The sequence below is a fragment of the Thalassophryne amazonica genome, chromosome 10 (genome assembly GCF_902500255.1).
Source record: "Thalassophryne amazonica chromosome 10, fThaAma1.1, whole genome shotgun sequence".
Taxonomy (NCBI): Eukaryota; Metazoa; Chordata; class Actinopteri; order Batrachoidiformes; family Batrachoididae; genus Thalassophryne; species Thalassophryne amazonica.
In genome coordinates this window covers 7,522,155-7,649,044 of record NC_047112.1, presented here as the reverse complement: position 1 = coordinate 7,649,044, position 126,890 = coordinate 7,522,155, and the positions used below count along the sequence as shown (strand labels likewise).

General features: G+C 40.8%; 3 protein-coding genes across 5 annotated transcripts; 1 reads left to right on the top strand and 2 right to left on the bottom strand.

The window, feature by feature from the left end:
- Positions 1-10,784: 10,784 nt before the first annotated feature.
- Positions 10,785-13,111, top strand: LOC117518281 (phosphatase and actin regulator 1-like). The gene is given in 6 exon segments (XM_034179381.1): positions 10,785-10,923; positions 11,010-11,071; positions 11,765-11,905; positions 11,974-12,004; positions 12,007-12,049; positions 12,840-13,111. Coding segments are annotated over 6 exon segments (417 nt in total). The 5' UTR covers positions 10,785-10,799; the 3' UTR covers positions 12,856-13,111.
- Positions 13,112-21,766: 8,655 nt separating this feature from the next.
- tbc1d7 (TBC1 domain family, member 7) lies at positions 21,767-53,239 on the bottom strand. The gene is made up of 8 exons (XM_034179379.1): positions 52,963-53,239; positions 46,225-46,358; positions 43,349-43,429; positions 42,454-42,644; positions 40,326-40,463; positions 39,564-39,709; positions 39,259-39,388; positions 21,767-21,909 (listed from the first exon to the last, which is right to left on the bottom strand). The coding sequence occupies exons 2-8, from the start codon at positions 46,334-46,336 to the stop codon at positions 21,823-21,825; spliced, it is 885 nt and encodes a 294-aa protein (XP_034035270.1). The 5' UTR covers positions 46,337-46,358; positions 52,963-53,239; the 3' UTR covers positions 21,767-21,822.
- Positions 53,240-57,322: 4,083 nt separating this feature from the next.
- On the bottom strand, positions 57,323-117,722 carry LOC117518279 (plectin-like). 3 transcript variants are annotated; one of them, XM_034179376.1, is made up of 24 exons: positions 117,436-117,722; positions 109,794-109,887; positions 107,079-107,200; positions 106,804-106,951; positions 104,061-104,186; positions 103,541-103,600; positions 103,290-103,457; positions 102,934-103,038; positions 102,283-102,378; positions 101,901-102,026; positions 101,608-101,760; positions 101,320-101,474; positions 101,007-101,133; positions 95,233-95,419; positions 94,328-94,878; positions 94,055-94,233; positions 90,302-90,440; positions 90,026-90,219; positions 86,234-86,396; positions 85,534-85,617; positions 76,312-76,419; positions 75,040-75,138; positions 71,195-73,819; positions 57,323-68,482 (listed from the first exon to the last, which is right to left on the bottom strand). In XM_034179376.1, the coding sequence occupies exons 1-24, from the start codon at positions 117,639-117,641 to the stop codon at positions 57,872-57,874; spliced, it is 16,626 nt and encodes a 5,541-aa protein (XP_034035267.1). In that variant the 5' UTR covers positions 117,642-117,722; the 3' UTR covers positions 57,323-57,871. The 3 variants fall into 3 exon arrangements, with proteins under 3 accessions (XP_034035267.1, XP_034035269.1, XP_034035268.1); XM_034179378.1 differs by having other exon boundaries at positions 73,322-73,819; XM_034179377.1 differs by lacking the exon at positions 109,794-109,887 and having other exon boundaries at positions 117,436-117,565.
- Positions 117,723-126,890: the final 9,168 nt, after the last annotated feature.

Genomic DNA, 126,890 nt, shown 5'->3' with positions numbered 1-126,890 from the left:
TTGCCATTTGACTGCTGCCTCCATGAAGTTCATGTGTGTTTTACATTTGTTGGCTTTTACTAGAACAAAACATTCCCACCTCATTTTTCGTCACTCTTCTTTACAGCCCAAAATACATTTTTGGCTGGTTTTTCCTCACATAGCAGCAGCATATTTGAAGGGGAAAAAAAAATCCTCTGGCTAATGGTAGAAGTGGTTAGTGCCCAAGGTTCCCATTTCAATCTCCACCCCTGCCACATTTCTCCATGTAATGTGGAGTTGTGTTAGACAGGGCATCCTGCATAAAACTTGTGCCAAATCAACATGCAGATCCACCTTGGACCTGCTGTGGGCCACCCCTAGTAAAAACAAGGGAGCAGCCGAAGGGACTTTAAAAAAAAAAAATTTATAGTAGTGTTCAGAATAATAGTAGTGCTATGTGACTACAAAGATTAATCCAGGTTTTGAGTATATTTCTTATTGTTACATGGGAAACAAGGTACTAGTAGGTTCAGTAGATTCTCACAAATCCAACAAGACCAAGCATTCACGATATGCACACTCTTAAGGCTATGAAATTGGGCTATTAGTAAAAAAAAAAAGTAGAAAAGGGGGTGTTCACAATAATAGTAGTGTGGCATTCAGTCAGTGAGTTCGTCAATTTTGTGGAACAAACAGGTGTGAATCAGGTGTCCCTATTTAAGGATGAAGCCAGCACCTGTTGAACATGCTTTTCTCTTTGAAAGCTGAGGAAAATGGGACATTGTTCAGAAGAACAGCGTAGTTTGATTAAAAAGTTGATTGGAGAGGGGGAAAACGCAGGTGCAAAAAATATAGGCTGTTCATCTACAATGATCTCCAATGCTTTAAATGGACCAAAAAAAAAAAAAAGAAACAGAAACAACATATCAAAATGGACAGACGAATAACCAGAATGGCAAAGGCTCAGCCATTGATCAGCTCCAGGATGATCAAAGACAGTCTGGAGTTACCTGTAAGTGCTGTGACAGTTAGAAGACGCCTGTGTGAAGTAATTTATTTGCAAGAATCCCCGCAAAGTCCCCTCTGTTATATAAAAGATGTGCAGAAGAGGTTACAATTTGCCAAAGAACACATCAACTGGCCTAAGAGAAATGGGGGGCATATTTTTTGGACTGCTGAGAGTTAAAATTGTTCTTTTTGGGTCCAAGGGCCGCAGACAGTTTGTGAGACGACCCCCAAACTCTGAATTCAAGCCACAGGTCACAGTGAAGACAGTGAAGCATGGTGGTGCAAGCATCATGATATGGGCATGTTTCTCCTACTATGGTGTTGGGCCTATATATCGCATACCCAGGTATCATGGATCAGTTTGGATATGTCAAAATACTTGAAGAGGTCATGTTGCCTTATGCTGAAGAGGACATGCCCTTGAAATGGGTGTTTCAACAAGACAATGACCCAAGCACACTAGTACCCAGCAAAATCTTGGTTCCAACCAACAAATTAATGCCTAGCAGATCGTGAAGAAATCATGAAAAACTGTGGTTATACAAGTAAATATTACAACCCTGGCAATAATTATGGAATCACCAGCCTTGGAGGATGTCATTCAGTTGATTAATTTTGTAGAGAAAAAGCAGATCACAGACATGACACAAAACTAACGTCATTTTCAAATGGCAACTTTCTGGCTTTAAGAAATCAGGCAAAAAAAAAAAATTTGTGGCAGTCAGTAACGGTTACTTCTTTAGACCAAGCAGAGGGAAAAAAAAATATGGACTCACTCAATTCTGAGGAATATAAATTATGGAATCACCCTGTAAATTTTCATCCCCAAACTAACACCTGCATCAAATCAGATCTGCTCGTTAGTCTGCGTCTAAAAAGGAGTGATCACACCTTGGACAGCTGTTGCACCAAGTGGACTTACATGAATCATGGCTCCAACATGAAACAAAGGAGAGGATTATCAAACTCTTAAAAGAGGGTAAATCATCACGCAATGTTGCAAAGATGTTGGTCGTTCACAGTCAGCTGTGTCTAAACTCTGGACCAAATACAAACACATGGGAAGGTGTTAAAGGCAAACATACTGGTAGACCAAGGAAGACATCAAGTGTCAAGACAGAAAACTTAAAGCAATATGTCTCAAAAATCGAAAATGCACAACAAAACAAATGAGGAACGAATGGGAGGAAACTGGAAGTCAACGTCTGTGATCCGAACTGTAAGAAACCGCCTAAAGGAAATGGGATTTACATACAGAAAAGCTAAACGAAAGACATCATTAACACCTAAACAGAAAAAACAAGGTTACAATGGGCTAAGGAAAAGCAATCGTGGACTGTGGATAACTGGATGAAGTCATATTCAGTGATGAATCTCGACTCTGCATTGGGCAAGGTGATGATGCGGGAACTTTTGTTTGGTGCCGTTCCAATGAGATTTATAAAGATGACTGCCTGAAGAGAACATGTAAATTTCCACAGTCATTGATGATATGGGGCTGCATGTCAGGTAAAGGCACTGGGGAGATGGCTGTCATTACATCATCAATAATGCACAAGTTTACATTGATATTTTGGACGCTTTTCTTATCCCATCAATTGAAGGATGTTTGGGGATGATGAAATCATTTCTCAAGATGATAATGCATCTTGCCATAGAGCAAAAACTGTGAAAACATCCTTGCAAAAGACACTAGGGTCAATGTCATGGCACTGCCAATAGTTCAGGATCTTAATTCCAATTGAAAATCTTTGGTGGAAGTTGAAAAGGAAAATGGTCCATGACAAGGCTCCAACCTGCAAAGCTGATCTGGCAACAGCAATCAGAGAAAGTTGGAGCCAGATTGATGAAGAGTACTGTTTGTCACTCATTAAGTCCATGTCTCAGAGACTGCAGCTGTTATAAAAGCATAGAGGTGGTGCAACCAAATACTAGTGATGTGTTGGAGCGTTCTTTTGTTTTCATGATTCCATAATTTTTTCCTCAGGAATTGAGTGATTCCATATTTTTTTCCCTCTGCTTGGTCTAAAAAAGTAACGTTACCGACTGCCACAATTTTTTTTCCTGATTTCTTACAGTGTTTCTTAAAGCCAGAAGTTGCCATTTGAAATGACCTTTAGTTTTGTGTCATGTCTGTGATCTGCTTTTTTTCCTACAAAATTAAACAACCTGAATGTAAATCCTCCGAGGCCGGTGATTCCATAATTTTTGCCAGGGGTTGTAGTTTAGTGATTCACAGGATTGCTAAAAAAGCAGTTTGAACATAATAGATTTGAGTTTGTAGCATCAACAGCAGATGCTACTATTATTGTGAACACCCCCTTTTTCTACTTTTTTTTTTTACTAATAGCCCAATTCATAGCCTTAAGAGTGTGCATATCATGAATGCTGGTTCTGTTGGATTTGTGAGAATCTACTGGTACCTTGGTTCCCATGTAACAATAAGAAATATACTCAAACCTGGATTAATCTTTTTAGTCACATAGCACTACTATTATTCTGAACACTACTGTAAATAATAGTATTAACACCTGAAATGGGACGAATATGCAAAACAATTTCCTGAGGGAATCGTTCCCAAGGGATTAATAAAGCTCTATCTCATCTAACTTAACCTTTTTTTTACAGCGCTGTGTGTCGATTGTGTACAAGTCTGTAATTTAACTGCATCTTGTACGTTTGACAGAAAGATATCAGGATTAGAAGATGTGTATTATAGAAAAGAAACTGGTGAAAATTTGTAACGCAGAAAAAACTGCATGTTGCTATTAATTTATTGGTGAGTCTTTACAATGTACACAATTTCTAATGAAGGAAACTTGTTTAAAAAAATAAGTTTTTTGTCTTTTTTATGACCAGTCTGTTTTCTAGATTTGACAAGGAGGTAAGAAAACGCAACTGAAACCAGCAGATAATTAATGATCATTTGGACCAGATGTCAGGTTTCTGGTTCTGGGAGGTCGAGTGGATCCTTGATGATCTAATTCACATGGTTTTTCATTCTCTGTTCTTAGAGCTCTGGATCAACTATGGAAAACTTCCCAGGGCTGTGACAAACTCCGCAGATCTGCGGGATTCCGCGGATTTCATCATGGGGAGGGGGGCGGGGGGGGTGTTAGTGTTGTACTCTTTAATCATGATCGTTACTGAGTTTTTTAAAATGCTTATCGCAAAGCGTTCTTTTTTTTACGACATCATGCAAGTTTCATAAGTCCGTGGACACGATCTGTGTGTTACAGATACAAATCAGTTTCCTCGGATCTGCAGAGTTTCGAGGAGAATCAATGCCACTCAAAGCCTGGCTGTTACGGACAGTTGTCGTAAAGCGGGACTGGTTGGTTGCTGCGGGTGATGCTGTGTGGCTCCTGTGCGAAGATTAGCTAATGTGGAAATCGCAAACTTTTAGAACTTTTCAAGTTTTTAAAAGAAGAATTTTGCAGCATGTCTGTGTCACGGAGAGCTCAAACATCAGACAGAGCGAAGATGGTGAGAAAGACGGTTTGAAAAGTCTGATAAGGACAAGAATCCATGGAATTGTTGCTGGCTTCGTGAACACACCTGAAAGATGAACGGGGAAAAAGAGAACTGGTAAGAATTTTTTTCTCTCTCTGGAAAATAAACATTGTGCTGTTCAACCAGGATTTCAGAAAAGATTTATGTGCCTTTTTTTCTTTCATTAATCTAGACTTTCTTCATTGAAAAAAGACATTGTGGCTTTGAATTAAATTTAGGCTACATGAATTTACACAAGAATGTAAATTAATTTTTATTAATCGTAGACTTTCATGGGGAAAAAAAGACCACTGTGGCTTTGCGTGGACTTTACAGAATTTACACAAGAATGTGTGGCTTTTTACTATAAGGTATGTTATTGATATTTTACCAATTTTTTTTTTAAATATTCTACAAGCTTTAGCTGTGGTTTTTTGAAATACTTTAAACAGTCTTTTCAGTCTTTCATGAATTTTATGTAGTTTACATTGTTCTGAGTTAATGCATAATTTGGTTTACAATTAAAAGGAAAATCATTCCAGGTCCTACTTCCACCGTCATATTCTGTTATTTCAACATGATCATTGATGGTTTCAAATGAAAGGTTGAATCTAGGATCATTTAAATATGCACTAAGTTTGAGATTTGTTCTTCCAGGAGATGTTGAAAATGTATCAGTAGATGAAAATTTAGTTTTGGTTTCTGGTGCCCCCAACAAGAGTTTCAAGACTTTCAGTTCAACCATCTGGACTCAAATGGTGTTCAGCGGGTTCGCGGCTCACCTGCAGGTCCGGTTCTCTGGTTCCTGTAGATACCTGTGGCTACACAGCGTGTACCGGGTTACCACAGTATTTATGCCACAAGTCGATGCCTTTAGTCACGATGGCGTCTGTGTTTTCCTGCGGAATCTGAAAGGAGGAAAAAAAAAATTTGATGTTTAAAAGATGATGAACAAACAAAAATTTAAATTTTTGAAAAAGCACCTCACAGCCCAAAAACAGGCCACTTCCAGCTCGATTTGACTGGGCTGCTGCGCCACTCTGAAGGAGAAAGTTCTTAAAATTCAAACATGAAATAATGTTTAGTGCATTTTCAGACATAAAATTCATTTTACTGGAAACCTGAAACACTGTTTTTAATCAGTGAATCTCAGATTTATAGAGTGAAAACAGCCTTCCTGCAATAACGTACACAGTCGTTCTTTTAAAAACATTGATGCATGACACAATAGTTCTTTTTACGGAGTGGCTATACGCCCAACCGTTGGTTCAATAAAGTAAATACGCGAGCATATACGCCCAACCACAACCAACCAATGAGCGTGCTTGTAAACTCACTTCCGGTTTCACCGCGGGAGGGGAAAAAGGCGGATATTTTTTCGCCGGCTGCAGGAGGGTTCGCACCCCGCGGAGGGGCTGTGATCTAAAGTGGTTCTGTTTGGCTCATCACACCCAGGGAACTGTGTCAAACTAACACCATCTTAAAGCCAACAAGCAGCATTTTGTTCAAAAACTGTTTTGTCGTCGTTAACAGGCTTCCGTTCAAAATGCTTATGAAGTTTGTCTGTTTGATCCATTGCGGTGTTTTCGCAGTAATTAAAGATGGTGCCGTTAAATGTGTCAAACATACGCCGCAATAGAGCCTTAAAAAGTGGTGTAAAAAACGTAGTTTAGATGCACAAAACATGTCAAGTACACGATCATGGTTGGGCGAATAAGATAAGACATATTTATCTGCCCAGCGGTTGTGCATGTAATGTTCAATGTATGACTTATCTGCCCAATGGTTGGGCGTATAGCCTTTGCTTTCTTTTTATTACATCCGCCAAGGACGTAATAAAATCGTCGGTGTTATTTATTTGTCTGTCTGTTAGCAGGATTACGTCAACACTACTGCACAGATTTTGAAGAAAAATTTCACAGATAGATATTAGGGCATGGAAGACACTGTTAAATTTTGGCGTTAATCCGGATCCGGATTGGCAGATGTCAGAAATCACTGACTGCTCTTGTTAGGGCCTGGGTAGGACAAAGTCCTACGAGGACCGTATTGGAATTGTGCTGTTATTATTATTTATTTATTATTATTAGTCTTTACACTTTTCAAGCCCCAATTTCACCCCTTTCCCATGCTCCAAAACTCACTTTGCGAAGTTGTCCGGCCGGATCTGAAATTCGATATTTTGGGGGTCGCTCACATGCTTGCGATGAAATGGCGCCCCCTACAAATTTTCAAAAAACCCTCCACATGGTTTTTTTTTTTTTTTTTTTTTTTTTTGTCATAGCCTGACGAAATTTGGTACACATATTTACCATGCTGGGACACACAAAATGTCTCTTAACGTCATGGTAAAATGTTGACAGGAAGTTGGCCATTTTGATTTTAATTTTCGATTTTGAGGTAATTTTTGCCGTTTTTGGCCATTTCCACTACTTGCATTTGAACGAAATCATCCTAGGGATTTCATCCAATTGTCTTCAAATTTGGTACACATCATCATGACCCCATGCTGATCAAAAGTTATCAAACAGAATTCTGTAGGTCAAAAGGCGTGGCTGCTACAGTTTATCAAACTTTGGCGAGCGTTTCGGACCACGCCATTTCACTTCGAACTGCTGTCACGCCCACATACTTCGTAGATCTTTCAAACTTGCTGGACATGATGAGGTCTCCGTCCTGAACACCTGCATATATTAACATCCCACCTAACTCATAGCGCCCCCCGGTGGTAACAGGAAATGTCCTATTTTTACTTTAATGCCGCGTTCACACCGGGCGCGACGCGAGCAACTGCAGCCACAGGTTGCTATGTAATCCCTATGTAAGGACGCGTTTTGGCGCCAAACCGCGCAGCGCGACGCGATGGACGCGAGTGAAGCGATTTTGAGCATTTTGCGCATTTGTGGCGCGATATTGCGTCGCGTTGCCCTCCTCCCCAAGTTCAAAAATCTGAACTTTTTCGTCTCGTCGCGCCGCGATGACCAATCAGGGACTGAATATGTAGTGACGTGGAGATGTCTGGAGTCTGACTGAAGATGTAAACATGTCCTGTCTCTGGTAGCAGCCTGTGAGCAGAACTTATGTCTCTTTGTCCTTTATTTCACAATCATGACAGAGTTTTTGGAGCGAACAGCAGCACCACAGCAGCGGGGAGCGGAGTTTCTTTTTATTTTATTTTACGTGCGCGCGCGTTAATTGTCCTGGAGATTATTTGATAACTAACACAGCTGTATAATAAAGCAAATGGTGACTGGTTTCTAAACACAATTATGACAGAGTTTTTGGAGCGAGCAGCAGCCCTACTTGCAGCAGCGGGAGCGGAGCTTTTTCCTTTCTTTTTTTTTGACGTGTTCAGAGTGGCCATGTTTTGGGGGGTGTTTGTCAGGAAAATGATAATTTCTCTACATTGATTACAGACCCTGCAGCGGATCCATATCAACTTTTCTACAGCGCAGCTTTGCTTTGAACCTTGAACCAATCGAAGCAGTGGTTCGCAGATTGAAGCAATGCTTCGACCTATTGCTTCGATTATTCTTTCTTTCTTTCGCTTAATTTTTCCCCCGCTAAATCCCTAAAGAGCATACATCTGTGAGTATTATTTACCTTTTCTATTTTAAGCCGACCTGTTATGGTCTTCTGAAACAGTTGATAGATGTATTTTTAGAACTTAAAAACGGGAGCGATGCTAACGCATTAGCATGTCTATGGCATTTTCAGTGTTAAAAGTTAGCATTAAGCAAGTTGCAGCTGTCAAGCGTTTGTTGTTGTAAAAGAGTCAAATGTATTACAAATTGTAATATTTTTTGAATTTATTTTTGTTTATATATTAATAATAATAGCAAGAGTCAAATGTATTACAAATTGTAATATTTTTTAATTATTTTTGTTTATATATAATAATAATAGCAAGCACAACAATAATAGTAATAATAACTAATCTAATGATTATATACAATTTTAGAGAGACAAAAGAACCTGAATAAAAACACAACAGAAAATATAAAACCAACTAACAATGAACATACAACCCCTGGCAAAAATTATGTAATCACCGGCCTCAGAGGATGTTCATTCAGTTGTTTAATTTTGTAGAAAAAAAAGCAGATCACAGAACATGACACAAAACTAAAGTCATTTCAAATGGCAACTTTCTGGCTTTAAGAAACACTATAAGAAATCAAGAAAAAAAGATTGTGGCAGTCAGTAACGGTTACTTTTTTAGACCAAGCAGAGGAAAAAAAATATGGAATCACTCAATTCTGAGGAAAAAAATTATGGAATCACCCTGTAAATTTTCATCCCCAAAACTAACACCTGCATCATATCAGATCTGCTCGTTAGTCTGCATCTAAAAGGAGTGAACACACCTTGGAGAGCTGTTGCACCAAGTGGACTGACATGAATCATGGCTCCAACATGAGAGATGTCAATTGAAACAAAGGAAGAGGATTATCAAACTCTTAAAAGAGAGTAAATCATCACGCAATGTTGCAAAAGATGTTGGTTGTTCACAGTCAGCTGTGTCTAAACTCTGGACCAAATACAAACAACATGGGAAGGTTGTTAAAGGCAAACATACTGGTAGACCAAGGAAGTCAAAGCGTCAAGACAGGAAAACGTAAAGCAATATGTCTCAAAAATCGAAAAATGTACAACAAAACAACTGAGGAACGAATGGGAGGAAACTGGAGTCAACGTCTGTGACCGAACTGTAAGAAACCGCCTAAAGGAAATGGGATTTACATACAGAAAAGCTAAACGAAAGGCATCATTAACACCTAAACAGAAAAAACAAGGTTACAATGGGCTAAGGAAAAGCAATTGTGGACTGTGGATGACTGGATGAAAGTCATATTCAGTGATGAATCTCGAATCTGCATTGGGCAGGTGATGATGCTGGAACTTTTGTTTGGTGCCTTTCCAATGAGATTTATAAAGATGACTGCCTGAAGAGAACATGTAAATTTCCACAGTCATTGATGATATGGGGCTGCATGTCAGGTAAAGGCACTGGGGAGATGGCTGTCATTACATCATCAATAAATGCACAAGTTTATGTTGATATTTTGGACAATTGAAAGGATGTTTGGGGATGATGAAATCATTTTTCAAGATGATAATGCATCTTGCCATAGAGCAAAAACTGCAAAACATTCCTTGCAAAAAGACACATAGGGTCAATGTCATGGCATAGGGTCAATGTCAATGAGCAGATCTGATTTGATGCAGGTGTTAATTTGGGGGATGAAAATTTACAGGGTGATTCCATAATTTTTTCCTCAGAATTGAGTGATTCCATATTTTTTTCCTCTGCTTGGTCTAAAAAGTAACCGTTACTGACTGCCACAATCTTTTTTTCTTGATTTCTTATAGTGTTTCTTAAAGCCAGAAAGTTGCCATTTGAAATGACTTTAGTTTTGTGTCATGTCTGTGATCTGCTTTTTTTTCTACAAATTAAACAACTGAATGAACATCCTCTGAGGCCGGTGATTCCCTAATTTTTGCCAGGGGTTGTAAATAAATACATACATACAGAAATAAATGTTTCCTGTGAACATCTAGTGACTCTTACACCTCCATTTCATCCCTGTCTTATTTAATGACAATTTGTTTCGGTCAAACCATATTTTCAATGTGTTAATTTCTTCAGTGATTTCCTCCAGAACTATCTGCCAAACTAGAAAACTGCTGCATCCTAATAAGAGCAGAATACTACTGGAATGAATTTGAATAAGTTTTTTTTTTTCCCCTCACTAAATGGATGCTGCACTCACTGCAGTTTATTGTCTGGAATAATCCCAGATTGCATTTCAGAGCTTCTAGAATTCAAACATTTTCATGCAGGTGGTGTTGGGGATAATTTTGGGTTTCAGCTTTTTTTGTTTTTCACCACTTTCATCCCTGAATATGTGAAATCATGAGTCACTTTTGTGCGGATTAAAGTTACTAACTGGGACTCCTGTCTTGTTGCGAGAAACAAGAATCGGCCGTTCTGTTCACACAGCTCCAAACGCTGTGCGGCTCTCTGCCGAGTCAAGTTAGAATGATAGAATCCAGTCAGAATTAACTTCAAAGCAAAACACCGTTTTGTTTATTTTTATATGTCCAGAGATCAAGGATACAGTGATCCAATTTCATATTTATTTACTTTAAGACTCAATGAAATACATAGAAAACCTGTAAAGCCTACTTTTAGTACAAAATTCACAAGAGGTATTGATAAGGGAATCGATAAGGAATTGGATCGATAAGCAGAATCGATAATGGCATCGATATCGATAAAATCTTATCAATACCCATTCCTAGTTGTCAGTGTTGAGTTTTTGTAGACATCTGCAATGAGTGTAAACTACAAACACAGTCATTGGAGATGTCTTCCAGCTGGAATAACGTTTGTGATTTTCAGGCGCTTGAGTCAGCGGCCAACAGCTGAAGAACTGGAGCAGAGGAACATCCTCAAACGTAAGTCCGACTGCACAGAAGTCAAATACTGAATCCTCGCCCCAAATCATCTCGATTTTCTTTTCTCTCGCTCTCTTTTCCATCAGCTCGCAATGATCTGGAGGAGCAGGAGGAGAAACGAGAGATCAAGAGACATTTATCCAAAAAGGTGCCAAAAGTCTGCGGATTTACAGATAAATTTACTTTCACCACATTTGAACAAAACTGAAGGGAAAAAAAAAACCCAAATTCTTAATGTTAAATGTGTAATTTATTCATTACAATTTCACATAAACTTTAGAAATATGTTTAAGGTGTAGTTTTTGTTTCTTTGTTTTTGTTGATTCAAAAAAATTAACAAAAAAAAAAAATCAGATTTTTCTTTTTCTTTTAACCTTTATTTAAGCAAGTTAGTCCCATTGAGATCGAGATCTCTTTTATAAGGGAGACCTGGACAATTATAAAGTTTCCAATCAACCAAACCTGCATATCTTTGAAAAAAAAATTCAGTTTGGTTGTAATGTTTAAGTTTTCATAAATTTTGAGTATGAATATTGTAATAAATGTTGAGTCATGATCAGGTCACATTTTTGATATGTCTACTGGTTTAATCACTCCCTTATTTGTAATATTTACACACACTTAGAGAACTGCACATTTTTTAACATTTGCACTTTTAAATTGTTTTAATTTTGATAACACAATCATTCATAAAACAGTGTTTACGCCTGCAAGCAATTGTTTTGTAGTATTTATTGATGCAAAAAAAACCTTTTATTTACACAGCAGCACGCTTCACTTTCGCCGGTGCGTTTAATGCCGTCTGACCAAAGACATCGTTGAAATTTTAATTCCTCCTCAGCTGAGCCAGAGGCCGACTGTGGAGGAGCTCAGGGAGGCCAGAATCCTCATCCGCTTCAGCGACTACGTGGAGGTCGCAGAGGCTCAGGACTACGACCGGAGGGCAGACAAGCCGTGGACTCGGCTCACGGCGGCTGATAAGGTCAAACATTGTCAATGCAAAACCATGTTATTTTGTGTTCATTAAGTAAATGTTTGCATCTCCTTCAGGCTGCCATCAGGAAAGAGCTGAACGAGTTCAAAGCACAGAAATGGAGGTTCACGAGTCCAGTCGTCATCTGACCAGGTAATATACATGTCCGCTACTGTGGGCCCCACTGTGCACCCAGAGAGACACCCAGTGCAAGAGCCTATGCTAATTTCCATTCAGCACCCACTAAAGAACAATAACACACTCATGTGGGCATGCTGATCTAAAAAACAAATAATAATAATAGTTTTGGTATGTTCAGATCCAAAACTGGTGTTTATTGTCCAACACCAGAACGTGCTGGTGCCTCAGCCCACCAAAAACCAGGTCTACAGTCCACTGTCTTACATAAGCAGCTTCACAACATGTGTACCACACACCTGCACAAAGAATGTTAGCTAAAAGTAAATGATGTGACTGCACTGAGTTGGTACAAAAACATTCTGCCTCTGTAATTTTCAGAAACCGTAAACATCATGTGATCAGTCTCTGTAGGCTGAGCTGTCCTTTAAGAGAAAAGATAGCACGCTAACAAATAACCTGAAAGCAGTCATTAACAAATACTTTAAGTGAATGCTCTACAAAATGCGTATTTGCCACCGTGAGTCTTCCGACCTGTTAGTGAGGCTCAATAAAGAGTCGGAGATTCTTTTCCAGTCTTCAGGCATCGACTCCAGCAGCGTTTCTCAGGCATTTGAGCAGGTCCTCTTCATAAGTGCTGAAGTTCTCTGGGACGTCTGTCTGTATGTTTTGTGTCTGTCGGTGTCATTCAGCCACACAGATCTATAGCAAAGCAACAAAGTTCTGAACAAACCAAGATCTCAAACTGAGCAACACTGAAATAAGTAACAGCTGTAAAAACTGTTATTTCTCTGTTTCTTCACAGGTTTCATCGACCATAAAAGCCATCAGACCTCAGCTGTATTTTTATACACCTGAAAGGCCGCTGCCATGTTCTGCTAACTGCGTTGAATTCAGACTGATCGGCTGTTACAATCCTGTCACAGAGAACTGGGCCCACAGGTACCGATGGATTCAACTCTCGACTGGTTGTCCCGTCAGTGGAGATTTTACAGACTTCTTGATATTCAGAAGCTTTTAAATAACTTATTATTATGAAGAGGTGAGGATGTGTTTACTTTGCAGCACTTTCAGTTTCGTCTGCACTTGGAACAAACTTTTCTGGAACTCAAACTGAAACATGAATCTGTGCCAATGAAAAGGTTTCGTAACCTTTTTTTTTTTTAATTGCCCTTTACGTCTTTACTGGACTTGTTTTTACTCGGTGGGGACATCTATGACATTGTTTTTGTCATATAAATTTGTTCGATGCAGCTGAATTTTGAAGGAGCGTAACAGCCATATTGATGTTTTAGCAACAAACAAGCAGATGTTTCCCCAAAACTATACAACTACAACAGCAAGCTAGATAAATATATCCATTGTAGATGACAACTATACTTCTCTCTTATGACCCCAAATCAGAAAAAGTTGGGATGGAAAAAGGAAAACAAATAATTTATATGGTCAACTTAATGTAATTTGTTAATATACATCATTCCTACATTTCAGACTCGTAACACCCCCCCCCCCGTGTGTGTGAGTGAGCCCTGTCTTGTTTTCGGTCGCCAAAAATGATCCAAACACGGGTCCCAGAGTGGATAAATCTTAAAACGCTGGATTTGCATCTCTGCGTGTTTCTGACACAATCATGTGCAACTCACTAGTGTCGCAGTATTATATCGCTGTGAGCAAGAAAAATTTGCAATGTCAATTTTTTCCAATAATGTGCAGCCCTAACAAATGAAATGAAGTTGACCAGAAAAAAATGAAATATGTTGAGTTCATTCTATCTCCAATGAAGCAGAAGTGAAAGTAAATACAACAATCACTGCTTTTATTTAATTTTTTTTTTTTTTTTTTTTTTTTTTTTGAGGTTGTGATATAGATGTGGGTGGTGCGTTCATGTGCCATGGTTTAGAAGTGACAAAACTTTCGTGATCATGTCAGGAGGTTCAACAAAGGAAAAAAAAAAAAAAAAAACACCTGTCCCACTATGGAATGGGTCCCCCCCAACATGACTTCAGTGTAGATGAAGGTGAAACTCTCAGCATGTGAAGTAACCACCAACAAATCCAGACAAAAGGTCACAGTGTTCACAGCGTTAACAATTTAATCTCAACAGTGGAAACGTCCACTGTGATTAATCAGCTCACCTGAGAAGACAAAGTGCAAAGAGACTCAGGAAGCTTTAATATCAATTTGTTTGGATTAAAAAAAAAAAAAAAAACTGTTGCCAGAATGTGATCCATGATGCTTCTTCTGCATGTTTGGGCCCAAAGCTCAAAGTGGCTGATATGATATTTAAAGGAAAAAACCTCAGACAATAAAATCAATCTGCAGCTTTTCTTCAAACTGCTCATATCTACTCAAACTTTTTGGTTAAAAAACAAAAACAAACCATTACTGGGAATGTTTTGAGTTTTCACATTTTAATTATATACGAGGTCTCTTAGATAATAAACCGACCCTTTTATTTTTATTTTTTTAACTATATGGATTTGAATGACATGCGATTACACCAATCATGCTTGAACCCTCGTGCGCATGCGTGAGTTTTTTCCACGCGTGTCGGTGACGTCATTTCCCTGTGGGCAGGCCTTGAGTGAGATGTGGTCCCACCCTCTCGGCTGAATTCCTTTGTTTCACACGCTGCTCGAGACGTCGCGCGTTGCTTTATCAAAATTTTTTCTGGACCTGTGAGGAATATCCGAGTGGACACTATTCAAGAAATTAAGATGGTTTTCGGTGAAAAGTTTAACGGCTGATGAGAGATTATGGGGTGTTTCTGTCGGTGTAAGGACTTCCCACGGAGCGGACGTCGTGCAGCGCTTCCAGGTGCCGTCGTCGGCCTGTTTCAACCTGAAAACATCCTAATTTAAGGCTTAATTCACCCAGGACGTCATGAGAGAACAGAGAAGATTCAGAAGAGGCCGGCATGAGGACTTTATGCGTTTAAGGACATTTTTTAATGAAAGACGTGCGCGCAAAAGGAGTCCTTTCCGTGATGACTCGGCGAATCTGTGTGCGCCGCGACAGGAAAAACACCTCCGTGTTGTAAACCATTTGTAAAATTCAGGCGGCTTTTGATGGCTTTCAACAAGTGAGTAACTGAGAAATTGTTTAACAGCTTGGGCATGTTCCAACTTGCCCGTTAAGGTTTCCAACGGAGGTGTTTTTCCTGTCGCGACCCCCCGCGGTCGGGTCCGGCCCAACATGCGACTCTGCCCGCACGTTCTTTCATTACAAAATGTCCGTTAACAATGGAATGTCCGAATAAACTCCTCAAGCCGACTTCTTCTGAAAGTTCTCTGTTCTCTGACAACTTACTGGGTCAACAGAGCCTGAAATGTGGAAGTTTTCAACTTGAAACGGCGAGACGCTGCCGCCTCGAAGCGCAGATCGCCGTCAGGCGCCGTGGGCCATCCCTACGGCGACACTACCAGACCAAAATCTCTCATCAGCCGTTAAAATTTTTACCGAAAACCAGCTGAATTTATCAAATGGTGTCCACTCAGTTGTGCCTTACAGTTTTGAAAAAATTTTGATCAAACAAAGCAGCAGTCTCTGAGCCATTCCTAAACAATGAAAAAAACAACAAGAGGGTGGGTGACTCCTCACTCAAAGACTGTCCACAGGCGAATGACGTAACCGACAGGCGTGAAAAAACTCTCGCATGCCCACGAGGGTTCAAGCATGTCTGATGTAATCACACGATTCAAATCCATATGGTTTTTGAAAAAAAATAATAAGGTCGGATACTTTTCTAATAGACCTCGTGTGTGTATATATATATAAAAAAAAAAGCATTTTAGCCAAGAAAATCATGAAATCTGTTGAGATGTTTGTCACATCCAAATGACTGACACTTAAAGGTGGGGAACAAAAAGTTGTTGTTTTTTTTGTTTTGTTTTTTTTAATATGGCACCTTTGGCAGCACATATGCCTGAGTAGACACAGAACACATGATTACCGTTTTCATTCAGAGCAATAATTTCAGACATCACCTGAAGGCCTCAGGAGGCAATTTCACTGATTAACAGCAGTTTGACAATTTGACTGGTTGGGGGTTTTTTTTTGGGGGGGGGGGGGGGGGGGGTCCACATTCAGAACCAAATCGGGCTGTGGACCGTTTGATGTCGCCGTGCCCGCACGACCATTTACAGCCAGACAAAAGTTGCCAAATCCACTTGATTTGTTACGTGTTGACGGCTCGGTAAAAACCACATCATCTTTTTGTTTTAACACTGTTTTAGGTGTATGCCATGTGGACATTATGGCAGATTGGACAACTCTGAGTGTCTTCTACTCTGAAAGGAGACACAATGCTGGAAAAAAATTTATTACAATAAATAGATTTTTTTTTTTGAGTTGCGTGTATCCGTCACTTCCTCAGATGTTGGTATAAAATTTCATGTATGACAAAAACAGCCGGAATATATCTGAAATCCTGTTTCTACCAGGAGTGTTTTTTTTTTTTGTTTTGTTTTTTTGGTAATTTTATTTATTTATTCTTACTTTAACATCACTGGATTTTGGTGGTTGCCATTTGACTGCTGCCTCCATGAAGTTCATGTGTGTTTTACATTTGTTGGCTTTTACTAGAACAAAACATTCCCACCTCATTTTTCGTCACTCTTCTTTACAGCCCAAAATACATTTTTGGCTGGTTTTCCTCACATAGCAGCAGCATATTTGAAGGGGAAAAAAAAATCCTCTGGCTAATGGTAGAAGTGGTTAGTGCCCAAGGTTCCCATTTCAATCTCCACCCCTGCCACATTTCTCCATGTAATGTGGAGTTGTGTTAGACAGGGCATCCTGCATAAAACTTGTGCCAAATCAACATGCAGATCCACCTTGGACCTGCTGTGGCCACCCCTAGTAAAAACAAGGGAGCAGCCGAAGGGACTTTAAAAAAAAAAAAAATTTATAGTAGTGTTCAGAATAATAGTAGTGCTATGTGACTACAAAGATTAATCCAGGTTTTGAGTATATTTCTTATTGTTACATGGGAAACAAGGTACTAGTAGGTTCAGTAGATTCTCACAAATCCAACAAGACCAAGCATTCACGATATGCACACTCTTAAGGCTATGAAATTGGGCTATTAGTAAAAAAAAAAAGTAGAAAAGGGGGTGTTCACAATAATAGTAGTGTGGCATTCAGTCAGTGAGTTCGTCAATTTTGTGGAACAAACAGGTGTGAATCAGGTGTCCCCTATTTAAGGATGAAGCCAGCACCTGTTGAACATGCTTTTCTCTTTGAAAGCCTGAGGAAAATGGGACATTGTTCAGAAGAACAGCGTAGTTTGATTAAAAAGTTGATTGGAGAGGGGAAAACGCAGGTGCAAAAAATTATAGGCTGTTCATCTACAATGATCTCCAATGCTTTAAAATGGACAAAAAAAAAAAAAAAAGAAACAGAAAACAACCATCAAAATGGACAGAAGAATAACCAGAATGGCAAAGGCTCAGCCATTGATCAGCTCCAGGATGATCAAAGACAGTCTGGAGTTACCTGTAAGTGCTGTGACAGTTAGAAGACGCCTGTGTGAAGCTAATTTATTTGCAAGAATCCCCCGCAAAGTCCCTCTGTTATATAAAAGATGTGCAGAAGAGGTTACAATTTGCCAAAGAACACATCAACTGGCCTAAAGAGAAATGGGGGAATATTTTGTGGACTGATGAGAGTAAAATTGTTCTTTTTGGGTCCAAGGGCCGCAGACAGTTTGTGAGACGACCCCCAAACTCTGAATTCAAGCCACAGGTCACAGTGAAGACAGTGAAGCATGGTGGTGCAAGCATCATGATATGGGCATGTTTCTCCTACTATGGTGTTGGGCCTATATATCGCATACCAGGTATCATGGATCAGTTTGGATATGTCAAAATACTTGAAGAGGTCATGTTGCCTTATGCTGAAGAGGACATGCCCTTGAAATGGGTGTTTCAACAAGACAATGACCCCAAGCACACTAGTAAACCAGCAAAATCTTGGTTCCAAACCAACAAAATTAATGCCTCGCAGATGTGAAGAAATCATGAAAAACTGTGGTTATACAATTAAATATTACAACCCCTGGCAATAATTATGGAATCACCAGCCTTGGAGGATGTTCATTCAGTTGATTAATTTTGTAGAGAAAAAGCAGATCACAGACATGACACAAAACTAAAGTCATTTCAAATGGCAACTTTCTGGCTTTAAGAAATCAGGAAAAAAAAAAAAAATTTGTGGCAGTCAGTAACGGTTACTTCTTTAGACCAAGCAGAGGGAAAAAAAATATGGACTCACTCAATTCTGAGGAATAAATTATGGAATCACCCTGTAAATTTTCATCCCCAAAACTAACACCTGCATCAAATCAGATCTGCTCGTTAGTCTGCGTCTAAAAAGGAGTGATCACACCTTGGACAGCTGTTGCACCAAGTGGACTTACATGAATCATGGCTCCAACATGAAACAAAGGAGAGGATTATCAAACTCTTAAAAGAGGGTAAATCATCACGCAATGTTGCAAAAGATGTTGGTCGTTCACAGTCAGCTGTGTCTAAACTCTGGACCAAATACAAACAACATGGGAAGGTTGTTAAAGGCAAACATACTGGTAGACCAAGGAAGACATCAAAGTGTCAAGACAGAAAACTTAAAGCAATATGTCTCAAAAATCGAAAATGCACAACAAAACAAATGAGGAACGAATGGGAGGAAACTGGAGTCAACGTCTGTGACCGAACTGTAAGAAACCGCCTAAAGGAAATGGGATTTACATACAGAAAAGCTAAACGAAAGACATCATTAACACCTAAACAGAAAAAAACAAGGTTACAATGGGCTAAGGAAAAGCAATCGTGGACTGTGGATAACTGGATGAAAGTCATATTCAGTGATGAATCTCGACTCTGCATTGGGCAAGGTGATGATGCTGGAACTTTTGTTTGGTGCCGTTCCAATGAGATTTATAAAGATGACTGCCTGAAGAGAACATGTAAATTTCCACAGTCATTGATGATATGGGGCTGCATGTCAGGTAAAGGCACTGGGGAGATGGCTGTCATTACATCATCAATAAATGCACAAGTTTACATTGATATTTTGGACGCTTTTCTTATCCCATCAATTGAAAGGATGTTTGGGGATGATGAAATCATTTCTCAAGATGATAATGCATCTTGCCATAGAGCAAAAACTGTGAAAACATTCCTTGCAAAAAGACACATAGGGTCAATGTCATGGCCTGCAAATAGTCCGGATCTTAATCCAATTGAAAATCTTTGGTGGAAGTTGAAGAAAATGGTCCATGACAAGGCTCCAACCTGCAAAGCTGATCTGGCAACAGCAATCAGAGAAAGTTGGAGCCAGATTGATGAAGAGTACTGTTTGTCACTCATTAAGTCCATGTCTCAGAGACTGCAAGCTGTTATAAAAGCAAGAGGTGGTGCAACAAAATACTAGTGATGTGTTGGAGCGTTCTTTTGTTTTTCATGATTCCATAATTTTTTCCTCAGAATTGAGTGATTCCATATTTTTTTCCCTCTGCTTGGTCTAAAAAAAGTAACCGTTACCGACTGCCACAATTTTTTTTTCCTGATTTCTTACAGTGTTTCTTAAAGCCAGAAAGTTGCCATTTGAAATGACTTTAGTTTTGTGTCATGTCTGTGATCTGCTTTTTTTCCTACAAAATTAAACAACTGAATGAACATCCTCCGAGGCCGGTGATTCCATAATTTTTGCCAGGGGTTGTAGTTTAGTGATTCACAGGATTGCTAAAAAAGCAGTTTGAACATAATAGATTTGAGTTTGTAGCATCAACAGCAGATGCTACTATTATTGTGAACACCCCCTTTTTCTACTTTTTTTTTTACTAATAGCCCAATTTCATAGCCTTAAGAGTGTGCATATCATGAATGCTTGGTTCTTGTTGGATTTGTGAGAATCTACTGGTACCTTGTTTCCCATGTAACAATAAGAAATATACTCAAAACCTGGATTAATCTTTTTAGTCACATAGCACTACTATTATTCTGAACACTACTGTAAATAATAGTATTAACACCTGAAATGGGACGAATATGCAAAACAATTTCCCTGAGGGAATCGTCCCAAGGGATTAATAAAGCTCTATCTAATCTAACTTAACCTTTTTTTACAGCGCTGTGTGTCTGATTGTGTACAAGTCTGTAATTAAACTGCATCTTGTACGTTTGACAGAAAGATATCAGGATTAGAAGATGTGTATTATAGAAAAGAAACTGGTGAAAATTTGTAACGCAGAAAAAACTGCATGTTGCTATTAATTTATTGTGAGTCTTTACAATGTACACAATTTCTTAATGAAGGAAACTTGTTTAAAAAAAATAAGTTTTTGTCTTTTTTATGACAGTCTGTTTTCTAGATTTGACAAGGAGGTAAGAAAACGCAACTGAAACCAGCAGATAATTAATGATCATTTGGACCCAGATGTCAGGTTTCTGGTTCTGGGAGTCGAGTGGATCCTTGATGATCTAATTCACATGGTTTTCATTCTCTGTTCTTAGAGCTCTGGATCAATATGGAAAACTTCCCAGGGCTGTGAAAACTCCGCAGATCTGCGGGATTCCGCGGATTTCATCATGGGGAGGGGGGCGGGGGTGTTAGTGTTGTACTCTTTAATCATGATCGTTACTGAGTTTTTAAAATGCTTATCGCAAAGCGTTCTTTTTTTACGACATCATGCAAGTTTCATAAGTCCGTGGACACTGATCTGTGTGTTACAGATACAAATCAGTTTCCTCGGATCTGCAGAGTTTCGAGGAGAATCAATGCCACTCAAAGCCTGGCTGTTACGACAGTTGTCGTAAAGCGGGACTGGTTGGTTGCTGCGGTGATGCTGTGTGGCTCCTGTGCGAAGCTTAGCTAAATGTGGACATCGCAAACTTTTAGAACTTTCAAGTTTTTAAAAGAAGAATTTTGCAGCATGTCTGTGTCACGGAGCAACATCAGACAGAGCGAAGATGGTGAGAAAGACGGTTTGAAAAAGTCTGATAAGGACAAGAATCCATGGAATTGTTGCTGGCTTCGTGAACACACCTGAAAGATGAACGGGAAAAGAGAACTGGTAAGAATTTTTTTCTCTCTCTGGAAAATAAACATTGTGCTGTTCAAACAGGATTTCAGAAAAGATTATGTGCCTTTTTTTCTTTCATTAATCTAGACTTTCTTTCATTGAAAAAAGACATTGTGGCTTTGAATAAATTTAGGCTACATGAATTTACACAAGAATGTAAATTAATTTTTATTAATGTAGACTTTCATGGGGAAAAAAGACACTGTGGCTTTGAGTGGATTTACAGGAATTTACACAAGAATGTGTGGCTTTTTACTATAAGGTATGTTATTGATATTTTACCAATTTTTTTTTAAATATTCTACAAGCTTTAGCTGTGGTTTTTGAAATACTTTAACAGTCTTTTCAGTCTTCATGAATTTTATGTAGTTTAATTGTTCTGAGTTAATGCATAATTTGGTTTACAATTAAAAGGAAAATCATTCCAGGTCCTACTTCCACGTCATATTCTGTTATTTCAACATGATCATTGATGGTTCAAATGAAAGGTTGAATCTAGGATCATTTAAATATGCACTAAGTTTGAGATTTGTTCTTCCAGGAGATGTTGAAAATGTATCAGTAGATGAAAATTTAGTTTGGTTTCTGGGGCCCCAACAAGAGTTTCAAGACTTTCAGTTCAACCATCTGGACTCAAATGGTGTTCAGCGGGTTCGCGGCTCACCTGCAGGTCCGGTTCTCTGGTTCCTGTAGATACCTGTGGCTACACAGCGTGTACCGGGTTACCACAGTATTTATGCCACAAGTCGATGCCTTTAGTCACGATGGCGTCTGTGTTTTCCTGCGGAATCTGAAAGGAGGAAAAAAAAAATTTGATGTTTATAAAAGATGATGAACAAACAAAAATTTAAATTTTTGAAAAAGCACCTCACAGCCCAAAAACAGGCCACTTCCAGCTCGATTTGACTGGGCTGCTGCGCCACTCTGAAGGAGAAAGTTCTTAAAATTCAAACATGAAATAATGTTTAGTGCATTTTCAGACATAAAATTCATTTTACTGGAAACCTGAAACACTGTTTTTAATCAGTGAATCTCAGAATTTATAGAGTGAAAACAGCCTTCCTGCAATAACGTACACAGTCGTTCTTTTAAAAACATTGATGCATGACACAATAGTTCTTTTTACGGAGTGGCTATACGCCCAACCGTTGGTTCAATAAAGTAAATACGCGAGCATATACGCCCAACCACAACCAACCAATGAGCGTGCTTGTAAACTCACTTCCGGTTTCACCGCGGGAGGGGAAAAAGGCGGATATTTTTTCGCCGGCTGCAGGAGGGTTCGCACCCCGCGGAGGGGCTGTGATCTAAAGTGGTTCTGTTTGGCTCATCACACCCAGGGAACTGTGTCAAACTAACACCATCTTAAAGCCAACAAGCAGCATTTTGTTCAAAAACTGTTTTGTCGTCGTTAACAGGCTTCCGTTCAAAATGCTTATGAAGTTTGTCTGTTTTGATCCATTGCGGTGTTTTCGCAGTAATTAAAGATGGTGCCGTTAAATGTGTCAAACATACGCCGCAATAGAGCCTTAAAAAGTGGTGTAAAAAACGTAGTTTAGATGCACAAAACATGTCAAGTACACGATCATGGTTGGGCGAATAAGATAAGACATATTTATCTGCCCAGCGGTTGTGCATGTAATGTTCAATGTATGACTTATCTGCCCAATGGTTGGGCGTATAGCCTTTGCTTTCTTTTTATTACATCCGCCAAGGACGTAATAAAATCGTCGGTGTTTATTTATTTGTCTGTCTGTTAGCAGGATTACGTCAACACTACTGCACAGATTTTGAAGAAAATTTCACAGATAGATATTAGGGCATGGAAGACACTGTTAAATTTTGGCGTTAATCCGGATCCGGATTGGCAGATGTCAGAAATCACTGACTGCTCTTGTTAGGGCCTGGGTAGGACAAAGTCCTACGAGGACCGTATTGGAATTGTGCTGTTTATTATTTATTTATTTATTTATTATTAGTCTTTACACTTTTCAAGCCCCAATTTCACCCCTTTCCCATGCTCCAAAACTCACTTTGCGAAGTTGTCCGGCCGGATCTGAAATTCGATATTTTGGGGGTCGCTCACATGCTTGCGATGAAATGGCGCCCCCTACAAATTTTCAAAAAACCCTCCACATTGGTTTTTTTTTTTTTTTTTTTTTTTTTTTGTCATAGCCTGACGAAATTTGGTACACATATTTACCATGCTGGGACACACAAAATGTCTCTTAACGTCATGGTAAAATGTTGACAGGAAGTTGGCCATTTTGATTTTAATTTTCGATTTTGAGGTAATTTTTGCCGTTTTTGGCCATTTCCACTACTTGCATTTGAACGAACTCATCCTAGGGATTTCATCCAATTGTCTTCAAATTTGGTACACATCATCATGACCCCATGCTGATCAAAAGTTATCAAACAGAATTTCTGTAGGTCAAAAGGCGTGGCTGCTACAGTTTATCAAACTTTGGCGAGCGTTTCGGACCACGCCATTTCACTTCGAACTGCTGTCACGCCCACATACTTCGTAGATCTTTCAAACTTGCTGGACATGATGAGGTCTCCGTCCTGAACACCTGCATATATTAACATCCCACCTAACTCATAGCGCCCCCCGGTGGTAACAGGAAATGTCCTATTTTTACTTTAATGCCGCGTTCACACCGGGCGCGACGCGAGCAACTGCAGCCACAGGTTGCTATGTAATCCCTATGTAAGGACGCGTTTTGGCGCCAAACCGCGCAGCGCGACGCGATGGACGCGAGTGAAGCGATTTTGAGCATTTTGCGCATTTGTGGCGCGATATTGCGTCGCGTTGCCCTCCTCCCCAAGTTCAAAAATCTGAACTTTTTCGTCTCGTCGCGCCGCGATGACCAATCAGGGACTGAATATGTAGTGACGTGGAGATGTCTGGAGTCTGACTGAAGATGTAAACATGTCCTGTCTCTGGTAGCAGCCTGTGAGCAGAACTTATGTCTCTTTTGTCCTTTATTTCACAATCATGACAGAGTTTTTGGAGCGAACAGCAGCACCACAGCAGCGGGGAGCGGAGTTTCTTTTTATTTTTATTTTACGTGCGCGCGCGCGTTAATTGTCCTGGAGATTATTTTACTTATTAACTACACAGCTGTATAATAAAGCAAATGGTGACTGGTTTCTAAACACAATTATGACAGAGTTTTTGGAGCGAGCAGCAGCCCTACTTGCAGCAGCGGGAGCGGAGCTTTTTCCTTTTCTTTTTTTTTTGACGTGCGAGCGCGAGCGAATCGTCTGTAGAGAATATTTTATTAATTAACTACACAGATGTATAATAAAACAAATGGTGACTGGTTTCTAAACACAATTATGACAGTTTTTTGGGGGAAGAGCCAGCTGCAGCAAGCAGCGGACGTTTTTTTTTTTTTTATTTACATGTGCGCGCGCGAACGGGACAGTTGATCCTGAAACTGGGTCCCGCAGAGGTGGAAGGACCGCTGAAAGCGGCCATCACCCAGACACAGCTCCTGCAGCAAATAATGATACTCTCTGTATTGGGAGCTTTCCACAGCAACTCGCTCCGTGTGATCAAGGTCCGTCATGTTAGCTTGACTGACAACCGGAGCCGGCGAGCGGAATGGAAGCTCCTCCTATTTGATGATGCACCGGGGTAAATTTTTGCAGCGAAAGTCCACCCAAGCAGAGCGACACACCGGGCGAAGGAGGCGTGTCCGTCGCCTGGCGACCCACACAAATTTGTAGCGTCTGATCGCGGCAGGTGTGAATGCGACATAACAGGTACTGATGTCACATAGTTAACCCCATCTACTTCATTCCACTTCTAAAACATGTAGAACAAGTTGGTGAACGTAGGCGATGATCGCTGTGAAGCTACGAGTAATGGCGTCCATGTGGTGGTGTGCCGAATATCAAACCGTCACCATGAAATTACGTTCTTCCTTTTGATGGCTTTAATTCTGCCATATAATCATGAACATTGATACACAGGTCAAGAATTACAACCTCTTTAATGTGATAGGGGCATCGCCTATGGGCGGGGCAAAATGCCTCCATAGCGCCCCCTTGCAACTTTCAAAATGCCCTCCCCATAGGGTTTTGTTTTTTGGAGTAGGGAGATGAAAATTGGTACACGTGACTTGCACAGACATACAAAAGTCTCTTGCACCACTGGTCTAATCCAAACAAGAAGTCGGCATGATTTCCACACGTTGTATTTGAACAAACTCCTCCTAGGGATTTTGTCCATTTCACTTCAAATTTCATTCCGATCATCTAGAGACTATACTGATCAAAAGTTATCAAAATTTTTATTCTATGTTGAAGGGTGTGGCCGCTATGGGTGCCGCCATTTTGACCCTTCGCCATGGAACATCAAGTCATGACAACTCCTTAATGCTTTGTCTGACTGACTTGCAACTTCACATGTGTGATGAGGGTCGGCCCCTGAACAGAAATCGCGCTGGCCCGGAGAGGCGGTGGCACAGACACAAGGGCTCATATATGACTGCTTGCAGTCCTAGTTATAATTATTATTAATGGTAAACAAAGTAGTATTTGTCCTTTTTTGCTAATCTGGGAAAAAGACCCGATCCATGGTTTAAAATCTGTATCTGATCTGAACCATGGGTTTTGTGATCCGTGACACCTTCAACAGAAGGACGACCTTAAAGGCAATGTTGCCTGAAATCATAACAATTTAGATTTAGGCTGTTAGTGGCCATCCGATAATCCACCGGGATTACTTTGTGCACTTCCATGACCGGTTTCAAAGTATAAGGCATTCGCAGCAAACAGCTATGGAGACTTCAGAAAACAAACGACACGTGAGTACTCGGCTGTTTCTGACAGGTGCTGTAGTTACTAGAAGTGTCCCAGCGTGCGCTTCAATGAGCTGAGGCACAGATTCCAAGTTTACACAAGTGTGATATCATGTTTTGATGACTCGTTATTAAGTGATAACTGTTCAGTTTGATGCAGTCACGGTAAAAGGAGCAGCTGTGATAAGGTTTTGTGCACCTGCGGCAATTAGTCATAAACACAGCCTGTTAAAAACGCTAATAAGTGTTGTATATAAATGTGAAAAACCTAATAAATATATCTGTGTCATCACAGAGACATTCCATGTCCATTAAGCAGCAATAAACAGCGTAACAGCCATTTTAACCCACATGTCAGCTGTTTTTATTATTATTATTATTATTATGGGATTATTCAACATTCTCTTTTAAAAAGTTCCTTATAGAGATTGACAGTTTTACAACATTTGAGAGAGCCGACAAGCTTAATACTGATTAGCTGAGGAAGGAATTGTGCAAATTCAGTCAGACGTCCGTCTAAATTGGGGGTTAAAACAGCTCCTGTGCGCGCACACACACACACACACACACACAAACACTCAACGTAAATAGCTGAAAAGAACACAAAACAAAAGATGAAAAAAAAAAAAGTTTTTGTGTACAATGGGGGATAACCGGAGACCCCATCGCACAACCATGAATCTGCCTGTAGTAATTCCCCCTAAACAGGAAATACGCGTACGTGGTGTTGAGACAGATCTCCAAGAGTTGGCAGATGTGGTCTGGTGTGAGTTTGGTCCTTTCAAGTAGAGACACATCCTCTAGAAGTCTCTGCCTCACAGCTGAGACGGCCTCAGCGGTGGGGATGCAGGTGAACAACGAAGTCACATCAAATGACACGATTGTTTCATCTGCCTCCAGCTGCAGGTCCTTGATCTTGTTCACAAAATCTTGTGTGTTCTCCACATGGTGGTCTGAGTTACCCACTAGAGGAGCCAAAATCCACTTGAGATGCTTGGCCAAATTGTACGTGATGGAATCTGTGCTACATACAATAGGCCTGAGTGGCATGTCCTGTTTGTGGATTTTGGGCGGTCCATAGATGCACGGAGTGGCATCCCCAGGGTACAGTCTGTAGTATGTCTGTCTGGCAAAAGGACCAAAGCATCCTTATCCTGCCAGCGGATAAAGACAGATGCACGGTGGTCCTGAACACATCGGACTACGAGGCCAAGATCAACAACTTGCTCAGTGACTCCAATACATACGAACGTCTGAAGAGAGACCCCACGAGCGGCTGTAAGAAGAAAATCATTACCTACCTCCAAAACCTGGAGAAAGAGGGACTCATCGACAGACAAACATACTACAGACTGTACCCTGGGGACGCCACTCCGTGCATCTATGGACTGCCCAAAATCCACAAAACTCAGGCAATTTTGTGAACAAGATCAAGGAACTGCAGCTGGAGGCAGATGAAACAATCGTGTCATTTGATGTGACTTCGTTGTTCAGCTGCATCCCCACCGCTGAGGTTGTCTCAGCTGTGAGGCAGAGACTGCTGAAGGATGTGTCACTACTTGAAAGGACCAAACTCACACCAGACCACATCTGCCAACTCTTGGAGATCTGTCTTAACACCACATATTTCCTGTTACGGGGAATTACTACAGGCAGATTCATGGTTGTGCGATGGGGTCTCCGGTATCCCCCATTGTGGCCAATCTGTACATGGAGCGAGTGGAGAAGACAGCCTTGACGTCTTTCACGGACATCTCTCCCAGTCACTGGTTCAGATATGTTGATGACACATGGGTTAAAATCAAGCAACAGGAAGTTGAGGACTTTACAGAACACATCAACTCGGTGGACACCAACATCAAGTTCACAAGTGAGGATGCCAGAAACAACCATTTAGCCTTCTTGGACTGTGATGTTACGATTGGAGAGAACAGGCAGCTCCAGACAGGGGTTTACAGAAAACCAACACACACTGACCAATATCTGCTCTTTGCCTCAAACCACCCCCTTGAACACAAGCTCGGGGTGATCAGGACGCATCAACACAGAGCCCTAAAGGTGCCCACAACTCCAGAGGGAAGGGCTAAAGAACAACAACTTGTCCGGAAAGCCCTCACAGTATGTGGGTACCCACGATGGTCCCTGGACAAAGTGCAGAAGTCCCAGAGAACAAAGAGACCAGATAGACAGGAGAGTGTCTCTCCCTTATTTAGCAGGGGTAGGGGAAAAACTACAGAGGATGTTCAGACAGCACAAAATCCCACTTTAAACCGGTTAACACCTTGAGACAGAAATTAGTTCACCCTAAGGACAGGATCCCTAGTTACAAACAGAGCAATGTAGTGTATTCTATCAGATGTCAGGAAAACTGTAACGAACCCTACATAGGTGAAACGAAGCAACCTTTACACAAAAGGCTATACCAGCACCGCAGAGAGGGCGCCAGTGGACCTCAGTCTGCAGTTCATCTCGACCTTAAAGACACTAACCACACGTTTGAGGACAAGGAAGTTAAAATATTAGCCAGAGAGAAGAAATGGTTTGAGAGAGGGGTGAAGGAGGCATTCTTTGTGAAACGTTTGAAACCCAGCCTTAACCGGGGAGGGGGTCTGAGACACGCTTTATCCCCTGTTTACAATGGGGTACTCAGGTCAAAGCAGTTTCAGTCTTTTGTTCATGGTAATGAGTCATTCACGTCATCAGCAGAGTCGTCAAGGGAGCCATCATGAGAGGGTCCATCCCATCATTAGGAAGGACAGCTGCCCTGTCATCAGGAGGGTGCTAACTAGAGCACAATAGGTGCTAATTAGAGCTATTGTTTAGTCACTAGCCTATAGCAGTCTGCTCACGGTAGGAGGGGTCTAGTTGGGTTTAAAACTCCAGCTTTTGTGACTTCTTGATTATTCTTCTCTACAAGAGTCAAGACAGAAGTCAGACCACCAGAGCAAGAATTTTAGCTGAGGAAGCTTCTGCGATTTGAAGCGAAACGTCCTCACGTCAAGCAACCCAGTCCAGTCGAAGATTCAAGCTTCTCTACTATGAAAAAAAAAGTAACATTCCACTCACTCAGTGTAAAGATTTCCAAATTAGTCCACAACAAAAACAAGCCTACACAAGCCTTCACGCATGCACAATCACAATTGAGATCAACAACCATGTAACGGTCCACTCGTCCATACTCGGATCCACAGCCAAAGATCATTTTGAAGTTCCACTCGGCCAGACAATAATGTCCAGGTCCACTCGCTCTCGGGTTCTGTCATAATGTCCGATCGCAGCTCTGCCTTCAACTCAACCTCTGTCATGATCGTGGCACATTAGAGAGTCCATTATCTCCTGAAAATAGCATCTTTTGAGTTTTTCCAATACGAGACATATCTGCGTGTCCAGGCACGTCCGCACAGTAAACCAGCAGCTGTGGCACAAACAGCAGCGTCATAACACTTTAAGTTCCAAAATCCAACAGACTGTGTCGAATTTTACCTGTGTGAAGCGCTTTGAGGCAACTCTGTTGTGATTTGGCGCTATATAAATGAAAATAAATTGAAAAAAAAATTGAAATTGACTCTGAAAAAGTTAAGAGTTTTGGGGTGAAGAGTGTCATCTCATCTGTAAATCCAAGCCGCTGCTTTCAAAGAAAAGCTCTGAAGCTTCGTTATCACACATAACCTCATTCGTTTTGTTCTGTCTGTCTCTGTCTGGGATGTTTCTGTTTTGCTCTTAACTACGTCACACGCAGATAAATGCCAAGTGAGACTTTTTCGGAAATGCACCTGTTTCCTCGCTTCGGGAGAGGAATAAAAAAACATCAGAAACCACTAATTATGAGCGCATGTGTGCAGGGGGACTTACAATCATGAGAACTTTGATGTTGTGTTGTTAACTGGGATGTTAAAACACATGTGACATGTCCATTAAACAAACCATGAACATATTCTGGATCAGTCAGGCTTCAGACGTACGCTGTGAGTGGGTCCAGTACTGCTTTAAAGTGGATTAAGAGATGAGCTGATGCTCTAGTTTTGTTTTATTTATTTAAATATGTCGCTCCACACTTGCCACCTCACATGCTTCTGATCTCCACCTCAACAGGGCACACACATTTTTTATATACTCTGCCTTGTGTGCACTTTATTCAGCAGACCGGCCATTCTATCAACCACCAACCATAATGTCACTGACGGAACAACTTTAAAATCGGCAGCGTCGCGTCACTCACATAACTTTAAATCTGCATCATCGTGTCGCTCACATACCTTTAAATCTGCAGCGTCAAATCTCTCACGTAACAACTTTAAACCTCCAGCGTCACGTCGCTCACGTAACAACTTTAAATCTGTAGCGTCACATCGCTCACGCAACAACTAAATCTGCAGTGTCACGTCGCTCACGTAATAACTTTAAATCTGCATCATCGTGTCACTTGCATAACTTTAAATCTGAAGCGTCACATCGCTCACGCAACAACTTTAAATCTGCAGTGTCACGTCGCTCACATAACAACTTTAAATCTGCAGCGTCACGTCGCTCACTCAACAACTTTAAATCTGCAGCGTCACGTCGCTCACGTAACAACTTTATATCTGCATCATCGTGTCACTCACATAACTTTAAATCTGCAGCGTCACGTCGCTCACGCAACATCTTTAAATCTGCAGCGTCACGTCGCCCACGTAACAACTTTAAAAGTGCATCATCGTGTCGCTCACATAACTTTAAATCTGCAGCATCAAATCTGTCACGTAACAACTTTAAACCTGCATCATCACGTCGCTCACGTAACAACTTTATATATGCATCATCGTGTCACTCACATAACTTTAAATCTGCAGCGTCACGTCGCTCATGCAACATCTTTAAATCTGCAGCGTCACGTCTCTAACGTAACAACTTTAAACTTGCAGCGTTGCGTCGCTCACGCAACAACTTTAAAATAAGCAGCATTTTGCTCACGCAACAACTTTAAATGTGCAGCGTCGCTCACGCAACATCTTTAAATCTGCAGCGTCGCTCACGCAACATCTTTAAATCTGCAGCGTCGCTCACGCAACATCTTTAAAATTGGCAGCGGCGCAGATGCAACAACTTTAAAATCGGCAGCATCGCTCACGCAACAAATTTAAGTCTGCAGCGTCACGTCGCTCACGCAACAACTTTAAATGTGCGACACCATGTTGCTCACATAACTTTAAAATAAGCAGCATTGCTCATGCAACAACTTTAAATTGGCAGCGTCGTGTCGCTCACTTTAAAATAAGCAGCATCGCTCAAGCAACAACTTTAACATTGGCAGCGTCGCGTCACTCACATAACTTTACAATAAGCAGCATTGCTCAAGCAACAACTTTAAATATGCAGCGTCACGTCACTCACATAGCTTTAAAAATGGCAGCGTCACCTCACTCACTTTAAAATAAGCAGCATCGCTCACGCAACAACTTTAAATCGGCAGCGTTGTGTCGCTCCTGCAACAACTTTAAAATTGGCAGTGTCGCGTCACTCACTTTAAAATAAGCAGCATCGTTAGGGTGGTTCAAAAAAATAAAAGCTGGAAATTCATTACTCTCACCCCTTCATTTTATGATGCTTTGGGAAAAAAGAAAGCCTGCCAAATATTTTTGTCATACATTAATATTTAGAGGTAGCACATCATAGCTGAAGGTTGTAAATATATCAGTTATCGCTGCCCGAGTGTCCGTGCAATAGGTTATCCATTATCCAGTATCTAATCACATCACTTATAAAGAGGATAGAAGTTAACCACCTGAGTGTAACTAAAGTATAATTTTATATTCAATTTAAAACTATACCTGGGTTTAAATATTTCTCACAAACAACATACTTTCAAAAATGTTATTTTAGGCTACAAGCTGAAAATTTTGCTTCAATTCACAGCTTCTTTTCTTTCAGATCTTTGGTGATTGGTGAATCTAACATGAGATAAATGTAAAAAGAGACACTTGCTGACTTAACATGCTTAACCATTAACTGGAAACTTCAGTAAAACATGTCAGCTACTAGAAGTAGAACATTTGTACACCTTATTGGTTCCACCGACTGAAATAAAGGGAAACAAATTGCCCTCAAATGGGCAAATACTCAAGGTATTTTTCTTCAAACACACTGATTTGAAGAAAACTGTCCATGATGCTGCTGTGACCTCTATAGACATGGCAATTCCTTTTTGGGAGAGAGCTAGAATCCCACTGAGGGCAAAGCAGCATCTGATCACAAAGTTAGAAAAGGTGTTCGGAAAATGGAAAACATTGAAAAAGACCAAGAATCGCAATACAGACAAGCAGAAGAAAGATGAAACAGTGTTTTGTGAATCTTTGGAGGACTTGTTTGACATGGCACATCAGGATGTCCTAATAATGATAAAGTTTGAAGATGACAGACAGTTCCTACTTGCTCAGCGAGAGAAAGGTAGAGGATGCATGGCAGGCATAGATAAAATACAAACTGCCAAAGAACAAAGAGCAGAAAAAAGGAAAGCTGCAGAAGCAAAATACAAAGAGAAACTGGAGGAGCCTGGACCATCTAATGTCTCACTACCTGACACTGTCTCCAGCCAGAGTGAAGAGAACACAGAAAGTCCAGATGAAGAATTTGTTATGCCAGTGCCACAAAAAGCCAGTAAAATTAAAGCTGTTGTAACACCAGGACTTGCAGCAGCATTGGATAGGACCAAAACAACAGACAGAAGTGCCACCTATATCAATCAATCAATCAATTTTTTTATATAGCGCCAAATCACAACAAACAGTTGCCCCAAGGTGCTTTATATTGTAAGGCAAGGCCATACAATATATATATATTCTGACTGAAACGGCAGCAAGTCTTGGTCATGATGCAAGCAACTTAAATATCATTATCATGTAAAGGATGTTCTCTTATGTTACACAGCTGTATAATTGGTTCTTGTGCCGATTCATACATTTTTGGAATATTAAGTACTGCAATGCATAAAGAATATTATTGTTTGGAGCTAGATGAAAATATATGTGGAAATATATAAAGCATAGACTTATTTAAATTTATCAATAATGAAACAGTATTTCATCAATAAAATGAAAATGCAATGTTTGATTGTTACAAAATCTTCGCTACCCCAGTATGTAGGTATTGTAGGAGCATGATACATGTACGAGAAGAACTGCATCTCACAATTCATGTTTTAGTGTTAACTATTTTATGGGATATGAAAAGATTTGATTTTCCAATGTATTGCCATAATTTCTGTTCTGACATATCAATATTAAACTGACAGAAATAATTTGGAAATATCTGGAAATGACCATACTATATGACAAAGTTATTGCGAGTAAAATCTTTAAGGGCTGTGTGCTACCAGTAAAAATTATTAGAGTTTTATGAAATTGTACATGATGTGTTTTTATGTTAGGTACAACAAATTTAGAGGGTGAGACGAAGTTTTTTGAAAAAAAAATTTTGACCATTTTTATGGACCACCCTAAGCATCGCTCATGCAGCAACTTTAAAATCGGCAGCGTCGTGTCACTCACATAACTTTAAAATAAGCAGCATCGCTCACGCAACAACTTTAAATCTGCAGCGTCGCGTCACTCACATAACTTTAAAATAAGCAGCATCGCTCACGCAACAACTTTAAATCTGCAGCGTCACGTCACTCACATAACTTTCAAATAAGCAGCATCGCTCACGCAACAACTTTAAATCTGCAGCGTCGCGTCACCCATAACTTTAAAATAAGCAGCACTGCTCACGCAACAACTTTAAATCAGCAGCGTTGCATCACTCACTTTAAAATAAGCAGCATCGCTCACGCAACAACTTTAAAATTGGCAGCGTCACGTCACTCACATAACTTTAAAATAAGCAGCATCGCTCACGCAACAGCTTTAAATCTGCAGCGTTGTGTCGCTCATGCAACAACTTTAAATCTGCAGCGTCGCGTCGGTCACATAACTTTAAAATAAGCAGCATCGCTCACGCAACAACTTTAAATATGCAGCCTCATGTTGCTCAAGTAACAACTTTAAATCTGCAGTGTCACATCTCTTACGCAACAACTTTAAACCTGCAGCGTCGCGTCGCTCACGCAACAACTTTAAACCTGCAGCGTCACATCTGTCACGTAACAACTTTAAATGTGCATCATCGTGTCGCTCACATAACTTTAAATCTGCAGCGTCAAATCTGTCATGTAACATCTTTAAATCTGCAGCGTCACGTCTCTAACGTAACAACTTTAAACTTGCAGCGTTGCATCGCTCACGCAACAACTTTAAATGTGCATCATCGTGTCACTCACATAATTTTACAACTTTAAATCTGCAGCGTCGCTCACGCAACATCTTTAAAATTGGCAGCGGCGCTCACGCAACAACTTTAAAATTGGCAGCGTCGCTCACGCAACATCTTTAAAATTGGCAGCGGCGCTCACGCAACAAATTTAAGTCTGCAGCGTCACGTCACTCACATAACTTTAAAAATGGCAGCGTTGCGTCACTCACATAACTTTAAAATAAGCAGCATTGCTCACGCAACAACGTAAATCAGCAGTGTCACCTCACTCACTTTAAAATAAGCAGCATCGCTCATGCAACAACTTTAAATCGGCAGCGTTGTGTCGCTCATGCAACAACTTTAAAATCGGCAGCATCACTCACGCAACAACTTTAAAATTGGCAGCGTCGCGTCACTCACTTTAAAATAGGCAGCATCGCTCATGCAGCAACTTTAAAATCGGCAGCGTCGCGTCACTCACATAACTTTAAAATAAGCAGCATCGCTCACGCAACAACTTTAAATCGGCAGCGTCGCGTCACTCACATAACTTTAAAATAAGCAGCATCGCTCACGCAACAACTTTAAATCTGCAGCGTCGCGTCACTCACATAACTTTAAAATAAACAACTTTAAATCTGCAGCGTCGCGTCACTCACATAACTTTAAAATAAGCAGCATTGCTCACGCAACAACTTTAAATCAGCAGCGTTGCGTCACTCACTTTAAAATAAGCAGCATCGCTCACGCAACATCTTTAAAATTGGCAGCGGCGCTCACGCAACAACTTTAAAATTGGCAGCGGCGCAGATGCAACAACTGTAAAATCGGCAGCATCGCTCACGCAACAAATTTAAGTCTGCAGCGTCACGTCACTCACATAACTTTAAAAATGGCAGCGTTGCGTCACTCACATAACTTTAAAATAAGCAGCATTGCTCACGCAACAACGTAAATCAGCAGTGTCACCTCACTCACTTTAAAATAAGCAGCATCGCTCATGCAACAACTTTAAATCGGCAGCGTTGTGTCACTCATGCAACAACTTTAAAATCGGCAGCATCACTCACGCAACAACTTTAAAATTGGCAGCGTCGCGTCACTCACTTTAAAATAGGCAGCATCGCTCATGCAGCAACTTTAAAATCGGCAGCGTCGCGTCACTCACATAACTTTAAAATAAGCAGCATCGCTCACGCAACAACTTTAAATCGGCAGCGTCGCGTCACTCACATAACTTTAAAATAAGCAGCATCGCTCACGCAACAACTTTAAATCTGCAGCGTCGCGTCACTCACATAACTTTAAAATAAGCAGCATCGCTCACGCAACAACTTTAAATCTGCAGCGTCGCGTCACTCACATAACTTTAAAATAAGCAGCATCGCTCACGCAACAACTTTAAATCTGCAGCGTCGCGTCACTCACATAACTTTAAAATAAGCAGCACCGCTCACGCAACAACTTTAAATCTGCAGCGTCGCGTCACTCACATAACTTTAAAATAAGCAGCATCGCTCATGCAACAACTTTAAATCTGCAGCGTCGCCTCGGTCACATAACTTTAAAATAAGCAGCATCGCTCACGCAACAACTTTAAATATGCAGCCTCATGTTGCTCAAGTAACAACTTTAAATCTGCAGTGTCACATCTCTTACGCAACAACTTTAAACCTGCAGCGTCGCGTCGCTCACGCAACAACTTTAAACCTGCAGCGTCACATCTGTCACGTAACAACTTTAAATGTGCATCATCGTGTCGCTCACATAACTTTAAATCTGCAGCGTCAAATCTGTCATGTAACATCTTTAAATCTGCAGCGTCACGCCTCTAACGTAACAACTTTAAACTTGCAGCGTTGCATCGCTCACGCAACAACTTTAAATGTGCATCATCGTGTCACTCACATAATTTTACAACTTTAAATCTGCAGCGTCGCTCACGCAACATCTTTAAAATTGGCAGCGGCGCTCACGCAACAACTTTAAAATTGGCAGCGTCGCTCACGCAACAACTTTAAAATTGGCAGCGTCGCTCACGCAACATCTTTAAAATTGGCAGCGGCGCTCACGCAACAAATTTAAGTCTGCAGCGTCACGTCACTCACATAACTTTAAAAATGGCAGCGTTGCGTCACTCACATAACTTTAAAATAAGCAGCATTGCTCACGCAACAACGTAAATCAGCAGTGTCACCTCACTCACTTTAAAATAAGCAGCATCGCTCATGCAATAACTTTAAATCGGCAGCGTTGTGTCGCTCATGCAACAACTTTAAAATAGGCAGCATCGCTCATGCAGCAACTTTAAAATCGGCAGCGTCGCGTCGCTCATGCAACAACTTTAAAATAGGCAGCATCGCTCATGCAGCAACTTTAAAATCGGCAGCGTCGCGTCACTCACATAACTTTAAAATAAGCAGCATCGCTCACGCAACAACTTTAAATCGGCAGCGTCGCGTCACTCACATAACTTTAAAATAAGCAGCATCGCTCACGCAACAACTTTAAATCGGCAGCGTCGCGTCACTCACATAACTTTAAAATAAGCAGCATCGCTCACGCAACAACTTTAAATCTGCAGCGTCGCGTCACTCACATAACTTTAAAATAAGCAGCATCGCTCACGCAACAACTTTAAATCTGCAGCGTCGCGTCACTCACATAACTTTAAAATAAACAACTTTAAATCTGCAGCGTCGCGTCACTCACATAACTTTAAAATAAGCAGCATTGCTCACGCAACAACTTTAAATCAGCAGCGTTGCGTCACTCACTTTAAAATAAGCAGCATCGCTCACGCAACATCTTTAAAATTGGCAGCGGCGCTCACGCAACAACTTTAAAATTGGCAGCGGCGCAGATGCAACAACTGTAAAATCGGCAGCATCGCTCACGCAACAAATTTAAGTCTGCAGCGTCACGTCACTCACATAACTTTAAAAATGGCAGCGTTGCGTCACTCACATAACTTTAAAATAAGCAGCATTGCTCACGCAACAACGTAAATCAGCAGTGTCACCTCACTCACTTTAAAATAAGCAGCATCGCTCATGCAACAACTTTAAATCGGCAGCGTTGTGTCGCTCATGCAACAACTTTAAAATCGGCAGCATCACTCACGCAACAACTTTAAAATTGGCAGCGTCGCGTCACTCACTTTAAAATAGGCAGCATCGCTCATGCAGCAACTTTAAAATCGGCAGCGTCGCGTCACTCACATAACTTTAAAATAAGCAGCATCGCTCACGCAACAACTTTAAATCGGCAGCGTCGCGTCACTCACATAACTTTAAAATAAGCAGCATCGCTCACGCAACAACTTTAAATCTGCAGCGTCGCGTCACTCACATAACTTTAAAATAAGCAGCATCGCTCACGCAACAACTTTAAATCTGCAGCGTCGCGTCACTCACATAACTTTAAAATAAGCAGCATCGCTCACGCAACAACTTTAAATCTGCAGCGTCGCGTCACTCACATAACTTTAAAATAAGCAGCATCGCTCACGCAACAACTTTAAATCTGCAGCGTCGCGTCACTCACATAACTTTAAAATAAGCAGCATCGCTCACGCAACAACTTTAAATCTGCAGCGTCGCGTCACTCACATAACTTTAAAATAAGCAGCATCGCTCACGCAACAACTTTAAATCTGCAGCGTCGCGTCACTCACATAACTTTAAAATAAGCAGCATCGCTCACGCAACAACTTTAAATCTGCAGCGTCGCGTCACTCACATAACTTTAAAATAAGCAGCATCGCTCACGCAACAACTTTAAATCTGCAGCATCGCGTCACTCACATAACTTTAAAATAAGCAGCATCGCTCACGCAACAACTTTAAATCTGCAGCGTCGCGTCACTCACATAACTTTAAAATAAACTTTAAATCTGCAGCGTCGCGTCACTCACATAACTTTAAAATAAGCAGCATTGCTCACGCAACAACTTTAAATCTGTAGCGTTGCGTCACTCACTTTAAAATAAGCAGCATCGCTCACGCAACAACTTTAAATCTGCAGCGTCGCGTCACTCACATAACTTTAAAATAAACTTTAAATCTGCAGCGTCGTGTCACTCACATAACTTTAAAATAAGCAGCATCGCTCACGCAACAACTTTAAATCTGCAGCGTCGCGTCACTCACATAACTTTAAAATAAGCAGCATCGCTCACGCAACAACTTTAAATCTGCAGCGTCGCGTCACTCACATAACTTTAAAATAAGCAGCATCGCTCACGCAACAACTTTAAATCTGCAGCGTCGCGTCACTCACATAACTTTAAAATAAGCAGCATCGCTCACGCAACAACTTTAAATCTGCAGCGTCGCGTCACTCACATAACTTTAAAATAAGCAGCATCGCTCACGCAACAACTTTAAATCTGCAGCGTCGCGTCACTCACATAACTTTAAAATAAACTTTAAATCTGCAGCGTCGTGTCACTCACATAACTTTAAAATAAGCAGCATCGCTCACGCAACAACTTTAAATCTGCAGCGTCGCGTCACTCACATAACTTTAAAATAAGCAGCATCGCTCACGCAACAACTTTAAATCTGCAGCGTCGCGTCACTCACATAACTTTAAAATAAGCAGCATCGCTCACGCAACAACTTTAAATCTGCAGCGTCGCGTCACTCACATAACTTTAAAATAAGCAGCATCGCTCACGCAACAACTTTAAATCTGCAGCGTCGCGTCACTCACATAACTTTAAAATAAGCAGCATCGCTCACGCAACAACTTTAAATCTGCAGCATCGCGTCACTCACATAACTTTAAAATAAGCAGCATCGCTCACGCAACAACTTTAAATCTGCAGCGTCGCGTCACTCACATAACTTTAAAATAAACTTTAAATCTGCAGCGTCGCGTCACTCACATAACTTTAAAATAAGCAGCATTGCTCACGCAACAACTTTAAATCTGTAGCGTTGCGTCACTCACTTTAAAATAAGCAGCATCGCTCACGCAACAACTGTAAAATCTGCAGCCTCATGTTGCTCAAGTAACAACTGTATAATCTGCAGTGTCACGTTACTCACGCTGCACAGAAACCTGACCACGCCTTCTGCTTGACTGATGCCCATCAGCATGATCTTGTAGCTCAGCAGGATTTCCAGCACAACAAACACCAGGATTTTACAGGAGCCGCTGATCACTTTGTCCCAGACTCTAAAAGGACGATGATGACAACAGTTTGATTCAAAATGATGAGGAAATAAATAACCAGTGAACAAACAAACTACATTTTGACTTTCTGAAGTAATCATCGACAAATATTCAATTAAAATATAAATCATGTTCAATCTGCAGCTTTCAGGTATTGGTTTGTCATGTGACCTCTGACCTCTGTAGGCTGCATTCAGGCAAGTAGCCAGCAAAGCAGCGCCTGAACCAGAGGTTGTAGGGCAGCTGCGCCAAAGCACCGATGCTCTTCAGGTGGTTCAGCAGCCGAGGCTCCTCCTGGCTCAGGTAGTGCTCCAGACTTTTGGGCTGCACCAGATCACACAGAACTGTAAGGAACCACACACAGCACCGCAACGTTCTGCACAGAACTAACTGGAGCTGCGCTCAGAGAGCCAACAGAGTAGTTTCTTTTGATGTCGCACTGTGAAATAAACGTCAACCGAACTAGAACTTCAAAATAGTAAAATTCAAGTCTGATCAAACATTTCTGAAAGAGTTCTGGCATGAAGCCAACAATGTCTTGCAAGCGGTTTCACTTAAAAATTCAAACTTAAAGTTCACCAAAATGGCACTTCAGATTGTTGAAATTCAAGTCTGATCTAAACTGATTGAAACATGAACATTTTTCATATTTTGTGTGACCTTGAGAAGGGAACTCGCTGTATTCTAGGGCCCAATACACCACTTCCACACATTAGATTTAAATACAGAATATAAATTTTTCAGTTCAACTTTGACTTTGAATTTTTGAAGGTCAAAAATACCATTCTACATAATGTTCTCAAATATGAAAGAAATTTGATCTTTTTTGACAGTTATGAATAAAAACTCATTCAATGGTTCCAATATTTTTCTTAACTTTAACCTATGACCTTGAAAACTGAAAATTGTAGTTTACAGGCTGTTCTGTGCGAACACTTACGAGATGAGGGACAGAGTCGCCGAACTTTGTGTGAAACTGATTGACGAAACATTTGATCAGCCAATAGCAATCCACAGGATCATCAACGATCTCCTCCATAGCTCTACTGATGGCCAGGAAGTCTTCACTTTCTTCACCCTGAAAAACAACAACAACAACAACCTGAGCTGTATTCCGAAATACAAAACAGTGCAGAAGCTTCCCCCATCCCAAAACTTTCACAAATAATAAAGACAACTGTCACAAAATTTTACCAGCAAGATTGTTTAAAAACAGAGTCATCAGGAGATGGCATATCCCTCCGGTCCTCACAAATCAGTAATACGTGTTAGGGGATCTCCCAAGTACACCTTATGCTAAATAGAAATGAAATTGAGCAAGTGGTTCTTGAGCTATCGTGCTAACAACTGAAATACAGAGGGGATAATAAACAAAATGCTACAAATCTAAACCATGTCTGCAATTTTACAAGAAAATCTGCTCGAACAATTAAGCACTCATACAACAGACTTTTGTTTCAAGATCATTAGTACTGGTTTTCTTTTTAATATACAAATTTATTTTAGAAACAAATGCAAAGGGCCCCAACCAGTGATGCCGGTAACGCGTTACTCTAATCTGACCACTTTTTTTCTAGTAACGAGTAATCTAACGCGTTAATCTTTCCAAATCAGTAATCAGATTAAAGTTACTTCTCCATGTCACTGTGCGTTACTATTATTTTTCATTGTGGGTCAATAGCAGCATTAAACTTGGTCTGTGGGTAGGAGGTCAGGGTTCGACTGAACTGCCTACTTTAAGCGAGCTGTGAGCTTTTCATCCGCGGTTTTTTGCAGCTGCTCAACTCGTCCTCACCTCTTAAAGCGTGGTGATCAGCACACCTGCACTGAGCTTTACAAAGACATTTTTATACTTTTTTCCTCCTTTATTTAGAATTCTGAGCTGAGCCACTCTGTATCTGGTCGTTAAAAACAGCTGATCCTCCGCGATGGGTCAACAACTAACACTATTTTCCACTCAAATGCACCTAAACTCTCTTTCTGAGGACCACATGATGTGAAAACGCAATAAAACTTTCTTACCTGTAAATCTGGTCATGTTTTCTGCATAAATAAATGTTATCCATTCTTTGTGCTCAAACGCCAAAGCAGGGGCGAATCCAGATTGAATGGGGGCGTGGGGCAAGGATTTGCCCCCCCTCACAACACCCCTAGATTAAAGGTCCAGTTTTGAAGCCGTTTTTTTACTACAACTACTAATATTGCTTAAAATAATAATTTCGACAAGTAAAATGTTTAGAGAGAATTTAAATGTTAGAAAAATGTTAGAATTTAATAGTTACATTTATAAACAATGTAGGTTTGAAATTGCAAGTTTTACTGTTACAGTGCTGTCAACAGTTAAATATGAGGTCAAGAAAGAGGTCTTTATTTTACTTTTTATAAAACAAGTATTTATTTTCATTGAAGTCAAGAAAGGGTGACTATAAAGTGAGTTTTGGCAAAACAGGTATCATTGTCATGTTGAGGTGGCAGAGGGTTGTTGTCGGCAGCTGGGAAAAGTAACTAAAAAAGTAACTAGTAATCTAACTTAGTTACTTTTACAATTGAATAATCAGTAAAGTAACTAAGTTACTTTTTCAAGGAGTAATCAGTAATTGGATTACTTTTTCAAAGTAACTGTGGCAACACTGGCCCCAACACACCTCGACGATTTGGCATTTGTGAACTTGAAAGTAAACAGAAATGAAGAAAATATCCTCAATGAAGAGAAAAGGCAAAGGATAAACCAACAAGGAGGAAAGTAGAAAGGCAGAAATTTTGCAAGGAATAACTCCATTAATTATAAAAGATGAAGAAAAAATAAATCTAAGCTCAACTCTGCCAGATGGCACTTGGGAGACAAGCCTAGATGTCCATTAAAAATGGTGGCGGTTAAATTCCTACCCAAGCTGGATCCAAAACTATCCATTCAGGATTTGTTTCATTGGACGACTGAAGCACAACAGCTGCTCTGACACAAACGCAGGACAGGAAACCCCGTCAGCAACCTACGCCATGCTAGCAGAATCAGCTGCTTCCACTGGTTAGCCGGTAATACCCAGAGCCATCTCGTCCCTGCGTCTTACCGGGGGCGAGGTCTCGGAGCAGCGCGGCAGCACCTGGCTCTCCAGCTGGAACATGCGCAGGTAGATGTGGGTGGAAGGTGCTGAGGAGCTGATGTACCTCATCACCTCCAGAGCCTGCAGGATGTCCTGGTACTGCTCCTTCCTGTAGCCTCCCACCAACACGTGAGAGTCACTGTGAGGCGGCAGGATGCCTGAAGACAGACATCACACAGCGACAAATCAACAAATGTTTAAAATTCTGTTTAAAAAAGCTTAAACTAACCTTATTGGTTTCTTTAAAATACGTGTTTTATGCACCTCTCATCTTAGAAACAGTAAATCATGTTTCTACTGTTTTATTACTTATAATTATTACCATTTGTTATATATGTGTTTTTCTCTACAAAATATTTCCCCCAGCTACAGTTTTCCCACTCAGACAATGATGTTCAACTATCACTAGAGACAGGGGAGGAGTTTAAACTTGTTTTTGTAGGTCACTGCGCTGCACTTGTACAGATCTTGTGATGTCATAAGGCCAGCTCCTGAAACACCAGGAAAGTGATAAAGGAAAACATTCTGGTTCTCTTTATTTGTCTCCAAGTAAATTAAGTCTTGGTTTTTGTCCATTTATATTATAGTCAACATATTTCTATTCTTTTTATTATTATTAATATAATACCTCTTTCATACTGACCTCCCTACACACATTAAATAAACAAACATGCATAAAAATCAATGCATTACCACGTTGGCGCCATTCACCCGGAAATTGACAGCCATCTGATTACAAAAAGCTCCAGCTGTACTGATGATGATACGACTTAAAACAAAACCATGGAACATAGTGATGTGGTCTCACAGGGTGGATTTGACTCACTTGGACCCAGACTGGGTTAGTGAGTGTGCATCTTACCCAGCAGAACCTTCCACACGTGGATCCGATACATGGAGGGGAGGGGGAAGCGCTGACTGAAGGTGCTCAGCTTTTCCAGATCTGACAAGAGAGTAAACACAATGTTTACAGAATGAGACAGGCTGCCAAAGAAACAGAAAAAAAAAAAAAAAAAAAAACCACAAACACAAGAAAAGCAGCATTGTGGTTTCACTTTCTCTCAGAACATAAAAAACACCCGTCTAATCGGACTCTGATAGAATTTGTGTAGATTTTTGGTTTCACTGTATCAGAATGTTTGCTGAAAATCTCTAATAACAACAAGCAATATGTGATGAAATTTATTTCAAACCACAGTTCAGAAAATTAATGTAGAGGTCTGTAATTTTTTATCGTAGGTACACTTCAACTGTGAGACAGAATCTAAAAAAAAAAAAAAAAAAAAAAATCCAGTAAATCACATTGTATGGTTTTTAAATAATTAATTTGCATTTTACTGCATAAAATAAGTATTTGATCCCCTAGAAAAACAGAGCTTAACAACTGGTACAGAAACATTTGTCTGCCATTACAGAGGCCAGACATTTCCTGTAGTTCTTGACCAAGTTTTCACACACTGCAACAGGGATTTTGGTCCACTCCTCCATACAGATCTTCTCCAAATCTTTCAGGTTTGGAGTTTCAGCTCCCTCCAAAGATTTTCTTTTGAGTTCAGGTCTGGAGACTGGCCAGACCACTCCAGGACCTTGAAATGCTTCTTACGGAGCCCCTCCTTAGTTGCCCTGGCTGTGTGTTTGGAGTCATTGTCATGCTGGAAGACCCAGCCATGACCCATCTTCAATGCTCTTACTGAGGGAAGGAGGTTGTTTGCCAAAATCTCACAATACATGACCCCATCCATCCTCCCTTCAATACGGTGCAGTCGTCCTGTCCCCTTTGCAGAAGAGCACCCCAGAGTATGATGTTTCCACCCCCATGCTTCACGGTTGGGATGGTTTTCTTGGGGTTGTTCTCATCCTCCAAACATGGTAAGTGGAGTTGATTCCAAAAAGCTCTATTCTGGTCTCATCTGACCACATGACCTTCTCCCATGCCTCCTCTGGATCATCCAGATGGTCACTGGTGAACTTCAAACGGGCCTGGACATGTGCTGGCTTGAGCAGGGGGACCTTGCTGCCCTGCAGGATTTTAAACCACGACAGCCTCATGTGTTACTAATGTAATCTTTGTGACTGTGGTCCCAGCTCTCTTCAAGTCATTGACCAGGTCCTCCTGTGTAGTTCTGAGCTTTCTCAGAATCATCCTTACCCCACAAAGTGAGAGCTTGCATGGAATCCCAGACCAAGGGAGATTGACAGTCATCTTGTGTTTCTTCCTCTTTCTAATAAATAATCATAACAGTTGTTGTCTTCTACCAAGCTGCTTGCCTGTTGTCCTGTAGTCCATCCCAGCCTTGTGCAGGTCTACAGTTTTGTCCCTGGTGTCCTTAGACAGCTCTTTGGTCTTGGCTATGGTGGACAGGTTGGAGTGTGATTGATTGAGTGTGTGAACAGGCGTCTTTTATACAGGTAAAAAGTTCAAACAGGTGCAATTAATACAGGTAAAGAGTGCAGAATAAGAGGGCTTCTTAAAGAACAATTAACAGGTCTGTGAGAGACAGAATTCTTGTTGGTTGGTAGGGGGGGTCAAATACTTATTTTATGCAATAAAATGCAATTATTTAAAAATCATACAATGTGATTTTCTGGATTTTTTTTTTTTTTTTTTTTTTTTTTAAGATTCTGCCTCTCACAGTTGAAGTGTACCTACGATAGAAATTACAGACCTCCCCATTCATTGTAGGTGGGAAAACCTGAAAAACTGACAAGGGGTCAAATACTTATTTTCCCCACTGTATGTCATCTCTAAACCACTTTACTGTCATGGACAAACATGGAACCATTCACAGTCACTTTAGGGTCCCAGGGACCTCATGTACGAAGACTTGCGTGGATTTCCTACTGAAATAAACACAAAAATATCCAGATGTATAAAAGTGTGCATATGCATGGATCCAAACATGTTCCATTTGTACATCCCACTGTAACTGGAATTGAGCACACATGTGGCCATACCAAGCTGATCCCTTTCCATGCCCTATATGCAAACCATGTAAATTGGCCCTTGGAGCTGGGATTCCCTCTCCATTAGATCAATCAACATCAAAATAGGAAAGAAATTATACTGAGTGTGAGCTACAGATGATTGGAAATGACGTGGAGACATGCAGGGATAGTTTATTTGGTACCCTGTCAAACGGAATAAATATGAAACTCGAAAAAATGTTAGTGGGCACATGTGTCTGTGAGGGCATAAACGCTGTGAACTCAGAGCAGTGCACACAGTTATCGTCATTTGCAAGTAAATCCTCATGTTCCCTGAATACACGCTTACCTTGGATTGCACCATTTGTAAGGTCCTCTAACAACGCTAATGCAACCACTGTTAGTACCATTTTCCTTTCACTTTGCGCGTGCTTTTATATACATCCACATAATTACAAACGTGGGTGTGTTATTTGTTCATCAGTGTGTCTCTGATGTGCACATCACTCTGGTGATTTCTTGTTTTCACACTATTAACGATTCCCAGCATCACCTCTACATGTTGCCAGTGTTACGCTGTTGAAACATGCGTACGCCAGCCAGGATTTTTTTTTTGTGGCGCACCACACATTTCCACGGACATTTCACTTTTGATACATCTGAACGTTAGCGTGGAGACGCACGTACGCCACGTTTTGTGCATATGCAAGCTCTGTGCATGAGGCCCCTGATGTTTGGCAGTGGGAGGAGCCAGAGTACCAGGAAATAAAACACACAGCCACAGGAAGTGCTGAGAAATAGACCATTACCAACCAAGAGGGTTATCTTTGAGCAAGATTTCCAGTGATTTCTTCTCCTCTACTCCCCGGAAACCAACTTTCTCATAATAAGCCGAGCGAAAATTTCTCTGTGGGTCATCAGCCATATTGTGAGCTGGACAGCGTCACCTACAGAATGATACAAATACACAAGACTGTAAAGCCTAACATAGGACAAATAAACATGAAAGGGTTTGAATTTTCAATGGTTAATTCAGCCAGAATGTAAGTTACGCAACAGCTGATTCACAAATCAATTAATCATTGAGAGAATTATATTACCTTACAGCATTATAGACCAACAAAAACCTTTACCAGGCCATAAGTGTTTTGCTAAAAATGTCAATAAAAATATTAGCTTATTTGTATATTTTTAAATCACACTGGGGTGAGCTGACAACAGCACAACGTTAAAAACTACACTGTGAACAATAAGACAATAGTTACATTTCCGCTGTCAGCTTTAAAGGACATGGCTCATGTTTTTTAACTTCCCAGTTAGTAATTCAATTTTTTCAATTTTTTTTTTTTTTATATAGCGCCAAATCACAACAAACAGTTGCCCCAAGGCGCTTTATATTGTAAGGCAAGGCCATACAATAATGATGTAAAACCCCAACGGTCAAAACGACCCCCTGTGAGCAAGCACTTGGCTACAGTGGGAAGGAAAAACTCCCTTTTAACAGGAAGAAACCTCCAGCAGAACCAGGCTCAGGGAGGGGCAGTCTTCTGCTGGGACTGGTTGGGGCTGAGGGAGAGAACCAGGAAAAAGACATGCTGTGGAGGGGAGCAGAGATCGATCACTAATGATTAAATGCAGAGTGGTGCATACAGAGCAAAAAGAGAAAGAAACAGTGCATCATGGGAACCCCCCAGCAGTCTACGTCTATAGCAGCATAACTAAGGGATGGTTCAGGGTCACCTGATCCAGCCCTAACTATAAGCTTTAGCAAAAAGGAAAGTTTTAAGCCTAATCTTAAAAGTAGAGAGGGTGTCTGTCTCCCTGATCTGAATTGGGAGCTGGTTCCACAGGAGAGGAGCCTGAAAGCTGAAGGCTCTGCCTCCCATTTTACTCTTACAAACCCTAGGAACTACAAGTAAGCCTGCAGTCTGAGAGCGAAGCGCTCTATTTAGGGTGATATGGTACTACGAGGTCCCTAAGATAAGATGGGACCTGATTATTCAAAACCTTATAAGTAAGAAGAAGAATTTTAAATTCTATTCTAGAATTAACAGGAAACCAATGAAGAGAGGCCAATATGGGTGAGATATGCTCTCTCCTTCTAGTCCCCGTCAGCACTCTAGCTGCAGCATTTTGAATTAACTGAAGGCTTTTTAGGGAACTTTTAGGACAACCTGATAATAATGAATTACAATAGTCCAGCCTAGAGGAAATAAATGCATGAATTAGTTTTTCAGCATCACTCTGAGACAAGACCTTTCTGATTTTAGAGATATTGCGTAAATGCAAAAAAGCAGTCCTACATATTTGTTTAATATGCGCTTTGAATGACATATCCTGATCAAAAATGACTCCAAGATTTCTCACAGTATTACTAGAGGTCAGGGTAATGCCATCCAGAGTAAGGATCTGGTTAGACACCATGTTTCTAAGATTTGTGGGGCCAAGTACAATAACTTCAGTTTTATCTGAGTTTAAAAGCAGGAAATTAGAGGTCATCCATGTCTTTATGTCTGTAAGACAATCCTGCAGTTTAGCTAATTGGTGTGTGTCCTCTGGCTTCATGGATAGATAAAGCTGGGTATCATCTGCGTAACAATGAAAATTTAAGCAATACCGTCTAATAATACTGCCTAAGGGAAGCATATATAAAGTGAATAAAATTGGTCCTAGCACAGAACCTTGTGGAACTCCATAATTAACTTTAGTCTGTGAAGAAGATTCCCCATTTACATAAACAAATTGTAATCTATTAGACAAATATGATTCAAACCACCGCAGCGCAGTGCCTTTAATACCTATGGCATGCTCTAATCTCTGTAATAAAATTTTATGGTCAACAGTATCAAAAGCAGCACTGAGGTCTAACAGAACAAGCACAGAGATGAGTCCACTGTCCGAGGCCATAAGAAGATCATTTGTAACCTTCACTAATGCTGTTTCTGTACTATGATGAATTCTAAAACCTGACTGAAACTCTTCAAATAGACCATTCCTCTGCAGATGATCAGTTAGCTGTTTTACAACTACCCTTTCAAGAATTTTTGAGAGAAAAGGAAGGTTGGAGATTGGCCTATAATTAGCTAAGATAGCTGGGTCAAGTGATGGCTTTTTAAGTAATGGTTTAATTACTGCCACCTTAAAAGCCTGTGGTACATAGCCAACTAACAAAGATAGATTGATCATATTTAAGATCGAAGCATTAAATAATGGTAGGGCTTCCTTGAGCAGCCTGGTAGGAATGGGGTCTAATAAACATGTTGATGGTTTGGATGAAGTAACTAATGAAAATAACTCAGACAGAACAATCGGAGAGAAAGAGTCTAACCAAATACCGGCATCACTGAAAGCAGCCAAAGATAACGATACGTCTTTGGGATGGTTATGAGTAATTTTTTCTCTAATAGTTAAAATTTTGTTAGCAAAGAAAGTCATGAACTCATTACTAGTTAAAGATAATGGAATACTCAGCTCAATAGAGCTCTGACTCTTTGTCAGCCTGGCTACAGTGCTGAAAAGAAACCTGGGGTTGTTCTTATTTTCTTCAATTAGTGAAGAGTAGAAAGATGTCCTAGCTTTACGGAGGGCTTTTTTATAGAGCAACAGACTCTTTTTCCAGGCTAAGTGAAGATCTTCTAAATTAGTGAGACGCCATTTCCTCTCCAACTTACGGGTTATCTGCTTTAAGCTACGAGTTTGAGAGTTATACCATGGAGTCAGACACTTCTGATTTAAAGCTCTCTTTTTCAGAGGAGCTACAGCATCCAAAGTTGTCTTCAATGAGGATGTAAAACTATTGACGAGATACTCTATCTCCCTTACAGAGTTTAGGTAGCTACTCTGCACTGTGTTGTTATATGGCATTAGAGAACATAAAGAAGGAATCATATCCTTAAACCTAGTTACAGCGCTTTCTGAAAGACTTCTAGTGTAATGAAACTTATTCCCTACTGCTGGGTAGTCCATCAGAGTAAATGTAAATGTTATTAAAAAATGATCAGACAGAAGGGAGTTTTCAGGGAATACTGTTAAGTCTTCTATTTCCATACCATAAGTCAGAACAAGATCTAAGATATGATTAAAGTGGTGGGTGGACTCATTTACTTTTTGAGCAAAGCCAATAGAGTCTAATAATAGATTAAATGCAGTGTTGAGGCTGTCATTCTCAGCATCTGTGTGGATGTTAAAATCGCCCACTATAATTATCTTATCTGAGCTAAGCACTAAGTCAGACAAAAGGTCTGAAAATTCACAGAGAAACTCACAGTAACGACCAGGTGGACGATAGATAATAACAAATAAAACTGGTTTTTGGGACTTCCAATTTGGATGGACAAGACTAAGAGACAAGCTTTCAAATGAATTAAAGCTCTGTCTGGGTTTTTGATTAATTAATAAGCTGGAATGGAAGATTGCTGCTAATCCTCCGCCCCGGCCCGTGCTATGAGCATTCTGACAGTTAGTGTGACTCGGGGGTGTTGACTCATTTAAACTAACATATTCATCCTGCTGTAACCAGGTTTCTGTTAGGCAGAATAAATCAATATGTTGATCAATTATTATATCATTTACCAACAGGGACTTAGAAGAGAGAGACCTAATGTTTAATAGACCACATTTAACTGTTTTAGTCTGTGGTGCAGTTGAAGGTGCTATATTATTTTTTCTTTTTGAATTTTTATGCTTAAATAGACTTTTGCTGGTTATTGGTAGTCTGGGAGCAGGCACCGTCTCTACGGGGATGGGGTAATGAGGGGATGGCAGGGGGAGAGAAGCTGCAGAGAGGTGTGTAAGACTACAACTCTGCTTCCTGGTCCCAACCCTGGATAGTCACGGTTTGGAGGATTTAAGAAAATTAGCCAGATTTCTAGAAATGAGAGCTGCTCCATCCAAAGTGGGATGGATGCCGTCTCTCCTAACAAGACCAGGTTTTCCCCAGAAGCTTTGCCAATTATCTATGAAGCCCACCTCATTTTTTGGACACCACTCAGACAGCCAGCAATTCAAGGAGAACATGCGGCTAAACATGTCACTCCCGGTCTGATTGGGGAGGGGCCCAGAGAAAACTACAGAGTCCGACATTGTTTTTGCAAAGTTACACACCGATTTAATGTTAATTTTAGTGACCTCCTGATTGGCGTAACCGGGTGTCATTACTGCCGACGTGAATTACAATCTTACCAAATTTACGCTTAGCCTTAGCCAGCAGTTTCAAATTTCCTTCAATGTCGCCTGCTCTGGCCCCCGGAAGACAATTGACTATGGTTGCTGGTGTCGCTAACTTCACATTTCTCAAAACAGAGTCGCCAATAACCAGAGTTTGATCCTCGGCGGGTGTGTCGTCGAGTGGGGAAAAACGGTTAGAAATGTGAACGGGTTGGCGGTGTACACGGGGCTTCTGTTTAGGGCTACGCTTCCTCCTCACAGTCACCCAGTCAGCCTGCTTTCCCGGCTGCTCGGGATCTGCCAGGGGGGAACTAACGGCGGCTAAGCTACCTTGGTCCGCACCGACTACAGGGGCCTGGCTAGCTGTAGAATTTTCCACGGTGCGGAGCCGAGTCTCCAATTCGCCCAGCCTGGCCTCCAAAGCTACGAATAAGCTACACTTATTACAAGTACCATTACTGCTAAAGGAGGCCGAGGAATAACTAAACATTTCACACCCAGAGCAGAAAAGTGCGGGAGAGACAGGAGAAGCCACCATGCTAAATCGGCTAAGAGCTAGTAGCTACGCTAAGCTAGCGGATTCCTAAAAACACGCAAAGTGAATAATGTGTAAATAATTTAGAGGTGATTCAGCAGAAGGAGTGCTTTAGTTAAGGCACGTAAAGATTACACTGGGAAACAAATCGTAATCTAGATAACTAGATCAATCTAACTGCGCAGATTAAACAGCTAACAGATACAGAAAAACACCGCTGTGCTCCGGAACAGGAAGTGATACAATACCGCAGGTGCATTTCCAGAAAACGTTGGCAATCCTCTGCATTTTTCAGTGTGTGACGTCCTAATTAGCAAAACAGAAACATCCCAGTGACTGACAGACAGAGGGAAACAAACCGGCTCCATCCAAAAATGAAGCTTCTGAGCTGCTGTTCGAAAGTGATGGCTTGTATTTACAGACAGAAGATGACACACTTCACCCCAAAACTCTTAACTTTTTCATCGTGTTGGATTTTGGAGCCTAAAGTGAGGTGACGCGCTGTTTGTGTGGATGCTGGTTTACTGAAGCTGTGGACATGGACGTGGGACATCTGACACTGTTTTCAACAGACTGCCTCCACACAGAGATGGATTTGTTATATTGAAAAAAGTCAGAAGACATTATTTCCAGGAGTTAATGGATGTTATTCCAGGAGTTAATGTTGTTAGCCGCGGCAATCTCAAACACGTGCGCGCTTCTTTGATTGTGTGAAGTTTACATTTGGAAATAATCCATAACACGACGGTGAGTCTGGCATGTTCAGCATTTTACATCATTTGTGTTTTGTGGCTAGATTTCTTTTTTTTTTTTTTTTTTTTTTTTTTACTTTGAGAGAGTGTAAATTTGGACCTGGAATGCATGTGTGCTGGGAAGCTCGCTGTGTGTGTGTGTGTGTGTGTGTGTGTGTGCGCACGTGTTGTGCAGCTGATGAGACGCTCTGTTCCCCCCAGCAGCAGATGTAGTTTTTTTACATTTTATTGATAACAACACTTTTAATTAACAACACAATTAATCGTGCACAAAGCTGAGCCTCCAACAGAGACTGTTACTGACAGGCTGCGTTTATGACTCGTGGCTGCAGGTGCACATCAACCTACTTGGAGCCACACGGATGGTTACTAACAGCATAAATCTAAATTGTTATGATTTTGGTGCAACATGTCCTTTAATCCTGTATGCACTGCATGCACATTTTTTGTCATCATTCAACATTACAACAACAAACAGTTTGAGTGAAACTACATTTAATGTCTTGATAGAAACGTGCTTTGCACAAATGAGAACTGTGTTTGGGAGGAAAGCCAGAAAAACAGCGGACTTTTCAGTTTTCTGAGGCAGATTTTGTGTGGACATGATTTGGATTAGAATAGGAATAACCCCCTTGTGTCTGATGATTTGCGGACGTTAATGCTGGATTTTTCGGTAAAGATCACAAAAGAACTTTTTTGTCTAAATTTCAAGAGTGGAAAGCAGAGAATCTTTGAAACATGAGAATAAATATGAGAGTAGCTGATTTTTCTAGTGAATTTTGTGACCTGGCAACATCACACATTTTATTTTTAAAAAATACCCAATATATTTAATTTTAGCAAACAGTGAAGCTAATTTTATATATTTTCTATCGTTTATTTTAAGGAGATTTTGTTTTTTTTTTTCTGAAACTGAATATTTAATTAAAAAAAAAAATTAATTTTATTTTAAATTTACCAAAAAAAAAATCGTTGTCTGTGATTAAAGGACACTTTATTATGCTGCTGTATCCGTTTTATACAATGCCACATAATAATAAATAAAAGAAAATCAAAATAACATTATCTGATAAAAATGAAATAAACGCGCGAACTTACCTTTTTCGGACGTTTTCAGGTAGTAGTCCGTGTCAGCGTTCCATGTAATAGTCTGGGGTCAGCTTTACTGTACGACAGAATGCGTTAGCTTGTGATAACTTTAGCTGACGAGTATTTTACCTACATCATTAATAACTAAACTACGAGTCAACTGCTTGCTGTTACATGAGCACTAACAACAATGTATCAAATAACTAAACAAAACAACCACTACCAGCAAACAAGGAGGACATCTTCTCGGCGGAACGTTACGTCATTTTCAGAGAAACATCACGTGATCAACGAAGGGAGCCGAAACGAGCCGAACACAACTGGGCTGAACCCTAATCTTATGCTGAGTTTTGGCTTCTGTTTTTTGTTATTCTCGGAAGGTTTTGTGTATGAATGCAATGCAAATTATGTACTTCACATTCTGCATACATGCTGGATTTCCAAAATAAACCAAATAATTCATAACTAAATAAATAATATACCCATTTGTTAGTTTGTGTGTTAGTTGTCATTTAAGTGTGTCAGAAATAAAAATGTTTGCAGTTTTCTTGATTGTTTTTATTTTTATTTTTTCCAGGAAGATAACGATAGTGGTGCAGCTTCGCTAAAATTGCCATAATTGTTCATTTTGTCATAAACTCACCAAATTTGGCACACATATTCTAAATTAATTATTTATTATTAATTATTTATTTTCAGATGTCGAGGCATCCTGGAGCTGACCTGTAATGACCTACAAGGGTCAATGAAAAATTGAACAGGCGTCAAAATTTAAAAATGTTCCAATCATATTGAAAGGTATACCATATTATTTGTGTGATCATAAAGATTCCAAAAAGGTATCGTTTGGACTATCTATGACTGAACATTATGGATTTATGGGGTTAAAACAGCAAAAAGGATGACAAAGGTAAATTTTAGTTATACAGGGTCAAAAGATGAAGTTGCTCCAATTTTGGTAAAAAGTGATGCAAATTATTAGTTAACAGGGTTTTATAAAGGAATACAGGGCCATATATAGGAATGTGAAAGGGGGGGTTCAAATCCTTGAGTTGAGGGTCCAGTGGGCCGCAGGGCCCCCGGTGGGGTTGAGGGGCAACGCCCTTGTGGGGGGCTCAGGGGGGCAAAGCCCCCCGAAGCAGAAGCTTTTTGAGGATTTCGAGGGGTAAAAACTACATAAATTTCATTTAAAACCCAAAATGTATCCATCCATCCATCCATTTTCTTCCTCTTTATCCGGAGTCAGGTCCAGCAGTTCAAGCAAAGCCGCCTAGACCTCCCGATCCACACACACCTCCCCCAGCTCCTCCGGGGGAACCCCAAGGCGTTCCCAAGCCAGCCGAGAGATGTAATCCTTCCAGCATGTCCTGGGTCTTCCCCGGGGCCTCCTCCCAATGGGACGTGCCCGGAACACCTCTCCAGCGAGGCGTCCAGGGGGCATCCAGAAAAGATGCCCGAGCCACCTCAACTGACTCCTTTCGACGTGGAGGAGCAGTGGCTCGACTCCGAGCTCCACCTCGGATTCCCAAAATGTATCATTTTAGGAAATACATTTTTATATACAAATAGTCCTTGCTTGGGATTGGATCAGTTGCCATAAGAACCACCCAGGAAGAACCAAGATAACATTAATGCAAACTTTATACCTGCCTGTCGGTTGCGAATGACGCAACCGACAGGCGTGAAAAAACTCACTCATGCGCACGAAGGTTCAAGCTTGGCTGATGCAAGCGAACATGATTCAAATCCATATAGTTTTTGCAAAAAATAAAAAGGTCGGATAGTTTTCTAACAGACCTCGTATTTAGCGGTATTAATATTCGTGATACATTATGAATATGTACGTATATGTACTTATGTATTAAAATAGCGGTATTTAATTTGGCGACCTTGTTTAACTCGCGAAATTCGCATAATAAATCCCACGCAAATATTTGCACCTTTACAGTATTTGCAACAGGAAGGAGAAGCTCCCTTTCTCAGCTTATACATACAAACATGTTTTTACAAACCAGAGAAGTGTAATTGTGTGTCTACATGGGTATTTACAAGCCTACTAATCTGTTTGATATCAGAGGAGAATAGGGACCAGGGAGCAAAAATTCTCAACCCCCATGGGAAAAGTTTATCTAGCAGTTTCCCCTTTCATCACTTAAGGGATTACTCTGGCAGAGGAAATTGAAACTTGAGGGTGTGTGATAATAGCTGTGTAACAGTTAGTGCTTGTTGCTTATTATCAATGAAAAGAAAATACATAATGTTGATATCCAGATCAGAAAAAAATCTGCAGAATTCTCTTTATATACGGGCATGGAATAGTTTGCACCATCTGCCATGCTTAGTTATCAGGTTACGGGGTAACATATGTCACATGTCATAGAATCCAATGGATGTCAACCTTGTTCGACCTTTACTTTGGAGACCAAACATTCAACACAGTCAAAACTATTTCTTTTATTAATCCTATTAGCTCAACCAAAAATTTACATCACTTTTTACAAAATTTGAGCAACTTTACACTTTAACCCTTGCATAAATTGAAACTGAGCTTTAACCGCACAGCAAATGTTAACTGTCAATAAAAACAATATTAAAAGGTTTAAGGCAAAACAGAGTTTTAAAAAAATTTTATTGAATCAGACTTGTAATTTTTGGGGGCTATGGGGTTTTGGAAGTGTACTTCTTTTGATTTATTCTCAACAGTCAACAACTACTCTGCAGTTCCAGTATACAAAGAAAATAAGTTTTTAGGTGTCATTATTGATGAAAAAATTAATTGGAAAGCTCATATTCAACATGTTCAAAAGAAGGTATCAAAGAGTTTTGCAGTATTAAATAAAGCAAAGCATGTTCTTGATTGCAGAGCACTACATACTCTGTATTGTTCATTGGTTGCACCTTACCTGACTTACTGTGCTGAAGTTTGGGGCAACAATTATAAAACTACAGTGCAACCATTATTCATTCTTCAAAAAAGAGCGTTAACAACTATTCATAATGCAGGTTGTTGTGACCACACCAACCCATTGTTCATTAAATCTCAAATATTAAAACTTCACGATATGATTTTGTTCGACTGTTCAATTAATGTACAAAGTGAAAAATAAACAAGTGCCCTTTAGAATCCAATAATTTTTTACTGCGAGAGAGGGAAAATATCATTTACAGGACTTGTATCATTTTAAAATTGCTGGCGCTCGGACGACCAGGAAAGGTTTCTGTGTCTCCATGTGTGGCCCTAGAATATGGAATAACCTGACGGAGGAACTCAAACGATGTCCAAATTTCAATCACTTTAAAAATCAATTTAAAGACATGATATTTTCAAGATATGCATCTGCTGAAGAAGGATGTTTTGTGTGTTGCCAATTGTAAATTTGTAAATGTGAATTTGTAAATGTAAATTTGATTGGTAGCATTTGGATTGTGTCCTTTAATATAGAGATTGAAGTGGTTGAAAAAGCGAGTGGGAATAGATGGGTTGTTTATTTCTCCCTCTCCTTTCTGAGTAGATAATTATATTTTTTGGTTAAAGGGGTAGGCGTTAATAAGCTTTGATTCTGCCTATACCCTTTCAGGCAAAACAGATGCATTGTTAATCCATTTTCTTTCTTAGTTGTAAGTTTTTTGTTGTTGTTTTGGACTGTGTGTGTTAAATAAATTCATTCATTCAGTTTACCTCAGAATTAGATCAGATTTGGGGAGAAAACAGCCAATATCTTTACAGTTAATACAAACTTGATTTAAAGTGGATGGACCACTGGTAGATTGATGGTTGCCAGAACCCAGAGTGGTTCTGTAGGATGGTTGATGTGACAATGTACACCACCACGTTCACAGTCCAAGACTGGAGTTGGAACAACTTGGCCCAACTGAATATACGTAACATTACATGCTTATTTTCGTTTGTTCAGGTGAATAGTGTACAGATGTTGTGGGATGATTATTACTTGTGGTCAATCTTGCTTGATTTTGATTATGAGTTCTAACATGTTTTTGTATTTTATACCATTGTAGAATAAAGGTACTCTAGATGTCCCTACTCAACAGGAACATCTTAACACCGATGAGATTTAGCCCAAATCGTGTGCTGTGCAGTAGATGTGAAATTTTGCATTCAGAAAAATCTAAATTAATGTCATATAACACTGCTTTCAGGTGGGGGCACTTTATGCATGCAGCTGAAAGGTTAGCAGTTATATTTTACATTTACACACACACACACACATATATATATATATATATATATATATATATATATATATATATATATACACACGTATATATAAAAAACCATCAAATGTGTTTTGTGTATACGTAGATTTAAAAATGGAGTGACCATGAATACAAAAACAATACTTTCACCAAACCGTGTAAAACTTAATCTTTATTTTTAAATGTTGACAAAATATAGTAAAAACCTCAAGAGCAACAGAATTGGTACAAATTAAAAATGAAAAATTACCCAACTTTGTATCCCTCCCTACATATATGAGGCACAGTGGTTATTTGAGATGCCAAGTTACCGTAAATGTCACCATTATCACCAAGAAGAAAAAAGCAACAATTAAAAAAAACAAAAAAAAAAACGATACATTTTGTGAAAAATTTGTAAACTAAAACTGAAATAGGGCACTTATAAACAAACTGTGTTTTTAATCCAAAATACACTATAAAACCTGGTGATAATACTTTTTATTTCATTAATATAGCTTTGATTTTTCATCATAATTGGAAGAGATATATTGTTTTTATTAAAAGGATGACCATATCCAAGCTAGAATGTAAAAATCTGCAAACAATATTTAAAGAATTTTTATCCTCGTTCACAACACACATTTAAAAAATAATAATAATAAAATCAGAACATCTGAAATGTTCTAACAAATTATTCATTTGTGTGTGGATGTCGAATGCATTAACTGGTGGATGTGGAGAAGGAGTAGGTGGTATGAGTGTAGCGACTGGTTGAAGAGGATGGGGACCCTAAGTCTAAACTACTCCTTCGAGAAGATTTTCGTGAGCCACTCCTGGACCCTGTAGAAGATCCCGGGGCAGAGGCGACATTGTAAGGACTGCTGATCCCTTTCGAGGACACATTTGATGCCTGAAGCATTTTCACCCCAGTGCCTTCCTCCATCATGCAGTTATCCAGTGCCTCCTTGTAAGAGATCTTGAGTTTACTCTTGGGACATGTCAGATTCTTAGTGTGATGCGCAACGTCCTGGAGCTTCACGGCTGTTCTCCCATCCAACCATCCCATTTTCAGCGCATCTTGTATTGATCTTCTACAGCCCATCTCTGGATCATAAAGCCCACCTGTTACAAACTGATACTCTATAAATCTTTGGCCTGCCTCATATGGCAGCCACATCTCCTTCATGGCCTGAGCAGCAGACATCTTCTTCCTGGATTTTACATCTTCAAAGCCAGCGTAAGCCTTTTGGGCAGGTTTAAGCTTATTGGCCATGTTTTCATCTATTATTCCTTGGCAGGTAGCTTCCTGAAGGCTGAGCTTCTGGCCATTTGCGGGATTGATGATTCCTCCGGTGCAGGCCTGGGCCTCCAGCAGTCTCAAAGCAGTGATTGAATCAACAAGCCCAAGATTTTGTGCTTCCATGATGGATATCTTTTCTACGTTGTCTGTGTCAAATACTGCTCCCACAGGATCTTGTTCAACCATTGATTCAACAGGAGAGGCCAGCGTGACTGAAACACTTGTTATTTTCTTCAGGGTGTCAGATGAGCTTGGAGTTCCACTGGTGATAGACCTGCTTTGTTCTGAAACAGTCCTGGTTTTTGTTGTGATTGTGCTGGTCAAAGTGGAAGATGAGGACATTAAGCCTGATGATGATGATGAGGATGGCAATGAAGATGGTGTCACCGAAGAAGTTGCTGAAGCTACTGAGGCTCCTGAAGTAGACGACAGCGTAATCGATGATCGGTGTTTGGTTTTGTTAGAGATTATATCTGCAAACTGGGTCAGAGTGATGCTACGGGAACGGTACTGATGCAAAACTGACTCATCGATCACTTTCTGTTCAAGGAGGGCAGTTATGTCGTACTGCTGACCAGTCTTCCTGTCAATGATCACGAATCTTGTGGAGCCATCTGGAGCTGTGATAGTTATCTCCTCCCACTCACACTCCTGCTCTGACAACTCCAAGAAGGTTTCATGGTCAATAAACCCTTTTTGGTAAGCTTCCCATACGGTCATCTCTTTATTAGTTTCTGGATCCACAATTACCACCCTTCTCTTCCTTAGAGTGTTCTTTAGAGTGGATTCTTGCTTTCTCTTGTCTTTAATAGGTAATAAGACAAGACCAGTCTTCTTATCAGTGATACAGCGTTCCTTGAGTTCAAGATAGCTTAGATTTTCCTCTGTGTTAGGATCAAAGAAACCCTTAGTATCATCACCAGGATCCATCAGAATTGCATTCATTTCCTCATCGAAATAGCCTTTCTGATATGCCACGCTGACATCAATACGATGGCTGTGTTGAGGATCAATAATCCCACCGCTGGCAATCTGTGCCTCTAACAGGCGTATACCATGACCCTTCTCCACAAGACCTCTTTTCATAGCCTGGAAGATTGACAGAACGTTGTTTATACCACGCACTTTATAACCAGTCACAGCCTTCTCAGCTGAGAGTAGTTTGTCCTTGAACTCTGGCCCAATCAGTTGCTTTTCATAAGCATCACTAACAGACAAGTAGAGATTGTTGATAGGATCGATTAAAAACCCAGAGGCAGCCTGGGCTTCAAGCAGCTCCAAAGTGGTCCCAGGGCGCAACAGCTTCTCTTTCATGGCCTGATAGAGTGACATGACCTTGCTACTGGCCTCATCATAAACCCCTGCTATGCAGGTGGAACCCCTTAGATAGGAGTGCAGACGGTCTTCAATATCCTGGCTGCTTATTTTCCCTTCTCTCAATTTATCCACATCAGTAAGGTCCAGAAGCTTGGCATCCACCAGATCTGAGATTGGTACCTCCCCCCTGAGGCCATGAACAGTGATCTGCTTCATTTTCTCAGGCAGAAGCAAAAGGTCTGTGCTAAAATCAACCTTACATTTTTTCTTCAGGGACACATAGCTTGTTAATTCTTCAGTGAATGGGTCCGAATAGCACTGAGGGCACTGATTTAAAGCCTGGTGGAGGTCCTCATCTATGAGATCCCGATCAAGAGCAATGTCTTTTGGCAAGAATACACCAAGTTCAGGGTCTAAAATACCCCCAACAGATTCCTGAGCCTGCAGCAGAGCTATAGCCATGTCTTTCTCAATGAATCCCTTCCTCATGGCCTGGCCAACTGACAGAAGCTTGCCTGTATTGGGGTCTTGGTAACCCAAAGCAGCAGCTTCAGCTGCCAACAACATTGGTTCACCCTCCTTATCCACTACTCCTCTAGCACAGGCCTCTTTCACTGTCAGTTTCTGATTACGTCTGGGATCAATAATGTGACCTGTGGCTGCCTGAGCAGCAAGCAGCATATTGGCGCTGTCAGAAGGTATAATATTCTTTGTCTTTGCCTCTGTGAAAGACATTTTCCCTGAAGGTCCAGATGCAATACCAGCTATTGACCCCGTCCCTTTTAAAAACACTTTCTTATCAACAGATACTTCAGAGACAGTTTTCTTTCCCTTCAATAGCAACTCGTATGTTGTTTTGTCAATAACTCCACAACCAAGCAACTGTTGTGCTGAGACAGTTTTACAGACACCATCAAAAAGTAGTTTGGAAGCATCAAGACTTTGAGAGGATGGCAATAGTAGCAGACCTGTGCGAGTCTCAGTCTTGCATTTTTTCTTCAAATCATGATAGGTGGTATTTTGCTCAGATTCTGGATCAATGAAACATTTAGGACTCTGATTTAAAGTGCAACAGATATTTTCATCCAAAAGATTGCACTTTATAGCCAATTCTTTTGGGAGAAAAATGCCAAGGTTAGGATCTAGAATGCCCCCCACAGACTCCTGGGCTTGAAGAAAGCGCAGTCCAGTTTTGTTGTCAATTATTCCTTTCTTCATGGCCTCAAATACTGAAAGAGGTTTGTGGGAGCCTGGAACCTTGTAGCCCACAGCAGCGGCCTCTGCTGCTAATAATCTCTCTCGATCATTAATACTGACCACGCCTGTGGCGCATGCTTCTTCCACGGTCAGAGTTTGATTGGTTGTCGGATCAATGATGAGGCCTGTGGCTGCCTGAGCTTCCAGTAGCAAATCTGCACTTTCTGGTGGCATGCACATTTGTTTCTTAGCTTCTAACAAAGACATTTTCCCTAAAGGTCCAGCTGCCACTCCAGCTATTGACCCTGTCCCTTTCAGAAAGACCTTTAAATCCTCAGACACCTTGGTCACTGTTTTCTCTCCCTTCAGCAGTTGATTAAATGTTGCTCTGTCCAGGATCCCACAATCAAGCAACTGTTTGGCTGTAACTGATTTACGTACACCATCAAAAATTAGTTTTGAAGGGTCAACTTTCTCAGTGACTGGCAAAAACAACAGACCTGTGGCTGGGTCTGTCTTGCATCTTTTCTTCAGAGTGTCATATGTTACATCACACTCAGTGTCTGGATCAGTATAACATGCTGCACTCTGAAGAGCTTGTCTGGTGCTTTCATCCAAAAGATTGCGCTTTCTAGCTGTGTCTTTAGGGAAGAACACACTAAGGTCAGGATCTACAAAGCCTCCTACAGCTTCCTGGGCCTGCAGAAGCCGTAGCCCAGTCTTCTTGTCAACAATTCCCTTCTTCATGGCATCACAAACTGAGATTCTCTCTCCTGTCCTTGGATCCTTGTAGCCCACAGCAGCAGCCTCAGCTACCAATAATCTCTCTCGATCCTGAATATCAACTACTCCTTTGGCACAGGCCTTGTCTACCCTCATTTTCTCATTGGTTGTGGGGTCAATAATGTGACCTGTGGCAGCTTGCGCTTCCAGTAGCAACTCTGCACTCTCCGGTGATATGCACTTTTGTTTCTTAGCTTGGGATAAAGAAAATTTCCTTGAAGGTCCAGTTATCACACCAGCTATTGACCCTGTCCCCTTCAGAAAAACCTCCAGATCCCTAGACACATCTGGGATATTTTTCTCTCCCTTCAGGAGTTTGTCAAATGTTTGTTTGTCCAGGATTCCACAATTAAACAACTGTGTGGCTGTGACTGGCCTACAGACACCATCAAAGAGCAATTTGGAAGGGTCAAGCTTCTCTTTGACTGACAAAAACATCAGACCTGTTTCTGGATCTGTCTGGCATCTTTTCTTCAGTGAGTCATAGTTGACATATTGCTCACTTTCTGGGTCAATGAAATATGCAGGTTTATGGTTTAGAGCACGACGGAGGTTATCATCTAATAGACCATGTTTTATTGCCGTGTCTTTAGAGAGGAAAACACTATTTTTGGGATCCAGAATGCCTCCCACAGACTCTTGGGCCTGTAAAAAGCGTAGTCCTGTCTTCTGGTCAATTATTCCCTTCTTCAAAGCCTCACACACAGAGAGAGACTCACCGGTAGTTGGATCCCTGTAGCCCAGAGCAGCAGCCTCTGCTGTCAATAATCTCTCTCTGTCTCGAATATCAACTACTCCTTTGGCACATGCCTCATCGACTGTCAGCTTTTGATTGGTTGTGGGGTCAATGATGTGGCCTGTGGCAGCCTGTGCTTCCAACAGCAAATTTGCACTTTCTTGTGGTATGCACATTTGTTCCTTAGCTTGGGTTAAAGACATTTTCCCTGAACGTCCAGCTGTCACACCACCTACTGATCCTATCCCTTTCAGAAACTTCTTCAAATCCTTTGTCACCTCTGCGACAGTTTTCTCTCCCTTCAGTAGTTTGTTAAATGTTGGTTTGTCCAGGATTTTACAATCAAGCAGTTGCTTTGCTGTAACTGGCTTTCGGATGCCATCAAAGATCACCTTGGTTGGGTCAAGCTTCTCTGCGACTGGAAACAGTAATTGGTTTGTCCGCGGATCAGTTTTGCATTTTTTCTTCAAATTGTCATAGCTGGTATCATGTTCACTTTCTGGGTCAATATAGTACATCACACCCCGTTTAAGGGTTTGACAGACACTCTCATCTATGAGGCCACGCTTGACAGCGGTGGCTGTAGGGAAGAACACACTGAGGATGGGATCTAGAATTCCTCCCACAGCCTCCTGTGCTTCAAGAAGACGTAGCCCCATCTTCTTGTCAATTATGCCCCTTTTCATAGCCTCAAACACTGAGAGAGGTTTGGTGGTGCTTGGATGCTTGTAGCCAACAGCAGCTGACTCTGCTGCCAACAATCTGTCTCGATCCTGAGCATCAACCACTCCTTTTGAACATGCCTCCTCCACTGTCAGCTTCTGGTTAGTCTTGGGGTCAATGATGTGGCCTGTGGCAGCCTGAGCTTCCAGTAGCAAATCTGCACTATCTTCTGGTATGCACAATTGCTTTTTAGCTTCTGATAAAGACATTGTCCTTGAGGGTCCAGCTGTCACCCCAGCTATTGAACCTCTCCCCTTCAGAAAAACTTTCTTATCCTCAGACACCTCTGAGATGGATTTCTCTCCCTTCAGTAGTTGCATAAATGTTTGTTTGTCCAAGATTCCACAATCAAGTAATTGTTTGGCTGTAACAGACTTATGTACACCATCAAAGAGCAATTTAGTTGGGTCAAGTTTTTCCTTGACTGGCAAAAGCAATAAACCTGTCTCAGGATCTGTCTTGCATCTTTTCATCACATTGTCATAGTTGGTATCATGCTCAGTTTCTGGGTCAATGTAATATTCAGGTTTCTGCTTTAAAGCTTGGCAGAGGTTATCATCTAATAGACCGTGTTTTATTGCCATTTCTCTAGGGAGGAAAACACTGCTTTGGGGATCGAGAATGCCCCCCACAGACTCTTGCGCCTGTAAAACACGCAGTCCAGTCTTCCTGTTAATTATGCCCTTCTTCATGGCCTCAAACACTGACAGCTGCTTTCCTGTTCTTAGATCCTTGTAACCCACAGCAGCTGCTTCTGCTGCCAATAACCTGTCTCGATCCTGAATATCGACAACTCCTTTGGCACATGCTTCGTCAACTGTCAGTTTTTCATTGGTTCTGGGGTCAATAATGTGGCCTGTGGCAGCCTGTGCTTCAAGGAGCAAATTTGCACTTTCGGGTGGTATGCACATTTGTTTCTTAGCCTCTGTCAAGGACATCTTCCCCAAAGAACCTGCTGTTATACCAGCTATAGACCCTGTCCCCTTCAGAAAGACCTTCTTCTCTTCAGACACCTGTGGGACAGTTTTTTCCCCCTTCTGTAGTCCTTTAAATGTTGGTTTATCCAGAACCCCATAATCAAGTAATTGTCTGGCGGTAACTGCCTTACGGACACCATCAAACATCAGCTTTTCAGGGTGTATGCTCTCAGAGATTGGTAAAAGTTGCAGACCCGTATGAAATTCTGTCTTGCACCTCCTTATCAAAGCATGATAGCTGGCTTCATCCTCTGTTTCTGGGTCAATGTAACATTCCAGTTTCTGGCTAAGCGCATGACTGAGGCTTTCATCTAAAAGTCCACGCTTTATTGCCCATTCTTTTGGGAAAAACACACTAATGACAGGATCTAAAATGCCTCCCACAGATTCTTGGGCCTGTAGAAGGCGCAGCCCAGTCTTTCTGTCAATTATTCCCTTCTTCGTGGCCTCAAACACTGACAGCAGCTTTCCTGTTCTTGGATCTTTGTACCCCACAGCAGCTGCCTCTGCCGCCAATAATTTGTCTTGATCTTGAACATCAACTACTCCTCTGGCACAGGCCTCATCTACTGTCAGTTTCTGATTGGTTGTGGGGTCAATGATATGGCCTGTGGCAGCCTGAGCCTCCAGTAGCAAGACTGCACTATCTGGTGGCATGTACATCTGTTTCTTCGCTTCAGAAAAAGTAATTTTCCCCAAAGAACCAGCTGCCACTCCAGCTATTGGGCCTGTTCCCATTAGAAAGACCTTCTTATCATCAGAAACCTCTGGTACAGTTTTCTCCCCCTTCACTAGCTGGTTAAATGTTGGTTTATCTAGAACCCCACAGTCCAGTAACTGCTTGGCTGTAACTGGTTTACGGACACCTTGAAACAGCAACTTGGAAGGGTCTTGCCTCTCAGAGATGGGCAAAAACAGTCGACCTGTGTGAGGCTCTGTCTTGCATCTCTTCTTCAAAGACTGATAGCTGGCATCATGCTCAGTTTCTGGGTCAATATAATGCTCAGGATTCTGGGTTAGTGTGTGAGAAACACTTTCATCCAAAAGGTTGTACTTCATTGCTGTATCTTTAGGGAGGAACACACTGAGATTGGGATCCAGAATCCCACCCACAGACTCTTGAGCCTGCAGAAGGCGTAGCCCAGTGATTTTGTCAATTATTCCCTTCTTCATGGCCTGAAACACAGACAGAGGCTTTGCTGTGCTCGGATCCTTGTAGCCCACAGCAGCAGCCTCTGCTGCTAATAATCTGTCTTGATCCTTGATATCAACAACTCCTTTGTCACATGCCTCTTCTACTGTCAATGTCTGATTAGTTTTGGGATCAATAATGTGGCCTGTGGCAGCTTGGGCTTCCAGTAGCAAATCTGCACTTTCTGATGGTATGCACATCTGTTTCTTAGCTTCTGACAAAGACATTTTCCCTAAAGATCCTGCTGTCACCCCAGCTATTGGCCCTGTCCCCTTGAGGAAAACTCTCTTTTCTTCAGACACCTCTTGGACAGTTTTCTCTCCCTTTAGTAATTCTTTAAATGTTTGTTTGTCCAGAACCCCACATTCAAGCAACTGCTTGGCTGTAACTGGCTTACGGACTCCATCAAACAGTACTTTTGAAGGGTGTGTCATCTCAGAGAGCGGCAAAAGAAGTAGTCCTGTGTGAGACTCTCTCTTGGATCTTTTCTTCAATGCCTGATAGCTCGTATCGCGCTCTGTTTCTGGGTCAATGTAATGTTCAGGTTGCTGGTTTAGGGCATGAGAAACACTTTCATCCAAAAGCTTGCGCTTTATAGCTGTGTCTCTTGGGAGAAACACACTGAGGTTGGGATCTAGAATACCGCCCACAAACTCCTGGGCCTGTAAAAGGCGCAGCCCAGTCTTCTGGTCAATTATTCCTTTATTCATAGCCTCAAATACTGATAGAGACTTTGATGTGCTTGGATCCCTGTAGCCCACTGCAGCAGCCTCAGCTGCCAGTAATCTGTCTCGATCCTTTGTATCAACCACTCGTTTGGCACATGCCTCATCCACTGTCAGCTTCTGATTTGTTGTGGGCTCAATAATGTGGCCTGTGGCAGCCTGAGCATCAAGCAGCAAATCTGCACTCTCTGCTGACAGGTACATCTGTTTCTTAGCTTCTAACAAAGACATTTTGCCTAAAGGTCCAGCTGCTACCCCAGCTATGGGCCCTGTCCCCTTCAGAAAGACCTTCTTCTCTTCAGACACCTCTGGCACACCTTTCTCTCCCTTCAGTAACTGGTTAAATGTTGGTTTGTCCAGAACCCCACAATCAAACAACTGCTTAGCTGTCACTGGCTTCCTCACACCTTCAAAAAGCAGTTTAGAGGGATCAAGCTTCTCAGAAATGGGCAAAAGTAATAGGCCTGTGTGTGGCTCTGTCTTGCATCTCTTTATCAAAGCCCCATAACTGGAATTTTTCTCAGTTTCTGGGTCAATATAACATTCTGGATTCTGGGTTAATGTTTGCCAGAGGTTTTGATCCAAAAGACTGCGCTTTATTGCTGTGTCTTTAGGAAGGAACACACTGATATTGGGATCTAGAATGCCCCCCACAGACAACTGCGCCTGCAGCAGACGTAGTCCAGTGTTCTTCTCAATTATTCCCTTCTTCATAGCTTCAAACACAGAAAGAGGTTTGGCTCTGCTGAGATCCTTGTAGCCCACAGCAGCAGCCTCTACTTCCAGCAGTCTATCCTGGTCTGCCATATCAATTACTCCTTTTGCATACGCCTCCTCCACAGTTAGCTTTTTATTTTTTATGGGGTCAATGATGTGTCCAGTAGCAGCCTGGGCTTCCAGTAGTAGGTCTGCACAATCAGAGGGTAGGAGCATCTGTTTCTTTGCTGCTGAAAAAGACATTTTTCCTTGTTGTCCAACTACAACTCCAGCAATTGGCCCAGTTCCTTTGAGATTAACATTTTTATCTACAGATACCTCCGGGATATTTTTTGTTCCTTTTTCTAGTTCTTTAAAAGTGGGCTTGTCCAGTACGCCACAATCAAGCAGTTGTTTAGCTGTGACAGGTTTCCGAACACCGTCAAAGACAAGTTTGGAGGGGTCTAGCTTCTCAGCGACAGGAAGAAGCAAAAGACCTGTCTGTGGCTCAATTTTACATCGCCTCTTCAGTGACATATATGTGACACCCTGCTCACTTTCTGGGTCCAGATAGAGCTCTGGCCTTTGACTCAGAGTACGGTATGTGTTGTCATCAATTAGATTACGTTCCATTGCTGTATCTTTGGGAAGAAACACACTGAGAACGGGGTCTAAAATGCCCCCCACAGACTCTTGGGCTTGTAACAGACGCAGCGTTGTATTCTTGTCAATCATTCCTTTCTTCATGGCCTGAAACACAGATAGGGCTTTGTTTGTGCCGGGGCTACTATAGCCTACAGCTGCAGCTTCTGCTGCAAGCAACCGCTCTCGGTCCTCCTCATCAATTACACCCTGATTGCATGCCTCCTCCACAGTCAACTTCAGATTAGTTCTTGGGTCGATGATATGTCCTGTGGCAGCCTGAGCATCAAGCAACAGGTCAACACAATCTGGTAGTAGGAGGTTTTCTTTCTTAGCTTCAGTGAGAGTTATTTTGCTGAGAAGTCCAGTAGTAGACCCTGCACTTTTTGCACCTTCAAGTATCACTCCAGCAATTGGGCCTGTCCCTTTGAGAGTGACCTTTTTGTCAACAGATACCTCAGGGACAGTTTTGTGACCCTTCGCAAGCTGGTTAAATGTTGACTTGTCTAAAACACTGCAATCAAGCAACTGCTGTGCTGTGACCGGCTTACGCACACCTTCAAAGCTCACAGCAGATGTGTCCAAAGTTGGCGCCTCTCGTGTTCTCTTCAGCTCAGTCTCCATGGTTTGTCTGACAGTGGTCACTTCTCTCAGTTCTTTCTGAATGCCTGAGAGTCTACTTTTATAAGACTCCTCAATCTCTCGAAGTTCCCTCTTCAGTCTCTCTATTTCACTTTTCAGAGCATTCTTTTCCCTTTCCATATGTTCAATATCTGTGTCATATTGCCTCATCATGCTCTGCTTGCTCTCATATTGGTTCTTCCAGTAAGTTACATCTTTCTTCACCCTGTCACACTCTTCCTGAAAACGCTGCTTGTTGCGAAGTTCAGACTCCAGGGAAAGTTTCATGCGGCTGAGTTCATCATCCAGCCTTTGGGCGCGATCTTTATTGCCTTCCTGCAGCTGTAGTTTCCACAGCAGCTCATCTCGCTCCTTCAGTATGTCACTGTACTGAGACTGAAGGGACTGCATCATGGATGTGGTCTGCAGAAAGTGGAGAGACAAAAGGACATTCAGAAACAGCTTGACACTTTTATAGTATATTAAGCACTGCATGTGTTTCATCAAAATAAACAACAACATAATGATTGACAGTGAGGAACAGAGATAAGGATCCAAATCAAATTAAAATCTTCAACATAAATTGATCCTTCTACTCTCAAAATAAAGTGCATTTCAATCAGAAAAATATCTCGTGATGCTGCTGATAAACCTGGAGCGCTAAACCAAATTCAAGATTATTAATAACAAGGACAGTGGACACATTTTATTCATTTTTTCGAATGTTGTACTACATAAGAGGAGCTCCGACATTGATCAGGAGCAAACAGGTGCTATATGTTCTGCTCAACATTACACACTCACTGACCCCCCCCCCCCCCCCCCCCCCCCAATTTTTTTAAAAGATTGGAACCACTATTCCAGATTGTCTAACCAGAGGTACTGTCCTTCACCTCCATTGCTATGTCAGCCATGACAGCCCAACAACATCAAGAGAGTATACAGCATGTCAGGGTGAGTCTTGTCAGTGCCTCCTCTAAGAGGGGCATGTCTGCAAGGTTGAGGACATCCTCAAAGAGCTCCTTACACCACCTGACGATAGGTTCACTATATTTAGTACATCATGACTTTGATGACAGTAACTCAATGGTGTAGTTAATGTACTCAAGTATATGATGTTGTTCAGAACAGATTCTCATGAAGCCAAAACACATTCATATTTTCACACAGAAGGTTTTCGGGTTTATGCCACTACAGTAGGTGCTTTCCAAAGCAGGAACTAGTGCTCTTCTCAGGAACTAGAGTAGCTATGTTCATAGTAGAGAAGCTTGAATCTTCGACTGGACTGGGTTGCTTGACGTGAGGACGTTTCGCTTCGGAGTTTTTTAACCTAACCAAAAAACTCCAGCTTTTGTTGGCTTCTAGTTTATTCTTCTCTACAAGAGTCAAGACAGAAGTCAGACTACCAGAGCAAGAATTTTAGCTGAGGAAGCTTCTGTGATTTGAAGCGAAATGTCCTCACGTCAAGCAACCCAGTCCAGTCGAAGATTCAAGCTTCTCTACTATGGAAACCACCTGGACAACTGAGAGCCTTCACAGAAACATAGCTATGTTCATCTCCACCACTAGAGCTGTTTGTTGAAGTGCACAGAACTTTTTAGTCCCGTGCATAACGATGGTACATTCTGTTGTCCAGGGACTACTGGGGTAGGGTTTGAAGCCCAAACAACAGTGACGGGTTAAGGGAGATTATATCAGAACATAGCAACACTTAAATACCGGTGTTTTTCTCTTAGACTGCTCTTTAGATACATAAATATAGGAGGCTTGTCAGCCCTTTGGAAACAGCTAACAAGAAAATGAGCCTATAGATGGGATTAGTACTTGATGCCGTCCAGATTCGAACTGACAATTTAATTCCTGCAATGGAAAAGCACCTAATTATGAATGCAATACCAACTAAATGTTTTGTGCCTCTGTATAATTTAATAAAGTGATAAATTTAATGTCCTTCAAGTAACATGACGAAATCACTCCAAAATTACACAATTTGCTATTTAGTGCTCTTTGCCTTCTCTCATTTTATATAGTTTTAGCAAACATAAAATGTATATACAACACCTTTCAAAAGTTCTGACAATAAAAAATTAAGGATTTCTAACAACACATACTCATGTTTTGGCTAGAAATTTTGCAACATACCGCTCCACATTTGATAGATCTGTTAATTGCACTTAAGTGAAATAACAGTTAAGTCACAAACTGAAAGATTTTTTGTGAGCATCCAAAAACTGAATTTACAGCTCACTATATAAGTGAGACTGTTTAGGAAGTGATAGCAAATTAGTGAACAAGGGAGTGACTTCTGACATACCTTCAGTATTACAAGATTGGGAAGTAACAGTTTGAACAACACTGCAGTGGTCAAGCTTCAATTCAACTTGAATATCCAGTAATAGATATGAAATATCAAATAGGTTTTTCATTTTTGTGCACTTGACCTTCCCAATCCTGTACATACGATTAAACACACCATACAAACAATGCAATCAACAGCATGTCAAGGAAAAAGCAAACAAACAAAAACAGATTGATTATTGAAACTATAATAGACGAGAACCTGCTCATTTATAAAACGGCACAGATAGATAATACTATTACAGTATGCCACACTAGATCCACTGGTCTCAAAATGCATGTAGAGGTAACTCCATTACTTTAACATCAATTATGTATTTATGTTGAAGTAGATGTATAAAAATATTCTTGTGGTTACACATTGCATATTGGGCCTTAAAACATCAAGACAATGCAAGACATTGATAACTTCTGTATTTAGACCAGAGGACCAGCAGCAGTCTTTAATGTGGTTGATAATCACAAGCTAAAGCAGCATAGGCAAAAATGCATGCAGATTATGCAACTTTTTTTTTGCACATTTTAGCAGTGAGACCGTGCGTCAGCTCGGCTGGCAGACAGAGAGGCACACAACATCTTTGCATGCGAGTGATTGTCATGCAATTTTAAAATCAGTGTTACCAGATGGAAGGCATCTACAGGGAATCTATAAGTGGTCCAGCATGCAAACCAAAGGTTTGTCTAAAGAGAGAGGTAGCTACTTGATTGATCCAAAACTAAGACTCAGATTCGGAAAGGCAAGAGCAGTCCAGGACAAAGTGCCAAACTTCCATGTACCTCGGTGGCCTGCTTTTGTATTTTCTCAGTCTCCAACTTGAGTCTCTCCCTCTCGGAGGAGAGTTCTGAGACCAGATTATGGTAGTCTGTGTTACTGCGCTCGCTATCTTGCAGCTGCAGCTGAAGGGCAGCAATCTGGGAGGAGAGCTCATTATCGTGACTCTGCTTGGATCTGAAGAATTCTTCTTTATTACGGTTTGCTAGAAGCAGCTCCTCTTCCAGCTTATGCCTCTCCTTGGTCTGACATTCCAACAACTCTTTCAGCCTTTGAACCTCTACTGAGTGTTCACTCAGGGCTTTAGTCTTCTCCTCGATACGTCTGTGAAGACCTTCACTCTGGAGGTTTTCTTCTTTGATTTGTTTCTGCTGTTGGAGGAGTTGCTGCTGCAAGGCCTTCAGCTCAGAGCTCAGCTGTGCGGCACGCTCTGTAGATGTCTTGTTTTGCCTTGTAATCTTCTCTAGTTCATCCTGCATCCTGAGTTTTTCTTCTTTCTCCCTTTTTTCTGACACGTTGGCTTGTTCTTGGCTCTGCCGTAGAGCACAGATGGTGTTTGTGTACTCCGTCATGGTCTTGCCGGTTGTTTCCAACTCTGTTTCCACCTGTCTTCTTCTGGCAACTTCTTCTTGGTTGCTCTTCCTTAGACTCTCCACCTGGATCTCTAACCCATCTCTCAAAGCTTGAAGGTCCTTGATGCGTTCCTGCAACCTGGCCACATTCTCTTCTACTCGACTCCGCTCCCTGCTCTCTCCAGCTAGCTCCAAGCTGATCTTCTGAAAGTTCTCTTCACTCTCCTTCACTTTGGCGTGCAGCTTTAGTGTTTTCTCAGTCTCCAGGGTGAATTTCTCCCTTTCTGCCAAGAGCTCTGAGACCACGTTTTGGTAGTCCACATCTCTGCGCTCACAAGCTTGCAGCTGCGCTTCAAGAGCAGTGATTTTGGAGGAGAGCTGATCATCATGCCTTTGCTTGGATCTGAAGAGCTCTTCTTTACCTTGTCGCATAACCCTCAGTTCCTCTTCCAGCGTCAGCATCTCCTTCTTCTGGTATTCTGTCTTCTCTTTCACCCTTTGAAGCTCAGCAAAGCTCTCATTCAGTATTTTATTCTTCTCCTCTATACTTCTGGACAGACCTTCATTCTGAAGGTTTGCTTCTTTGACTTGTGTTTGCTCGTGGAGGAGTTGCTGCTGCATGGCTTTCAGCTCGGAGCTCAGCTGTGCTGCACGCTCTGTGGATATCTTGTTTTGTCTCAAGATCCTCTCTAGCTCCTCCTGCAACCTAATTCGCTCTTCTTCCCCACTCTTTTCCGACATGTAGGCTTGTTCTTGGCTCTGGCGTAATGCGATGATGGTGTTTGTGTACTCTGTCATACTTGTGGTGTTTCTTTCCACCTCTGTTTCAACTTGTCTTCTTCTGCTGATCTCCTCTTGGATGTTATCCCTCAGAGCCTCTACCTGACTCTCCAACCCATCTCTCACAGCTTGAAGGTCCTTGATGCGCCCCTGTAACATGGCCAAGTTCTGTTCCACTCTGCTTCTCTCCCGGCTCTCTCTCTCCAGTTCCAAGCAAACCTTTTGAAGCTCCTCTTCAGTCTCCCTCAGCTGGGTGTCAGCGATGGATGAGCTCGTTATCTTGACCTGCAGCTGAGCCAGAGTCTCTTCTAGCATGCCTTGACCTTCCTCTATGGTTGTCCTCCTGCGGGTCTCCTCCTCTAGACTACTTGTAAGATAGACTAGCTGCTCATTCTTCTCCTCCAGGTTCTTCATTGCTTCAGCCATCTCCTCCATGTGCTGCCTCATTTCCTCGTCCCTTTGTCTAATTAGAACCTCCACCTGATCCTCCAGTTCTCTTCTCCTGCGGGCTTCCTCTGTGATTAAATAGCGCTGACTGTAAACCTCTTCCTCTGTCCTCTTCCTTTGCTCCTCAGCCTCGTCGAGAGACATTCTCAACCTACTGAGCTCCTCCTCTAGATTCCTCTTTTCTGCCTCCATCCTGTCATACCGCATCTGGAGCTCAGCTGTGTCTTCCTCTCTCTGGGTAGACAGCCTCTGCATGTCGGCATGACTGACGTGGATCTGAGACTCGTAGCTGAGCTTTAAGTTACTGATCTCCTCATTGCACTGGCTCCTTACCTTTGACATCTCTCTTTGTAGCTCCATGATCTTCGATGCCTCCTCAGCTAGCTGGCGACGCAGCTGCTCAATCTGGTGGTCCTTATCTGACACATTCTTCTCCACCTCCATCTTGGACCAGTTAACAGTCTCCAGCTCCTTCTGCCTCTTCCTCAGTACCACGTCATACTCCTCCTGCTGCTTAGTGTAGCGCTCCTCTGCCAGCCTCCTCTTCCTCTTTTCTTCTTCAAGCAAGTAGTTGAGCCGAGCCAGTTGATCGTTGAGGTCAGCCAACTGGCTCTGGGTGCTGTCCAGGCTGTCCTTGGTGGCACTGCACTGTAGAGCTGCGTTTCTTTTCACTTCCTCTACCACCAGAAGCTGGTCCTTGGACTGGGACAGCTCCAGCTGGTAGCGGGCAACAGCGTCTTCCAGCGATTTGTTTTTGGTGTCTCGGTCCAGAATATCCCCCTTCAGCAGGCGGAGTTCTTCTTCCAACACGTCAATCCTTGTGTTACGAATCTAGAAGCAACAGAGAGCAAACATGAATGCAGAATGAGTTTTTTTTATGTATTTCTCCATTTAACTTTGAAGCCTGCTCTTACAGCTACACTTTTAGAAGCAGTTATGCGTAACACAGCCCGTACAACTAGCAAATGACGGCTGACAGGTTCCAATTGTATTTTAGGAGAAAGGTTGGATGAGGAAGAAGAAGTAAGTCCTATATAGACCCTTAGTCCCGTTGGTCCTGGTGCTTATTTCAGAATTCCAGAGTCAAGCGGATGAGAGTCTACGACTCCCCCTGGACAGGACGCCAGTCCAATGCAGGTTACTTTGCCAGCCGAGGCCAGTACACATTTACAGCTGGGTGTACTGAGACAATGTAGGTTAACTGTCTCGTCCAAGAACACAGACAGGCAGCATGAGTGTGATTCAAACCCAAGTCTACATTTTGGCAGGCCCTGCTCTACAAGGAGGATAAATGAAAGAATTTCAGCCTTACCTCCAAACATCCCCTTTTTTGCTCCAAATACAAGTAACAAATGTCAAAAAAGCACCTATTTTTCATTTTGCTCAAATATTTCCGTGCTAGGCGCTACATAGTGTTTTTGTGTCATAAAATGGACACGATTTCAGGATTTTGGCTATGCAAGATTCATCACCCGCAGTAGCCATATTTGTTTTTGTTGTTGGGGTTTCCCTATGATGTCACTGGGGATTCCCCAAATGTTTCCTTACTCCCTTCACAAGGAACAGTTGGGGCTATTTTTGAATACAGTATTCAGTAAAATACATAACAAAACTACATACAGTATATAGTAGAAATTATAATATCACTGTAAAGAATCTTTGGCAATCAGAATACAATGGCCAGAAACTGAAAAACTCTTTGACCCTCAGGCCATCACAATGTACAACTCCTCACTCAGGGGGAGGAGGAGTAACAAGAAGACAGAGGATGGGAAGGAGAGGGACAGTAGTAGCCAGTAAGCCAGTAGCAAGCAGGATGTCTGATATTTATATTGGTATTTACATTTTACAAATTGTTTTTTACTTCTACTTTTGATACTCTGTGTGCTTCTTGCCCTGTGTGCTGCTATACAATGCTGGTTTGAACCGCAATGTCCCTGACGGAGTCTTCCCAAGGGATTAGTAATGTTTTATATAATCTCTCTTAGCTAACATGCCCAAGCAAATGGACAAAAGGTACAGCAATGAAAAGCAATTAAATACATCAGTACCTTAAGTTCCTCCATGTTTTTGAGCAGATCTCCCAGGTATCTGTAGTAGTCCCCAGAGAGAGTAAGCAACTCCATGTACTGGGTCTGCATCGATGCAGCCTAAGACAAAGACACCACAACCTCAGGATTAATGCTTATACCAGTCCAAGTAGTGTCACCGGCCTTGTCCCCAAGTTCTCCCTTACTGCAACCTACAAGAATAGTAGAATCTACAACACTGTTCTTGCATTGTTTTATTGAGCAAGAAATTTTCAATCTTGTGCTTCTTGGTCATTATTGTAGCACATAATAATTGCATTTGCCTCTTGTCTTCGACAAAACAACTTCATGTGAATCTCTTTTGTTCATTTTGAATGTATATGATGTATATAATTTTGGCTTTTCCTTTGTTCCTCAGGGTATCCACAGTGGATCTGGTGATGACCTACATCGACCTACTCTGTCCTTGACTTGGTGTGTGTTTTACACCCGAAGCCCTTCCTGATGCAAACCTTCTTGCTGGGAGACAACAGTGCTAACCAGTTTGGAATATGCTGGCGTAATTGTGGTAAACATTAAAATAACACATCAGCAAGAAATTACTCTTGTTTTATACAACAATTCCTAAAATATGATAATTACTAAGATTTATGACTTGTCTCACAGTCAAACAATCACCAATTGGTAGTTGTGCTCTGTATTTAAACCCAAATTGGCAGATTTTAGAAAACAAATGATCTCTGTTGTCATACAAAATACTGGATGGGTTTTGCACATTATTTAGTTAATATTTTGGAGTAAATCTGACCCATCTTTTGGCATTCCAGCCTACAGCGTGAGTCGAAATCCTACAGGGAGCCACAGATTTTATTACTCTGAATTTCTTCTGTCAAGTCGCCATTCTTCTTCTTAGGTGCTGCCAACCAACTCCAGAAACTGGTTTGTGTTGCTTATTACTAAAAAACTATCATTATGTAGAATTTTTTTTTTTAAATGGTGTGCTCATGACAGAAATTTGCATAATTTATTGTTGGTCCCAGCAAAAATAAATACATTTTAAAAAATACTGTAGATGCCTGGACATGGAGACATTATATAACCTGAAGGCAACATATTTTCATGCGATCTTATGACCCAGGCTTGAAAAATGAACATGGAAACTACTGATAAGTTGTGGGAAAAATTTCAAGCTCTTAGCTGGATTTAAATATGACAAATTCCTGGTGGCACTGAAACTCATAGTTTGGATCATAAGTTGCAAAACCTGAAAGGAAGAGAAAAAAGTCTGATTACCTCCTCCGTAAGATCCACGGATGGAGACGTCAGCATTGTCCTCTTGATAGGGATGTTGAGCAGAGTCTCTAAACCGGAGCTATAAGTGGTCAAATCCGTTTCATAATCCTGAAAAGAAACATCGTGAAGTTTAAAAAAAAAAATGAAACCAACACTGGATATCCAGCAGAGATCTTCACAGGTCAGTTTATTTCCTAACACTGTAATCCCAAACTTAACTGGGGCCATATTAGGATTTCATCTACTTGTCAGGTTTTAGCCCTGGACCTGCTCCGAATCTGGTTTTGTCCCCCAGTCTCTGTCTGTTTCCCTCTCTTTGTCCTTCTGTCTGACCCTGAATGTTTATTTTCTGTTTCTTCCACTTTGGTCTTGGTTTTATGATCTGTTACACTTCAGCCACGTTAAGTTCTGTTATAGTTTAGTCTCTGCTTTTTATTTAGTCATACTGTTTTATCACATTAAGTGTTGAGGATTATCTGTTACACTTCAGCCACTTGAGTTCTGTTCTAGTTTAGTCTTCATCCTTTACTTTCTGGTTATTCAGTCACTGTCTTGAGCACATTTGTAAATCAGGGTTTTCTGTACACTCCTGCCACATGTTGAGTTCTCATCTAGGTTAGGTCCAGCCTTTAATTTTCTGTTCTGTTCCTGCCTTTGTTTATTCTGTTACCACATTTGTATTCTAGGTATCATTATTTCCTTATTGTTTAACATTTGTTCTGTCACTGTCATATTCCTCTTTTTCCTTCTTTTGTCTGATACGCCCACCTGTCACTCCACTCGTCTCACTCAGCCACGCCTTCTTTCCTGCACCTGCATATCATCACGCCCTGATTATCCTCTGATTTAAACCCCTTGTCTTCAACAGCTCACTGCTAGTTCATTGTGCATTCTGCCTCGTTCCAAGCCACTTGTATCCTGTCATAGTCTGTGTTTTTGCCGTTCTCGACCTCTGCTTGTCCTTGACCACGTTTCTGCCTGAGCCTGTTAACCTGCTTCTCTGTGCCTGAACCCTGCTTGTTTTTTGACTACGTTTTTGCCTTCTCTGATACACCTGTTTGCTCGTGCTGGAACTCTGCTTGTCACTGACCACGCTGCCGCCTCAACACTGTCTGTACTGCCGCCTGCCTGCTTGTGACCCTGTGTATCGACCTGAGCCTGTTTTTTGGATAAAGCCTTTTCCTTAACCCACATCTGAGTCATGCATTTGTGTCCATCCGCCCGCTGTGCCTCGCTACCTCAGTCCCTGACCCTACTGAACATGTCGTCCACACCGAGGCCTGCAGTTTGTCCATTTTTAAAATGGGTGACATGTTACATGCCTCTGCTGATTCCTTCTCCATTTTTGTGCTTTTACTGCGGAATACGAGGTCTGTTAGAAAAGTATGCAACCTTTTTATTTTTTGCAAAAACCATATGGACTTGAATCACGTGTGATTGCATCAGCCAAGCTTGAACCTTCGTACGCATGCATGAGTTTTTTCACGCCTGTTGGTTGCGTCATTCACCTGTGAGCAGGCTTTGTGTGAGCAGTGGTCCACCCCTCTCGTCGGATTTTTATTGCGAATAAAATGTCTGAATGATTTGGAGCTTTGCTGCATCAAATTTTTCCAGAAACTGTGAGAGACCTCCAGGTGGACACCATTCAGAAAATTCATATGGCTTTCAGGGACCATTTTATGGGGATTACACAGATTTAGGAGTGCTCCAGCTGGTTTAAAGACCGCCCACAGCGTCTGAGAGCGCGGCGCACTCCGAGCACCGATCGACAGGCTGAAACCCCGCTGAAACAACCAGATCATTTCCAAAGTGAAGGCTTTGCTGATCCGGGATGTCGTCTGACTTCCACAGAAATGGCAGAAGACGTGGAAATCAGCACTTTTTCAGCACATTCCACTGTTACAGGAGTTTTTTTCATAGAAAGAGAAGCGGAGGGATGTGCCATGGAGCCACTCATGGCGCAGACAAAAGCAACTCCGTGTTGGTCTCACAGGACGGCTTTCACTTGGCTTTCAGACAGCTTTTGGTGGCTTTTCAGTCGTGTGACTATCCGAGAAATTGTGGATGAGCCTGGACATGCCAAAACATGTCCTGTGAGGCTTCATCATGGCGTTGCTTTGTGCCATGCGGCTCCATCCCAACGCACGAATTTCTCTGCACGTCTGTCTCAATGTGCCGAAAAAGTGCTGATGTCCACGTCTTCTGCAATTTCTGTCATCTGTCGTCAGACGACGTCCTGGATCAACAAAGCCTTCACTTTGGAAATGAACGGCACATTCCACTGTTACAGGAGTTTTTGTCATGGAAAGAGGAGCGGGCAAATTTGCGCGTCGGGACGGAGCTGCATGGCGCAAAGCAATGCCGTGATGAAGCCTCACAGGACATGTTCTGGCATGTCCAGCTCATTCACAATTTCTCGGATAGTCACACGACTGAAAAGCCACCGAAAGCCATCTGAAAGCCATCCTTGAGAGCAACACGGAGGTGCTTTTGTCCGCGCCATGAGCGGCTCCGTGGCACATCCCTCCATTTCTCTTTCCATGAAAAAAACTCCTGTAACAGTGGAATGTGCCGAAAAAGTGCTGATGTCCACGTCTTCTGCCATTTCTGTGGAAGACAGACGACGTCCCGGATCAACAAAGCCTTCATGTTGGAAATGATCTGGTTGTTTCAGTGGGGTTTGAGCCTGTCGATCGGAGCGCGGCGCGCTCTCAGCAGCTGTGGGCGGTCTTTAAACCAGCTGGAGCACTCCTTAATCTGTGTAATCCCCATAAAATCGTCCCTGAAAGCCATCTGCATTTTCCGAATGGTGTCCACCTGGAGGTCTCTCACAGTTTCTGGAAAAATGTGAAGGTGCAAAGCTCCAAATCGTTCAGACATTTTATTCGCAATAAAAATCCGACGAGAGGGGTGGACCACTGCTCACACAAAGCCTGCTCACAGGCGAATGACACAACCAACAGGCGTGAAAAAACTCACACATGCGCACGAAGGTTCAAGCTTGGCTGATGCAATCACACGTGATTCAAATCCACATGGTTTTTGCAAAAAATAAAAAGGTCGGATACTTTTCTAACAGACCTCGTACAAATAAAAATGTCCAGAAAATTACCTTTAACCCCAATATAGGCCCCTTCTACAGCTGCAGATCTTCAAGCTCTGCATGTCAGTGTGTCCAATCACAAAACTGCTCCAAGTGGATGCGATGCCTTCACACTGTGCGTTATTATCAATGGCGGAAAAAATACTTAAAGGGTCTTATTTTAATTACAGACACAATACTGCCCTCTACATTCAGTCATCGACCAGACTCACCTGCTGCACTTTTCCTTTTCTTTCTTTTTTGCAACAAACTAACATAAAACTGTTGCAGGAAGCGATAAACAATGGACACAAGAGCACATCTTACAATATTTAAATACAAGATTTTTTTAAAGACTTTTTCCAGAACTGTTGTAAGCCAACGGTTTCTAGATCAGCTCAGATGCATTCTGAGCATCCAGAACAGTAATTTTAATGTTTTGAGACCATAAAGTGGACACCATTTGACTTATGCAATTTTGTGCCATTTGTGCCACACTCCATCGCACTTTTAAATCAGAGGGAGACCAAATGAACATGTTGTTGCAGACCACACACTAGTTTTAAAATTATTTTATGCTGAGTGTTTTATGATGAATGTTCAATGTGTTTTTCACGTCTTGGGGCTTCGGCAGTTTATGTAAGTCGATTTTCCGTTTTACGGACAATAAAGTTTTATCTTATCTTACCTTATCTTATCTTATTTGAAACTCAACTCAACTCAACTTTTTTTTTATATAGCGCCAAATCACAACAAACAGTTGCCCCAAGGCGCTTTATATTGTAAGGCAAGGCCATACAATAATTATGAAAAACCCCAACGGTCAAAACGACCCCCTGTGAGCAAGCACTTGGCAACAGTGGGAAGGAAAAACTCCCTCTTAACAGGAAGAAACCTCCAGCAGAACCAGGCTCAGGGAGGGGCAGTCTTCTGCTGAGACTGGTTGGGGCTGAGGGAAAGAACCAGGAAAAAGACATGCTGTGGAGGGGGGCAGAGATCGATCACTAATGATTAAATGCGGAGTGATGCATACAGAGCAAAAAGAGAAAGAAACAGTGCATCATGGGAACCCCCCCACAGTCTACGTCTAAAGCAGCATAACCAAGGGATAGTCCAGGGTCACCCGATCCAGCCCTAACTATAAGCCTTAGCGAAAAGGAAAGTTTTAAGCCTAATCTTAAAAGTAGAGAGGGTATCTGTCTCCCTGATCTGAATTGGGAGCTGGTTCCACAGGAGAGGAGCCTGAAAGCTGAAGGCTCTGCCTCCCATTCTACTCTTACAAACCCTAGGAACTACAAGTAAGCCTGCAGTCTGAGAGCGAAGCGCTCTATTAGGGTGATATGGTACTACGAGGTCCCTAAGATAAGATGGGACCTGATTATTCAAAACCTTATAAGTAAGAAGAAGAATTTTAAATTCTATTCTAGAATTAACAGGAAGCCAATGAAGAGAGGCCAACACGGGTGAGATATGCTCTCTCCTGCTAGTCCCCGTCAGTACTCTAGCTGCAGCATTTTGAATTAACTGAAGGCTTTTTAGGGAACTTTTAGGACAACCTGATAATAAAGAATTACAATAGTCCAGCCTAGAGGAAATAAATGCATGAATTAGTTTTTCAGCATCACTCTGAGACAAGACCTTTCTGATTTTAGAGATATTGCGTAAATGCAAAAAGGCAGTCCTACATATTTGTTTAATATGCGCTTTGAATGACATATCCTGATCAAAAATGACTCCAAGATTTCTCACAGTATTACTAGAGGTCAGGGAAATGCCATCCAGAGTAAAGATCTGGTTAGACACCATGCTTCTAAGATTTGTGGGGCCAAGTACAATAACTTCAGTTTTATCTGAGTTTAAAAGCAGGAAATTAGAGGTCATCCATGTCTTTATGTCTGTAAGACAATCCTGCAGTTTAGCTAATTGGTGTGTGTCCTCTGGCTTCATGGATAGATAAAGCTGGGTATCATCTGCGTAACAATGAAAATTTAAGCAATACCGTCTAATAATACTGCCTAAGGGAAGCATGTATAAAGTGAATAAAATTGGTCCTAGCACAGAACCTTGTGGAACTCCATAATTAACTTTAGTCTGTGAAGAAGATTCCCCATTTACATGAACAAACTGTAATCTATTAGACAAATATGATTCAAACCACCGCAGCGCAGTGCCTTTAATACCTATGACATGCTCTAATCTCTGTAATAAAATTTTATGGTCAACAGTATCAAAAGCAGCACTGAGGTCCAACAGAACAAGCACAGAGATAAGTCCACTGTCCGAAGCCATAAGAAGATCATTTGTAACCTTCACTAATGCTGTTTCTGTACTATGATGAATTCTAAAACCTGACTGAACCTCTTCAAATAGACCATTCCTCTGCAGGTGATCAGTTAGCTGTTTTACAACTACCCTCTCAAGAATCTTTGAGAGAAAAGGAAGGTTGGAGATTGGCCTATAATTAGCTAAAATAGCTGGGTCAAGTGATGGCTTTTTAAGTAATGGTTTAATTACTGCCACCTTAAAAGCCTGTGGTACATAGCCAACTAACAAAGATAAGTTGATCATATTTAAGATTGAAGCATTAAATAATGGTAGGACTTCCTTAAGCAGCCTGGCAGGAATGGGGTCTAATAAACATGTTGATGGTTTGGATGAAGTAACTAATGAAAATAACTCAGACAGAACAATCGGAGAGAAAGAGTCTAACCAAATACCGGCATCACTGAAAGCAGCCAAAGATAACAATACATCTTTGGGATGGTTATGAGTAATTTTTTCTCTAATAGTCAAAATTTTGTTAGCAAAGAAAGTCATGAAGTCATTACTAGTTAAAGTTAATGGAATACTCAGCTCAATAGAGCTCTGACTCTTTGTCAGCCTGGCTACAGTGCTGAAAAGAAACCTGAGGTTGTTCTTATTTTCTTCAATTAGTGATGAGTAGAAAGATGTCCTAGCTTTACGGAGGGCTTTTTTATAGAGCAACAGACTCTTTTTCCAGGCTAAGTGAAGATCTTCTAAATTAGTGAGACGCCATTTCCTCTCCAACTTACGGGTTATCTGCTTTAAGCTACGAGTTTGTGAGTTATACCACGGAGTCAGACACTTCTGATTTAAAGCTCTCTTTTTCAGAGGAGCTACAGCATCCAAAGTTGTCTTCAATGAGGATGTAAAACTATTGACGAGATACTCTAACTCTCTTACAGAGTTTAGGTAGCTACTCTGCTCTGTGTTGGTATATGACAATAGAGAACATAAAGAAGGAATCATATCCTTAAACCTAGTTACAGCGCTTTCTGAAAGACTTCTAGTGTAATGAAACTTATTCCCCACTGCAGGGTAGTCCATCAGGGTAAATGTAAATGTTATTAAAAAATGATCAGACAGAAGGGAGTTTTCAGGGAATACTGTTAAGTCTTCTATTTCCATACCATAAGTCAAAACAAGATCTAAGATATGATTAAAGTGGTGGGTGGACTCATTTACTTTTTGAGCAAAGCCAATAGAGTCTAATAATAGATTAAATGCAGTGTTGAGGCTGTCATTCTCAGCATCTGTGTGGATGTTAAAATCACCCACTATAAGTATCTTATCTGAGCTAAGCACTAAGTCAGACAGAAGGTCTGAAAATTCACAGAGAAACTCACAGTAACGACCAGGTGGACGATAGATAATAACAAATAAAACTGGTTTTTGGGACTTCCAATTTGGATGGAAAAGACTAAGAGACAAGCTTTCAAATGAATTAAAGCTCTGTCTAGGTTTTTGATGAATTAATAAGCTGGAATGGAAGATTGCTGCTAATCCTCCGCCCCGGCCCGTACTACGAGCATTCTGACAGTTAGTGTGACTCGGGGGTGTTGACTCATTTAAACTAACATATTCATCCTGCTGTAACCAGGTTTCTGTTAGGCAGAATAAATCAATACGTTGATCAATTATTATATCATTTACCAACAGGGACTTAGAAGAGAGAGACCTAATGTTTAATAGACCACATTTAACCGTTTTAGTCTGTGGTGCAGTTGAAGGTGCTATATTATTTTTTCTTTTTGAATTTTTTTGCTTAAATAGATTTTTGCTGGTTATTGGTGGTCTGGAAGCAGGCACCGTCTCTACGGGGATGGGGATATGGATATAAGAACTTTATTCTGAGAATAGCCAGCATTGATTTTATTAACATCCTGGTGTAAATAAGGTATCACCACATGTGTAGAATGATAGGTTGAGTTTTCATTTAAAAAAAAAAGTGCAATGTGGTAAAATGTATTCATAAATATGAAAGAACAGGCTCTTAATAATTATTAACTATCACATACTGTATTTTTTTCTCAAGATTTGTTTCTGCATAAGTTTGAAAAAACAACAGATCATAAGTTTAGGATAAATTATTTAGCATGAATTTAATTTTCAAAGTGGCACTAATGACAACACTCACACTGAACATAATTTCGCTTGCATAGACTGATTTTGGAAATCAAGCAATAATTGCAGATGGGCTTTCTGAGGTCCCAGATAGCTTTTCTGATTTCCTTTTCTAACTTTCAGAATTTAGTAAATTAGCATATGGTCCATTGATATTTATGTGTAGACACTAGTCCCTAGAGGCAACTATTTTTGGTTTCAAATCTGGGCAAATGCAGTCCCAGAAAATGCCGAATGTGACAAACAAGAAACAGGTGTTGTAAAACAAGTCAGTACTGCTAAAAATACAAACTTGCAGAAACAAAGATACTATTCTGACATGGTTTGCACATAAGACTGGCATAGCATGTTTCAAGTACACACAGAAGGTGGGGGGGGACATACCATATTCTGTCCCCCATGGTTGAAAAGGTGGGGGGGACATGTCCCCCCTATCCCCCACCAAATTGCACCCATGAAAGTTGCATATCAAACTACAGTATGGCGCATATCTGATATGTCTAAAGTATAACTTTTTAAAGCTTGGCATCATTTTTAAAAAACTTGAAAGCTGCAAATATTTTCCACTTTTTATCCCATTTTAAATACTTCTTCTTCTTCTACATGCATTGTGAGGGTCTATCTGCTATGGGTCTTTTTTGGCCATGTGGTGCATTTCTTAGTGCATGAACCAGCATTGAGGTCCATGTGTCACGTGCATGTGGTGGATAGATGATCACATTCAGAAGATGGAGATGCCCAGGTAGGGTGGGTGGTTGGCATCCTGGACTCGGAGCAGTTCTGTAGCGTGGTGAGCGTTGCAACATGAGACATCAGCAGATACTTCCAGACTTGAAAATACTTCTTCTTGCTTGTAAATTACATTTTTGGTGAAGGATAGCTGTGGTTCTGACAGGTCCATTTTTCAGCTCAGTATCGAAGGTCCATTTTCCGCCACATTACCAAAACCTAACCATGACGCTTAACTGGAGTACGCAGGTTTAGAAAATTAATGAATTACGAAAATCTTGCTGGGCTCTGCTTCGTTTGACAGAAACTTCATACGTATCCTCCCAGTTCTGCACTGTGCAGCCTGTGGAGAACGCTTCGGCACCACAAATAATACCAAATTAACTTATTGCATTTTGTGCTGGTTCCTGTTTATTAACAAAAACATCCAGAGGTTGAACTGTAAAGAGCAGGTACGTAACAGAGGAAGCATTCAAAAAAGATTTCTCCTGCTAAAGGTGACCATTAGGGGTGAGCCGATCTGATATTTAGGATCAGTATCGGCCCGATATTGGACAAAACTACTGGATCGGATATCGGATATTAAAAATGTGAGTCATGTTAAGGTGATGGGTGTTTTTCTTTGAGTTGATGGTTTGTTCAATGGTTAGATTAAAAAGGTTTAGACAAATGTATTTATTAACAGATTAGTTTGATACAAGGAAAAGTATCAGATTGCTACTGCAGATACTGAAGGTTCCAGCGTTGGTATCGTATCGGACATGCAATGCCCTTCTCTCGCAGTCATGTGGGTATGTTCAAGTTGACTCTTAAATATTTTCATATATTTCACTATAGTTCTTACAGCCTGTTTTAACTTGGCTCTTATTTTGAAAGTTCGTTTAAGCAGGCCAGTTCCTGCTACATTTCTCCGGGGGTCACTCTCAGCTCAGATCCAGACCTTATGCTCTATGATGCCTTGAAACGTGTCCTGTAAGTCTTCTTACCTTTATAGAGTTCACACAGGCCTTGTTGTCCTTCAGGACACTTTCGAGGGTTTCCCTTCGCCCTTTGATTTCTGAATTTAGAGCCTACAGGACCAAAAATATCACAATGTCAAATGCTTCATGGTTTAACAAACAGCAATACAACCACTGGTGAGAACAGCTAACCTAGATGTTCACTTCAATACCCGCTAATATGGTAACTGAAAAGTTAACTGGGACCATCAAAACCAAAAATACAGAAAAAATTAAATCAAGAAAGGAAATTAAATAATAGATTCCATTCAACATATGTCTGTGTTGTTGTTCCTTCACAGTACATAAAGTTCTAAATTAATAATAAATATTAACAAATAAAAATACACATAGAAAATCATTTTAATGTAATGAATGAGATTTGAATTCAATCTCCTCGAGGTTGCTTGTTACATTCGCGTGATGTGTGTCCATTTTTGCATGTTGGATTAGTGTGTGAACTTCAACAGGAACATATGATTTTAAGGTTTGCAAACATATTCAGCCATAAAACATGCTAGCTGACTTAAAGTGATATGGATTAAATTTAGTGGAAGCTAACTGGTCCACCAATGATTAGCTCAAAAACTAATCTGCTAACAAAATTTAGCTTGGCTAATTAGCCGTTACTGTGGCCACCATCGAGTATAAATGATTGTCACAGATAATGACAGGTAACGATAACAACCTTCTGATTGTTAATATGATCTTTCAGGGCTTGGACGCTGGCTATCTCCGTGGCTTGCATCGCTTCCTCTTTTTTCCGCGTAGACTCAATCCAGTCCACAAGAGAGGTGCTGGTCTGTTTATAGTGCTGCAGCTGAGGCAGATAGACCTGCAGATCCTGGAGTCTGAGTGAGAAGAGCAAAGATATTCAAATTACCACTATAAAAACTCAGAAAATCAGCAAATAATCACACGCGAGAAGCTTTGGCACCTTTGGTTGATAAATACTTTTAGAGCCTCCGGGGCACCTGTTATGACAGCTGCCAAAAAATATTCTGAAATTCCATAAATCATCCGTAATGAACACCAGTCATACCTGATCCACCATTTAACCAGTTTAAGTGGGACAAAAAGAATCATCATGTATCACCAAAAGGTGGTGCTGGTTGGCAGAAGTCACCTGGTCCGTATTCACCCTGCAGCTCTAAGCTTTACATCATAACCACATTTGTGCCAATAGATGGAGTAGAATCACTACACTGCTGGGCATTTTATCCACCCTGAAATTTAATTTTACAATTTTCTTTTAAACTAGATTTGATGAGATGAGATGACATTAGGTAGGTAAGTAAACAGATTACACATTAGATTTGTTCTGTGGGTAGAAAAAAATGGATTAGATTAGATTAGATCTTTAAAAATTCTTAAAAGGCATTGAAATTGTTCATCTAAAAATATGGCCTTAATTGGTATTAAAATGTCTTTAATCAGATTTCAAAAGTCTTAAAGATGCCAAGATGTGGAAAGTACGATGATCTTCAAATTTTCATGCAATTAGAAATATCAATGTCTATTATTGTACAGTAGTGTTCAGAATAATAGTAGTGCTATGTGACTAAAAAGATTAATCCAGGTTTTGAGTATATTTCTTTTTGTTACATGGGAAACAAGGTACCAGTAGATTCAGTAGATTCTCACAAATCCAACAAGACCAAGCATTCATGATATGCACACTCTTAAGGCTATGAAATTGGGCTATTAGTAAAAACAAAGGAGAAAAGGGGGTGTTCACAGTAATAGCAGTGTGGCATTCAGTCAGTGAGTTCATCAATTTTGTGGAACCAACAGGTGTGAATCAGGTGTCCCCTACTTAAGGATGAAGCCAGCACCTGTTGAACATGCTTTTCTCTTTGAAAACCTGAGGAAAATGGGACATTCAAGACATTGTTCAGAAGAACAGTGTAGTTTGATTAAAAAGGTCACTGGAGGGGAAAACCTATATGCAGGTGCAAAAAATTATAGGCTGTTCATCTACAATGATCTCCAATGCTTTAAAATGGACAAAAAAAAACAGAGACGCGTGGAAGAAAACACAAAACAACCATCAAAATGGATAGAAGAATAACCAGAATGGCAGAGGCTCACCCATTGATCAGCTCCAGGATGATCAAAGACAGTCTGGAGTTATCTGTAAGTGCTGTGACAGTTAGAAGACGCCTGTGTGAAGCTAATTTATTTGCAAGAATCCCCCGCAAAGTCCCTCTGTTAAATAAAAGACGTGCAGAAGAGGTTACAATTTGCCAAAGAACACACCAACTGGCCTAAAGAGAAATAGAGGAATATTTTGTGGGCTGATGAGAGTAAAACTGTTCTTTTTGGGTCCAAGGGCCGCAGACAGTTTGTGAGATGACTCCCAAACTCTGAATTCAAGCCACAGTTCACAGTGAAGACAGTGAAGCATGGTGGTGCAAACATCATGATATGGGCATGTTTCTCCTACTATGGTGTTGGGCCTATATACCGCATACCAGGTATCATGGATCAGTTTGGATATGTCAAAATACTTGAAGAGGACATGTTGCCTTATGCTGAAGAGGACATGCCCTTGAAATGGGTGTTTCAACAAGACAATGACCCCAAGCACACTAGTAGTAAGTAAGTCCCTTTGGCTGCTCCCTTGTTTGCACTCGGGGTCGCCACAGCAAATCCAAGGTGGATCTGCATGTTGAATTGGCACAGGTTTTACGCCGGATGCCCTTCCTGATGCAACTCCACATTACATGGAGAAATGTGGCAGGGGTGGGATCTGAATCTGGAACCTTCTGCACTGAAACCAAGCGCATTAACCGAGCAAAATCTTGGCTCCAAACCAACAAAATTAATGCCTCGCAGATGTGAAGAAATCATGACAAACTGTGGTTATACAACTAAATACTAGTTTAGTGATTTACAGGATTGGTAAAAAAAAGCAGTTTGAACATAATAGTTTTGAGTTTGTATCGTCAACAGCAGATGCTACTATTATTGTGAACACCCCCCCCCCTTTTCTACTTTTTTTTTTTACTAACAGCCCAATTTCATAGCCTTAAGAGTGTGCATATCATGAATGCTTGGTCTTGTTGGATTTGTGAGAATCTACTGAATCTACTAGTACCTTGTTTCCCATGTAACAATAAGAAATATACTCAAAACCTGGATTAATCTTTTTAGTCACATAGCACTACTATTATTCTGAACACTACTGTATGTTACTCTGTGACCACTGAGCATGACACATGCTGCAAACTATTCCTTTTTAAAACTCTATTAACTTGATCAATAATTTGCATCACATTTTACAAAAATTGGAGCAACTTTAACTTTTGACCCCTGTACAAACTGAAACTGACCTTTGTCACCATTCTTGCTGTTTTTACCCCCATAAATCCATAACATTCAGTCACAGATTGTCTAGATTATACCTTTTTGGAATCGTTATGATCAGACAAATAATGTGTTATACTTTTCAATATGATTGAAGCATTTTTAAATTTTGTGTAATTATTCACTGAATTACCTTTGGACTGCCGAACCTGATGCTTGTATCACCACGTGAACAATTCTGGCCTAAAGTCATACTTATCTGCTCCACTATAAGACTTTGACCTTGAAAAATTTTGTGGAATTGGAAATTGGTGTTGGCGGAGATTTGTGCTCTATGAACGCGGTGCTCTAGTTCAGTTATATTTTCCACGCGAATGCAGTGGTTCGTTCCATCGATACGATCAGGGGTCGTATCGAGGGTCTGAACACTACTGTATAAATCAGAGAAAGCCTCTTGTAACACTACGCAAACTGAAATAGAGGAATCAACATACATCTTTTGTTTATTGCTGGAATGCTCAGAGTACCACAGGACTCGATTTAATGCAGTCCCTCTATAGGAAGAAAAACTAAACAAAACAGTGCAATGAATATAAATGTGTTTAATATAAATTATACTAAGCTGTGCATACACATGCAGGTTAGTGGGTTGTATTCAATCACACATCGTATTTGAACATCAAAATTCACTCATTTTTTCTTAGAGACCCCAAATTTCCAAACCCTAAATCGAACCCTTGTGGAGACACTCTCAGCAACCTTTAAATTTAATGTAAATTGCCTTTTAAACCAGTATTACAATAAATATTTGGGCAAATTTGTCCTGAACCCTCAGAAATTTAAGTTGTAGGTGGGGCTTCTTTTTACCATTCATTTTTGGTTATTGCAATGTTGCTCTCGAGTTTCATTCCGACCGGCATTAAAAAAGACTTACAAAGACACAAACAATCTGCCTTAAATTTATTGTCGTAGCTGTTGGGAAATTATGGATGTTTTGTTGGTGTGCTGCTGTTTATGTGTGCTGATGAATGTTACAGATATGAAAGTTTTCTAGAGTTATATGACTATGATTTGTTAGCTGTTTGTGCAAAGTGAATGATGGGTTGACATCAGAAGGTGTGTTCCTTTTCTGTTTACAAACCTAAAATGAGTGGATTTAATAAATGGATACCTGGTATCAAGCTGGCCCTGGATCCGCCTCCAGCGGTCTGACAGCTGGCCAACCTGCTCCGTGTATTTGGTCAGCATCATGTCACACCTGTTGAAGAACCCGCCCGCGTGGTCGTTCCAGTGACTCGCCTTGGTCAGCTCGGCCTCCATGGAGGCCAGAATGTCCTTCTTCATATCCAGTTCTGCTTTAATGTTCTAAAAAACCAAACAAAAAAACACTGGTAGAGCGTGACATCGGTTTGACAACTACAAACATGTAACAGGTTTTCTAAAATACCTCCAGACTTGTCATGTATTCCTCCACTTCACTAGGCTTCAGAGATGTTGTCTCCTTCTCTGTCAGCCTGGCCTCATAAACTTTCACGATATCTTCAGCTCGAGCCACACTCTCCAGGAGGTCCCTGAGAGCCCGCAGCCTGATTGAAGAAAAGGTGAGACAGAAGGACTGAAAATCTGCTTTCACAGCAATGAGGCTTCACTTTCTAAATGATGTGGATTAAAACCCTCAGATCAAATCTCAGTCTTACACGTCATCTTGAGATTTACTTTGCAAGAAGGCAAAAATTGTTGTGTGGGCCGCCAGAAGAGGAGGTACTGCTGGCCCACCACCAGAGGGCGCCCTGCCTGAAGTGCGGGCTTCAGGCACGAGAGGGCGCTGCCGCCACGGACACAGCCGGGAGTGACAGCTGTTACTCATTACTTCCTGACAGCTGTCACTCATTCTTCATCACCTCACTCCATAAAACCCAGACGTCATCTCCACCTCATCGCCGAGATATCGTACTTCATTGAAGGTAATATCCTCAGCCGTTTTGTGTTACAATATATCTGTATATTGTGAGTGTTTGCAGGAGTACCGGTTCCTCTATCTGTGGAAGCTGAGTGAGTGCAGGACGGCACTCTTTTCCCCTGAGGAATCACTGCGTACCAGATCTGACAGTCGGGGAAGGTGATCACCTGGGAATTCGGGACTTGGCGGCTCCAGTATTCACCAGGTTCGGTGGTGGCAGAAATCGTGTGGTTCCGGCCCTTCTCAGGACAGACGTCTTCTATCCTCGAGCCTGCCCACACGTCACCTTTGTAATTTGACTGTAATCATATTCTGAGATTGTCTGTATATTCGTTGTGCACATTTCACAACATTAAATTGTTACTTTTTGGCTCATCTATTGACCGTTCATTTGCGCCCCCTGTTGTGGGTCCGTGTCACTACACTGTCACAACAAAAATACTTGCTTGAGTATACTAATGGGCATCACATTTATAATTATAGACTTCAAACTTTAACATATGAATCTGAGGTGACAACATTATAATCTTGCCGATATTCAGGCAACAGAAGTGTTTAAAATAGGAGCGGCCATCGTATTAGTTAGCCGTGTTGCATCAGACAAAACAATCTTACTCGAACGACACATACATATTCATCAATATTAAGTAATTTGAAAACTGGTGTATCATATCATATTTGCTCACATAATTACTGACTTATCTGTGTAGCTAACCTACTTTGCAGGCTAGCTAGCTTAGCCCACTTGCTACATATATTTAACTAGTATAACTAACTAATATAATATAATTAACTAGTATAATTTAACTAATATAAAGCAGAGCTCTCAAGTTATTTTCCACCAAATCTTGTCTTGCAGGTTATAGAGGTGGAATGTCATGCATTTAGCATGAGAGTGCGACAACATATTGAGTCTCACACCGAGTGAGTGAGACCTGACAGGACCGTTTTAAAGTGTGAGTCTGACTCCGAATGAGGGAGACATCAGAGCTCTGATAAAGCTGCTACCCTGGTAGTGAATTAAGCTAGCCATATTGCATGAGATAAAAAAAACTTACTTATCTAACATGTACATTAATATAATGTTCCAAATACAATTTCCTGTTATTTGAAAACCATTGTAATATATTCCCCCCACATAAGTGTTAACTTGCTATCTGTGTAGCTAACCTACTACACGTAGGGTTGCCAACTCTCTGAAAAATAAATAAGGGACAGCTCACTGCCAGGGCTGACCAGCCGACTGACCATTGCCTTCACCCTTCCCAGCGTCTGTGTGAAACGATTTTTAACCATTTGACTGTTGACTTGACCCTGAATTTAGGTAGATGCATACATGCATTTGTTCTGATATGAACACGTGGAAAACAAATTATTTAGCAATTTATCTTTAGTGCAAAATAAATTTTCACTCACAATTTCAATATGAGCATTCTGTCTTCTTTAAAAATAAATCTCTGTAGTGCTATTGCTTAACTTAAAATTGTATAAATTAACAAAAAAAAAAAAAAAAACAATAGAAAATTTGCATCATCCAAAACAATGTAACAGTGCAAAACAATGTAACAGTGCACATTTACACATTTAGTGTAATAAAAAGTGCAAAAAATAAAGTCTGAAAAGTAAACAATACTGTTGTCGCGCACCTTTTCCACCCAGTCATTTTCCTTTTCTCATTCTCCCCTGTATTTTTGCATTCTTTTTTGTTTGTTTTTTTAGGAGGAGTAACAACGTTACAGACATTGCTGTCCGTAGGCATATCTGCAGTGCCAGTGTCGGTGTCTGTATCGATATCAGCCATGCTGCTTTGTTACTGTCGTCCAGCGACCGTCGTCGGCTCATGACGTCGGTATCTTCTTGTGAGCAGATGTCCCTCGACCAATGACATAAAAGTGATTCTGTATTGTCAACTCGTGTCTGTCAGCTCACTGGTGAAAAGCAGGAGAGAGGCTGGGATCAAATTTACCGTAAGTTTCCATATAAAGCGCCAGTCAATTCCATTGACATTTTACAGACTCTTTGATTCTCACAGAAATACGGGACAAACTGCGTCCCGTTTCAGGTCAATACGGAACGCACACTTTTATTTCCAAATAAGGGACGATTCCGTTTTTCAAGGGATGGTTGGCAGCCCTAACTACACGCACAAGCTAGCTTAGCCCACTTGCTATATTCATTCACCAAGCCTGCTAACTTGGCTAATTAGCATTTAGTTGGGTCAAAATTGACTGTTGAGCTCATTAGCTAGCTAATATGTGTTTATCTACTAATATAAGGTTGCTACCCAGGTAATTATTTCAGTTTAAATAAATCTAATCTTGTACCTGTGATTTAAGATATTAAACACTGACAGCACAGTGACCACGGAAAGACGCCACTACATCACTGAGATTTCAGTTTCTCCCATTTGGCTTGACTACATTGACTCATCATACTAGAGATAAAAGATAAAGATCATACTAGACATAAAAGTAAGTACATCACCAAAATTTCTGGCCCAGTAACATAATAATCCTCTTTCTTAAACTGTGCTAGACACTGGGTGCTGACTATAACTGGTACTCAGTATGTACTGTGTTCGATTGTGACTATTTGCTGCGATTTCATGCGCTGTTGCACAGTAAAGACAGAGTGTGTTTCCGTGTGCACATTGTGTTAGGTTCTTTTATGTGGTGAGTGATCTCAAAAAGAATTGGACAGGAAATGGACTTCAAAGTTTAGATGTTGTATTGAAAAAGTTTCTACACTGATACAAAGAGTCATCTGCAGCGCTGGAATCTTTGATCAGATCACATGCTACATCTGGAACAAAGAACAGATTTCCTTTCTGCGCTAACTTTTATTCCTCCAGCCAACCCCATGTGGGCGGTCCTTAGCCTGTTGTGAATTAGCGGCTATGTGTTTGACGGCAAAGCGAAGTAGCCAGGTATTAGCGGGTGTTGTGCTCACGTTGCGTTCAACACTGTATGTAAAACTTTTATAGTGTATGTTTGTGTGTCATGCACATCAGAGTGTTCCATCATGTCATCCAAATAGATGCGAATACTTTGGTTTTATCAGTCAGACAGCAATAAAAAGATCAGATAGTTTCATCAATTAGAGACAGCTATAAAAAGCAGTTAGGTTAAGAACAGAGAGTTAGAAGGACATTTTGGATGTGCGTCGGCCATTTTGTAATATGCATCATGGAACACTCTGACAGTTGGAAAAATTCACCGGCTAGAGTTTGCGTAAGCATACCGCTGTAGGTAAGCTGAGGAGCTGCCCTCTAAACTGCCCAGTCTCTGGTTGATGGCTCCGATCTCGCTGCGAAGGAACTGTGCTTTATCTGAGTCGCTCGTTTCCTCCTGCTCCTTCATAACACGATCCCTCAGACGCAGGTACTCCTCACGTATTGAGTCGACGTCTTGCTGCACTGTCTACGGAGAAACAAATACAGACAGGTGTGATTGTACTGAACTTGGGATTCAGGGGCATTTTTTTTTTCTTATTGCACAGAGTCAGCGCACCTACCTCCAATTCTGAGATTTTCAGGCGGCAGTCCTGCATCCAGTCGTCTCCTAGGCAGATGTGAGTGTGCTGACTAAGCGTCCCCTCGGCGGCCTCTAGTCTCAGTCTCAGAGCGTGTAGATCTGATAAACTATGGGAGGAGTAAGAGGAGGACGCCTTCCTCTTCCCCGGCTCTGCCTTGACCACTTTCACCGTTTCCCTCTTAATCACAGTCTCTTTCTTCTTCTCTGTCAGTTTTTTCAATTCTGCCTTAAGTCTTTCTTCCTCCAGCCTCATCCTCTCTTCCTCTAACCTTCTCTCTTCTTCAAGCCTCCTCTCTTCTTCCAGTCTCCTCCTCTCTTCGGCTTTGCGTCTCTCTTCTTCGCGCCACCTCTCTTCAGCTAACTCCCTTTCTTCTTCTTCATGGCTCATCTCTTCCAACATCCGTCTTTCCTCTTCAGTCCTTATCTCTTCTGTGAACCGTCCTTCCACCAGGATGACATGCTGTGGCTGTTGTATGTAGAACACTTGCTGTGTCTGCTCGACTGGCTGAATTTGTACATGTTCTTGTGCAACTGCAGGCAGACACAGGATTTGAATTTAGGAGATACCATACCAAGATCAAAACCATTTTTTTTTTATTCTTGGCTTCTGCATGTGCACTGTAAACCCAGGTAGGTAGCAAACTCCAAAAATTCAGATTCCCTCAAAACTCAGCTGACTAACTAAAATGATTCGTCATGTCTGGAAACATGCTTGTGTTGTGGAACTTCAGTGCCTCCACGACATATTGAGGCCATCAGTAAAAACTGAGGCCATTCACCTCAATCTTTTGAGTTCTAATTTATTTATTTATTTGGGTTAGAGTGTATAATTTTTTTAAAATATTTTGATGCATGCTGTGTATAATTATACTGTAATATACTAACTGTAAGTTGGCAGCTGCACCACTAGCTGGTCATAGTGGGTCTGGGCTCCAGTGACTTGTTTCTCAATGATCTGCTTGTCCTCATCAGCAAACATCTGAGAGCCCATTGAGGTCCGTTTGAACTCCATGAAGTGTTCCTCCAGGCTCTTGATGATTTGGCGGTACTCCTCAGGACGCATGCGGGCCAGCTGCAAACAAAATGTCTCATTTAGGTCTTGACAACATTAGAAATATCAATCAATCAATCAATCAATTTTTTTATATAGTGCCAAATCACAACAAACAGTTGCCCCAAGGCGCTTTATATTGTAAGGCAAGGCCATACAATAATTATGTAAAACCCCAACGGTCAAAACGACCCCCTGTGAGCAAGCACTTGGCTACAGTGGGAATATCTGCAGAAACATCAGAGGAAGTTTATTTCGTGGTCAATCAATCAATCAATAAACATTTATTTATAAAGCACTTTACAGCACCGACTGGTGTCCAAAGTGCTAAACATTAAAAACACAAATTTACAAAAATAAAACACATATAAAATAAAATTTTAAAACAACACATAAAAAAGAACATAAAAATAACAGAACATGTCACCAGCCATGTCACATAAATTACTGGTATAATTTAGTGGTATATACACAAATTGCCAGTAATACACTTAGAAAAAAATTATGTTGAGCAAATTTAACAACACAGTTTAATGTTTAGGTCACATAAACTGAAATTGCATTGCTCTAATGCCATATGACAAGACATGCCATATTTTCCTGAGCTTTTTTGCTAGTTTGGGAGGTCCTGCGACTTATACTCTGGTACGGCTTATATACAGAAAAACTACACATTCATTAATAATAATAATTACAATGACTATTTATATAGGATTTTTCCCAAGAATCAAAGCACCAAACAAAATAAACTCTAATAATAAAATAATGCATGCCAATTAAGTACATTAAGTACATTATTGAAATGCACACGAATGGTGCGACTTATACTCAAGTGCAACTTATATATGGGTCTATAGGTTAGCAGGTGCAACTTGTACTCAGAAAATATGGTAATATCATAGAAGATAACACAATGAATGAACATCAACAATTTCTGGTTTTGTTTAAAGTCGAAATGCAGATATATAACATAATGTTATCCCATCCCCGTAGAGACGGTGCCTGTTCCCAGACCACCAACAACCAGTAAAAATCTATTTAAGCATAAAAATTCAAAAAGAAAAAATAATATAGCACCTTCAACTGCAGCACAGACTAAAACAGTTAAATGTGTTTATTAAACATTAGGTCTCTCTCTTCTAAGTCCCTGTTAGTAAATGATATAATAATTGATCAACATATTGATTTATTCTGCCTTACAGAAACCTGGTTACAGCAGGATGAATATGTTAGTTTAAATGAGTCAACACCCCCAAGTCACACTAACTGTCAGAATGCTCGTAGCACGGGCCGAGGGGGAGGATTAGCAGCAATCTTCCACTCCAGCTTATTAATTAATCAAAAACCCAGACAGAGCTTTAATTAATTTGAAAGCTTGACTCTTAGTCTTGTCCATCCAAATTGGAAGACCCAAAAACCAGTTTTATTTGTTATTATCTATCGTCCACCTGGTCGTTACTGTGAGTTTCTCTGTGAATTTTCAGACCTTTTGTCTGACTTAGTGCTTAGCTCAGATAAGATAATATAGTGGGCGATTTTAACATCCACATAGATGCTGAGAATGACAGCCTCAACACTGCATTTAATCTATTATTAGACTCTATTGGCTTCGCTCAAAATGTAAATGAGTCCACCCACCACTTTAACCATACTTTAGATCTTGTTCTGACTTATGGTATGGAAATTGAAGACTTAACAGTATTCCCTGAAAACCCCCCTTCTGTCTGATCATTTCTTAATAACATTTACATTTACTTTAATGGACTAGCCAGCAGTGGGGAATAAGTTTCATTACAGTAGAAGTCTTTCGGAAAGCGGTGTAACTAGGTTTAAGGATATGATTCCTTCTTTGTTATGTTCTCCAATGCCATATACCAACACGGTGCAGAGTAGCTACCTAAACTCTGTGAGTGAGATAGATTATCTCGTCAATAGTTTTACATCTTCATTAAGCACAACTTTGGATGCTGTAGCTCCCCTGAAAAAGAGAGCCTTAAATCAGAAGTGCCTGACTCTGTGGTATAACTCACAAACTCACAGCTTAAAGCAGATAACCCGTAAGCTGGAGAGGAAATGGCGTCTCACTAATTTAGAAGATCTTCACTTAGCCTGGAAAAGAGTCTGTTGCTCTATAAAAAAGCCCTCCGTAAAGCTAGGACATCTTACTACTCATCATTAATTGAAGAAAATAAGAACAACCCCAGGTTTCTTTTCAGCACTGTAGCCAGGCTGACAAAGAGTCAGAGCTCTACTGAGCCGAGTATTCCTTTAACGTTAACTAGTAATGACTTCATGACTTTCTTTGCTAATAAAAATTTTAACTATTAGAGAAAAAATTACTCATAACCATCCCAAAGACATATCGTTATCTTTGGCTGCTTTCAGTAATGCTGGTATTTGGTTAGACTCTTTCTCTCCGATTGTTCTGTCTGAGTTATTTTCATTAGTTACTTCCTCCAAACCATCAACATGTCTATTAGACCCCATTCCTACCAGGCTGCTCAAGGAAGCCCTACCATTAATTAATGCTTCGATCTTAAATATGATCAATCTATCTTTATTAGTTGGCTATGTACCACAGGCTTTTAAGGTAGCAGTAATTAAACCATTACTTAAAAAGCCATCACTTGACCCAGCTATCTTAGCTAATTATAGGCCAATCTCCAACCTTCCTTTTCTCTCAAAAATTCTTGAAAGGGTAGTTGTAAAACAGCTAACTGATCATCTGCAGAGGAATGGTCTATATGAAGAGTTTCAGTCAGGTTTTAGAATTCATCATAGTACAGAAACAGCATTAGTGAAGGTTACAAATGATCTTCTTATGGCCTCAGACAGTGGACTCATCTCTGTGCTTGTCCTGTTAGACCTCAGTGCTGCTTTTGATACTGTTGACCATAAAATTGTATTACAGAGATTAGAGCATGCCATAGGTATTAAAGGCACTGCGCTGCGGTGGTTTGAATCATATTTATCTAATAGATTACAATTTGTTCATGTAAATGGGGAGTCTTCTTCACAGACTACGGTTAATTATGGAGTTCCACAAAGTTCTGTGCTAGGACCAATTTTATTCACTTTATACATGCTTCCCTTAGGCAGTATTATTAGAAAGCATTGCTTAAATTTTCATTGTTACGCAGATGATACCCAGCTTTATCTATCCATGAAGCCAGAGGACGCACACCAGTTAGTTAAACTGCAGGAATGTCTTACAGACATAAAGACATGGATGATCTCTAATTTCCTGCTTTTAAATTCAGATAAACTGAAGTTATTGTACTTGGCCCCACAAATCTTAGAAACATGGTGTCTAACCAGATCCTTACTCTGGATGGCATTACCCTGACCTCTAGTAATACTGTGAGAAATCTTGGAGTCATTTTTGATCAGGATATGTCATTCAAAACGCATATTAAACAAATATGTAGGACTGCTTTTTAGCATTTGCGCAATATCTCTAAAATTAGAAAGGTCTTGTCTCAGAGTGATGCTGAAAAACTAATTCATGCATTTATTTCCTCTAGGCTGGACTATTGTAATTCATTATTATCAGGTTGTCCTAAAAGTTCCCTGAAAAGCCTTCAGTTAATTCAAAATGCTGCAGCTAGAGTACTGACGGGGACTAGAAGGAGAGAGCATATCTCACCCATATTGGCCTCTCTTCATTGGCTTCCTGTTAATTCTAGAATAGAATTTAAAATTCTTCTTCTTACTTATAAGGTTTTGAATAATCAGGTCCCATCTTATCTTAGGGACCTCATAGTACCATATCACCCCAATAGAGCGCTTCGCTCTCAGACTGCAGGCTTACTTGTAGTTCCTAGGGTTTTTAAGAGTAGAATGGGAGGCAGAGCCTTCAGCTTTCAGGCTCCTCTCCTCTGGAACCAGCTCCCAATTCAGATCAGGGAGACAGATACCCTCTCTACTTTTAAGATTAAGCTTAAAACTTTCCTTTTTGCTAAAGCTTATAGTTAGGGCTGGATCAGGTGACCCTGAACCATCCCTTAGTTATGCTGCTATAGACTTAGACTGCTGGGAGGTTCCCATGATGCACTGAGTGTTTCTTTCTCTTTTTGCTCTGTATGCACCACTCTGCATTTAATCATTAGTGATTGATCTCTGCTCTCTTCCACAGCATGTCTTTTTCCTGATTCTCTCCCCTCAGCCCCAACCAGTCCCATCAGAAGACTGCCTCTCCCTGAGCCTGGTTCTGCTGGAGGTTTCTTTCTGTTAAAAGGGAGTTTTTCCTTCCCACTGTCGCCAAGTGCTTGCTCACAGGGGGTCGTTTTGACCGTTGGGGTTTTTCTGTAATTATTGTATGGCTTTTGCCTTACAATATAAAGTGCCTTGGGGCAACTGTTTGTTGTGATTTGGCGCTATAGAAATAAAACTGATTTGATTTAATGTATCCTGTTATACAGTACAAGGTCTGTCAATAACGTAACGGTCCTTTTTATTTTTTTCAAAAACTACATGGATTTCATTCATATGTATTTACGTCAGACATGCTTGAACCCTCGTGCGCATGCGTGAGTTTTTCCACGCCTGTTGGTAATGTCATTCGCCTGTGAGCACGCCTTGGGAAGGAGTGGTCCTGCCCCCTCGTCGGATATTCATTGTCTGGAAATGGCGGAATGAAAAGGACTTTTTTCCATCAGAATTTTTTCAGAAGCTGTTAGAGACAGGCACCTGGAAACCATTTGAAAAATTTACGCGCGAAGCCTCTGTGCGGCTTTCCATGACAAAATCTCTTGTTAAAAGTGAAATCTGCCGGAAAATGGCTGATGTCCAGCTCTTGTGATAACCAGAGAAAGAGCACACGACGGTCTCGTATCCACAGAGCCATCCGTTTGGAAATGGTCCGGTGGCTTGTGCCGCGTCGTCGCAGCTCGGAGCGTGGCGCGCCGAGCGTCCTTAAAGGGGTCCTTAACGCTGTAGTAACAGACCTTATTCTCTGTGAAGCCCGTAAAATTTTCACCGAAAGCCAGATAAATTTTTCGAATGGTTTCCAGGTGCCAGTCTCTAACAGTTTCTGAAAAAATTCTGATGGAAAAAAAGTCCTTTTCATTCCGCCATTTCCAGACAATGAAAATACGATGAGGGGGTGGGACCACTCCTTCCCAAGGCGTGCTCACAGGCGAATGACATCACCGAAAGGCGTGGAAAAACTCACGCATGCGCACGAGGGTTCAAGCATGTCTGACGTAAAAACATATGAATGAAATCCATATAGTTTTTGAAAAAAATAAAAAGGACCGTTACTTTATTGACAGACCTTGTATAATACAGTGTAGCTAATATGTTATAGGAATATGTACCATATAATGCTTTCTTTCTTTTTTGGGAATTTTTAATTCCGTGGGTGTTAATCTCATTGCCTTGGTACCCTGCCAGTTAATAATAAAGATAAAAAAAAAAGCAGGTGGAGGCAGGACCTTGTAAAACCCTATCTTTTAAACATTGGACACTGCAGCATTCTGCACTTTGTTGGAGGTACATGCACTTTCATGACTTCCCTAGTTGTGCCTCATTGGTGACTCCATGCAAGTCCATGACTTTTTAGCAAACTTCAGCAAATAATGATCTACAAAAAAAACAAAAAAGGTACCATTGAAATAGTGAGGGAGTTGATGCGTTTGATATCCAGCATGCAGTACTGCCAGGCAATCAGGCTCTTAATGTTGATGTAGAGCTGGTTCCATATGGTCAGGATGGACTCAAAGTATTGCTCGTTCCTTTTGACAGCAGAGAGAGAGAGAGAGAGAGAGAGAGAGAGAGAGAGAGAAAGAGAGAGAGAGAAAGAAAGAGAGACGAAGCACAAATCAAACATGATTCCTGTATTTTCTTTGCAGGTTAAATCCATCATCTAAAGGAATCCCGCTGGCACCTCGGTCGTCAGAGGAAGCGGGTGTGTGTCTTACTTGTTGGCGAGGCCGATGCTGATGGGATTGGGTGGTGGTACGATCAGGCACACAGAGGGCACCAGCATGTCGAGTCCTCCTGGACCCGTCACGTGCCACTTACTACGCTGGCTGTTGTCCTTCAGGATGGCCTCGTTGCCTTTACAGATCACCTTCTGCGGAGCCCAGAGGAAATAAAATTCATTCATAAAAATCAAGACACTTTCTATATTTTTTCAAATTATACAATTTGGGGATTACAGACATTACACTAGCAGTACTCCACAGTTCAGATTTTTTTCTTCTAACCTGTTCTTGTTTGAAGTCGCACAGAGCCTTAACGATAACGGGGCTGCTGCTCTTCTCCTCTGGGTTCCTGGGTTTCAGTCTCACAATGCTCTTGGACTTACTGACCAGATGGTGGACCTGCCGTTTATGTTCCAGGATCCTCTCCTTCTCTTTCTGGAGATAAAATAAATGGTCTCATGAAATGTATTTACTGTTCATCTATAAGATCTCAAAAAAAGACTAGCTAAGAACCTAACGACTGATTATCTGTCACTTTCAGTGGCGGCTGATGCCAGAATGTGAAGCTGCCAAACCTCCAGTGCTTTAAGAAGCTCTAGCAGGTTCTCCAGCGATGTCTTCTTGTCACAGATAAACGTCTTATGGACTGACTCGTGTTCCTTCTGCAGGGCGATGTACGTCTCATTGGCCTCCTTAAAGAACTGTTACAAAACAAAGCAGAAAGCCAGCATTGTATGATGATGTACATGTATGTTCAGGCAGAGTGCTGCTCTCATGAACCTGTCTACGTGGGGCATATAAAGATCAGAAAAACTCGCAATCACTGTCTGTTGCCTCACAATAGCATATAAGATTCAATACTGGATTTGGGGTATTGATCCAACTGTTCCAGCCCTAATCCAGAAAGGACTTGTGGGTTTGTCAGTCAACATGTATGCTGGTGATTTGTTGGGTTACCTGGCTGTAAGCAGCATTCTCTTTCAGATGAATGTCGATGCATTTGGTGATTTGCAGGAGCCAACTCCACTGAGTCTGCAGAGTGTCCTGATAAGCCTGCAAAAACAAAAAGTATCATCAGAAAGACACAAAAACAAAACCTTAACAAGAACTAATTTAATAATTAAAGTGGCACTCAGAGAGCACATGAGGTATTGGGATATATGATTCCTGATAATGTCAGCATTTCATTGTCTGTTTAACTTGCTGTGACTGATCATTAGGCAGCAAATCAGGTGGAATTTAGTTTATCCAGTGGTTTATCCATTAATGAAACAATGGCTGAAGTCAGCTGATCTGTGACCTTGAAAAGATGGTCAAGGTCAATGATATGCAAACTCTTACAAGGGCATCATGTAAGTGACCTATCTACCAAAATTTGGAGAGCTTGTTGCAATTTGTTCTCAACTAATCGTGTTCACAAGAATTTCATAAGGTCGGGGCAGCCAACATGCAAACTCATCTGAGGTCCTTATAAGAGAAACCTACACACCAGATTTTGGGGGCCTGCTGTCATTTGTACTCAAGTTACAGCATTCACAAGCTGCGTGACGGATGGACAGAAATTTTGAATTTGAATGATTTAAATGTATGAAACAGATTGGTCCTCACGTCGATCTTGTCTGCAGCTGGGTGGTTGTTCTTCAGGATGGTGTCCACTTTAGTTTTCAGCTTGTTGAGTTCCTTCTCTTTGACCTCCAACGCGCTCATCAGTTTCTGTTGCAAGAAAATTAACTCAAATGTTTAAATAGAAGACAGCTGCCAAAGTTTAACATTCCACAGATGATTGCCTCATTACGAAGAAGAACAGACTATGTTTACCACAACTGTCAGGGTGATTAACGCTCACAGTGCTGTCAGCAACGCCGACTAACTACAATTCAGATTGCAATTTTTTTTTTTTTCAGCATAAATGCGCGAAACCCAACCCGCTGTTCCCACTGACGGTTTGAGCTTTTGGCACTCACAGAGTAGCTCTCCTGCTTCTTCGGGATGTACTGGTCAACGTTCTTGTCTCCCCAGTCGAAGACGAGCTCCTCCTCCTCCCTGTCGTTCACCCACATGATCTCCTTCGAGATTTCCTCGATGATCTGCAGGAGTTCTCGAAGCTGGTTTGTCCGGGCGCCAGACAATTTCTGAATATGGAAAACAAAGTAAGTCTCAGCATACGTTTGAGATTTAAAGTGAGAAGACAGAAACCATCAAGTTGTTCCTTCACCTGAAGACTGTCCCATTCCTGTTCCAGAGCGTGAAGACTTCCTTTGTCACCTTTCTTGATCTACAGCAAAAAAAGATAAAATAAGTATTACATTTTTTTAAATAAATCTTAATAAATCCCCCCCCCCCACAAGGGAGCTCATATCTTCCTCTGTGAGCCCCAAAGATCCACTAAGGGTCAATAAATTTCACTGGATTCATACACCCAGCAGAGGGCAGTAAATGTCCACATCAAAATTTTACAGTATGAAGCATGAAACGTTAATCACACTACATTAGACACGTGGTTGCTTTCACTATGACTACGTGATGCAAATCAAAGCAGCGTTTGATATGGTCATCAAATATGAACAAAACCTGCTGATTGGTCACTGTGATCTGTAGTTCTGGACAAATAGAAGGAAAGACTGCTAGACATGAGAGCAGTTGAAATATCCCAAGGTTTCGAACATTTAGTACTTTTAATCTTTTTTTTTTTTTTTTTTAATGAGAACCTCAAACTGTTAGTGGTGTGAACCCACCAGCTCCTCCCGGGCTCGCTCCACCTCCTGACTCCTCTGGATGCTGCTTTGAAACCTCTGGTGGGACAACAGCTGCTGCTCAATAGTGGCTGGATCGTCTCCCCAGGGAGCGGTTTCAATCAGCCGCTGAAATAGGCAGATACGAGGTCTGTCAATAAAGTATAGGTCCTTTTTATTTTTTTCAAAAACTATATGGATTTCATTCATATGTTTTTACGTCAGACATGCATGAACCCTCGTGCGCATGCGTGAGTTTTTCCACGCCTGTCGGTGACGTCATTCGCCTGTGAGCACTCCTTGTGGGAGGAGTCGTCCAGCCCCTCGTCGGAATTCCTTTGTCTGAGAAGTTGCTGAGAGACTGGCGCTTTGTTTGATCAAAATTTTTCTAAACCTGTGAGACACATCGAAGTGGACACGGGTCGAAAAATTAAGCTGAGTTTCGGTGAAAATTTTAACGGCTGATGAAGCTGAAAACCTCCACATTTCAGGCTATATTGATCCAGGACATCGTGAGAGAACAGAGAAGTTTCAGAAGAAGTCGGTTTCAGCATTTTATCTGGATATTCCACTGTTAAAGGAGATTTTTTTAATGAAAGACGTGCGGACGGATTGCAGCGTCAGCTCGCAGCCGCCGCGACGCTCCGCCACAGGAAAAACACCTCCGTTGGAAGCCTTAAGGACAAGTTGGAACATGTCCAGCTGTTAAACAATTTCTCATATACTCACTCCACTGAAAGCCATCAAAAGCCACCTGGATTTTACAAATGGTTATCAACACGGAGGTGTTTTTCCTGCGCCGTCCGCACGTCTTTCATTAAAAAAATCTCCTTTAACAGTGGAATATCCGGATAAAATGCTGAAACCGACTTCTTCTGAAACTTCTCTGTTCTCTCACGACGTCCTGGATCAATAGAGCCTGAAATGTGGAGGTTTTCAGCTTGAAACAGGCTGCGCGACGTCTCGCACCGTGGGAAGTCCTTAAAGCGACAGTATCACCTCAAAATCTCTCATCAGCCGTTAAAATTTTCACCGAAACCCAGCTTAATTTTTCAAACCGCGTCCACTTCGATGTGCCTCACAGGTTTAGAAAAAATTTGACGTCACCGACAGGCGTGGAAAAACTCACGCATGCGCACAAGGGTTCAAGCATGTCTGACATAAAAACATATGAATGAAATCCATATAGTTTTTGAAAAAAATAAAAAGGACCTATACTTTATTGACAGCCCTCGTACATCACATTTTTCACAACTGTAAGTTGGGCTTGTCAGGAGAAATTCTGTCCATCCCGCAAACTTTTGTATCTTAAAACTCAAAAACCGTAAAACTCTCAAATTCCATATTTTTTTTATACATTAATACTGGGATGTTAAAGCTCTGTGTGACTAAAAAAAAATCATGCATTTTGACATTCAGAAATTACATTTTTACTGAACTTTGTGTTACAAGTAGGAAATGTACCAGAAGTTCTGAAATCCTCATATCATTCGCTAGATGGCGACAAAAGCTGCTTAAATGTGTGGCAAGGTTTTGACTGTTTATTCATGTGAGAAATTAACTTTTACCAAAAATAAATTTGTGGCCAAACATTAAGAAGTAAGCCCTACATAGGCCCTGAGGACTGTTTCTTATCCCCAGATACCGTCACCTGAAACAGATCAGCCTCTAAGACTCTGCCAAAATGGGATGCCAGTCCATCACAGGCTACTTCCCTAGCAAAGGCTGGTACCTATTTCAAGATGAGGTGTCTTGACAAACACTAATACTATGGAGCAGCTCTGGCTTGTGTCAACTGGCCTACAAGAAGGAGCCCAAGATATGCCCCCTGGCTACGCCGTGGTTTAAGAGGGCTAGTGTGGTATATACTAGGCTATACCCCTATTGCTCTTTGCTAGCCCAAAGTACCCCAGGGTATAAACCAATGTGGGCTAGTTTTGTCCCGGGGTATATTTTAGTAGAAGGTTAATCTGACCTGTTTCACTGGCTCTTCTTGAAGGTCAATTTGACCCTAATAGCACACAGTAATCCCAGCAAATATTTACATTTTTCCATGCTGGAACTCTCTGCTGGTTCTGGTGTGTCTGAGATTCTGATTGAGAGATCAACAAGGTGGGTATTAACATCAGTGTCAACCCTAGAGAGAGTTTCGTCCTACACCTTTTACAGGATTAGTTCAACTCTTGCTGTTAACACTCTGTCCTCTGCTGTCTTGGGTCCTATTTTATGTGTTCCGTTGGACACATCCTACATAATTTTGAAAACGTCTTGTCTATGCAGATGATATTTTGATATAAACCACTCGTCACTTTGGATCTTCAACCTTAACTGAACTGAACACTAGATCGGTTGACTCTCTGGATTCAGTCTCTGCTCTGGTTAGCTCAGCAGAAAGTCTCATTCTTAAACACACTGCAGCTCTTTACAATTTACTTGACACTGCTGCACCGCTGACAACCAAACAACACTGACGGCAAAATGTCGCAAATGGCCTGTTTGACCAATGTAAATAAAGATCCTCTCAAAAAAAACAAAAAAAAAACAGACGAGAGTAATAAAAAAAAAAACCCTCGTAGATCCAGATCTGGGTCCCATGAACAATTCCAACTTCTGGTTGTGACAGTGGCTGTTCTGGCACATGCACATAAAAGATGTGCATCATTTGCACCCCGATGCTGTCTCAAAATTTTTTGTGTGGTGCAGACTGTGGGGTGGGACTTCTAGTTTTGCGATGGGGTGCACACACCTTTTGCTGTCCAATCCAGGCTACAGCATCATTGAAGCTCTTCCCGTGATCCTCCCAGGGTCCAGAACTCAGTCTGGAATTCCTCCTCCGCAAAGAACCAGTCATAACCATGTGGACCTCCTTCAGCTGTTCTCTGCAAATCTCTAAACTATACACAGGTTGAAGAGTTGAGAGAGAGAGAGAGAGAGAGATTGAGGACAGTAGCCAAGAAAAGTCATGACAAAATAAAAAAAAAAAAAAAAAGAGAAGAAGGAGTAAGGCAGAATTGATCTTACGTTCTGATGACATTGTCATTTGGTTGTCCCATCTGTCTCAGGTCTGTAGCCAAACCCTTCAGCTGATCGATGGTCTCTTTGGCCATTGCCATGTAGCGCTCTGCTTCACCGGAATCATTATTCTACAAGACACAAACAAGTTGTTTTATTAATTTTTTTTAGCTGTCATACCTCCTATACTAGTGCAATTAATGAATCGATCTCCAAAAATTTATCTCCACTTGCGTCAAGAAAAGATTTTAATCATGTAATCAACAAAAATGCATTTTCTATTAAACTGCAACTGGATTAAATATATAATTTACAAGGACCTTGGAACATGTTTTCAGTATTTTCCCAAATTTTAATCATGTAATCAACAAAAATGCATTTTCTATTAAACTGCAACTGGATTTAATATATAATTTAGAAGGTTCTTGGAACATTTTTCAGTATTTTCCCAAATTTTAATCATGTAATCAACAAAAATGCATTTTCTGTTAAAGTGCAACTTGATTAAATATATAATTTAGAAGGATCTTGGAACATCTTTTCAGTATTTTCCCAAATTTTAATCATGTAATCAACAAAAATGCATTTTCTATTAAACTGCAACTGGATTTAATATACTATCATTTAGAAGGATCTTGGAACATGTTTTCAGTATTTTCCCGAATTTTAATCATGTAATCAACAAAAATGCATTTTCTATTAAACTGCAACTGGATTAAATATATAATTTATAAGGACCTTGGAACACGTTTTCAGTATTTTCCCAGTAATTGCTCAAAATATAGACAAATGATCCAACAGGTTACAGCCAAATTTACTGGCTGTGATCATACTAAATTTTTTATTTATCAACTTGTATTTCATAAATAGAATGACTAAAAAAACAAAACAAAAAACAGTGAAATAGTTACCTATTGTTATTTAGGACATTTTATAGACTTTATTAATTTAATTGAATTAATTTATTATATTTTAAGTGTTTTCATTTTGGGGGAATTCCGGCTCGATTAATGTGGATTTATCTGGGGGGATGAGCTAATATCTCATATTTCAAACCAGGAAAATGATCTGGCAGGATAATTTCACAACACTGACAATAAGGCTTTGTTCAAGAAATCTGTCACTTCAATGTGCACAAATATGTTTGGAATGCAACAGCAGGTTCTGGGCTTCTGGTACACTCACAGGGAGGTTTTGGAAGCCAAACCGAGGAGGACTATGTGTTCTGTGGTTTATATTCAAGATTCAAGATTCAAGAGTTTTATTGTCATATGTACAGCAGAAACAGGCAGTTAAACTATACAATGAAATTCTTACTTTGCTATTCCTCCATTCACCAATATAATCTTAAAAAGAAAGAAAGAGAGAGAAGAAAAGGCTGTTGTATGGCTGGGGGGGCCTGGCTGCCTTTTTGTTTCTGTCTTTTGTTTTTCCTTCCAGGTGGCTTGCATTTGGGACTGAGTGGCTGTGTAGCTGAGTTTATCAGGACCTCACCCTGATCACCTGAGGCTGATCACCTGCGGCTCGTCAGGACTCACAGCTGTGGTGCATCTACATGGATTGGAACATGGTGGCATTTAAGACTGGAGTACACAGTGTGTATTTGCCAGAGACTCGACCTTGTGACCAGACGGGTGAGATCGTCGTCTCAAGAGCCATCTCATCATCAGTGGATGCAGAGAACGTCCAGGTTTGATGCCATGGTCTGTGAAAGAGGAGGAGGTGAGGTCTCACGCTCGTCAGCACACTTCCTGAGGTACGTTAGATTTTGTGACTAACATTTATACAGTCAGTAAATGTGGCGTCCCTCACACCTTATTATATTGAGCTGTATGTTGGTCGTTTAAATCAGCTTCCACTGCAGTGGAGTTTTGTGAACAGGGTGTTCTATGCCTGCAGGGTGGGAAGCTGATTTGCAATTAAGCCAGGAAGTGTTTGCTGTTTGTACACCTTTGAGCGGTCCCTCTGTGTGTAGAGTGTGGACTCACATGATGATTTCTTCTTTCACAGACTCGGTTTGTCGCGGCCACCTGGGGGGTGTCGGCGGGGTCCTTGGGTCCGAACTGGTTCTGGCTCCGGACCGTTTTGTGCTGCTGGGAGCACACCGCAAATCCGCCACGCCAGACCGCGCACTTATTTGTTTGTATTTTTTCACATCACTGTTATGTTCATTAAACTCTGTTATCCTTTGTACCGTGCTCTGCTTATTTTATACTGGGTCCTTCAAACGCTGGTCGGTTCTCCGGGCTGCGTCCGACACATAACAAAGGCGAAATGTTTAAAAAAAAAAAACACAAAGTTATTGTGCAAATTGTGCAAATATGTGGAGCAGTGATTCAGCGAGTGCAAATCACGAGTAACGGATGTGGACAGTAGTATTCAGAACAAATATAAATAAACCTATGTAAACAGTATTTTAAGAGTATTATATGTTTGCAGAATTCCGGCAGTGGATTCTGTGACAGAATCCGGGGGGTGTTTGGTGCAAACACATTGATAAACTGCTTTGCATGACATGTTCTAAAAATTTTCTTATTCCGTAATAAACAATAGATCTGTCATTCTTTATGCAACTTTTTTTTTTGCAGAGATGAAATGTTTCAAGTAACACAAAACTGTTTCTTTGTAGTATTAAAAAGAACCCTGGTGATTAAACTGGAAGTCAGACACGCCTTTACCGGCAAACAGCTGATGATGAGCATGAAAAGATCCAAGATGACTCACAGACTGAAGGGCGTTTTCGGCCTTCTTCAGGTACTCCTGACACTGACCCTGCATGATCATAGATCTCTGGTGGATGGAGTTGAGGTTGATGCTCCTGCAGGGGGCAGCAGAGGAAATATTTTAATATCACACAACAATCATGACAATTATTGCCATAACAGCCTGTATATGTGTGTGTGTATATATATATATATATATATATATATATATATATACAGTACTGCACAAAATTTTTAGGCACATTTAATGCAGCATAAAACCATAAAAATTATGAAAACCTGATAAATATTCATAAATATATGAAATGTATGATGAATTTCAATTTTGATGATAATCTACATGACAACTGGTTTATACATACATACATATATATATATATATATATATATATATATATATATATATATATATATATAACCATAACCATATATATATAACCAAGTGGTTCAGTGTGGAAAGTTCTTGGTTCAAACTCCGCCCATGCCACATTTCTCCATGTAATGTGGAGTTACATCAGGAAGGGCACTCGGTGTAAAGCTTGTGCCAAACCAACATGAAGATCCACTATGGGTTATGTGTCGGACGCAGGATGGAGAACCGACCAGCGTTTGAAGGACCCAGTATTAAATAAGCAGAGCATGGTACAAAGGATAACTGAATTTAATAACATAACAGTGATGTGATAAATACAAACAAAAGAGTGCGCGGTCTGGTGAGGTGGTAATACGGTGCGCTCCAGGCAGCACAAACGGTCCGGAGCCAGAAATAGTTCGGACCCAAGGACCCCGCCGACACCCCCCAGGTGGCCGCGACAAACCGAGTCTGTGAAAGAAGAAACCATCATGTGAGTCCACATTCCACACAGAGAGACCACTCAAAGGTGTACATAAACAGCAAACACTTCCTGGCTTAATCACTAATCAGCTTCCCACCCTGCAGGCATGGAACACCCAGTTCACATTCTCAACTGCAGTGGAAGCTGATTAAATGACTAACATAACAGCTCAATATAATAAGGTGTGAGGGACACCACATTTACTGACTGTACTAATGTTAGTCACAAAACCTAACGTACCTCAGGAAGTGTGCTGACGAGCGTGAGACCTCACCCCCTCCTCTTTCACAGACCATGGCATCAAACCTGGACGGTCTCTGCATCCATGATGATGAGATGGCTCTCAAGACGACGATCTCACCCGTCTGGTCACAAGGTCGAGTCTCTGGCAAATACACACTGTGTACTCCAGACTTAAACGCCACCATGCTCCAATCCATATAGATGCACCACAGCTGTGAGTCCTGACAAGCTGCACATGATCAGCCTCAGGTGATCAGGGTGAGGTCCTGATAACTCAGCCACACAGCCACTCAGTCCTAAACGCGTGCCACCTGGAAGGAAAAACAAAAGACAGAAACAGAAGACAGCCAGGCACCCCCAGCCATACAACACTATGGATTCACAGTGGCGACCCCGAGTGAAAACAAGGGAACAGCCGAAGGGTCTTACAAGTCATACCAGAGCATACGTTGCAGGACCTCAAAACTACAGTAGGGATAATGAGAATTAAAGTATGAGTAACTGTGTTTTACAGTCATTTTAATGTTCCATAATTATTTGCAAACTGTGTTTGTGTGGAATTGTACTGGCCAGTACACTTAAAAATTAATATTATTATTAAAATACATATTAAATTAATAATATACAAATCATTATTAATAAAAATATTGCTCACATATTCAGTTTTGTTGGAGCTGATTTTGTGTTGACACGCCAACAAAAAGAGGGGAAGGGGAGGGGCACCAAATGCTACATTCGGATGCATAAAACCTTTGCACTGTACTACACATATACATATATATATACACTCAACAAAAATATAAACGCAACACTTTTGGTTTTGCTCCCATTTTGTATGAGATGAACTCAAAGATCTAAAACGTTTTCCACATACACAATATCACCATTTCCCTCAAATATTGTTCACAAACCAGTCTAAATCTGTGATAGTGAGCACTTCTCCTTTGCTGAGATAATCCATCCCACCTCACAGGTGTGCCATATCAAGATGCTGATTAGACACCATGATTAGTGCACAGGTGTGCCTTAGACTGCCCACAATAAAAGGCCACTCTGAAAGGTGCAGTTTTGTTTCATGGGGGGGGGATACCAGTCAGTATCTGGTGTGACCACCATTTGCCTCATGCAGTGCAACACATCTCCTTCGCATAGAGTTGATCAGGTTGTCAATTGTGGCCTGTGGAATGTTGGTCCACTCCTCTTCAATGGCTGTGCGAATTTGCTGGATATTGGCAGAAACTGGTACACGCTGTCGTATACACCGGTCCAGAGCATCCCAAACATGCTCAATGGCACACCTGTGAGGTGGGATGGATTATCTCAGCAAAGGAGAAGTGCTCACTATCACAGATTTAGACTGGTTTGTGAACAATATTTGAGGGAAATGGTGATATTGTGTATGTGGAAAACGTTTTAGATCTTTGAGTTCATCTCATATAAAATGGGAGCAAAACCAAAAGTGTTGCGTTTATATTTTTGTTGAGTGTGTATATATATATATATATATATATATATATATATATATATATATATATATATATACACGAGGGCTGTCAATAAAGTAACGGTCCTTTTTATTTTTTTCAAAAACTATATGGATTTCATTCATACACTGTAATTTTCCAACAACGCACTCCAATTTTAAAGTGCAAAAAACAGCTTCCAGCAAGCGGCACAGTGGCTTAGTGGTTACCACTGTTGCCTCACAGCAAGAAGGTCACACGATCGATTCCCACCTGTGGCTTTTCTATGTGGAGTCTGTATGTTCTCGGAAGCTGTTCCTTATGGGTCTCAGACGAAATTGCACACTCGAGAAGTCTTGATAATCGATTTCTAGTAACTCACTAGATGGAGGACCGGCAGAGTTATCCACTGGCTGTTGCCAGAGCGCTGTCATCTTAGTTAGCATCTGACAACCAGACATCAGTAGAAATCAGTGTGGACATGATCACTGTTTTAAAGAGAGTTTCACCATAAATCTGCATTTGCTGTGCTGTTACATTTATTCAAACTCAGTACCATATTTGTACAGCTAATATTTGTCAAAACAAATACAGAATACAAATACTATTTATATAATAGACTTGAATGACTTTATTTGTCCCAGTCCAGATAGAAAATAATACCATCAGTTTGTCAAACACACTGTGTATCTGCCACGACACCAGATACTAGTCTGATCCTTCATTAATTTCATTTTGAAGTTAAGTTAAAGATGGGAAATAATCAGGGGTGAAAGTAAGAGCTCACATCCTATTAAATATATTAATATTAGAGATGGCTCTTAACCCATCTGCTGCGCTGCTTCTATGGAGCGCTTCTCTGTGAAAATATTCAAATAAAATGAAACAGGTACGCCAGCCACGGTGAAAGTATTAATCTCATTCGTGTATATTCTCATATTAGTAGAATCTACAAAGTCAAAGCGACAGTCATGTGACCCAACAAGCTGAGAGAAAAAGCATTTCCATTCTATGAATTTGCTCTTACAGAATATCTCTGATGTGAAGAAAAAACACGAGGCTAATTAAACAGGGATAAATTGAGACTTATGAAAATAAGACATCTAATTGAACTGGTAAACAAATGGTGAGATATTTATCACGACAAAACGTTCAGGCAGTAAAACTGAAGTCATGACTTTACAGAATACAGATCAACACACACACAAAAAAAATTTTCTAACCTTTATTCAGCAATTTCCACCACATCATTTATATTACATATAATACACACTTCTGAAAGCTCACTCCACAATTGATTATTATTTATTTTAAATTTATTTAACCAGCTGATACTCCTTTGTCAGCTTGTCGCAGCACCTGAATGCTGCAAAAAACAGCATTTTCAGAGATCACCTGACAACGCAGAATAAAGGTGCACTGACATGTGCATGACTTTGCTTCACGCACTTGTATGCACGTCGTTGTGGTGATCCCACCCGCTGTGTTCCCAGCTGGATGCCGTGCTTTGTTCCACCGCTTGTCACATGCTGGACGCTGCATATATAAAATTATTTTGTAGCGGATTAATAATTTCCTCTGCAAGTTGTCTGTTGAAAACGGCTCTAATTGCTTACTGAATCACAGAGGACCGCTCCAACAGTGCTGTTTGCGCGCGCATTGAATGAGCTGGAGAAAGCATCTGGAGCCGTCTAAAAAGGTAATTATTTGTCATGTTTACATTGTCATGGCTTGGTGAAACAGTTGCATGTTCTTTCCTTCTTGTGTGCAGCTGTAAAAGTATGTTTATGATAGATTTAGCACCTCTTTATAATCCTTCAGACAAGCTGCGCTCTGATGCGATCCACTGACGCAACCACTCGCTCTGTTCACTTCTTCTTTACTCCACTTGGGAGCTGCACATCGTGTTGGTGAGCAGATCGCGCCACGTAGCATGACATTTATGCGTGAAGGATGTTTTAAAATTTCTAAAATCTCTTTGTGCAATTGCACACAATAGTGCCCCTCTCACATTCAGTCTGCATCTGTTAAAGACGAGTTTATTCTCCTGCACGACACAGGTCGTGCAAGTTTGTGAATCAAAGTCATGCACGTGTCAGTGCACCTTAACACTAAGCAAGAAGGAGGCTGCTGGCAACAGCTCACAGGTTGCATCCGCCATCTAGTGGATTAAATAGAAATCGATGGTCTTGCTATTTCGATATGTAAAGCCAGTGGATTGGACTGTCAGAGCCAGACTGTCCAAAAAAAAAAAACAAAAAGGTGTATTTTTGCACATTTCATAACACTCTGCTGGTGAGGTAACAATCAATGAATAGTGTTTTGGTTAACAGCTCTGTCAACATGTCACTTTTAAAACAGACTGCTGTGATCAGACATGATTCCTATCATAGAGATCAGATTGAGTTGTCCCTTGCAATAAGTGATGTCTCTGACAAACATCTGCATCGTTTCAGAAATTTACAACTTTCAAATGCAAAGTTACAAAGTTTATTGTGTATTTCCTGCCACCTTTGTGATGTCAGAAAGAGGGTTCTGAACACATACACTTCTAACCCTAAAGTTTCAAAATAGAGCTGTGATAGGTGTTAAAATATTTACTAATTTTGCAGAATCCTGCAAACAAATAACCATTACAGGGAAGTTTATCCTCTGACACTGTGGTATGGAAGCACAAAAGCCAAAACTGGATGTGGATCAGACATCAAAGACGCCTTGTCTCACAAAGTGGGGGACCCCCCCCCCCAAAAAAAAAATCCTCAATTTGGATTCAGATTCACATCCAGATAAGAGGATTACAGCTGCTCGCTCGGTGCCAGACCTCAGACTAAGATCCATGGAAAATGGTGCAAAACGTTCTTGAGAATTTTACAAACAATCGAACAGGTGAAAACATATCAGCAGGTACACTGCGCAGCCCTGCACAAATTAGTATTATATACTAATCAATATATCAATATCTGCATGATCATATTACTAATATGTTCATTTGGAGTATAAAACATCAAATAACAATAACAAAATGCAACAACTGAAGCTCAAAGTATGAAAAGAACTTTGAGCTGCAGCTCAGAATTATTTTTAGTGTTTAGAATTGTTTTTGATTAAGACTTAAAATGTCATTAAAAAATAGTATCAAGAAAGTTGGACAGATTTTATTTTTGGCAAAAGTTAACTTCTGGGAAAAAAAACAATAGTGCAGCTTTTGTCGCCATCTAGTGTGTGATGTGAGCATTTCAGGGCATCTGGTACATTTCCTACGTGAAACCCAAAATTCAGTAAATAAATAAATAAATAAATTATAAATGCCATAAATGCATGGCTTTTATTTTATGTATTTATTACCCAGAGCTTTGACCTCCCAGTAATAATGTATAAAAAAATTTATGGTTCTTGAGTTTTAAGAAGACTTGCCAGAGGTACGTACAGAAGGACAGAATTACTCTTGACAAGCACAATTTACAGTTGTGAATAATAATAATTCCATCATGTTCTGGAGTCTAAATTGATATCTTGTTTTGTCTGATTAAAAACAGTAAAAAAAAAAAAAAATAATAATAATAATTAGAATAATAATAATAATATCAAAGAATAAAACTACTAATTTTTATTGGAGACTGAAGCAGATACAAATCTGTCATTATTCCTTGAGAAAACAATATATAAATGACTAATTATCAGTATAAATCTCAATTACTTATCCATTAATTGACTAAAGGTGCAGAGTTGTTTGACCAAATCTCTTTTTTTTAATTCACCCAGTCAAGAAACATCTGGATATTGAGATCTTAAGTTTTAAATACTCAACTAAAGATGATCACACTTCTAGATTACTGGAATGGTTTTCCTTGCTCACCAGGCTCCCGGGTTACATAAAGTTCTCACATTCCGGTTTAAACGGGTTGAACTGACAGTCTGTCCCACGTGCTCACTGGAAGAGCCGAGATGATTCCAGTTTATTTTAGAGAATAACAATGCAGAATTCTAAAGATAATCTTAACTTTTAAGGAATTTTTAATTCTGCTGCTGGCTTTTAAAAGACAAAAACATTTTTACGAATTTATTGAGGGCTTTCATTTTTCTTTTTCTTTTTTTACAGTGTAGTGTTTTTATGTATTTCTACTTTTTCTTTTCACCCTATGAAGGTTACTTTCTAACAAACATACTTCTTGTAAAAGGATAAATTCACTTTTTTATATAACTCTAAACATATTAAAACAATGTTTACAATCAACAATGTTTATTCTTCTTCTGCCAGAAATCCTTTTTGTAAAAATTTCTTTACTCAATCAGGCACCAACAGGGATTAAGAATCCACCGTGTGGTTGAAATAGCAATGAAAAATAAATAGATTGTTTTGAAATCATCATTACAGTAATGGTACAAAATATATGAAGAAATAGAGGTAGTTCTGTGCATTTTTCCAAACATATTTTATATCAAGTCTGCACTGGTCTTTAGAATTTATCTCCGCCCAGTTTTTTTTTATGGTGGATGTAACATACGATAAATAGTCCCTGTATAAAATATAATAATATCCCCAGATATCATCAAACATAATGCATTGTGTAATTCAGTAATTCCCAAGTTTAAGAACAGCTGACTTTGAATTCTTAAAATTTAATGTGGCCCAGCCAAACTTTTAATCACAATTTTGATTGATGCTTGAGACTTAATAAGGGATAAATGAAGGAAAACACATCATTTAAATCCCATGAGTTTATTACGACCGATTACTTAAAAAAAATAATTATGTTTCTGGTCATTTTGAAATATATTACCAAATTCACGCCCCTGTCATAAAAAGTGCCCCATTTTCGTGACAATATCACAAAAATGGTTTATTATTTTAATGACGTCTCACAGCCCACCTGCAATACTCTTGCAGCTCACTGGTGGGCCGTGCCCCCCCCCCCCCCAAAAAAAAAATCAAGTAAATGAAGTAAGTAAGTAAAAGTAAGCAGGACTCTAATGAATACTGGAACGTAAAGCAGGCAGTCTGGATGAATATTTAATAACTGCATCTTCTGAAATCAATCCACCAAAACAAACAAACAAAAACTTGCAAAGAAAAGACTGAAAAGAATTAAAGTGATCATACCCCATTCCGCCTCCCATTCCTCCCATAGACTTGGAGATGGTGTAGCTGGTGTACCCGTCCATGTAGGGCTCTGGAGGCCCGTATCCACCGGCTCCCTGCACGATCTCGCTCCGTGCGTACTGGTACATGGCGCCGGGGCTCAGGTCGCTCTTGGACCCGACCCTGCGGGTGGATTGCATGGCCTTCTGGGAGTCGTAGATGCTCATTCTGACTGCGGACAGCAGCAGGAGTGGTGCAGCCTGCCGGTCAGAGAGAGAGCACTCTCCAGCTGTCCGCCTTGGTGGACTGAAACCAAACACCGAGGAGGAGCGTTTTGTTGGAGCCTGAGACCAGACCACGCCTCCCTGTCCTTCACAATGTTTGATTTTTTTAAACTGCGGGACACACCCCTGAACACTGTGCAGAAAGGAGTGTGTGCACATAAATGTGTTGAAGGCCACGGGTGTACAAACTGCCGGTGCAAGGGCCAGATGTGGTCCGATACCCAGAAGAGTCATAAAGTCACTTATTTGTTCTTAGTCTTGTTCTACAGTTGTTTCAAGAAGTCTTGTCACATCTGCCTGTTCTGTTGCCAGATAGTTTTGCTAAATTTAAGTCATATTTTAAATCATTTTTACCTCTGTCTTGGACATAACGATTTCAGTGCCTTTAGTTTGTCCATCAGCAGGATGACACGAAAACTACTGAAATCAAACCTGGAGGAGGGGCGAGGTCTGGACCCGAGACAGAACCCAGAACCTCTGCAATCCATCTGATTCAAGGGGCTGATCCTTGAATCCCCCAAGATTTCTCAAGACAGAAGGCCCAGGTCTTTTTGTTGGGGGGGTTGGAAACAGGCAAACGTACGAGGTCTATTAGAAAAGTATCCGACCTTATTATTTTTTTTAAAAACCATATGGATTTGAATCACGTGTGATTGCGTCAGACAAGCTTGAACCCTCGTGCGCATGCGTGAGTTTTTCCACGCCTGTCAGTTGCGTCATTCGCCTGTGAGCAGGCTTTGAGTGAGGAGTGGTCCAGCCCCCTCGGCGGATTTTCATTGTCAGGAAATGGCGGAATGATTTGGGCTTTTTTTCCCATCAGAATTTTTTTCAGAAACTGTTAGAGACTGGCAGCTGGAAACCATTACAAAAATTTATCTGGCTTTCGGTGAAACTTTTACGGGCTTCACAGAGAATAAGGAGTGTTACTACAGCTTTAAGGACGCTTAGCGCGCCGCGCTCTGTGCCGCCATTGAGAGCCGCAAACCACCAGATCATTTCTAAACGGATGGCTCTGTGGATCCGAGACCGTCGTGTGCACTTTCTCTGGTTATCACAAGAGCTGGACATCAACCATTTTCTGGCAGATTTCACTTTTAACAAGAGATTTTGTCATGGAAAGCCGAGCGGAGGCTTCGCGCGTCACGACCGATTTGCTGATGGAGCGAGACAAAGGAACACCTCCGTTTTGGTCTCACAGGACGGCTTTGAGATGGTGTTCAGACAGCTGTTGGTGGTTTTTCCATTGAGTGATTATCCGAGAAATTGTGGATGTGCCTGGACATGCCAGAACATGTCCCGTGAGGCTTCATCACGGCGTTGCTGTGCACCATGTGGCACCGCCGCGACGCGCAGAATTCCTCCGCACGTCTGTCTCAATGTGCCGAAAAAGTGCTGATGTCCAGTCTTTTCACAATTCCTGTGCTAGTCAGACGATGTCCCGGATAAAACATAACGTCCAGTTTGGAAATGAACGGAACATTCCACTGTTACAGGAGTTTTTGTCATGGAAAGAGGAGCGGAGGCTTCGCGCGTCATGGCGGTGCCGCATGGCGCAAAGCAACGCAGTGATGAAACCTCACGGGACATGTTCTGGCATGTCCAGGCACATCCACAATTTCTCGGATAATCACTCAATGGAAAAACCACCAACAGCTGTCTGAACACCATCTCAAAGCCGTCCTGTGAGACCAAAACGGAGGTGTTCCTTTGTCTCGCTCCATCAGCGAATCGGTCGTGACGCGCGAAGCCTCCGCTCGGCTTTCCACGACAAAATCTCTTGTTAAAAGTGAAATCTGCCGGAAAATGGCTGATGTCCAGCTGTTGTGATAACCCGAGAAAGTGCACATGACGGGCTCAGATCCACAGAGCCATCCGTTTAGAAATGATCCGGTGGTTTGTGGCTCTCAATGACGGCACAGAGCGTGGCGCGCTGAGCGTCCTTAAAGCTGTAGTAACACTCCTTATTCTCTGTGAAGCCCGTAAAATTTTCACTGAAAGCCAGATAAATTTTTCGAATGGTTTCCAGCTGCTTGTCACGCTGACAGGCGTGGAAAAACTCACACATGTGCACGAGGGTTCAAGCTTGTCTGACGCAATCACACGTGATTCAAATCCATATGGTTTTTGAAAAAAATAATAAGGTCAGATACTTTTCCAATAGACCTCGTAGAGTTCTAATATCGAAGAACAGGAGTTATTTGATGTGGATCCAGAAAACAATCCAGATTTTCCAAAAAAATATGGATAACAATATTATAACGCTGGTATCAGAATACGAACCAAATCTCACCTGGAATACGATCTGAGCTTTCAGGCCAACACAGATTAAAAAATTAAAAAAAAAAAAAATGCAATTTGAGCTGCATTTCAAACCACCTATGAATGAGGCTCAGACTGAGGATTTCATGTAACTTCAGACCTGCAATGTGCAAACAGACTCAGATCAGATGTGCACACGAATCAGATTTTTACCGTCAGTCTGAACAAAGCATTAGATGTTTGCATGAGATTAAATTTTAGATGTCAGCAGTTTTTCAGCATTTTTACAATTTCACATGACCTGATAATTAAGACTACAGAAGGAAAATCATACAAATGTATGAATTTAAACCTGCAGTGTTGTACAGATCTCACATGGATCCACTGAACAATAATTAAAATCAGGTGTATCTGAGGTCCCTGAAGAGCCTGTTGTGTTTACGCTCTACTGACTTCTGCACATTATGTCTTAATATCTTGAAAAACCTTTTTTTTATCCATTATAAACCCTTGTAGTATGATATCATAAAGATAGGTGTCTGTTGCAGAGAGATTTCCGAAGCAGGTTTTGGAATAACGATTAAATCCTTTACAGTGGAGTTTGTGGATTTTTCAGATTTCCACAAACTTGTGCAAATTAAACAAAACTATCTCTGTGGTTAAAGAGAACCACTGGTGGTGAGAAACTACTCACTTTCTCCTCCTGAATTTTGACTGAACTCTTTGAAAAACACACACACACAAAATTACGCACTTAAATTCTGGCCTCAGGTTAAAGGGTGGAGCACGCAGGAAAAACAAGTCTGACAGCTCGTCCTGAATGAAAGATACTTTGGCAGAAATTTATCTTCCCGCTATGAGATGTCAGATAGGACAAAAAACAAACAAAAAAAACAAAAACAAAAAAAAATTTCTGGACTTCATGCACTTCATGCACACACAAAAATTAACTGCAAATTGTGCAAGACTCCAGACGAGCCGTGCAGATTTATTATGAGTAAACAGCCTCCTGCAGAGGATGTGCATTTTTGAAAAAGTCAGACTTATTAATCTCAGATGGTCTTTGGAGAGCCGTATTTCTTTTTGGAGTTACTGCAGCAGCTTAAGTTACCAACAGTGAACAAACATCTGCTGCAGTGGGAAGAAAAATGTTCAAGTCAAAATGATTACTGACTCAGATGTACATACATGTTTGTGTTGCTGCAGGTTTGAGATAGTTCATGACACTTTCCATGCCTCTGTGCAGAAACAACTGGTGCAGCACTCAGTAGAGCTCATTCCTTCACCAACAGTTCACAAATGGAACTGCGTCTGATTCTGTGAAATTTGTTTCTGCATATTTAAATCATCTTTAGCTCAGCTGCATGTTCCATGTTCTGTTTTAATCAGGTTTTAGCCGGCACGGTCTGGGTGCCATGGAGCCAAAGGTGTCCCACCAGGTGGCGCTCTCAGGGCCGGAGGCGTGCGTTAAATGTAAGCCACAATGGTGGAGGCCAGGACTCCTGTCAACATCCAGCAGGCATGGGCCCAGTAGCCAGCACGGTCTGGGTGCATTCAAGCCAAAGGTGTTAAAAAATATATAACGCAATGCTTAAATACCCTCAGCTATATGAGCATTGTCTTGTTTTGAATTTGCAGTTATTTAATTGATATCCCTGTGTGTGTGTGTGTGTGTGTGTGTACACACACACACACACACACACATATTGTTATTTACATTAATTATTAAGATCCTATTGTCTTGCTTACAATTCCTACATGATCAGTGAACATCTGTCAATCAATCAGTCAATCATAAACAATATTTGCGTTTATGACCTTTTGACAAGAGCAGAAGCTAGCATCAAGTTAGCAGATGTTAGCGTGCACGCTAATGTCCGCGAAATGTCTTGTAAATCACTTCAGAGGTGTTATCTGGTTACAAAAACAGTTTCCAGTTTTAAAAGTGTGTATTTCTTGCACCATAAGGTGTATTGTGAAACTTACATAATATATTATAAAAAGGTTGGTATATTTAAACACAAACAAATCAGTTAGCAACCAGCTAGAAGTGATGTCAGCGTGCTAACATCCGTGAGATGTCTTGTAAATCACTCCACAGGTGTTATCAGGTTACAAAAACATTGTTTCCAGTTTTAGAAGTGTTTATTTCTTACTGCCTTAACATATGATAAAGGTGTTATATTTAGCCAAAAACAAAGCAAAGTTACCAGCTAGCGACACCAGGAAGTGTCATACCATACAATAGGAACAGAATGCAACTTTTTAACCTCTTAAAATACGTCCAGGTTAGCCATCTTTGAACTTGTCCAAGGTCTGTGTCCTGAGAATGTTCTCTGTAAATTTGAAGACTCTGGCTGTAATAGGACTGGACTTATGCTGAGCACAGACAGAGAAACAGACGGATGGATGGACGGATAGACGCAACGTCTTTGCAGTACCCAATGGCCATATTTGATGGGCTCGTGTAAAAATAGAATCCACCAAATCTGGATCTCTATCCAGGTGTACGCCAAAGCCACAAAACGGCCCCAAATGTGTATATAAATACGTTAATTTGAATTTTTCCATTTTTTTAAATAGTTAATCTCAGCAGTAAAGAAAGGTTTTGTTTTTGCACACGTGTTAGATTTTGTACATCATTAAACAACTTGAATAAGAATAAGCTCCTGAATTCCAGATCTGTGAAATTTGTCACTGAACTTTGTTTGTTTGTTTGTTTTGTTCTGTGTTATTTCATGCAAACTGCTGTTGAATTACGAACTTTGGATTACAGACTTCTGAAGAATCCCACCCATCATTCTGGAATATGACCAGGTGGCACTAGATGGAGCACAGAAGATCAATTCACATGCAAAACCAGGTTGGTTCCTCACCACTGACTCAAGAAATGAACATGGAATATGTCCACAACACCACTGAACTTCTGGGACAGCGTGACTGAGGTTGTCTTCCAGAACATCTGAGATGCTCCTCCATTGGACAAAGAACCACTGATGAAGTGTGCGCTCATCGTGTTTCTCAGGACTTTGACACAAACATTTCATATTAAAGAACAATATGCAAAAAAGAACATGAAACACTGATAGTGAGATGAAATCTGATTTTATCCAGACAATGCAGTAACGGCTTCAATAAAAGCTTCATTACTTCAAGCCTGATTTAACAGCTCATTAGACTCCTGACATCTACTGGCTAAATAATGTATATGTATAATTACTGCACCTCCTGGAATAGAGCATTCCATTGTTCAATGAATTAAAAATTCTTTCCATTACACAAATTAAAAATATTAATTATTTGTTTTATATGACACTTGAATAGAGTGGCGTCATTTGATATTTTACTTAAAATTAGACAGGTGTTTCTTCTCGAAGCAGGAAGCAGAGCGGAGCTGGACTCAGCAGTTCATGCCGTCCTGCAGGATTCGCAGACATGCCGCCAAATTCAGTGACAGCAAGAGCCGTGACACTGGCGAGCTCAGCGGCGTGTCTGCAAACACACATCTGTGTTCTTCCATCCAGAGAAAAATCGTGACAAGAACTTGTCTGATCCTTCATCTCAGGGTGCTTCAACAACTGCTGAAGATGTTCCAGCAAACACTGCAGCTGCTGGGTTTAGCTTCCTTGCACTGTGGAAGCGTTGTTACGATGCGCTAATGCAGTCGTGTCAAGTACAATGCGGCGTCATGGAGACAAACAATGAATGTCGCGTGACTTAGAATCCACCAATCAAATGACAAGTATCGATTCAGATGTCATATAACAATAATTACTAAAGTCATTACTGGCAATTACTGGATTGATACGACAGATGAATCAATAGACAGATCAATAAGTCTCTTCATATTAACTGAGAACTTTATGTAATTGTATGTTAGTGTAATAAAATCATAATTAATTATGGTGGAAGTCGTGCCATACGTATGTGCCTGTTTGACTCAACTTCATGGAGGACAATTCCCTTTTCATTTTTCTTTTGGAAAAGCACAAATTCTTACTGTCACAGCCTGAACTTAAACGCATCACGAGACCAGTGAATCGCACGCCTGTGACTCAGTGACGTTTTCACCCCATCTGACCTCACGTGGTGACAGTGATTGGCCAGACTGATGTTGCCTGGAATTCATTTGAATCTGCATTTAGAGAAAAGAGTGTCTGAGCGTTACTTCAGCACTAACGGCTGTGAGGAACCCCGATATCTGAACCATTCAGTGGTTAATTAACACAGAGTCATCAAGGACACATGCTGGTGTGCTTGTGTGCACATGCACATGAGACTCATTGCACTCACAGTGACTCTATTTACAGTGTGAACAGGTGAAACTATGACCCCTGATCGTTTCGATGGAACGAACCACTGCATTCGAGTGAAAATATAACTGAACTAGAGCACTACACTCATAGAGCACAAATCTCCGCCAACACCAATTTCCAATTCCACAAAATTTTTCAAGGTCAAAGTCTTGTTATAGTGGAGCAGATAAGCATGACTTTAGGCTAGAATTGTTCACGTGGTGATACAAGCATCAGGTTCGGCAGTCCAAAGGTAATTCAGTGAATAATTACACAAAATTTAAAAATGCTCCAATTATATTGAAAAGTATAACACATTATTTGTCTGATCATAACGATTCCAAAAAGGTATAATCTGGACAATCTGTGACTGAATGTTATGGATTTATGGGGTAAAAACAGCAAGAATGGTGACAAAGGTCAGTTTCAGTTTGTACAGGGGTCAAAAGTTAAAGTTGCTCCAATTTTTGTAAAATGTGATGCAAATTATTGATCGAGTTAATAGAGTTTTAAAAAGGAATAGTTTGCACCATGTGTCATGCTCAGTGGTCACAGAGTAACATACAGTAGTGTTCAGAATAATAGTAGTGCTATGTGACTAAAAAGATTAATCCAGGTTTTGAGTATATTTCTTATTGTTACATGGGAAACAAGGTACCAGTAGATTCAGTAGATTCTCACAAATCCAACAAGACCAAGCATTCATGATATGCACACTCTTAAGACTATGAAATTGGGCTATTAGTAAAAAAAAAGTAGAAAAGGGGGTGTTCACAATAATAGTAGCATCTGCTGTTGACGCTACAAACTCAAAACTATTATGTTCAAACTGCTTTTTTAGCAATCCTGTGAATCACTAAACTAGTATTTAGTTGTGTAACCACAGTTTTTCATGATTTCTTCACATCTGCGAGGCATTAATTTTGTTGGTTTGGGACCAAGATTTTGCTGGTTTACTAGTGTGCTTGGGGTCATTGTCTTGTTGAAACACCCATTTCAAGGGCATGTCCTCTTCAGCATAAGGCAACATGACCTCTTCAAGTATTTTGACATATCCAAACTGATCCATGATACCTGGTATGTGATATATAGGCCCAACACCATAGTAGGAGAAACATGCCCATATCATGATGCTTGCACCACCATGCTTCACTGTCTTCACTGTGAACTGTGGCTTGAATTCAGAGTTTGGGGGTTGTCTCACAAACTGTCTGCGGCCCTTGGACCCAAAAAGAACAATTTTACTCTCATCAGTCCACAAAATATTCCTCCATTTCTCTTTAGGCCAGTTGATGTGTTCTTTGGCAAATTGTAACCTCTTCTGCACGTCTTTTATTTAACAGAGGGACTTTGCGGGGGATTCTTGCAAATAAATTAGCTTCACACAGGCGTCTTCTAACTGTCACAGCACTTACAGGTAACTCCAGACTGTCTTTTATCATCCTGGAGCTGATCAGTGGGTGAGCCTTTGCCATTCTGGTTATTCTTCTATCCATTTTGATGGTTGTTTTCCGTTTTCTTCCACGCGCCTCTGTTTTTTTTTTGTCTATTTTACAGCATTGAACATCATTGTAGATGAACAGCCTATAATTTTTTGCACCTGCGTATAAGTTTTCCCCTCTCCAATCAACTTTTTAATCAAACTACACTGTTCTTCTGAACAATGTCTTGAACGTCCCATTTTCCTCAGGCTTTCAAAGAGAAAAGTATGTTCAACAGGTGCTGGCTTCATCCTTAAATAGGGGACACCTGATTCACACCTGTTTGTTCCACAAAATTGACAAACTCACTGATGGAATGCCACACTACTATTATTGTGAACACCCCCTTTTCTACTTTTTTTTTTTACTAATAGCCCAATTTCATAGCCTTAAGAGTGTGCATATCATGAATGCTTGGTCTTGTTGGATTTGTGAGAATCTACTGAATCTACTGGTACCTCGTTTCCCATGTAACAATAAGAAATATAGTCACATAGAATTACTAGTATTCTGAACACTACTGTATGCCACGTCATAGAAGCCAATGTACATCGACATTGTTTGACATTAACTTTGCAAACCAAGCATTCAACACAGTCAAAACTATTCCGTTTATTAATCTTATTAGTCATTTTTTGGAGAATAAGCAATAAGCTCTGATGTAAAAAGACCCTTCGGGTCGTGCCTCGGTCCATTCGGGTCGCGTCTCAGCACCTGCAGTTGAAACTCAAACCGCCGCCAGACCAGATGATGAACTCAGCAGTGCTCAGACTTAAAGCTTTTATTGCCTTTGAACAAGGTTTGGAGCTTCACCTGAGAAAAACCACACTACAGCAGTTTATCACCTTCATGAATCATGCATAGGAGAGACAAAAAAAAAAGTCCCACCATTCCCTGGTGTTATTCCCCCGTGGCAGTCAGGAACACGCCTTTACCTGCACATAAACTCAGCCAGGCACTCAACCTTTGCCAGAACCACATACCATCACTGTGAAAGCTGCACTTTAACGTCTCGTTTCTGCAGAGGTTCAGGAGATGGACGCCGTGTCTCATCAACATCCACTTCAGGGAGATGACTTTAAAAAGACCAGATTGATGCAGCAAAGCATAGTTTTTCTCTCTGCAAAATTCACCATGAAACACTTTATTTATTGATG

What these genes read in the sequence shown, in the direction of transcription:
- tbc1d7 (XM_034179379.1), bottom strand. Translation starts at nt 46,336, where the DNA reads ATGGCTGATGACCCACAGAGAAATTTTCGCTCGGCTTATTATGAGAAA. An exon ending in CCTGAATGCAGCCTACAGAG is followed by an intron (nt 39,389 to 39,563) that starts GTCAGAGGTCAC and finishes TCGTCCTTTTAG; the next exon opens with AGTCTGGGACAAAGTGATCA. An exon ending in TGGTCAGGTTTCTGTGCAGC is followed by an intron (nt 21,910 to 39,258) that starts GTGAGTAACGTG and finishes TCCTCCTTTCAG; the next exon opens with ATTCCGCAGGAAAACACAGA.
- LOC117518279 (XM_034179376.1), bottom strand. Translation starts at nt 117,641, where the DNA reads ATGAGCATCTACGACTCCCAGAAGGCCATGCAATCCACCCGCAGGGTC. An exon ending in AGCTTCTTAAAGCACTGGAG is followed by an intron (nt 101,761 to 101,900) that starts GTTTGGCAGCTT and finishes TTTTATCTCCAG; the next exon opens with AAAGAGAAGGAGAGGATCCT. An exon ending in GCGACTTCAAACAAGAACAG is followed by an intron (nt 101,475 to 101,607) that starts GTTAGAAGAAAA and finishes TGGGCTCCGCAG; the next exon opens with AAGGTGATCTGTAAAGGCAA.